At 40.7% G+C, this 115,190-nt stretch overlaps 7 protein-coding genes across 7 annotated transcripts; 3 read left to right on the top strand and 4 right to left on the bottom strand.

The window, feature by feature from the left end:
• Nucleotides 1–16,388: 16,388 nt before the first annotated feature.
• uhmk1 (U2AF homology motif (UHM) kinase 1) lies at nucleotides 16,389–37,835 on the bottom strand. The gene is made up of 9 exons (XM_074667836.1): nucleotides 37,030–37,835; nucleotides 36,681–36,810; nucleotides 33,849–34,035; nucleotides 33,556–33,753; nucleotides 33,235–33,329; nucleotides 33,084–33,160; nucleotides 32,901–32,999; nucleotides 30,575–30,663; nucleotides 16,389–27,454 (listed from the first exon to the last, which is right to left on the bottom strand). The coding sequence occupies exons 1-9, from the start codon at nucleotides 37,331–37,333 to the stop codon at nucleotides 27,308–27,310; spliced, it is 1,326 nt and encodes a 441-aa protein (XP_074523937.1). The 5' UTR covers nucleotides 37,334–37,835; the 3' UTR covers nucleotides 16,389–27,307.
• A 661-nt stretch (nucleotides 37,836–38,496) lies between these two features.
• Nucleotides 38,497–45,564, bottom strand: tmco1 (transmembrane and coiled-coil domains 1). The gene is made up of 7 exons (XM_074668217.1): nucleotides 45,293–45,564; nucleotides 42,643–42,720; nucleotides 42,486–42,545; nucleotides 42,297–42,343; nucleotides 42,047–42,114; nucleotides 40,660–40,804; nucleotides 38,497–38,954 (listed from the first exon to the last, which is right to left on the bottom strand). The coding sequence occupies exons 1-7, from the start codon at nucleotides 45,360–45,362 to the stop codon at nucleotides 38,856–38,858; spliced, it is 567 nt and encodes a 188-aa protein (XP_074524318.1). The 5' UTR covers nucleotides 45,363–45,564; the 3' UTR covers nucleotides 38,497–38,855.
• Nucleotides 45,565–49,166: 3,602 nt separating this feature from the next.
• uck2a (uridine-cytidine kinase 2a) lies at nucleotides 49,167–65,189 on the top strand. Its single transcript, XM_074668448.1, has 7 exons — nucleotides 49,167–49,373; nucleotides 54,107–54,266; nucleotides 55,280–55,376; nucleotides 58,886–59,028; nucleotides 59,371–59,468; nucleotides 59,549–59,597; nucleotides 63,280–65,189. The coding sequence occupies exons 1-7, from the start codon at nucleotides 49,269–49,271 to the stop codon at nucleotides 63,414–63,416; spliced, it is 789 nt and encodes a 262-aa protein (XP_074524549.1). The 5' UTR covers nucleotides 49,167–49,268; the 3' UTR covers nucleotides 63,417–65,189.
• Nucleotides 65,190–67,335: 2,146 nt separating this feature from the next.
• aatf (apoptosis antagonizing transcription factor) lies at nucleotides 67,336–69,475 on the bottom strand. The gene has a single exon (XM_074667977.1). The coding sequence runs from the start codon at nucleotides 69,405–69,407 to the stop codon at nucleotides 67,758–67,760; it is 1,650 nt and encodes a 549-aa protein (XP_074524078.1). The 5' UTR covers nucleotides 69,408–69,475; the 3' UTR covers nucleotides 67,336–67,757.
• Nucleotides 69,476–69,996: 521 nt separating this feature from the next.
• Nucleotides 69,997–73,061, top strand: magoh (mago homolog, exon junction complex subunit). The gene is made up of 5 exons (XM_074667978.1): nucleotides 69,997–70,203; nucleotides 70,511–70,569; nucleotides 70,901–71,011; nucleotides 72,681–72,763; nucleotides 72,843–73,061. The coding sequence occupies exons 1-5, from the start codon at nucleotides 70,113–70,115 to the stop codon at nucleotides 72,940–72,942; spliced, it is 444 nt and encodes a 147-aa protein (XP_074524079.1). The 5' UTR covers nucleotides 69,997–70,112; the 3' UTR covers nucleotides 72,943–73,061.
• Nucleotides 73,062–74,120: 1,059 nt separating this feature from the next.
• cpt2 (carnitine palmitoyltransferase 2) lies at nucleotides 74,121–79,417 on the bottom strand. Its single transcript, XM_074667975.1, has 5 exons — nucleotides 78,865–79,417; nucleotides 78,493–78,573; nucleotides 78,275–78,381; nucleotides 76,874–78,178; nucleotides 74,121–75,494 (listed from the first exon to the last, which is right to left on the bottom strand). Exons 1-5 carry the CDS (start codon nucleotides 79,044–79,046, stop codon nucleotides 75,166–75,168), a joined length of 2,004 nt encoding a protein of 667 aa, XP_074524076.1. The 5' UTR covers nucleotides 79,047–79,417; the 3' UTR covers nucleotides 74,121–75,165.
• A 6,763-nt stretch (nucleotides 79,418–86,180) lies between these two features.
• On the top strand, nucleotides 86,181–101,331 carry scp2b (sterol carrier protein 2b). The gene is made up of 5 exons (XM_074668524.1): nucleotides 86,181–86,338; nucleotides 88,229–88,319; nucleotides 90,027–90,156; nucleotides 90,429–90,508; nucleotides 100,662–101,331. Exons 1-5 carry the CDS (start codon nucleotides 86,316–86,318, stop codon nucleotides 100,755–100,757), a joined length of 420 nt encoding a protein of 139 aa, XP_074524625.1. The 5' UTR covers nucleotides 86,181–86,315; the 3' UTR covers nucleotides 100,758–101,331.
• The last annotated feature ends 13,859 nt before the right edge of the window (nucleotides 101,332–115,190 follow it).

Genomic DNA, 115,190 nt, shown 5'->3' on the forward strand with positions numbered 1-115,190 from the left:
TGCCATGCCTTGATTCTAGAAAGGGAAATCTTCTGCTAAAGTTATTTGAGCCCCATTGCAATAGTCAATATGTTCAGGTGTTTATGATACCTGTCTGACTTGGGCAAAGGTGATGGTGGAGGTGGTGGTGGAGGCAAGGGAGGGGCTGTTGCACTTGTTGGATTTGAGGGAAAAGTCATTTTTGGCATCCAACCCTGAAGTCCTTCAACTTCAACAGATTGGGTTTAGGGAGTCTTGGTTAACCCTTCAAAGGGTACCATAGCTAGGTTTACTAATGCCATGCCTTGATTCCAGAAAGGCAAATCTTCTGCTAAATTTATTTGAGCCCCATTGCAATAGTCAATATGTTCAGGTGTTTATGATACCTGTCTGACTTGGGCGAAGGTGGTGGTGGTGGTGGAGGTGGTGGTGGAGGCAAGGGAGGGGCTGTTGCACTTGTTGGATTTGAGGGAAAAGTCATTTTTGGCATCCAACCCTGAAGTCCTTCAACTGCAACAGATTGGGTTTAGGGAGTCTTGGTTAACCCTTCAAAGGGTACCATAGCTGGGTTTACTAATGCCATGCCTTGATTCCAGAAAGGCAAATCTTCTGCTAAATTTATTTGAGCCCCATTGCAATAGTCAATATGTTCAGGTGTTTATGATACCTGTCTGACTTGGGCGAAGGTGGTGGTGGAGGTGGTGGTGGAGGCAAGGGAGGGGCTGTTGCACTTGTTGGATTTGAGGGACAAGTCATTTTTGGCATCCAACCCTGAAGTCCTTCAACTGCAACAGATTGGGTTTAGGGAGTCTTGGTTAACCCTTCAAAGGGTACCATAGCTGGGTTTACTAATGCCATGCCTTGATTCCAGAAAGGCAAATCTTCTGCTAAATTTATTTGAGCCCCATTGCAATAGTCAATATGTTCAGGTGTTTATGATACCTGTCTGACTTGGGCGAAGGTGGTGGTGGAGGTGGTGGTGGAGGCAAGGGAGGGGCTGTTGCACTTGTTGGATTTGAGGGAAAAGTCATTTTTGGCATCCACCCCTGAAGTCCTTCAACTGCAACAGATTGGGTTTAGGGAGTCTTGGTTAACCCTTCAAAGGGTACCATAGCTAGGTTTACTAATGCCATGCCTTGATTCCAGAAAGGCAAATCTTCTGCTAAATTTATTTGAGCCCCATTGCAATAGTCAATATGTTCAGGTGTTTATGATACCTGTCTGACTTGGGCGAAGGTGGTGGTGGTGGTGGAGGTGGTGGTGGAGGCAAGGGAGGGGCTGTTGCACTTGTTGGATTTGAGGGAAAAGTCATTTTTGGCATCCAACCCTGAAGTCCTTCAACTGCAACAGATTGGGTTTAGGGAGTCTTGGTTAACCCTTCAAAGGGTACCATAGCTGGGTTTACTAATGCCATGCCTTGATTCTAGAAAGGGAAATCTTCTGCTAAATTTATTTGAGCCCCATTGCAATAGTCAATATGTTCAGGTGTTTATGATACCTGTCTGACTTGGGCGAAGGTGAAGGTGGAGGTGGTGGTGGAGGCAAGGGAGGGGCTGTTGCACTTGTTGGATTTGAGGGAAAAGTCATTTTTGGCATCCAACCCTGAAGTCCTTCAACTGCAACAGATTGGGTTTAGGGAGTCTTGGTTAACCCTTCAAAGGGTACCATAGCTGGGTTTACTCATGCCATGCCTTGATTCCAGAAAGGCAAATCTTTTCCTAAATTTATTTGAGCCCCACTGCAATAGTCAATATGTTCAGTTGTTTATGATACCTGTCTGACTTGGGCGAAGGTGGTGGTGGAGGTGGTGGTGGAGGCAAGGGAGGGGCTGTTGCACTTGTTGGATTTGAGGGAAAAGTCATTTTTGGCATCCAACCCTGAAGTCCTTCAACTGCAACAGATTGGGTTTAGGGAGTCTTGGTTAACCCTTCAAAGGGTAACATAGCTGGGTTTACTAATGCCATGCCTTGAATCCAGAAAGGCAAATCTTCTGCTAAATTTATTTGAGCCCCATTGCAATAGTCAATATGTTCAGGTGTTTATGATACCTGTCTGACTTGGGCGAAGGTGGTGGTGGTGGTGGAGGTGGTGGTGGAGGCAAGGGAGGGGCTGTTGCACTTGTTGGATTTGAGGGACAAGTCATTTTTGGCATCCAACCCTGAAGTCCTTCAACTGCAACAGATTGGGTTTAGGGAGTCTTGGTTAACCCTTTAAAGGGTACCATAGCTGGGTTTACTAATGCCATGCCTTGATTCCAGAAAGGCAAATCTTCTGCTAAATTTATTTGAGCCCCATTGCAATAGTCAATATGTTCAGGTGTTTATGATACCTGTCTGACTTGGGCGAAGGTGGTGGTGGTGATGGAGGTGGTGGTGGAGGCAAGGGAGGGGCTGTTGCACTTGTTGGATTTGAGGGAAAAGTCATTTATGGCATCCAACCCTGAAGTCCTTCAACTGCAACAGATTGGGTTTAGGGAGTCTTGGTTAACCCTTCAAAGGGTACCATAGCTGGGTTTACTAATGCCATGCCTTGATTCCGGAAAGGCAAATCTTCTCCTCAATTTATTTGAGCCCCATTGCAATAGTCAATATGTTCAGGTGTTTATGATACCTGTCTGACTTGGGCGAAGGTGGTGGTGGAGGTGGTGTTGGAGGCAAGGGAGGGGCTGTTGCACTTGTTGGATTTGAAGGAAAAGTCATTTTTGGCATCCAACCCTGAAGTCCTTCAACTGCAACAGATTGGGTTTAGGGAGTCTTGGTTAACCCTTCAAAGGGTACCATAGCTGGGTTTACTAATGCCATGCCTTGATTCCAGAAAGGCAAATCTTCTGCCAAATTTATTTGAGCCCCATTGCAATAGTCAATATGTTCAGTTGTTTATGATACCTGTCTGACTTGGGCGAAGGTGGTGGTGGAGGTGGTGGTGGAGGCAAGGGAGGGGCTGTTGCACTTGTTGGATTTGAGGGAAAAGTCATTTTTGGCATCCAACCCTGAAGTCCTTCAACTGCAACAGATTGGGTTTAGGGAGTCTTGGTTAACCCTTCAAAGGTTACCATAGCTAGGTTTACTAATGCCATGCCTTGATTCCAGAAAGGCAAATCTTCTGCTAAATTTATTTGAGCCCCATTGCAATACTCAATATGTTCAGGTGTTTATGATACCTGTCTGACTTGGGCGAAGGTGGTGGTGGTGGTGGAGGTGGTGGTGGAGGCAAGGGAGGGGCTGTTGCACTTGTTGGATTTGAGGGAAAAGTCATTTTTGGCATCCAACCCTGAAGTCCTTACATTGCAACAGATTGGGTTTAGGGAGTCTTGGTTAACCCTTCAAAGGTTACCATAGCTGGGTTTACTAAAGCCATGCCTTGATTCTAGAAAGGCAAATCTTCTGCTAAATTTATTTGAGCCCCATTGCAATAGTCAATATGTTCAGGTGTTTATGATACCTGTCTGACTTGGGCGAAGGTGGTGGTGGTGGTGGAGGTGGTGGTGGAGGCAAGGGAGGGGCTGTTGCACTTGTTGTATTTGAGGAAAAAGTCATTTTTGGCATCCAACCCTGAAGTCCTTCAACTGCAACAGATTGGGTTTAGGGAGTCTTGGTTAACCCTTCAAAGGGTACCATAGCTGGGTTTACTAATGCCATGCCTTGAATCCAGAAAGGCAAATCTTCTGCTAAATTTATTTGAGCCCCATTGCAATAGTCAATATGTTCAGGTGTTTATGATACCTGTATGACTTGGGCGAAGGTGGTGGTGGTGGTGGAGGTGGTGGTGGAGTTAAGGGAGGGGCTGTTGCACTTGTTGGATTTGAGGAAAAAGTCATTTTTGGCATCCAACCCTGAAGTCCTTCAACTGCAACAGATTGGGTTTAGGGAGTCTTGGTTAACCCTTCAAAGGGTACCATAGCTGGGTTTACTAAAGCCATGCCTTGATTCTAGAAAGGCAAATCTTCTGCTAAATTTATTTGAGCCCCATTGCAATAGTCAATATGTTCAGGTGTTTATGATACCTGTCTGACTTGGGCGAAGGTGGTGGTGGTGGTGGAGGTGGTGGTGGAGGCAAGGGAGGGGCTGTTGCACTTGTTGTATTTGAGGAAAAAGTCATTTTTGGCATCCAACCCTGAAGTCCTTCAACTGCAACAGATTGGGTTTAGGGAGTCTTGGTTAACCCTTCAAAGGGTACCATAGCTGGGTTTACTAATGCCATGCCTTGATTCCAGAAAGGCAAATCTTCTGCCAAATTTATTTGAGCCCCATTGCAATAGTCAATATGTTCAGTTGTTTATGATACCTGTCTGACTTGGGCGAAGGTGGTGGTGGAGGTGGTGGTGGAGGCAAGGGAGGGGCTGTTGCACTTGTTGGATTTGAGGGAAAAGTCATTTTTGGCATCCAACCCTGAAGTCCTTCAACTGCAACAGATTGGGTTTAGGGAGTCTTGGTTTACCCTTCAAAGGGTACCATAGCTGGGTTTACTAATGCCATGCCTTGATTCCAGAAAGGCAAATCTTTTCCTAAATTTATTTGAGCCCCATTGCAATAGTCAATATGTTCAGGTGTTTATGATACCTGTCTGACTTGGGCGAAGGTGGTGGTGGAGGTGGTGGTGGAGGCAAGGGAGGGGCTGTTGCACTTGTTGGATTTGAGGGAAAAGTCATTTTTGGCATCCAACCCTGAAGTCCTTCAACTGCAACAGATTGGGTTTAGGGAGTCTTGGTTAACCCTTCAAAGGTTACCATAGCTGGGTTTACTAATGCCATGCCTTGATTTCGGAAAGGCAAATCTTCTCCTAAATTTATTTGAGCCCCATTGCAATAGTCAATATGTTCAGGTGTTTATGATACCTGTCTGACTTGGGCGAAGGTGGTGGTGGAGGTGGTGGTGGTGGTGGAGGCAAGGGAGGGGCTGTTGCACTTGTTGGATTTGAGGGAAAAGTCATTTTTGGCATCCAACCCTGAAGTCCTTCAACTGCAACAGATTGGGTTTAGGGAGTCTTGGTTAACCCTTCAAAGGTTACCATAGCTGGGTTTACTAATGCCATGCCTTGATTCCAGAAAGGGAAATCTTCTGCTAAATTTATTTGAGCCCCATTGCAATAGTCAATATGTTCAGATGTTTATGATACCTGTCTGACTTGGGCGAAGGTAGTGGTGGAGGTGGTGGTGGAGGCAAGGGAGGGGCTGTTGCACTTGTTGGATTTGAGGGAAAAGTCATTTTTGGCATCCAACCCTGAATTCCTTCAACTGCAACAGATTGGGTTTAGGGAGTCTTGGTTAACCCTTCAAAGGGTACCATAGCTGGGTTTACTAATGCCATGCCTTGATTCCAGAAAGGCAAATCTTTTCCTAAATTTATTTGAGCCCCACTGCAATAGTCAATATGTTCAGGTGTTTATGATACCCGTCTGACTTGGGCGAAGGTGGTGGAGGTGGTGGTGGTGGAGGCAAGGGAGGGGCTGTTGCACTTGTTGGATTTGAGGGAAAAGTCATTTTTGGCATCCAACCCTGAAGTCCTTCAACTGCAACAGATTGGGTTGAGGGATTCTTGGTTAACCCTTCAAAGGGTACCATAGCTTGGTTTACTAATGCCATGCCTTGATTCCAGAAAGGCAAATCTTCTCCTATAGTTATTTGAGCCCCATTGCAATAGTCAATATGTTCAGGTGTTTATGATACCTGTCTGACTTGGGCGAAGGTGGTGGTGGAGGTGGTGGAGGTGGTGGCAAGGGAGGGGCTGTTGCACTTGTTGGATTTGAGGGAAAAGTCATTTTTGGCATCCAACTCTGAAGCCCTTCAACTGCAACAGATTGGGTCATTAAAGGCTTTTTGGTTTACCGCTTTACAATGTACGATACGGGGGTTCACTAAATCCATGCCTTGATTCCAGAAAGGCAGATTTCCTGGTATAGTTATTTGAGCCTCATTGCAATAGTCAATAGGGTCAAGTGTTGAAGATACATTTCTGATTGTGCTGAAGGTGGTGGTGGATGTGTTGGAGGTGGTGGTGGAGACAAGGGAGGGGCTTTTACACTTGTTGGATTTGAGGGAAAAGTCATTTTGGCATCCAACCCTGAAGTCCTGCAACCCCTACAGATTGGGTCATTTAAGGTGTTTTGGTTAACCCTTCAAAGGGTACCACAGAGGGGTTTACTCATTATGTGCCTTTATTCCGGAAAGGCAAATCACCAACTAAACTTATTTTAGCCCCATTGCAACAGTCAGTAGGTTTGTGATACCAGTCTGATTCTGCAGTGCCTTTATATCAAAAAAACAAATTTCCTGGTATATATTTTTTTTATGCCTCACTCCAACATAACATAATAGGTTCATGTGTTGATGATACCTGTTTAATTGGGTACTGGTGGTGGTGGTGATGAGGGCAAAAAAGAATAGAATAGAATAGAATAGAAAATACTTTATTTTTCCCAGAGGGGAAATTCAGGAGTCACAGTAGCAATTAAGAAAACAAAAGCAAGAAAATTTTAACAGTTCAACTTTATCCCTTTGAATAATGCGAAACTGCACTCACCAGGGCAGGCGGACAGCAGCCGGGGCCGACACACAAAAGAAAAACCGAGATCTTAACGATCTCGATCCCTCTGCTCGCACTTTATAAATGAAAAAGGAAGGTAAAAATAACCAAGAATGAAAACTCAGATCAGTGCTTGATTCGAAACCTATATTTGCTCAAAACTTAAACTGAAAACACGCCCAACCTGGACGGACAAATCCGTAGCACACAACTCAAAAATAAAATAAAAAGTACTCAGTCCAAAAAAAAAAAAGTCCTTAGTCCCTTGCGTCCCTCCCCGAGTTATTTGAGTCCTCTCTCAGTTCCAACCCTGTAATCCCAATGAAACCAAAGTTATCCAAACGAGAACAAAAGGAAAAAACCTGTGGTGTCCGCCCACCAGCCTCTTACTCCACAAGGAAAAATAATAATGAAGAAATAATAATTCCCTTCAGGATACTTTGCCTCCTCACAGCTTCCTCCAAAGCTGACGATCACCCTGAGCAGTGGGGTGATAATCGAAGAAAAAAAAGAGGAATAATCAGAAAAAGCTCCTTGCTGTCAGGGTAGCTTCACCACGCTCCTCACCGGTGCACACCGTACTCCCCTTTAGGTTTCTTTCCCCACCCCTTTTCACACTTCTCAACGGAAGTGAACTCAAAAATAAGAACAAAAAAACATACAGCAAAACGCATCCAGAATAACCCAGCCCCAACATTACCGACTCCATAAACAAAAAAAACAACAACAAACATAAACACCCCAATAACCCCGTGTGCCTGGCTACGTGAAGGAATCAAGTGCTACCTCACCTCAAAACAGAACAGCAAATAAAAACAACAATATCTCCCGCTCCGTTGAGGCCTCTACTGACTGTAATTTTGACCTGGGCCTTACAAAGTGTATAGAAAGTGCAGGAGTCCACAAGAAAATAGATGACGACAGCCCGTCCACCACTCTCCAGCCCAGCCAGTCTCCACCTCCACAGGGTCCAGGACTGAGCCTCCCCAGCAGTCTGTTCAGTCTCTGTCTCCTGGGTCCTGTCTGCTCACAGCAGGTGAAGCTTTTCCAATGTGGCACCGGCGTCCGATGTCAGCTCCGTCAGCCACGTCCGTGAACAGCACTGTCAACGCCACTCTGCCCTCTGGCAGCCCCTCTGCTGCTGGGTTAGCACGACTGGCTCGTCCATCCCACTGGAGATAGATTTTACGTTCCCAAAACCGATGGACGGAAGGACAGCTCCGTCGAAAAGGATGTTGCACTTGTTGGATATGAAGGTTAAGTCCAATTTGGTTGTTATGCCTTATTTTCAGCAACTGCAACAGAGTGGGTCATTTAAGGTGTGTTTATGGTACCTGTTTGTTTGAGGCTGAGGTGGTGGTTGTGGTGGTAGTGGGGGCAAGGAAGGGTGTGTTGCACTTGTTGGACCTGACCCAAAAGTCCAAGTTGGTTGACATCCCTAAGATCCAGCAACTGCTACAGATTGAATAATTTGAGTGCTATTGGTTAACGCTTCTAAGGGTACCATAGGGGGTTAACGATTGCTTTGCCTTGAATTACTTAAGGCAATTTCCTGGTATATTTTTTTGAGCCCAACTGCAAAAGTCAAATATGATACTTGTTAGTTTGGGGCGGAGCTGGTGATGGTGGGGGCAAGGAAGGGCTGTAGCACTTACTGGATCTGATGGTAAGTCCAACTTGATTGACATCCCTGAGATCTAGTAACTGCAACAGATTAGGAAATTAAAGTGGTTTTGGTTTACCCTATTAAGGGTACCAAAGGGTGAGTTTACTTTTGCATTGCAGTTATATAAGAAAGGCAAATTTGCTTGTAGAATTTTTTCAGCCCAACTGCAAAAATCAAATAGGTTCAGGTGTTTATGATACCTGTTTGGTTGAGAATGGGGCGGTGGTGGCAAGGGGGGGGGGGGTTGTTGCACTTGCTAAATTTGATGGAAAAGCCCAATTTGGTTGACATCCTGGAGATCCAGCAACTGCTACTGATTGGATTATGTGAGTGTGTTTGGTTAGCCCTTTTAAGGGAACCAAAGGGGTTTTCTATTGCAGTGCCTTTATATCGGAAAGGCAAATCTCCTGGTGTACTTTTTTTTGAGCCCAACTGCAATAGTCAATGGGTTGAGATCTTTTTGATACCTGTTTGATTGGGGCTGAGGTAGTGGTGGTGGTGGAGGTGGTGGTGGTGGCAAGTGAGGTTGAATTTATCTCCTGACCAAAAATGAACACTGTGTTACATGGGGAGTAGGCTGTCACTGGTTCCGTCAGGTCAGATCTGGACGTCCATGACCAGGGAGGGACAAGATGCAGCATCATGGCTGAGATAGAGCTGATGAAACAGTGTCACTCTAACAAGAGAAAGTTTAAAAATAGCTGGGAATATGAGTACATTTTTTGTACAGAAACTGATCCCACAGCAATATGCCTAATATGCCGGCAACAAGTCGCTGTTTTAAAAAAATCTTAACTAGGTATCCTAGTTTTATAACTATTGGATATTTAAAAAGATAGAAATGCACTGTTTTGGTTTCATAGGAGCATGCTGTGTCCCATGTTGGTCCTTGTGAGTAAACATATTCATGTAACGAACATGGTCAACCATGTTGGTACCAATGACATGTCCTGTCAGCAGTTGGAGGTACTGAAACATGATTTTAACAGTCTTTTTAGTGTTCTTAAAGACTGTTAAAATCTGTTTCATCTCCAGTCCGATTCCCGACCAGGCCTCGATCAGCATGCTCCCCCAACAACTTTGTTTTTGTTGACAATGTTAATCTCTTCTGGCAGCATCCATCATGTTTTAACAGACATGGTATTCACCCCAGTCCTGTAGGCGCCTGTGTATGAGCTGCAATCATACCCTACGCCTTTTTCACCTCAAAATGGACATGAAAAATTACAAATGGAGAACACCTGAACTGTGGAAATGACATTAACTGGAATGCCTGCTTCATCTATCAGGCATCTCCAAGAAAACTCTGCAGCCCCACCTACTGGTGTATGACGATCGCCACTGCAGAACATACCACACCAATATGCCTATATCATAAAAATCACCCTTCAACATCCACTTCAGTTCCAATAGACTTGAATATCTCAAGTCCAACGTCTCACATTCTGGTAATCATCAGCGTAGAGCGGCATATGCACAAAACCTCCAACAACTCTTCCACTAATTTAAAAAATCTCAGACCACTCCTTAAATCTCTCACCTGAAGTTAATCAGCCCACATTCTCTATAAATATGGCCCTTCTAAACATCCACTCTCTGCTGAACAAGTCTTTTATTGTCGATGACTTAATTAAAGACCACAAACTTGACTGTTTGTTTTAAACTGAAACATGGCTGGGTGCCGTTGCACCGGTTGTTCTCACTGAGACCTCCCCACCTATTTTTAACTAAGCATTTTCTGTTAGAAGTCGTAGAAGGGGAGATGGCACAGCAGCTAAAGCTTTAAACACTCTGGCCACCAAACCCATTTAATCAATCAGGATACAACTTAACTGAACAAAGTGCAATCATTTTTAGAAGTCCTCCAATCTTATGTGTCACAAAATACAGACCACCTAAGAAATGTGCTGCTTTTATCAGTGAATTTTCTGACTTTTTATCAGACATCCACAGCTCTTACTTCTTGTTTTAACCCTTGATTTTAACTTACACATAGATAACTCCTCAGACCAGATTTCAACAGAATTTTGAAATGTTCTTAACTATATTGATTTTATTCAACACGTCAATCATTGGGCTCGCAACAGGGGGCACACTGTGGTGATTCCTGAAGTTGTCTATGGTGGAGTGTTTTTTCTGGTCTCCCCTACAGAGTCTTGGACAGCTCCCACTCTCCTGCATTGGCTCTCTCTCCTGTTCTGGCTGCTCCTGCTCCTGCACACCTGGTCCTTATCAGGCTCATCAGGGACCTGCTCTTATGCTGCGGCCATACCAAATGCGAACTCGCGAATTTAACCACGCGAAACGCCCGATTCTGGACACTGGACAATTTCGACAAGCTGAGGGGTGAACACACGTTAGAGCATCACTATGCATGCGGAGTAGAGAGCCCATTCATTTAAAAACTGAAAGCCCAAAAGAGCATCTGAAAAACAATGAGCTGTGGTTTCAAAAGCATGACCGGAGAGTGTGTGAAAGCTTTGGAGATCACAATCAAGGCCTGCTGCCTCCCTGGTAATCCACCGGCCCTGCCTGGCTGTTCTGAGACCTCATCCTTGATCCCCCGACCCATGCTTCTGGAGGTCTCCCTGGGGATAATGAAGGAGTTGAGGAAAGAGAGGACTGCAGGGAATTTCCATCTTTTCCCTGGCTCTGCCCCTGCCCCGCTCCTTCCTCCTCTCTATCAGGCTCAAAACTCCACTGAGAAAAACACAGTCGGACTCAGTGATAGCCCGTGCAGGCAAATCCAGCTGGAAACGAATGTTTACATAACTTACCTTCAAAACCTGTCTCCTCAGAGACTTTCGCCCAAGCCTGCTGCTTTTTTTTCCTGTTTTTTTTTTCTTCTGTAGAGTACACACGTCGTATCGTAAAACTCTGGATATCGACATACCGTGCAGATTATTTTCTCCTCCATCTTCCGGCGGGGTTGGAGTTGGAGCGGGACATTCCCCCATGACGTCATCAAATCAATGACTTCATGGGGAAATGTCATCGCTGATTAGTTGCTGCGGCACAGCCTTCATGCGAATTTGTGTCAAAAGTTCAATATTTTCAACTGGAGGGAATTCGCATCTGCTGCCCAAGTGCGCAGACGCTCTAAATGCGCTAATGCTCCAAACGCGCAAATGCTCCAAACGCACAAACTCCCCAAACACGTCCAACACGCCGTCCAGGGCAAATCAGCGTCTAAACCCGCCTTTGCATTGACTTTGTATGTCATCTGGCCGCAAATTCGTGTTTGGTGTGTTCATACCATTAAGCTCCGAGGGGAGAAAAGACCAGTGTAAGAGAATTCCGGCTGCTACAAGCGGTACCTCGGCTGAGTACTTGTGAATTCTAGTTTTTGTGATCACCTTTTGAGCTTTACCTGGTGCTAGCTGCTGTTGTTTCTCCTTTTTTTCCCCAGTGCCTCCACTTACCTCCTGCTTCCCGCACAAGCTCTGCCACACTGCCACGCTGTCCTCTCTGGGACAGAAACCACCCCAACTCCACTGTACAATAAAGATGCTGAAATTGCCACCTCCGCCTCTGCTTTGCTTTTGGGTTCAAACTCAAACCACTGGTTTAAGACCGTAACACACACTCTGGACTTGGTCATCACCTATGGCCTGCCAACTAGTGTGTCTGTTGTCGATCTGGCTCTTTCTGACCTCTACTGGGTACTTTTTTAACATCACTGGTTTCATTCAGCTGGAGATCTCTTTGAGAACTGTGTGAAGGAGCACAATCTAACCCCTGATATGGCTGCAAATTTTTTAGATATTTTATGCCTGACATACACCATGTAGGTCTTCAGTAGTACTGTGCTGCACTGTGTCGACTGTGTGTCTCAATTTACACCAGCTGCATGTTCAGTCCGACAAGCTGCATGACTGACAGACAGCTGGAGTTCCGGCGCTTCTCTCTCCATTGATCAGTCTCTGTGAAGAATAATTTGACCCTTGTACAGTTTATGTATTCAGTATGATCACTTAACCTCCTAACCTTTTCATGTATTTGACTGTATGTAAACCCTGTTCTAATCCTGTCATGTAATCATGCTTGTAATTTTTATCTACTAGCTTCTTCTGACACTTACACAGCATGCACCCACATGCCTTAGACATTTCTTAAGCACATAGCATATATACTGATTCATCTGACCTCTGTATCTGACCTCGGTGTGGACACTGTCTTTCGACCTCTTATCTGTTGGGGGGCACCTTCCACACCAGCTCAGACTGGCTCATTCCAAGACAGTGAGGTACGAAGGATAACACACACACATACACTTCTTGACTCTCTCATAAATACCTAGAGCACATAACACTTCTTCAGTTTCAGCATCCAGCATCTTGTTGACATGTTGTAAACTCCGGCGCTGTATTAAAGCTCAAATTTTTGCTTCAGTCGTCTCATGACCATTGTTCCTTTCTACTTATGTCAGGGGTTTTTGTGGTAAGAACCATCAAAGTTATACTGAGCTCTTAGAATTGCGAAGGGACAAAATCCTGACAGTCTCTTCATTCATGTTGGGCTGTTAAACCTCAAACCTGTTGACACCTGGGGCCTATATCATGAAGCAGGAATAATGTCTTAGCGAGGTAACTTCAGCGGTAACCCTGGTTAATCCATAGCACAAAGCTAGTTCATTTCTTATCAGGATGGATCACCAGACTTACTCTGAAAAGCTAATCTGCTTGTTGGAGGTTGAATCTGATCCTATAAAATGCCCCTCCCACTGGCCAATCAGCTTCTCTGAAACAATGGTCTGTCCTTTGCTCCCGAACCTGGTGAAGAGAGGCGCACAGCTTGTCCAAAGAGCTTTGAGATGCAGGGTCTTTTGGTACCGATCTGACCTACTTTGTGAACCTGATGACATGCTCTGGAGGTACTGGTTCTTGCGACCCGGACTTGTGTACCTGTGCGAGATATTGGAGCCGTTCATTGCCAGTGCGACCCTTAGGAGCGGTGCACTGACTGTCCCACAGACACTGTGCATCGCCCTTGTTGGAAATGAGGTGAGGTGTATGACATACATCCAAGTTATTTCTACTGTTTTCCCACACTGCCTTACAGGGTACCTTTAACCGTGCACAAAGTCATGTTCCCACACTGCTATCCTGACAGGGTACCTCACAGATAGTTTGTCACTCAAAATGATGTCTTAGCTCTAAATTTCTCAAATACTTAAACTACTTCTTGTTGGAGATGTGGTGCTATCAATCTGACCAAAATACCTTAAAATTATTAATCTGACTCCATTCTCCTCTCACCTCTTTCCGCGCAGTTCGTTGATGGGGAAGGATCAGGAGACGTCCTGGTTCTCAGTTGAACACAAATTTATTAACAATAGGTCAAGAATCTGCATTTACAGAGATCTCTGGTGCAGCCTCATTTCCCTGTTCCCTACATGTTGCAGAGACAGTTCATGAGACTGACCCTGACTCTCTCTCTCAGCACCAATATATAGTCACTAACAGAGTTTCTCTAAGGAATGTAGGTTGAGTCGTCTTCTAATTGGCTCTTCAGGTCTTGTCCCCCTCTGATTGGCTGCTGGCCGTCCTCTGTCTCTGTCTGTGACTGGCATTCATCAAGTGGGTGATCAGCCCCCCTTCACTTATCTGTAGAGAAACTGTTAGAAACACATCTCTCCCTTCCTCTTTTAATTGTTTACCTTCCTCACTTCGACTGAAACACCTCAACTCTAAAAGAGTAATTGCTGACTTGCGTTATTCGTGTTACACAGTTACTTCTTTTTATTATTGTGTATAAACATTAACTTCACTTGTGGTCACTCTCTACTCTGGGTGCTCCATAAAATCCCAGGAATCCCCAGCCCCCCTCAAGTGTCCTGCAATACATACCCCAACAATGAGCACATGTGTACAACCAAGTTAGTAAAAGCACATCTGTATAGTATTGTTAATAAAAACATGTCTACATAGGCTATATATTCTTTCACCCTGCGGTTCTTCCCAATAGGCAGCTACATGTATTCTGTGGGGGGCGCTGAGCGACTCTGTAAGTTCACGGCTTGCTGGGACGTACATCAAGTAGCTGCTGCCCCGACACACCTGAGGGATGAAATCATAGTGTACCCAGGCCACTTATCAACACACATCATTAACAGGGCTTATATGAAATAGCAGGTAGGCCTACCATAAGCTATTTTATCCCTGAATCTACAATGCAGACTCCACAACACTTGTTAGTTTTACTGTTGTCATTTTTTGCATTAAATGCAGCCTGATGTTATCACAGGTTTCCCGAGAGTGCTGGGCTGCATCGATGGCACCCTCATCCCCATCTCCTAGCCCCTGGGTGAGGATGAGGAGGACTATGTGGACCAGCAAAACAGGCATAGCCTCAATCTTCAGGTAATTCTTGTAATTACAATTTATATTACAGTCGCTGAGCACGTCATCAGTGGTTAATCTGCCCAAGTTCACCATTTCTGCATTTACACACTCTGTAAAAGGTTTTTGTGTTTTATGTTAGCTATTTCTGACAAATAATATCCAAGTGTTATCATTGTCACTTCTTCAAACGACTGATCAAAAAGACTGACTTTCTTAAAGATATTCTTATTTCTCTATATTCACCTCTGTTGTGACCATACACCCTTTGCACTGTGCCTCTGCGTTCTGTGTCTAATTGCATTTGGTTGCTTTAGCTTACTCCTACAAAAGAGGAGGCAAAGGCAGTTACAGGATTCATACAGGTGCTTGAACTCCATGAAGATGGTTGAATTATAATGTTTTTTGGAGGTCTGAAAGTTTCATGAATTTGACCTTGCAAAACGTATGTGCCCTGCAGTTGTCCATGTTGGGCAGAGGCCTTAAAATCCCCAGCAAATCTCCAGCACATCTACATTTGTACAGGCTACAAATGTAGGTTGATGCTGCTTGGACTGATGCTATGGATCATTGTTACTAAATGTCTCTGCAGATGTCGAGTGACTCAAACCACATCATCACCAGCCTTTACGCCAGGTGGCCTGGGTCCGTTCATGACTCCCGTGTGTTCAGTGAGAGCACGCTCTGCCACAGACTGCAGCCAGGTATGGCAACTCTACATTACATGCTACTGTGTTTTTTTTTATATGTGCTTCAATCAGAATCAAGTTCATTCCCAAGTAGATATACACATACAAGGAATCTGACATGGATCACTTTGATGCTCAGGTAAAAGATGAAAAATAGGAACAAGTAGCTACTGCAGAGGCAATTCTAAAGTTAAAATAAGAAATAAAAACTGGACATTGCAATAATAAACCTTCCAATATTCCTCTCATCTACAGGAGACTTCAGTGAAGTGCTGCTTGGGGCTAGAGGGTATGCCCTACAACCGTTTCTGATGACTCCCTACCTCGAGCTTGAACCAGGACCACAGGCAAGGTACAACAGGGCTCACAATCGAACCAGGGCCCGAATTGAAAACACCTTTGGGGTCCTGAAGTCCTATTTGGCGTGCCTGCGCGAGTTGTGGGTGGCTCCGGGCAGAGCATGCAAGATTATATCGACTTGTGTTTTGCACAATATAGCCACAATCAGAAAAGGGAGAGAGCCCCAGGTTGCTTTTCAGCCCCTGGATGTTGTGGACCCCATCACGCTTGACCACCTGACAGGCCGGGCAGTGAGGGAGGCATTTACGCAATTGTTTCTATAGGGTTTTTTTGAATTATTTTTTTTATTGTGAAATGTTTTTCTTTTTCTTCTTCTGTCTCCCTCAGACATTATGTTAATCAATGGATTTAATTTTGTGTTGCTTGAATGTACATTTTGTATTTTATAGCAAGAAAGCACCCTTGAAGTAGACACAGTGGCTGGTATTTTAGTTAACCTTTTTTATTTTAGTTATTCACCTGATCCTGTTAGAAAGAAGAACATTAAAGCACCTTAAGCACCTTAATATAAAGTGTTACCGACTCCTCATTAATCTTGGGTTTAGTGATTGTAGTTCTATCTGAAGCCACAGGGAGGCGAAAAACAGACATTTATTGGTCAATGTGCATTAGAAGAAAACAGTTAAAATTCTGTTTGATCCCCATTAATTTTAACTGCGGATGGCAGAAGTTAATGAACGAATGGTGGCAGCATTTATAGGATTCATTCAGACTGATACTGTTTTTTCCAAAAGGTTCTACTTTGAAAGTGTCTAACTCACTTTTAATGATCCTTTAAAAAGAAAAAAAATGTATGTCTGGAGAAAAGCACCCTCAAAGCTCAGTTTGGGTTAAGCATTGTTTTATTGAGATACTCTGACAAACAGCACGAGTGTCATGACTCGCTCTCAGTAGAAGCAAACACACACTCACACAGTTTCATTCATGTTGCTTGTGTCTGACACAGTAACCTCCTCTTCACATTGTGCTTCCTCAAACATTTGGACACAAAAAGATACAACAGTTCTCTGCTCAGTCCAGTGAAGCATTAGTGATTCCACATCAACTCTTTTTATTCGAGGACTCACCAAGAAAAACATCAACAACCCATCTTTCTGAAACACAGGCTGAGCTGGAGGAAGATGCTGGCACATGGTGAAATTCAATCTTTACATCACATCAAAAAAAAATCTCCACAGGAAGCTCAAGCTAATAAGGGGAAAAAATAAAAATCAGGATTGTCTTTTAATTCAAATAAATTCACACAGCAGACCCATCACTATGGAGCTGTTTGGACTCTGAATATCAACACATGTGCAAGTTATTTCTTTTAATCAATCTTTTCTTTGGTTAAAGTTCTGAAAATTCACTCAGGGTTTTGTCTTTTTAGACCCCAGCAGATGTGCAGTGACACATTCTGATCTCTTGGTTAGAAAACAGGTTTAGGTTTAAGTCACTGATTCAGCTCTGTAGGTTTGGGAAAATGAGGCTGCTCTCACTGTTTGGTTCAGATTTCTAAAGCTGCAGTGATATATTTATTTTTCAAATCAGTGGTGAAGTGTAAGGTGAAGCGTCTCTAGGGATGAAAACCTTTCACATTTAAAACGATACAGTACAGATGCCTGGTGCCTGGCAATCGCTGTCTGTACTCAATGGTACCAATTTTAGGTACTTTGGTGTGTTTATGTGGTAATAAATATTAGTTTGTTTAATAACAAGATGTACACATTTTTCAATTTAACATGTTTATTTCTCAGTATATGAACTTGCAATGCAGTGTTCATGTCCAGCATGGAAAATCATATACCCTTTCACTCTCTCACAGTCATAAGGATAAGTTTAGCTACCTAAACATGGTACCTTTTGACTTAGTGTGACTCAGTGCTTGTTACTACCAATGGAATTTGATCAGTACCGATTAAAGTACCAAATTTGGTTCCCATCCCTAAGCGCCTCTAAACTTCAGTGAAAACCCAAACATTTATTAATCGGTCAGTGCACCTTTTAATCCCAATCACAGAAAAAAGGAAACTCGGCTCTGTTGTTTCAAACGTACTTACTTTGTCAAACACACGTCATAAAAACCTGCAGGAACAACTCAAAGATCCAATCTGAACGTTTCAAACTGTTGTTATATCACTGTTTTTATTCACCTTGAGTTTTTTCTTCACCACTTCGGTCTTGGAGTTATCCTTACTTGAATCATCTCAACATTAAATCTCCCTGAACACTGCTGAACTTCTCCTTTTTTCTTCCCTAAGTTCAGATTTTCTTTAGTTGCCTTGAGCATCGTGTGCTTTGTTAATAGGAATGGATATTTTTAAATGTCACAGTTTCAATGGCCGGCTGCTTTCTGTTTCAAAACAATTACAAACGTTTGCCTTTGCTGGCAAAAAAACCCCCTACGTTATAACACACACAAACACACAAACACACACACTGATGAGGAAGAAAGTGTGATACATGATGTCACTAACACACACAAACACCGCCACCAAGTACAGAGCAGACAGCTCTTAAAAAAAATAAACGCTGCCTCCAAACACCTGAACACCTTTTTTAAGCTTTATCAGTCCCTATACACACGCGTGCACACACAGGCACACACACACTATCACACACACCGGTGACCCTAAGACCCAAAGAATCACTCATAATTGAAATCTGGTTTCAGGTTTGGAGCTGTGACGATGAAGCTCAGGTCTGTCAGTGCAGAGCAAGCAAAGCAACCCAACAGTAGCCACGTTTACATACAGACTTTTTTCTCATTCGGATTATAATCATTCCAATTGAAGCTCTCAGGCGAACTGTTTACATGTCAAGTGATCTATTCCGATCTGGTGTTTGCATGTGCCATATTTTTTGTGGACTTTTTTAAATAGTTCAGTATTTCTTGTTTTCCTACCGTCTAAGCGTGCGACAATGTCTAGTTCTTTGAGAGTTTGTATTAAAAACAAACTTTCCGACGCAGACCAGTGCTGTGTGCTCTGTTTGGAAGCCGCCATGTTTCCATGTGAGTAAATGTCATACGTCACTGCTTGTTTACGTCAGGACAGAGCATGTGCAGACAGAACCCAGCCTGACAACTTTCCGGTTCACCGATTACATGACAGGATTTTGCTTTTAATCGGAATGGGAAAAGGAAAATTCTACCTCTGTGCATCGGAATGAAATTCCATTTGGATTCGGCCTGTTTATTCCGAATGAGGTGTTTATATGGAGCATTTTCATTCCGTTTGGGTTTCTAACCGGAACATTTGGCTCCATGTAAACGTGGCTAATGTTAGCTCAAAGATTAAGGGTGTATTCACACCTGGCTTGTTTAAGGCAGTGTTCTGAAACAGTAAGTGCCCCCTACTTAAGTCCAACTCAAATGGGGCATATGTTATAACAATCGCACTTGGGTGCAAGACAAAACTAGCAGGTAGAGATCGCCAAAATAGGGTGGTCTCTGCTCGCTTTCGTACGCCCTGTAGCAGTTCCTGTGCAGTGAGAACAATCAGCTCAGCAACCAGCACAACTGACTCATTACTGTGGTTCACACTGTAGTGATGGGGTTGCCAACTGTTCATCAAAACAACTGCCCATCTGCAGCTCTGTGAACACCATAACACAAACTGGCTACAGACGCTGCTGATGCTCCATGGATGTTGCTGTTCCCCATTGGAAGCTGTTAGGAACCTGAATAAATAAGTGAAGATAAGGAAAATCTCTGTCTTCAGAGTAAGATTTCTGACCAATGAGAGCAAAATTTGATGGCACGTGGAATTTGTTGATATCTTCAGACCGCAAGAGACTTTTGCTGAGTGAACACCAACGAATCGAGTGATGACTGCAACAACTGGATCATTTATGCCCCTGAACCAAACAATGCAAACGAGCCATAGGTCTGAAGACACGCTAAGAGACAAGCACTTCCAGCAACGGGTCACACGAGTCTGATAAAGCTTTAAAACGCACCTGTTTCAGTTCCATACCCTGTCTCTGTCTCAGCAGACCGGCACTGCCTGAGCTCCCTGAAACACACATTATAAACACCACAGCACTCTGAGTAGTTTTTACACCACTGATTCCTCTGCCAGAGGTGTCAAACAAGGGGACACCCTAATAAACAGTTCTATTTTTAATATTTTTAAAACTCATTGGCTTGTATTGATTTTTCAGCTAATACATAGTCCAAGCTCCATGACTGACAGATACTGGAGCCACAGACCTAGGAGTTCCCATGCATCCCACTCCATTGAAAAGTATCTCTTCAATCATGTTGGGCTGTTTTACGTCAAATCTGTTGACTCCTGGTCTGGCTCCACCCATTATGTCTGTTTGTTGTAGTCAAGATTAATACAAACTGATTCTGAAACGGTTTGTTTCATTTGGAAAGGCTCTGGGTGTTTTTGAGTAGTTTCCAGTCACGACTTCCTGTCCTGCTTGATCTTCCCTGAGCTGAATTTGTGCGTCACAGCTCCACATTCGTCAGAAACAGGATGGCTGCGTATTACCTGCGACATGATGGACAAGCCACATAGACGCATCTGGTGTATTCCAGCTGTAAGACTGACTGTGATCTGTAGCCTTTTACTTCTTTCCTTTTCTTTCTCTTCACTGTTCACTGCTAATGCAGACAGGACAAATCACATTGGTAAGGAGCTGTAGGAATAGATACAGGAAGACTAAGGTGTTGGTAAAGTGTAAACAAAGCTCCATACAGGTGGTCGACATGCTTTCTTATTCACCAACATGGCTCACACTTAGTACGGTCGAAAAATTACATCATTTCATCACTTAAAGTGACAAAACAACTTCACACTGGTTAATTTGGAGATCACTCTGCAAATAAACTCACACCCTGATAAAGATCAGCACTCTGCAAATACAACAATAATTTAATTTAACAAAAAGTGTGAATTTGAGTCATTACACACTGGCTCTTTTCTTTGTAAACTACATGCAGTTAAGACCACAACTCAACACACAACCAGTGACACAAGATTTACACCAATACACATGTGACAGGCCTGGCAACGTTCTCGACCAACAGACAAGCTCTGACTCTGAGAGTCCAGATCAGTTCAGCTGTGCTCATATGTGGGGATAAACCCCCCTCGCAGGTGGTTACATACGAGAGAAAAACAGTTCACACTTTGGTTTAACTTGTGAATCCCACTTTAAAAAATGAAACCCCAAATAAGCAACAAGGGATGTTCAAGAGAATAAGTGAGTAAGACACGTACTGGCAGCTTCAAACATCCCCAGATTCATTTTGGCAGAGGACTGAGATCAAACCCTGACACGTACCCCCTTTTTCCTGCTGGATTTCAGTGTAAACTCTCTCACAATAATAAAGGCACAATGAAGACCTGGAGCTGGACCTTAACCTCACAACTCAGAAAGCAAACATTGGACAGGATTTTCACAGGTATTCATTTAATTTCTGTAAAGCTTTCTGAAAAGAGCAGTGCTCTTTAACGCTGACTGGAGGGAAACAAAGTATCTGGAACAGGGAAGGCCAGATTCTTTTATTCTTCCCAAGGGGTAACCTTGAAACCAAACCACATTACAGACTGTGTTTACAACAGAATGCCACAGCTGGGTACTGAATGTGGTTTTGGTTACTCCGCTTTTTGATTCTTGTATGTCACTTCAAGGCATGTCAGATCTGCTGATGGTCAGGAGGCTTCTCCTTCAACTCTGTGCCTCAAGCTAAGCTAAAGGTTCAGCTGGAGATGGCATCTACTCAAAAAATAGAACAAAATAAAATCTCTTTTCTAATCTGATCACTGGCCATGAATCCAATCCCTACAAACAGATAGATATGAAGAAAGAAAAATCATTACAAGTTTATTTCTTTGGTTTGGACAGAACTCCACATTAACAGCCTAACTTTCACATATTTAGTGCCTGGACATCACTGACCAACAACAAGAAGGGATCTTTTCAAAATGTCCAAACCAATTTTTATACTCTTAATTTTTATACTGAATGTTTACTATTTTTATACTAGCCTCAACTGTGGCACCGTGGGCCCTCGAGTATTGCAGTTTTAATCATCTATATGTGTTACAGATATTACAGAATTTACAATAAAACTACCTTATAACTGAACCTTTAAAAAAAGCCTTGTTCAATAACTCCCCTCCATTTATTTTACACCACTTGAAGATCTTCTTTTAACTATGTTTTTGTACAGGGCTTTGAATAACTTATAAGAAAGAGTGAAAGAAAATGTGTTCAAGACCAGAACCAAAACTGATGACACTGACCACCATCCATACAGACATGGTCAAAAGTTTGAAGAATGGCGTATAAAAGCAAAGAGCGAATCAATTTTTTTTTTTTTTTTGAGACTTTGTCTCCCTTATCTCATCTGTTCACTGAAAAAATGTTGTGGGTCCGAAATCCAAATTTGCTGTATGGCTACACATCACCAAAGGATTGTCCACTGCCTTTGTGTATTTTGTCTCAAACGGTAACACATTGTGTGATGTCTACCTTTAAACAGCTGAGCAGGCACTGTAATGCTGGGGTCTACCTCCATTAATGTCTAACACATTTTTTGGGCCCATTAACCTGGCTCATGCATACAACTAATCCATTTCTTTTCTCTGTTGGTACAAATGGTAAATGGACCAGTACTTATATAGCGCTTCTCTGGTCTCTCAGGCCACTCTAGTCTCACTGCTAGTCTCATTCACCCATACACACCACATTCACACACTGATGGTGGATTTCCTATGGAAACCATCAGTTTTTATGCAACACATGCACACCCACCCACACACCACTGACCAACAGAGGGAGCAATTTAAGGTTCAGTGTCTTGCTCAAGGCATGTGACTGCGGGAGCTGGAATCGAACTCTACCACTGAGCCACAGCTGCCCTACACAGCCCATTCATGGCTGGATATGCAAATGGGCCCGGATGAATTGGAAGTAACTGCAAATTTGTTTCACTCACATGAAAAATTAAATTTGTGAAAATCAAAATTTGTTCCATTCTCAAAACTTTTTGTCATGACTGTGAGTACCCCAGCAAGATTTTCAGGCCAGGTGCCCTTGGTGCATTTTAGGCTTAAAAAAACTGAAGGTGAAAAGAGAACTAAAAAGAGACTAAAACACATCATCTCATTAGTGTCATTAATGCAGGTGCTTTTTGGATCAGAGGACTGAGCTACACACCATCAAATATGATCAAGTTTCAAAGTTTTTTCCCCCTTAAGCATCAGATATTTTCATGACATTTCGACGCATCTGCCTCTCCCAAACAGCCACTCTGAGACTCCATGGGTGAACCAGCCGCAGCTCTTCACAGCAGATTTTAAAGCAGGACTGAATCCTTTTTGAGCCAAATGGCTTTTTTTTTTGTCTTTAACGAACAAGTCTGTCATAAACACTAAAATAAAAATTGATCGGTTTCTAAATATGGTTTAAAATATCATCCACTGACAGATGGATGATAAGGGCTAGTAAGTATTTGTAGCACTTAATGTTTGTTTAAAGCTGTCAGTTAATTTATGACTTTCTTTGCCTGGAAGCACTTGCACAACAACGCTACTTTCACACATATCAATCAAAGTTAAACTGTGCTTTCACTTTATCACTAACAAATATGATTTTAGCATCATTACGAAGAAGCTAACGTATGACTCATCGTCTCCCTTCCTATGGTTAGTGATGGACTGAACTTCATCTGCTGGAAGGGAAACATTTTGTAAGGCATTAGTAACAGTTTGGGCTACATGCTAACGGGAAGCAACACAGGGCTGAGGCACAACCTCTTTGTTTTATAGCAGCTCTTTGGTTAGCGCGCTAACCTTAATGTCTTAAAGCACTTGTGTAGAAACTGCCTCGTGTTTCTCTGGGGGGGCAGGACATAGAAAACTATAAAATAGGGAAGAAAATGTTAAAGTTCTAATTCAATAACAACAAATAAAGAGTCCACTGTACAAACACAAGGCTGTCTGGGTCATCCAGTGAATTATTAAGACCAGGATACCAGATTCAAGAAGACGTCTTTCTCTTGCTGGGCGTGGCCTAAACTTGAGACTTCCAACAGTGAAGAAAATCTTTCAGAAAGTTGGTCTTTAAGATACTTTCTGGGCCAAAGAGGAATTTTTGGCATCAAAATGTTTGTGGATACAGACAAAACTTGGACCAAGACTCAACGTGGTCTGAATAAGACGTCAGTGTGACACTCACCAAGCAGAGTGGACACCACTGAGGCTGAGTCCTTATCACAGCCGCCTAGACACAGCTTCAACCCGGACCTTTGCTGCAAGTCATCTCTAAACAGCTGTCTCTTTCATATTCAGGCAACATGGCCGAAAAAAGAGCCACGGATGCAGATGGCCCCGCAGTTTAAGTTGTGACCAATGAGATGAATCCCACCTCCCTCCCCTCAGGCTCCATCCACTGTTCTGTCCGCTCTGAAAAAGGCCACCAAAAACAAACACAGCACCCAACTGTCTCCATCATAATCCCACTTCTTCCCTCTCTTCACAGTAAAACTGTTTTATAGTCATTAAAGAACAAACTTAGCAAAGTTATTTGTCTTTTCATGACTGTACAAATCACAATGTTTCTCAAATCATCGTTTAAAGCACTGCAGGTTGTATAAAACATCACTTCTTTTGACTGCTCAGCTCAGCAGCTGCTGCATAGTATCTCCTTAGCTAGCATTAGCACGCTCATCACATTCATTCATTCTGCTTAATGAATTGAAGTTTGGATCAAGAAGTGCACAGACTCTACACGCTCCAACCATGACTGTCTCTGTCTGTACAGATGACAACCTGAGCTGTCTCTCACCTCGTGGCTTTAAATGTCTTGTTATAGCTGAGCATTTCCACAGCTTCTGCAATAGATGGCTGCAAAGATGGACTGAGCCCTCATTCACAAACCTAACAAGGTCAAATAAACAAAGGAATTAGGGATGCACCCAAACAACTCTTTTAACCTGATACTGATAATGATACTGATACCAATACCTGGGCTTTGCTATCAACTGATACTGATTTGATCCAATATCAGTCTAAGGGATGGACTGATATTGGCACCAATATTTAGCATTCTGAGGCATATCAGCATCAGCCTTTTTCCAAATCCAGGGGCCAGCAAGAAAATACATTTCAGCCTGTGTTATTTTGGCTCTACTAAAGCCACACCCCTCTGTCTGCAGTCGCTACTCTGTCTCTAGCATTGACCCACCCACAGTGCCATCTGATTATCAACACAGAGAGCCTTTTTTTGGGAGCTTGACTTACTGTAGAAAATTTAAAGGGGACATATCATGCTTGTTTCTCCTTTTCACTATGCCAGACTAGGATGCCTGTAAAGCATTTCTGACCTCAGTACAAGTCATTTAGTTCATTCATTGCCCCACAATAGTGTTCTCAATATCCTCAGTTTAGGCCATTCTGAAGATCTCGTTGAAACGTTCTGTTTGGAGAATGACCTCCAGTAACCTCGCAACGTCACAGCCCTTTGTGCTCTGATTGGTCAGTTCTATCAGAGGGGCGGAGGGGGTAGAGCCAGGGGGCGGTTTTTGCAGCATAGCAGTATTTACAAAATCGCCATATTGAATGGGGCAGACTGAGCGAGTTTGCTGTTTGCCAAAACTTCACCATAAGGCATTGATAGCACTAATAAAATGGCAGAGTGTAGGATACGTCCTTTTGTATTGGACCCCGAGTCAGACCCGGACGGTTCTGCAGCTCAGGAGGAAGAAAATCCACCTGGACACAGATCATCTCAGGACGCTTCAGTGTGGTGAGTCAAAGCGGTACTGTAACATGTATAGTTTATACGTGGAAATATAGGCAGACTTCACCAATAAACTATTTCTATAACAGGGCTCCATCCTGCTCCTTCACTTTTCTCTGTCTGTTTTATCCATCATGCTGAAAGTGTCGTCTAAAGACCGCCTCTACCGTCAGTTCCTCACTATGTTATTACCGCAGCATTATTGTGGTTCAGGTTCACAGTGCATGTCAGAGCAAGCATGCAAATATCACAGTCTCACAAGTATTATGACGTCAGCTAAAACTACAGTGTTTTATCTGCTAATTCACCATGTAAAGCTGAGCTGCTCAGCAGAGCAGAGTCCCTGCATTCAGCACTCAGTCAGTCGGCTCTTGGTGGGTGTATCCCTTGGTGGCGGTTGTGTGACTAACTGACATCACAGAGGAGGAGCTGCTTTATCAGATTACTCCATTAAAAAGAAAGGATCCTTGTGTCGTCACAAAGGTCAAAATCTCAAAGCCAAATGGCAATGACCTATTTTCAGAGACATCAAATCTCATTCTAGGATATCAGAAAAAATACGGTGTAAGGTCTTGTTTTCAAATTTGTTTAATTTTATGTAAGTATTAAATCAGGGATCAGCATGATATGTCCCCTTTAAAGGCTTTTAAACAAAGTTAAGTGTTGGAGTTCGTCTAATCCCATATTTTCACTTTTACTGCAAATGAATATTGGCCCCAAATATCGTTTATCTGCCTCCTTAACTACTGTAAATCAGCTCTGAAAGAAACCAAATTGGTCTATCTCTTATCAGTATGAATTAACTGTCCTCTTATCCTTACTCTGAGGATGAGACTGAGAGTTAGCTTGTGCTTCCTCACTTTAACATGAAAAAAAAAAATTAAAATGACTATTGCTATATTATGAGATTATAAATTTGTGGTGAGTAGATCTACAACACTAAAAGGAATTATAATTTAACTGTAAATCTAGGCAGTGGAGAAGGTCAAACTGAGGTCGGACCTTTGTCATTGATATCTGGTCAAAGTTTTTCGGATGGACATCAGGTACCAGGATCAGATCGGTGCATCCCTTCTTGAATTCGCTCATATTCTCTTCATAATCTTGTTAGTAAGAAGACAGCTCAGACTTCATTTATGCATCATCATTGCTGACTACACACCATCATTTCAGCATGTGTTTAAAAAAGTCTTCACACGCCTTTAGTGTTGCACCAAACTCACAAAAACTGCTGACAAACATCATCTTGGATGTGTAGACTTTATAGATAAAAAAGCTACAATACATAAGGCTAGGGCAGGGTGTGAGTAGCCCTTTACCTGTGCTAAGATAGTGGCAGAGGTTCAGTGAGCGGGTGAAAGCCACCTCCGAACAAAGCTCCCTGAAACCTTCCTGAGGGGCCAGCAGAGGAGACCTGCAGACCAGACTGCACCATTCTCCTTAAAGTCTATATCACAATATAAATAAGCAAAAATAACACAATAATATTACTCACCACTCACAGCTAGGGTTATTTCTCCAGATAACGGGGATCCTCCCCCATGCATTCATCCTAATCCTGCTACAAGTTGCATACCCGATCCCTGACTGAGCTGACGACAGGAAGAGTTTCACTAGTAATTCATCAAGACTATTGAACTGCAGAGCACAGATTCTCATGCTTCACGTCAGCTTTTTGCTCTCCTCATGACAGGAGATAGTGTCTATTTCACACAGCCTGTAATCTATGAATGAAAGTGAAATGAAGCTACAATGGAAGCTATGAACGTCTGCTTCAGAGTTAATACAAATAAAGGTGCAGATTTTCTCAAAGCACTGAATAGTTGTGCACTTGTAATTCAGTATGCACTCTGCATGAAACATTGACTGTGGAAAAGTCACAGGTAACATGCAGAACTGTCAACAACACTCGTAAATCAAACTGCATTTCCTCGGCTCGGAACCCCCCCCAGTGCTGCTCTGTGGAGAGGTGTGTGTGTTTCCAGTGCAGGGTAGAGACAGAGCTGTATGACTTTACTGCACCGTCTGGTACAAGTAACCTCTTTTATAGGCGCTGAGAGGGTAGAAGGTGGCCACCACAAACTTCCCATCAAAGGTGCGGCCTGTCAGCAGCCGCTGGGCCTCTTTGGAGTCACTGGCATTGGCGTATTCGACAAACACCTGATGGACATACACAGAGGACGTGAGAATGGATTAACAGGTTAATAACTGTCACTTAAAGACACTATCATAGTCAGGGCCACTACGTTCAGACAGATGAGCTTGTATGATGAAGATTTGTAAAACTATACATTTTTGGAAACCTTATAATGTAACAAATCAGAAAACCAATGTTGCCATTTTTCTGAGGTCGTTATGGCAGCCATCTTGGAGCTTTAAAAATGGCTTCTTTCAAAAACAAGTTCCTCTATATCTTACCTTCTAGATGACCTAAATTCATGGTTTCCATGGTTCAATCTACATTTTTGGGGGCAAGGAATCCAATGGAGCTGACTACACTGTAAATAAGACATGTATGGGTGGGTATTTTGCATTTTAATCATGTCTTAGAGTGTTTTACATGATAAAATAGCTGGCTGTTTTGATTGAAACATGCCTGGCTTTTTTTTCTTGCATTTTGTAGAATGGTCCCCCCAATAAAATAAAAAAGTCCCTATAGAGGCGTATATTTTCAGTTCACTCAATATGATACCTTCAAAAACTGTGAGCACAAATCTGATGCATGTAGAAAAAGTTTTGATTCTTAAATTGATGCAAAGGAAAGAGAATAGAGGTGTGGTAGTGTGATAGAAAAAATGTGATCTCTCTACTTAAACTTCACAGCTTATGATTAATACAGAATAGAACATTAATTTAGACACCCATAACAAGAGCACCAATCACAAAAAATCAACAAGAAAGTGACCAATCAACACAAGGCTGTTATATCAGTACTTTGCTTCCCATAATCATAACATCACACAGTGTTGGATAGAATTGGCATAATGAAGCAATCAGATCATCATGACAATACCTTAGATCCTAATTCAGTGGTTCTCAAACTTTTTTCAGTGACATACCCCCTGACATGTAATTTTTCCGCCAAGTCACCCCTAACAAGCGCAAATTAGTTTTGGTTGGAAAAAAAAGGTAAAACAGCGCGGTACAATTAGTGTCTATTGGATAAAGTACTCGGTTTAGGAACTTGAACTTATTTGGATTCAAACATGGATTGAATAAATAGTGTTAAAGGGATTTTTCTTGGTTGATATTTTTTTAATATACATTTTTGAATCTTGCGTACCCCCTGGAGTGCCCTTGCGTACCCCCAGGGGTACACGTGAACCCCATTTGAGAACGCCTGTCCTAACTGAACATTGATTTACCATAGCTCAACTCTTATATTACTCTAATTCAAGATTCCACTGGCTTCTACATTTTTGGCTGTGAAAAAAACAAATGGTGCCAGTACATCTCGGATGAATCCAGGTATGTTGCTTTATCAGTGTAATGTTGATGCTGGGCCTACATGGCATGACCGAGGTAACTCTAGTTAGAAATTGCATTGTGTTACTGCAAGGTTACTTATATTTTCAGGAGTAAAATCATTTCTTAATCAATATTACTTGTCATTTATATTTGATAGGGAGTAGCTGTGTACTCAGCAGGGATAAATAAGTCTACAGTGAGCCAGGCTGTGTCTCAGATCCAGGTATGTTGCTCTACTCATGTGTAGTAGACCTACAGTAGACGACATTTGTCCATATTTTGTCATAGTGTCTGATGATCTCTCATGATGGTATGCGATGATAAGAGCACCCCACTTTAAGTTCTTGATTAAAGGACCCTCAAAGTTGATGAATGGGCAGGTTGTCTTTTGTAAGATGTGATAAAAAATGTTAGTGAAATATTACATTGTTTGGACGATATACATATCCAAATGACCATAAAATACCATTTTATCATGTAAAGATGCAAAATGCACAACCATACATGCCTTAATTAGAAGGAATGTCAACTCCATTGGATTCCTTGCCCTCAAAAATGTAGATTTAAACATGGAAACCATGAATTTAGGTCATATAGGAGACGAGATATGGATACATTTGTTTTTGAAAGAGGCCATATTTAAAAATCCAAGATGGCTACCATAACGATCTCAGAAAAAATGGCAACATTGGTTTTCTGATTTGTTATGTCATAAGGTTTCTGAACCCGTATAGTTTTACAAATCTCTGTCTTCATCCTACATATTGACCTAAGCAACCTGACTATTAAGGCTTGGTTCATTAATAATTGTCCGCTTCATACACAAACACAGTGTTTTAGTTTTTAGGAGTGAAGTTATGTGAATTAACATATTTGGGGAAAAAAGTGCAAGAGTAACAGGACCGAGGATAATAAACAAATATAAAACCAAGAAAATATCTATGTTGAATGTATTTTCTATTCAAATCAGCCTTTCCTTTTAAATCTATGCTTGGTAACAACTTCACATCCTCATAGAACTTCTAACTGTCAAACATCTGATCTTTGATAACAATCCAAATCCAACCTAGCCTCGACAGGATGAGCAGCTCTACAGGAACACTGAGAACACTGAGAACAGTGAAGTGGTAAGAGTTGATGAGCAAACTACTTATTAATAAAGGACACTTGAAAAACGTGGTGAAAGCTGCAGTCATCCTAAACAAAACGACATGGAGCATATTCAGAAGGTGATTTTGATTCTTATAATAAAACCCCACAATGATCGTTATAAACCTGGAAATCATGAAGTCAAAAATCAGAATGATATGGTTCAAGCATTTTAAATAGATGGTTCATCAGAAGACCTATGCCAAATATAAGTTTGAGCTTGTTTAACAAATACACTAAATCAACTGTATGTTTGCTAATACATCTGGTTGTGTGTGAATTTTGGAAACGGAAGCAGGATTAAGCTCCATTCAATCAGACGAGTTAGAGTTCTTTAAAGGTGGAGTCTGCCGGATTTTCCTGCTCAATCGTCTCCTCTGGGCCTCTGTTCATATTTGTCAGTGTCTGTGTCTGCCTCAACCCCCCCAGTAAGCAGTAAAGTAAAACGAAACACCAACCAGATAAAGCTTTTTACTAAACAAGGGTGAAACTTGGCTTGACTTTCAGGAACTTTGACTTACAGGAACCCATAAACATTTGATGTGGCTGTTCCACATTTATGATTTACCAAAGCAAATCAGAACTGTTTTGTCCAAAACGGCTTTAACATTTTTCATTTCCATTACCAGTAACTTTTTTTGTTTTAGCGCACAGCAGACTCACCTGTCCTTTTCCTGGGTTCTCCTTGGGGATGAGCAGAGAAACCACTGAGCCGTACTTCTGGCACTCCTCTTTCATGTCCTCCAAGATGTCTAAGAGAAATAATGACGTGAGACAGTTTACTCACTTCAACCACGTGTAAACTTGAAGTGGCTGTGAAGAGGATCTTCTTTAATTACACTGCAGCGCCACCCTTTGACCCACAGTCACTCACATCTGACTCCTAAAAAGGTGTGCGTTTGTTTTGGGAATGAATGGATATCTTATCCAGACAAATTTTTGTTAGCCTGTAGATCATCCTTTGTCTCCTGGATCACAGACTATCTCACAGAGAGGCCACAGTTTGTCAGGTTGGGAAACTGCGTCTCGGGGACAGTTATGAGCAGCACAGGGGCTCCACAAGGAACTGTTCTGGCTCCATTCCTATTCACACTTTATACCGCAGACTTCAAATACAACTCTGAGTCCTGTCACATCCAAAAATACTCCGATGACACTGCTATTGTGGCGTGTATCCAAAATGGACAGGAATCTGAATACAGGGATCTGATAAAGGCTTTCTGTGACTGGAGTCATAGAAATTGTCTCCTACTGAACACCTCAAAAACAAAGGAAATGATTGTGGATTTCCGAAAGTCTGGGCTCTGCCATCAGCCAGTTAACATCCATGGGGTGGACGTGGAGGTGGTGCCAACCTACAAATATCTTGGTGTACATCTGGACAACAAGTTGGACTGGTCCCTTAATACAGATGCACTCTTTAAGAAGGGGCAGAGCCGTCTCTTTTTCTTCAGGAAGCTCAGATCAATTGATGTCTGTGGAAAGCTGCTGCAGATGTTTTATCAGTCCGTGGTAGCCAGTGCTTTGTTTTATGGTGCAGTCTGCTGGGGAAATAGTTTAAAGGAGAAGGACAAGAGGTGACTGGAAAAACTGGTGAAGAGAGCTAGTTCTGTGGTTGGATCCAGTTTGGACTCACTGGAGGCTGTGGTGGAAAGGTATACACAGAAGAAAGTGAAGGCCATCATTCGTCACACTGATCACCCACTCCACACCATCCTGGACCAGAGAAAAAGCAGCAGTGGACGACTCACGTCTGTGCGCTGCAGGACTGAGAGATACAGAAGACCGTTCCTCCCTGCAGCCACCAGAGTCTTCAATTCTTTAATATTTGAAAGATGAGCTACAAACCAAATGAATTTCCCTTCTGGGATTAATAAAGTATTTTTTACCTTTATCTTTATCTTTTATCTTTAGATCATGTTTTAGCATTTAGCTCGTGATTTAGCTTTTATCTTGTCCTGTATCTCTCTCCTGTTTATCTTTCTTAGGCTCCAGTGTCCACCATCTCTACAAAATTAATCACAGAAATAATTTTTAGTAGAGAAAAACACAGATCTCTCGTCTCACTACTAAACTTTGTCAGCCAGCGTGCTGTAAATCCATACAGTCCGGCTTGACCTTATTGGGAGGCTAAGAAGTAGTATTTTGAAATATCCTGTAACCTGTAATACTGGCGCTGATAATCTCATTTTAAAGTAGGGATTACAATCAGACAAATATCTAGAGAGGAGACTTTTGCAAAATCACTTAAAATCTCCTCACAGCCCCTTTAACACTTAAAGCCCCGGCTTCTTTTTCAAATCAAATCTAATTTTATTTATGAAGCACTTTTGTTTTCATACATTACAAACGTAGCACAAAGTGCTTTACATGATTATAGGCCCTTGCCCATTCCCACCCCCCAACCCACCCAGGCCCCAACCCCACAAAAACACACACACACATACACATACACACAAGGATAATGTATTTTAGGAATATGTGGCTGAGAGCAGAGGAGCCAGGTCAGGAAACGCAGTCAGGAGGTCATCTGCACAGGGCGCTGCCAACGGCTCAAAGGCCAGGACACCTCCACCCAGGCACCCACCGAGCTACAAGCACTGCTGCAAACCCCCCACCTGACCAAGTCGATGGTCACCACTAGACAGAAGTATCACAGCCAGAGCCAATCACAGCCCAAACAGACCAACGTCTTTTCCACAATCACATGATGTGTCTTTCCACATGGTTGTTCAAGAAATTAAAAGCAACTCATTGCACCAGTTGGGGTTAAATAACTTGTTGCCAGCTGAAAGATAATTACCCATGCAATAATTATCCAATAGGAGGCTCATACCTATTTGCTTGGTTAAATCCAGGTGGCGACTTTTTTTTTTGGCCGGGCAGTGTATTAGTATGTGATAAGTGCTTAGTTTCGGGCTTTTTGTTGCGGACCAACCTCAAAATCTCCCAGTTCGTCAAAAATTAAGGATATAAAGGCAGGTGGTACCTTCATACTCGTCTTCATTGTGCAGATGGCTGTCATCAATCAGGTTAAGGAGACGCAGGACAGGAGAGGGCAGCAGAACGAGGTCCTCAATGTGAGGAGCTGACACACACACACACAGATAGATAAATAAATATGGTACACTGAGAGGTGTTTTTGGTTTTTGCCTCAAACATTGGCACATACCAAAGGGGATACTGAAGAATGGGCTCAGCAGGGCAGTTTCAGCTGTGCATCTTAGTTTCGGGTCATTGAGGAGCATGCTGCAGAGCACAGAGTGAAAGAGTCAATATACAAAACAAAGCAGAGTGATCACAGCACCTGTGTAACGCTTTACCTTTTGATCAGGTCTCTGAGGTGATAGACAGGGATGGCAGGGCACGCAAGATTGTTGCTGGCAAATACATGGTCTATAATGGCAGCACAGTTATCCTGAAAAGAGGAAAATGAGGTTAAGAATTCAAATTTTCTCAATCAAGACAGAGCTTGTATTTACAGACATTCCCTTACTCTACAACAAAGAGGATTCAAAATATGTAAAAAAAAAAAAAATTCCTTTATTTTTCACGTTTGTAACTATAAAAAATGTGTCACTTTACTGTTTGAGCTTGTTATTCTCCCTCAGTTGATACTTGACTTAAGTCAGGATTGGTCGTACCTTCCACTCCTTCGAGCGGATAGTGTCTTTGAGCTTGATTCCTGAGAACATTTCCAACAAGATGATGCCGAGGCTCCACATGTCGACTGCAGACGAGCAGCCCGAGTCTCCCTCCATCTCCACTCCAGCCTGAGCGAGGTTGTTCTGAAGCTCAGCCTCAGGAGCTCGGTACCCATCCGTCTGAATGTACTTTACATCCTGGGAGAATTGAAGCAGGGAGAGACTAGGAACAAAAATAACCCAAGCATCCAAGCTCCTCTTTCCTTTATCTTTAAAGCACCAGACACACCCACCTGGTTTCCCTCTTTAAAGCTGAGGCCAAAGTCGATAAGCTTGAAACACTCATCATCAGCGCTCCAGAGGATGTTGCGTGGCTTGAGGTCGGCATGGACATAGCCTTCCCTGTGGAGGAAGGAGAGGGCCTCCAAGATGTCTCTGGCACAGTGTTGGACGAGCCACATCGAGTGACCTTGATGGATTCTGCCCAAAAATGTCAAACACAGAGGTTCAAGAAGCAGGAGCTGCGTGGATAAAAGCTGCTCCTGTTAAAGTTTAAAAGTCCTCCCTGCAAGGTCTTGTTGCTTTAAAATTTGAAGACATGAAGGTGTGATAAAGCAACAGTTTGGCTTCCCCCTGACTGTAGGACATACACATATACAGTATTATTCATTTCTGTAGGAAGACTGCATTTTCCATGATCTTTTTTTCAACTCTGCTTCTCTTGGTTCAAGGCAACTTTTCCCAGGATGCAAAGTGAAGAGATAACATATTTATCTATAGTTGCGTGGAGCTATTGTTTAAATATTGGCAACAATCAAACTCAATAAAAGTTTAGTTTGTAGTTTTGTGTCCCAAAGGAGAGCAGATTCTGTTTAGCGTTCCTCGCAGCCCGTTGCTCTGAGACAAGTCTATAACATGTAGCATTAGTGAATCCTGGTTATGTCCTACCAGTGCTCATCTACCAACTGCATTGACCACTGCACAATAACTGCTGACTGTGGGTTGGAATCAACATAACACAAACAGTTTAACCACTGTTTTAGCCTTGAGTTTGTGTTTAGGCCATTAATCTGTGTTTAAGCCTTTGACCAATGTTTTTGCCTTTAACCTGTGTTCTGGCCTTGAGCTTGTGTTTAAGCCTTTAGCTTCTGTTTTGGCCATCAATCTGTGTTTTAGCCTTTAGCTTATGTTTTTGCCTTAAGCTTGTGTTTTTCCCCTTAAGCCTAAATTTAATCCTTTAGCCCCTATTTTAGCTTTAAGCGTGTGTTTTAGCCTTTTATCTGTGTTTTAGCCTTTAACCCCTGTTTTTGCCTTTAGCTTGTGTTTCAGCCTTCAGCTTGTGTTTTAGCCTTTAACCCGTTTTTGCCTTTAGCTTGTGTTTTAGCCTTTAGCTTATGTTTTAGCCTTTAACCTGTTTTTGCATTTAGCTTGTGTTTAAGCCTTAAGCTTGTGTTTTAGCCTTTAACCTGTTTTAGCTTTTAGCCTGTGTTTTAGCCTTTAATCCCTGTTTTTGCCTCTAGCTTGTGTTTTAGCCTTTAGCTTGTGTTCTAGCCTTTAACCCCTGTTTTTGCCTTTAGCTTGTGTTTTAGCCTTTGATCCCTGTTTTTGCCTATAGCTTGTGTTTTAGCCTTTAGCTTGTGTTCTAGCCTTTAACCCCTGTTTTTGCCTTTAGCTTGTGTTTTAGCCTTTAATCCCTGTGTTTGCCTATAGCTTGTGTTTTAGCCTTTAGCTTGTGTTCTAGCCTTTAACCCCTGTTTTTGCCTTTACCTGTGTTTTACCCTCAAGCCTAAGTTGAATCCTTTGGCTTGTGTTATATTACTCTACTTTTTAGCTGTCTTTTGCTGTTGCATTCTTTTTCTGTCTGAAAGTCCAGCTCTAGTGTCCAACATTAATACAAAATAAACAGATGAAATTCTTTTCAGCTGCTAAACTTTGTTGGCTGATGCACTGACATTAAAGGGACTTTCAGTCTTCATGCTGTCAATGAATTCAGTTCTCACGGGGAAATCAGACCTGTCCAAACCCACTTAACATTAGACGTCCGATAGACGTGCAGATCGAATCTAAATCGCGTCTGTTGGTCCAAGACCATTTCTAGACGTCTACACAATATTCAAATTAGGCCCATTAATTGGAAGTCTAACCATGGCCCTGCTAAAAGGCGAGTGAGTGAGTGAGTGAGTGAGTGAGTGAGTGAGTGAGTGAGTGAGTGAGTGAGTGAGCAAAGAGACGTCGAAGGATGCCCTCTCAACCTCCTGTAGTCATATTTTGAACTTTAGTTTTGTATCAAAGTAATATTTGTTTGTTTCCTATCCTGTTCCCAGTCTATAATGGTGATGCGTTTTTCTGTAGAGGTTAATTTTCCTGTAGCTTCAATTGGCTCAGCAGCAGCTTTGAGGTGGAAATGTATAATGTCTTTGTATGTACTTACAGTTACCACCTGCTGACCGTGTGTGTGTATCCCTATCCCCCCCCCCATCCTCTCTCCCACTCTCTCTCTCCTCTATCTGTCTGTCTAACATGAGTCTGGTTCTGTCCGAGGTTTCTGCCTGTTAAAGGGAAGTTGTTCCTCTCCATTGTAACTTGCTAAATGCTGCAAAGTCCTGTACTCATGGTGGATTAAGATGAGATAAGACTCCTTATCTTGTCTTGATGTTGGGTTTCTGCTAGTAAAATTGTATTAACATTTACGGGTCTAGACCTGTAAATGTTTTTGTAAAGTGTCTTGAAATAACATTTGTTATGATTTGGCGCTATACAAAAAAAGATTGATTGATTGATTGATTGCTGCTGAGAAAATCAAATGAAGCCATAGGAAAATGTACAGGACCAGTCTGACTCCTTCAGAAACTGGACTACAGTTAGACAAAAGAACTAGGAGGAGGACCAAAACAATGAGGATGACTAAAGCAGCAGTGACTAGACGTCCAAAAGTGACAGTGGAACGTCTTTTGAACATGTCTTTGCTCAGTAGAATACAGAGAAACAGCAATTAGAAAGAACCATTTTTGGTGCTGACAATCTAATTGGAATGTTGGATTATGTACAGGCACATATATAGATAAAAGGATGATTTAAAGATGACTCATTAAGTCCTCACAGAGAAGTAGCATTATGTTATGTACCTGCCACCCTGAGTACCACTGTTGCCTCTCACCAACAGCTCTGACACACTGACATCAAGGAGCTCCAGCAGAAGACAGCGGGTGGCAACACCCGAACAGCTGTGGTTGGTGAACACCCCGTACAGAGTCACTAAAATAAAAAAAAAATCTGTCAGATTATGTTTGAAAAGACAGAATCTATCTAGAAATGGTCTTAAATATTTAGTTTACACACTACCAATGACTAGAAAGTTCTGTTCAGATTGGTCTCAGGGGAAATTGGCTTTAACAGAAACTACACAGCAGTTTTACAAACCAAGACCACAGCACCTATTGTTCATTTTAACACTGAGGAAGACGGGAGTGTTACCAATGTTCTTGTGGCCCTGGATGTCTTCCAGCACGGACCTCTCCTTGTGGTACCCGTAGTCTCCTCCCTGAGTGTCGGCCTGGAACTCCTTCACAGCAGCGGTGGCGGCTCTGCCGGAGCTGACCCGGTACACCGAGGCCGAGACTCCCTGACCGAGCCTGGACTGGACGGTCCATATCTCCCCGAAGATCTCAAACAGGACAGGTTTCATGCTCTGGTCCACGCTGCCCTGTGGCGGCGCGATGCCGTCGGGACGTGGAGCCTGGGCGTTAGCGCTTGGCTCGGAGGAGCCGCAGTGAGCCATCGGTGACGACGGGAGATGGAGGAGAGGCAGAGGAGAGATGAGGAGAGGAGGCAGGAGGACAGGAGCCAGCTAGTTGACAGGTGGGAGCAGCTGCAGCACCATGGCAAACTGCACTGCTCCTTCAGCGCAGCATAAAAAACACCTGGAGGAGTGAACGGCAGCTAGCAGACAATCCAGCTACACCTGAAACCTTTGAGAAACTGAGCGCAGAGCTACACCTGTGCATATTACAGCACCGTTAACGCACTGCCTGAGAAAAACTAGTAAATCAGCTGACCGAAAGTGAGCTTAGCTGCTGCACTAGGCTCAACTAGCCTCCGAGCTCCAACAGAAAAAACCTCCACGTCCAGGACACGCGGGAAAATACTTAACCCATTATGTCCTACCGCGTTAAATTAAGGCATTTATCCCACATATGTCCACATACGAAACGTTTCTCATTTAGCTGCTGTAAAGTTTTCTCTAACTCCTAACTCAGGTTGTTGATATCGATCTCACTTCCGCTGCTTGGCTCCACCCCCAGGTAAGCAATGTGTCTGTAACTGCAGTCTGCCCCCTGCTGGTGAGGCGGGATTTTACATACTGTTTCTTTAAGTTTATTTATTTGTTCATTTATCTATTGTAACTGTATATCATTAGACATAAAAAAAAATAGATAAATAAAAAAAAACGAGTTGAGCAAATTCAATCATGGGTAAAAAAATACTTCAACCGTGTACTTAAATTTCAGTATGATCATAAAGTGAAAGAAAAAGACGCCATATAATTTAGTCATAACTTAAACAGATATAAATGAAATAACAACCTAAGACTTACTTAAAGAAAATTTTAGCAGTTTAGAAATGACTATAGCTTCACGGCTTTCTTATCTTTAAAAAATTTCAGGGATTTACCCAAGAGTTACAACTTACTCTTCCAAAAATTTAAATTGGGCTTAATTTCAAAGTACCTATATTTATGAATAAAAAAATCCTTCCTGAATCAAATATTGATCTTTAATTAAAATAAAAAAGTAATGGAGTGTGAGTAATTAATTACAAAGCCTTTAATTAAATAATTTTGAGTCCCACCACTAATACATACGCAAGTGATGAAAGATGAAAGAGAAGGATTTGGTTTTTTTTGAGAAAAGTCAGAAAGCACACAGACAACGATAGAGACTCCTGAGTGTAATCATAAAACTTTATTCATTTGTAAGAAATAAGCGTACAGACCAAGATACACCATAATACTGAAAAATGAATCAAATTTTACAGTGCCAGTTAGAAGTTAAAATACCCAGAATGGATTCGATGAACTGAAAACTTGTTTGAGGTTTGTACCTTTTGGTGATCAATACAATTCTGAACAACTTTCGAGTTTCTTATTTCTAAATGAGACAAATTTAACATGATAAATAAACATTTAATGAAATAGCCTAACAGAAAGTAGTGATAGCTTTGCTTCCAGCAATGCAGAAGCACTTCCATATCTACACACAGAGTCAAATTTCAAGATGGGCTCTTTCAAACCTTCCTGACAGTTATGAAAACTTAGCTGCCTGAGGAGGAGGTCCCAGGAAGCCTCCAGCCTGTTTGGTCGCCGCCCTGGAGGGGGCCAGACCAAGCATCTTCTGGATGTTCTGGAGAGGAGACACAGCACAAGACACTCAGAGACTGCTGATTGGTCCTGTGATGATTCAAAAAGGCTGAGACGGAGCAGACGGGAACACATTTTTGATGTCATGCAGGGGATTTTTATTTCACAAAGCCCAAAAGATTTTTGTTTTACTTGTGCTGGTGCTGTCACCACTAGGGGTGGGTAAAAATATTGATGAATCGATGCATCGAAATATTTCCTCGCCCAATTCAATATCGATTCAGCAAATCCTCTGAATTGATTCAACTCCTGGCAAGTAAGGGGGGGCTGTGCATGTTATTTGTGTTGTATGAACGAGGGCCACCAGAGACCAAAGAACAAAAAAATGGCAGCCAAAGCAGCAGCAGCATAAAGCCAAATCCTTCGGCTTTAAAGTCTGACGTTTGGGTTGTTTTATTGCTCCAAAACGTGAGGTGACATACCTCATGTGTTCACATGGGCCATGAAAATCGATAATTGAAGCTTTTAAATCAACATCGAATTGGATCGATACAGGTTCGAATCGCGACCTATAGAATCAAAATCAGATCAAATTGTGAGGGTCTTGGCAATACTCAGCCCTAGTTACCACGGTTGCCAAGTCTGCTTATTATAAGTGACTTTGAGCATGTTTTTCTGTACAGTCACTTGCAAATCTCATCAGTCATGGACTGTGGGTCTTTGGGCTTGTTTATTTCTAAAGTGCAGTTGCTCATTTGGGCTTGATTTGCATCCTATATGATCCCCATGTAATACAATCTCAGCTCTTCAAAACAACAAAAAACATTTAATTTTAATTATTTTATCTAATTCTTTTAATTCTGTCTTTTTGATTAAATATTTTTTACTAAAAAATATATATATAACACTGAAAGTTTTTCTATTGACTGTTAATTGTCAATTTGCAGTTATTTATGTATAATGCCCATGTATTTTCTAAGTTTAAAAAATAAGTTATTCATTTTCTTATGTTGACTTTGTATACCTACAGTAATATTAAAATGTTTTACAAATGCCTACATAATGTAGTAGGTCGCTCGTTGAGGACAGAAGGATCAGAACATGGTTTCACAACAGAGTCTCCAAATGCCAGGAAAGTGTCTAGATTTGTCTGAGAGTGTAGGGCAGACTGTAGCCAGAGGCTATCAACTAAACTCCAGGCGTTGTGTAAGAGGGAAGTGGTAGCTGGTGCTCGCACTCGGTAAAGCCAGGTCAAACCAACCAATAGAAACTATTCTTTCATCATCTCTCATCCACAGGCGTAGGCCCTGCCCATTAAGTGCAGTAGGATTCGCTAGCAAAACTTTGGAATTTGCAAACAAAGAGGACTGATTTTCAAGAGAAGGTTTTCAACTTGAAAGCAAAGAGGACTGATTTACAAGAGGTTTTCAACTTGAAAGCAAAGAGGACTGATTTATATGCAAAATGGAAAGAAATATGTTATCCGTTTTCTTTTTCAATTGCAAAGTGTTGTATTTTGATCTCAATTTTTTTTTTCTCACTTATTCTCTTTTGCTTACAAATCTCTTTTTTGGTTTCAAATCTACTTTTTTTTTTTGATTGAATGATAAAGAAACGAAATCCTCTCCATAGCCCATCCTCTGCTGGGTAGGGAAGTATAAAAAGGCAGTCTCTCCTGTACAACTTTCCAGAGACAAACAAATAGTAACAGAGAGCAACCCTTCTGCTAGATAAAGTGTGTCTTTTACCTGTCTGATGGACATGGTGCAGAGGATGTAGAGGAAGATGAAGGAGCAGTCAGTGTAGTCTTCACCCAGCAGATTGCGATGTGAGAGCCCCTGGATGTATGAAAGGGGCACGAATGGCAGTTTTGCCACCACTCTTCCATCAAAGCTGGAAAAGACAAAAATTAGACAGTGGGTGTTGGCTTCAGACCATGACAGATTTATTTTGTCCTGTTCAAACAAACAAAGTAATCACTGTGTGAACTTAACCCTCATTGTAGGGGTGGGCGATATGGCCCAAAATTTATACTACGGTATTTTTCCTTTATATTGCAATAACAGTATCATATCACGGTTTTCCAACTTGTCATGCCTTCATCTCCTCCAGACTGGACTATTGCAATGCACTTCTCATTGGGATCCCTAGCAAGAGCCTGCAAAGGCTACAATACATCCAAAACTCTGCAGCTAGGATCCTGATGAGAGTGCACAAACATGACCATATCACACCCCCATCCTCCGTTCACTACACTGGCTTCCGGTCCCCAGCAGAATCAAATACAAGGTTTCCCTCCTCACTCACCAATGCATCCATGGACATGCCCCCCCCCTACCTCAAAGAGCTTCTCACTCCACAACACTCATCACGCTCCCTCCGCTCCACAGACTCAAATCACCTCCTCCAGACACCCAGGTCTAGACTGAGGACCATGGGTGACAGGGCCTTCAGTGTTGCTGCATCCCGTCTGTGGAATGCCCTCCCTGATACCCTGAGGGCTCCACAGTCCACAGACTGTTTTAAAAGGAACCTTGAGACTTTCCTTTTTAACAAGGCTTTTGGTTCTTCTTAGTTGTCGCTGTTTTAGATCTTTTTAACTGCCCTTTTTTAACTGGTAGCCCTTTGAGATCTTTTGATGTAAAGGGCAATACAAATAAAATTTATTATTATTATTATTATTATTATTAAAAAAGTGAAGTCTTTCCAAAACATGATTCTGGCTCTGTTCTGTGTTATAAGTGTACACATCCTACCTAGCAGGTGAAAAATGTCTAATACTGGGTTAGAAAAGGGCCTTTGCCCACATTGTACTTTTGGAAGAGAAACTTATCCCATTTCAAGCTTTAAGTGCACTTTACTGGTGAGCACACTGGGTCTGAGAAAAAAATCACTTTTTGCATTTTATTTAAAAAGGGTGAGCAATTGCCTAAAAACATTTTGAATGCCAATAAATTTGTTGAAATTAACATTATTTTTTTTTAAATCTCCCACCACAACTTAAACAAAATTATTAGCAACTTATGATACCAGTGACGGTGATAAAACAAGTATACCGCCCACCCCTACCTGATTTCTTTCCTCACAAAGAAGGAAACACTTTATCATCTGGCTGTGAAGACACATGACACTTACATGGAGTTGAACATGCCCATCAAAGCTGTAAAGCAGAAGCCAATGGCAAACATGGACTTCATGCGCACCTACAAAAAGAAGATTCAAGAGCCAGTGAAAACTTGACTATCCATATTGCGTCTTTTTTAATCAAACTAACAAGTTGTAAATATGACTCAGAGTAACCAGAGGTTCGACCTCCTTATGAAAAACATTCAATGAGCTTTAAAAATTCAGGTTCGATATTCATTGTGAACAGATAGTCACTCACCATTGACAGGTCTCTGTTGTTGTTCTTCAGTTTCTCCTCTTGTCTTTCTGGAAAAATAAAAGTAAAGATTACTCACAAAGAGAGACTGTGTAAGTGGACGACTCAATGTTCTTGTGTTTCGTGTCTGAATTAAACACATTCATTTAAAGATAATTTTTATTGCAATATATAACTCAACTAAGCTCTTACCAATTTTTTTCTTTTGTTGACGTCCAGCAGATTCTGTGATGGTTTCTTTTTTCTTCTCCACTGATAACCAAGCAACAGAAGAATAAACCAATCAGTCGGAATAAAAACAGCCTGTTCTAAACATACAGTGAGTGATGTGTGTGTTGCAGACACTTACGTTTTTTACTTTGTTTTTCCACTTCAGCCTTCAGCCTCTTGTACTTTTCAGTGCGATATACTAAAACCCAAGTTATCCCTGAGAAAAACAGAGAAAGAAAGCCAGAAATTTTTTAAGAATAAACATAACTCAACACTTAAGAATAGTATCGCTTAGGGAAACTTATACACTTCACTATATCCACATATCCTTGGATATAGTGAAGTGTATAGACTGTGTATTGATAAACAAACTCTTAATTACACTGCCATACATACAGTATATTTATCATTTCACAATGCGAGGGTTAACACAGCAGAGTTAAAAAAAAGTTTCCTCCCTGAAAATGCCATTCTGGTGTCAACAATCGTGGACTGGCACAAGCAGTTATACATGGTGAAGATCTTTTTCTTTTTCTATTTCTTACATATTTTTGCACATTTGTTGGATAGCATGCTCTACCTTACCTAAATTTATATTAAAGAAATACTGTCTTGGATTTTTATGGATTGAAGAGTTTAATCGTGAAGAGCTGTGAATTTGTCACTGCAACTTAATTGCAAGCTAATGCAAGAAAATCAATTACATAAGTACTTTGAGAATATAGGGCAAACATTTCAGGAAACTCTACACATGAAAATGGGACTATAAAACTATCCTGATGTGATGGATATGTCACCAAATTAATTCATTATGAAAAGCACTGCTGTAGGGGCGGATCTCATGTTGTCTTAGCCATATTAGCATAGACTAAGTGATCATGAATAGGCATTTGTAAATATGCATGTGATTCCTTTTTCTGGAGAGTGAAAAGATATTTTCTGTGAACTGAGTTTAAATTGGCCAACCTGAACGCAAACTTTGATTTTGAGTGAGGATAAATAACACAGTTAAAGGGGACATATGCTTGTTTCTCCTTTTCACTATGCCAGACTAGGATGCCTGTAAAGCATTTCTGCCCTCAGTACAAGTCATTTAGTTCCTTCAGTGCCCCACAATAGCTTTCTCAATATCCTCATTTAGGCCATTCTGAAGATCTCGTTGAAACGCTCCGTTTGGAGAATGACCTCCAGTAACCTCGCAACGTCACGGCCCTTTGTGCTCTGATTGGTCAGTTCTATCAGAGGGGCGGAGGGGGTAGAGCCAGGGGGGCGGTTTTTGCAGCATGGCAGTATTTACAAAATCGCCATATTGGATGAGGCAGACCGAGCAAGTTTGCTGTTTGCCAAAACTTCACCGTAAGGCATTGATAGCACTAATAAAATGGCAGAGTATAGGATACGTCCTTTTGTATTGGACCCCGAGTCAGACCCGGACGGTTCTGCAGCTCAGGAGGAAGAAAATCCACCTGGACACAGATCATCTCAGGACGCTTCAGTGTGGTGAGTCAAAGCGGTACTGTAACATGTATAGTTTATACGTGGAAATATAGGCAGACTTCACCAATAAACTATTTCTATAACAGGGCTCCATCCTGCTCCTTCACTTTTCTCTGTCTGTTTTATCCATCATGCTGAAAGTGTAGTCTAAAGATCCCCTCTACCGTCAGTTCCTCACTATGTTATTACCGCAGCATTATTGTGGTCCAGGTTCACAGTGCATGTCAGAACAAGCATGCAAATATCACAGCCTCACAAATATTACGTCTGCTAAAACTACAGTGTTTAAACTGCTAATTCACCATGTAAAGCCGAGCTGCTCAGCAGAGCAGAGTCCCTGCATCCAGCACTCAGTCAAGTTAGCCAGAGCTGCTAGGGAGCTGTATTTATACTCGGCTCTTGGTGGGTGTATCCCTCGAAGGCGGTTGTGTGACTAACTGACATCACAGAGGAGGAGCTGCTTTATCAGATTACTCCAATAAAAAGAAAGGATCCTCGTGTCGTCACGACGGTCGAAATCTTGCGGCCAACTGGCAATGACCTATTTTCAGAGGCATCAAATCTCGTTCTAGGATATCAGAAAAAATACAATATCTCATTTTTTGAAAATTCAGGGGGTGAAAGATCTTGTTTTCAAATGTATTATATTATATGTAAGTATTAAATCAGGAATCAGCATGATATGTTCCCCTTTAGTAAAGAAAGAAGTGAATTCAGTTGTAGGATATTGCATTCCGTTGCATGTTAACTAAAGCTTATTTTCAAAGTAAATTTTCAAAGTGCCCTTTATTTTACCTGAACAAATAATATAACATTATAATCACCATGTTGGGGTTTGCAATTTCAGATATACTCATAGACTGTATAATATAAGCTGGGTTCAGTTTCTATTGGATTCTGTTTCTGCCTGTTGAGGTGAAAATATGGTGGGCTTTACTAAAACAATTTACATGAAGGACAATTAAATCATTTTTATTATTATTATCATTATTATTATTATTATTATTATTATCATCATACACACTTAGTTTCAACACTTTTTGTACTAAAGATGTAACTGAGGGCAGTTTCACATGTTACATCCGGGCATTAGCTTGGCTAGCCAGTCAAGCTAGTAAGCTAATCATCAATATAAAGCAGCTGTTAACGCAAAAAAAGCGAAAAGAATGTGTTTCACAATGTTCCACTGGGTGTAAATTAAATATATAAACTACAGGATGTATTTCTGGGTCGTGGGTTAAACCGTCTTGATGCTCCTGTACCCAGCAGAGCTGTCAGTAGGATTGACTCACCTTCAGCTAGCAGCGCCGTGCATACGGAAATAAACACGATCAGGATCGTGTCTGCAAACATGGTGCTCATGGTAGTGCTGATTTTTCACTGTCCCGTTGTCCGAAAAAAATAAAATAAAATTGGTTTGTTTTAATTAAAGATGAGATCCTAAGCTCATTACATGTGTTAGTTTTAGCTTCATAGAGCTCTGTCAGCATTACGGGGGTGATCAGGAGAACACATCCGGGTCACCGACGTCTTCTTCTTATTCTTCTTCGTTGGAGTTTTATGGCGGTTGGCAACCAACTGAAAACGTGCATTACCGCTACCTACTGAATTGGAGTGTGGATCTGAATTTGGCAGTTGTTAAATTCTATTAATCAGATTTGTTCTTTTGAGAAAAATGAATATCTCTTTTTATGTTTCTTGCAAATTTTCCCGAGTATAAACTTTAATGTAAACTTAACCCTGTAAAGCCCAAACCATTAAATAATTGACAGAAAATTCCAGTTCTTTGAACTTGGAGCCTTGGTCCCTCTGAACAACCCCCCAAAAAATTTTCAAATATCACTTTCCATATTTGAGTTTCAATTTGTATCATATTTCATTCATCAGGTCACAATGCTCAACGATTGTTTTTACCTGAACAAACAAAAACATAATAAATCACAAACAATTCTAACAAGTGTGTACTTCCAAACATAAACAGTGCTACCATCATGCAGTAGTGAGAAAGACACAGATGGAACTGGCTGGGTGGAAGCCTGGAAAAAATACTTTTACTTTGCATGGACCCAGTAACTGGTCCTGTTGATGTGCCAGTAAATACTGTAATGTTTTTCTTACCTTAACCTTTTTAAACTTGGCAAAGTTCTTCTGGAAAAACCACCTGTGTCCAATTCCTGAGTCATGGCAGTCTTAGAGTGTCACTGGAAGGGCGGCCAATGAATGACTTACTGCCCAGTGTTGGTTTATCTGTGCACTGCATGTATCTAATTGTACACATCAGGTTTTTCAGGTTAAAAAATACCACACTGCTTATGTGGAGGGCTGAAAAAGTCATGTGTCAAATATGATACGTTTGGCATTATAGGATAAATATTCTTTTTTTTGAGTGGTTCTCTAAGTCTTTTCCTCTCCTTTGCATATCTGCTACAACACATGATACAATGTTGCACTGTTTCCAGTTCACTGAAATGAGAGCATAGTCCTGTAGGATTGTTGCCTATAATATGAAGAGTACAATCTAATCCTGCGTGACCAATTCTGAGTCTTGTTATAATTCCTTCTTCTCTTCGAGTAGTGAACATTTTCCCATTATCTTTAACCTGTTGCTGTATACTGTATAAATTCCTTCCAGCTTTACTAATATCCCAGTATTCTTGCCATAATTGTTGAGTCTTAATGATTGATCTAGCTTCTGTTTTACTTAATGTGATTTGTAAATCAGCTGTTTATATTCTCAATGACTGTTTCGCTAGTATATCTGTACATTCATTGCCTTCTATGCCAACATGTGCAGGAACTCAAATAAAACTGACATTTGCACCACTGCTTTCCAGACTGTGGAGAATATGGTTTATTTTTTATGGATAATATCTGTTCTGCAAGATCTTCCAGTTTTAATACTTGTGAGGGCTGATAAACTAATAGCTATGTTATGTGAGGGTATGAAAGCTGCTGCTTCAGTACGTCCTGTCAATGGATCTCTTGAGCCACCTGTAAAGATTACTGTTATATCCCACATGACTTGTTCAAGATGTTTTTGGGCTACATACAGAGCTTTCTCTGATTTACCTTCTGCTTTAATTTTCTTTTGATTGGTCATGTCTACCTTTGGTTCTGTTATCAACCATGGAGGGATTTTCGAACATGGGATTGTTGGACTGTAACATGTTATGTAGGCATGCATATTCTGCTTTAATTTTCCCTACCCACCCCAAACTCCAGAAGCAGCATTCCTTCAGTACCGCCTTTGTAGGATGTCAGTCCTCATGTCCTTGTAAATCAACCCAATATGCAAGTAAACGTTGAATTCTTCTGATACGCAGGGGCATTTCTCCCATTTCAACCTGTACAGCACTAAAAGGTGATGTCTTTAATGCCCCTGTGCACAGTCTTAAGGCTTGAGCTTGTTCCACTTCAAGTTTTTAAGATTACTCTCAGCTGCTGACATATATGCTACACTACACTACATAGTCGGTGCTTGATCTCATGAGGGGGGTGGGGGGGGGGGGGGTGGAGGAAACTAATGCGATTCATGAGCGTTAATACTTATTTCAGGGATGACCTCTGTGAAGTAAGCATGATCCGACACGCTACTTTAGCATACATCAACTCAGCATAAAATTCCAGCCCAATCAGTGTAGTCCAGTATTTATAGTTTATTTTTAGTTTTTTAAAAGTCATTTTTGACAAGATGTGCATATTTATTCGGCATTTATGGGTATTTTGATGAACCCAAAACTCATTAAAAAAATAGATGCTGACTCAGATAGGATATAGGCCTACAGGTGTGTGTGTGTGTGTGTTTGGTGTGTGTGTGTGTGTGTGTGTGTGTGTGTGTGTGTGTGTGTGTGTGTGTGTGTGTGTGTGTGTGTGTGTGTGTGTATGTGTGTACCGCTTGAGCTGATTTGGAATAATGCAGGCAATGCACTAAAAGTCGGGTTCTCCATACCGCCGAGGGACTTTTATTGTGAAGGGCATAGCACTGTCGGGCTTTAAAGCCCCGCCCACCAACAAAATGAAACATGAAGTGGAATTTTCATTTTTTTGTGTGAAAACGAAAAAAAAAATGTTCCTTTTTTTTTTTGGTGCAAAACACAAAAACGAAAAAACAAGCCGTTTCCTGTTTTTTTTTTTCCCAGGGTTTTTTTATGCACACAACGGGAAAAAAACAGCTTGATTTCTTATTTCTGCTTTTGTCTTCTATACCCAGGAAACAGACTGATAAACGTAACTTGGTCGATATAATTTTCATATTTTTTGCTCATCTACTGTCATGTCCATAAGAGACCAAGGTACCTTGGTCTAAAAGGTACCTTGGTCCTTGGTACCTCTGGATGCACACGCTGTTTGTCCTGTAGCATGCATTTATGATAACATTTGAGGGGAAAAATTACAGAAATTATTTAACATGCAATCTCTTTTTAAAATAATAAATAAATAAATAAATAAATAAATAAATAAATAGGCCTAAATAAATTAGCCTAGATGATCCTGAGGACAGTGTCAGCATCAACACCTAGGCTATTCCTTGCTGATTTAATAATAGAAAAAATACGATTTATGCATTTAAAAAAGATATTATTCATTTAGAAAATCTTAAAAAATATATACAGTTTTATTATAATGTGGGTGAGAGGAATTCTACAGTAAGGATTTTTTTTTTTTGGAACTTAATTTTTATTTAACACCTATATTAACATACACAAATATCATTTAGGAGATGCTTTCACACTTAATAGCAATAATACAGACAATACACAAAATCATTTCTACATTTTCCATATTATTCCTTAGTTTTTTTTTGTTTTTTGTTTTTTTTAAGAAGTTCATCTTACAGTTCTCAGTTTGACTCACTTAATGGTCATTTCATTACTTGATGAACCTAGGTAGTCATCCCAATGTGAACAAGTGTATTTAAAACAAATATCAGTAAATGAAAATGAATGAAGTAATACCTGAAAATAAATACATACATAAACTAGAATTTGAGGGAAACAAAAAAAAGAAAGAAAAAAAAAGAGGAAAGAAATAAAAATAATTATTGAGATATCTAGAATCTATATATTGTTTGTTACAGTAAGGTTATTCCATGATTTCAGGACATCGAGCACTTTTACATCAGATTGCGGTTACGTCAACATCATCTCGTTGTGTGCTCATTTCCGCCAGCCTCATCATCGATACCATCATCTGATGGGAGGAGCGCACTCGGAGCTCCAGCAGCAGCAGTAGCAGCAACTCAGGGCCGCATCGCTCTGTAGATGAAGCATGACAGGCGACAGCGAGACAAAGCCAGGTGACCAAGCCAGGAATGAGAGCAACACCCGGCAGCCTTTCCTCATCGGAGTTGCTGGAGGAACAGCCAGCGGCAAGGTTGGTACCTGAAACTGTGGCAGTTAAGTATTACTTCAGTCCACACATCCGAAATGTTTTTTAAAAGCATCAAGATGACTTATCAATCTAAGGTGCAGATCCCATCTATAGTCTCTGCCTCATCCCGTTTTTCTTAGTTTTTGTTTTCCTGCGTGTTAAAACAGGAAACCACGTGCTTTATAAAATATTTTTTGATAAAACGGTGATAAATTTAAAGCCAACAGAATTAAAACTAAGCCCCCTTAGGAGGCTCCCGTGATCCACATACTGCAGGTTCAGAGGATAGAAATGGTGTCATGGCCAGAAAGAAACGGAGAGATATGAGATAATGAGCATCAGCTGTGCAAGTCTGTGGTCACAGGCTCTAAAACAGTCAAAACAAGTCATGATATAATCTACATATACTGAATATTAGATCACTCCTCAGTCTTCATAAGTCTCCCAGTGTCTGCAGGTGGTAGTAATATTAAGCATCATGGGTTGTTTTTGTTGACATGTTGTTGATCAGCTGGTACCATCCAGTGTTACTCTTCCATGTGCTGTCACAGCTGTTCCTCCCTTGATTAACACTCATAGGCCTGCTCATTGGCATCTCAATGATGTCCTCAGTGCTATGAGCCGCTGAGTATTTGCATTATCATCCTCTGATCTATATTCTAGTGCACATGATGAAGTTGCTCTCCCTCTTAAAGATCAGAAAAGGTTGCATCTGTTTAACATTTTGTTGAGTTGTTGCTCATTTCACACCCTGAGGCTCAATGAAAGCATTTCTCTGTGCTAATTTGTGAAGGGGCTGCACGGTGGTGCAACAGTTAGTGTTGCAGCCTCACAGCAAGAAGGTCACAGGTTTGATTCCCAACTTGGCTGGTGGGTCTTTCTGTGTGGAGTTTGCTTGTTCTCCCTGTGCATGTGTGGGTTCTCTCCAGGTACTCTGGCTTCCTCCCACAGTCCAAAAACATGCCCATCAGGTTAATAGGTCACTCTAAATTGTCCGCAAGTATGAGTGTGTGTGTGAAAGGTTGTCTGTCTATGTGTCAGCCCTGTGATTGACTGGTGACCAGTCCAGTGTGTACCCCGCCTCTCTCCCAATGACAGCTGAGCTAGGCTTCAGCCACCCGCGACCCTGCACAGGATAAGCGGTTGGAAAATGAATGAATTTGTGAAGACTTGGTGAGATATTAAGTGAGTCCTTGACACAACAAGTTACAGTGAGTTGAAGGTTGATTTCGTGGACATCTTAATCAACAGATCTTGATGCTGTGGTTTAACAGACGGCTGTTTGTTGACTTCCCGCTGTTATGATCTGTGTTTCCCACAGAAACTGTCAAAAAAACACCTGTCCTCCCACTCATTATCTGAACAGAGTCCACTGTACTCTGTGTGTGTGTGTGTGTGTGTGTGTGTGTGTGTGTGTGTGTGTGTGTGTGTGTGTGTGTGTGTGTGGGGGGGGGGGGGGGTTGTTCCAGCTGACTGCCTAGCTGTCTGCCAGGTGCACAAATGAAATTAAAAAATCCAAGTTTGCAGCTTTCAAGTCAACATCTTAAAAGATGCTACTACTTAATTAGACTGCAAAGCCACTTTCTGGCCCAGAGTGGAGATTGGAGCAAAACAAATTTTTCTTATTCAAGACAACTTTTTACTGGATACAACATGACGAGGGAAGGTATTTATTAGTACAGCTGCATAGCACTGTTGTTTGAAATGTGACAACAATCAAAGGTTTTAAGTTTGTACCATACGTAAGCTACTAGTAGCGCTACTAGCATCCCTGTACTACGACGTATCTGTAGACTAATATGTCAACAAGCAAACTGTCAGTTTGTACAGTGGTTTAGTAGCCGTCCATATGTAGCGCTGACAGCCCAGTGCTCTAAGACGTGTCTGTAAGGTGTAACGTTAGTGAATCCTGGTTATGTCCTGTCAGTCATCTACCAAGCAGAGCTAACGTAACCTCACTCTTCATTTTATTGATAGACTCTCAAGTTTGAACAGACCACTGCAGAATAACTGCTGACTGTGGGTTGGAGTCAACATTAGCACAAACACTTCTCTTCTCTTTCTTTTACTCTTCTGTCCTTTTTCTATCTGACAATTAGGCTCCAGTGTCCAACATCACTACAAAATTAATCACAGAAATTGTTTTCAGCAGAGAAAAACACAGATTTCTCTTCTCTCTTCTAAAGTTTATCTGTCTGCGTGGTGTTGGCATAGAGACCTAGACGTGCCATAATTAGGGCCTGGTCCTTCTCGACCTGATCAGAAAGCCAAGATAAAACATTCTGGAATAACCTTAATTGGTTCCGATGATCTCATTTTAAAGTGTGGATTAAAATCAGGTATACATCTAGAAGAGAGGGTTTTTCAAGATCACTTAGAAACTCCTCACAGCCCCTTTAACAACAGATAAAGTTTTCTTTTCAGCTCAGGAGACGATCTATGGTGGAGGATAAGGGCCACTTTAAATAAAAAAAAAGATAATTTATGAGATTAATCACATAAATTAACTTGAATGAAATAATTAAATGACGGGAAAAAAAGTTGTACATTAACAAGGAAAAAAGTAAATTTATGGGGAAAAAGTTATATTTATGAGGACACACTTATTATCTGAATAGGTCTCAGAAAATCTCAGAAATGTAGTATAAAACACATGAGATCACATGTCTAGCATGATTTCGATGATTCTACTCCTCTCCTGGGTGAAGTTGTTTAATATTTTTGTATAATTTTTTATCAATGCTGCAATTTGCAGATGCTTCATTCTAGGGCTGTGATTATGGAAAAAATCAAAATGACGACTAATAGAACAGTCTTCTACCTTGGTTTTGATTAATGTATGATTATCCCACTCTCTACCCAGTTTATACTGTAATTTTGAAACAACTAACTGAAATGAACATGCACAGAAAAACAGTTAAAGATTATTTATTGACACAACGGAATTGAAAACACACATCAGCAAGAATGGAAATAATCTGCATGGCAGATTTACATCAGTCGAAGCTCTAACTGTTGGTTTGATTATTTTCAATTTCTCACTCAGCCCCTCTTCATTTGAACAAGAGCATCTGAGGATGGCTTGTTTTGAGGAAAATACATTTGTAGCTCTGAGTCTGCCTTGCTGTGATTGCAGAGAGGTGTTGGTTTGCAAAAACAATTTTACACTAATGAGTTATTGATCAGGGACAGACAAATCTGTGAATATCTTTCTAACTCTATCAAAGTTCTTAAAAAAATAGTCCAGTTTCTCAGCTATCTGGGGTATATAGGGTACTTGTACTTTTTACAGTATTATACTGATGTGGCCAAAGATTAAATAATTCCTTAATTATGAAACCTATTCTACAGTACAGGGACGTCACTATTATTTAGGGACGGGGGGCTTGAGCCCCAGGAGATGCAAATGATCAAATGTGTAACAAACGAAACACAACAAATAGAGTTAATAACTGCTCAACATAGAGGCTAATGCCAAGACTTTCACAGACAACACAATAATAGTTTTGTATTTTGGAGTCAGACTGATAAAATTTTGGCACTTAAGTAACTAGAAAAGATTTAGAATAGAATTTAAGGTTCTTTTATTAGTCTAAAAATCTCTTAATGGTCTTGCTCCCTTATATTTATCAGATTTGCTTTTATCATTTGAGCCAAGTAGGGTTCTCAGGTCGTCTTTGATGGTACCTGAAGTTAGGACTAAAACATATGGAGAAGTCTCTTTTTATTATTGTGGCCCTTGTCTGTGGAACAGCCTACCTTAAGACCTAAATATGGCGTCAGCTCTATTTGAAATACCACTCTTTGATCTTTTTTAAAATGAAAGGCTTCCTCCATGCAGAGAAAAGTCCTCGACCATTTCTTGTAATCAAGTACCTCGAATTATTCAAGGCATTGGTTCAGCTCTTGCTGCTTCTCTCTTACAGTAACAACTAGGGGTGTGATGATCTATCAATATATATCGATACACAGATTGGTTAAGCAACGATTCAATCAAATCGGTGGAAATTCAAAACATCGATAATCATTATCATCTCAAATATATGCCTTTATTTTGAAATTCCAACCGGGATATCCGTGTCACAGTTTCCGCCCAATTGTGCCCCCAAACAACACTAGCAGAGTATGGCTAGCAGCCAGGCTAAAGAAGAGGATGAGATTCGCTCAGCACAGCACCTATGCAGAAACTTGTCAATTCAAGGTGGTGAATTGTGTATAAGTTATGTTTATAACTGCAACTAGCAGGTGACTCTTAATGTTAACTGATGACATGAAAAATGGGGCACATAACAGTGAAACAGACCTATTTTCTATTTGTTACAAAAAATGATTTCCATTCAAATGTCTTGAAATGTTTCAGCAATAAAATTGTCAATTGCTTTGTATTTGTTCTTGGTTTAGATGACTTTGATGTAAGTGATGGTGTTGAATGCGTACATAAATATCTTCTAAAATAGATCGAAGGCTACTATATCGCATCGTATCGTATCGTGGCAGACTTTGTGATATCGCCAAGTATCGTATCGTTGTCCAGTATATCGATATTGTATCGTATCGTCATGAAACTGGTGATTTACACCCCTAGTAACAACTTTATTCTTGTGAATTTATGAGATTAATCTTGTAAATTATTATTGATATATATGTTTTTCAAGGTGGCCCTAATCCTCCATATAGAAATTGAACAGTTTTTTTTCATTCAGGTTTTGTTTTGTGGCCTCTCTTTGTTTTTCCAGTCCTCTGTATGCAGTAAGATCATGGAGCTCCTGGGACAGAATGAGATCGACCACCACCAGCGACAAGTGGCCATCCTTAGCCAGGACAGCTTTTACAGGGTCCTCACCCCGGAGCAGAAGGCCAAGGCACTCAAGGGCCAGTTCAATTTTGACCACCCAGGTACAGTTTGTCTGAAGGATAGAAATCTTGCAGGCTCCAGTGAGAGAGATGATTTTTTTGTACATGTGAGGCTCGTCTCACCCTGTCTGGATTCTACTTTGAATAACGGCCTACTAACTTTACATAGTGATGACTTCATCCATTTGACAATAATTGAGCAACACCAGTGTTCTTTTTAGCTTACTGATCATTTTAACACATTTCCGTTCATGTTAGAGTCTGAAATTTCCCGTTCTTATTTCTTTTACTTGCATCCTCATCAGATACAGAATAACGGCAGCACCTGTTCGTGCTCCTCTTTCCTGTTTGTCTACAGTTTTGTGGTTTGTGTTGGCCTCATGCCTGCTTCCTCCAGTTTTGTTGGCATTTCTTTCACATCTCCTGCTTGTTGCTGTGCAGTTATCGGCCACTCCTTTTCCTTTCTTTACCAGTGTCTGGTCAGCCATCAACCAGGTGTGTTAAGCTCTCACACACTGGTGTGCACTGACTTTTTGAAGGGCAGGGGCAAAAAGAAAAATAAATACACATACAGCAGGATCTCCCCACTGACAAGGCAATAAGTTCAGCATGTTTGTGAGGGCACTGCATGGCCAACCAGGAGGGCACTTTAGTGTGTATTTTTCAACAGAAGGGCGACTAGCCCCCTGTGCCCCTTCCCTGTGCACACCTCTGCACTCAAATAACAGAGCTATTTTACAGAATACCTTTGATGTTGTTAAATGATCAGAAACAGACTTTTTGATGTGTAATCAACAGAAAAAGGCAAAATCAGCTTTACAGATATTTGGGACTTCTCTCTCGGACTGATACCTGCAATCTGGTTGTCTCTGGTTCAGCATGCCAACGTGATGAATGCCATAAGCCAATCAGAAACAAGTTTCTAACACAGCTGTATGACTGAGGCTGATTTGGCTCTCAGTTTGTATGTGATTCAGGATCTGGAGTAGGTGACAAGTCATTTTATCAGAGGAATTTTCATTTATCTGTACTCTTTTTGTTTTCTCTGTGTGCAGATGCATTCGACAATGACCTCATAATTGCTACTCTGTGGGACATTAAAGAGGGGAAGACAGTTCACATCCCTGTTTATGATTTTGTGTCTCATTCAAGGTGAGAGCTTCTTATCAGGTTGGTATGCATTTTGCCTTCAGACTAAAAAGAAAATCTGAAATGCTACAGGAAGTCAAAGTAACATAACCTTTGAAAATAAAGAATAAACCCTCCATGATCTTGTTTTTACCTTTCTCAGTGGGTACGGGTAATTGATTAGCACCTATGCTAATCAATTACCCTTACCCATCCATCCATCCATCCATTTTCTATACCGCTTATCCTGTTTAGGGTCGCGGGTGGCTGGAGCCTATCCCAGCAATCATTGGGCGAGAGGCAGGGTACACCCTGGACTGGTCGCCAGTCAATCGCAGGGCTGACACATAGACAGACAACCATGCACGCACACACTCACACCTAGGGACAATTTGGTGTGACCAATTAACCTGGTAAGCATGTTTTTGGACTGTGGGAGGAAGCCGGAGTACCCGGAGAGAACCCACACATGCACGGGGAGAACATGCAAACTCCACACAGAAAGACCTACCGGCCGAGGTGGGGAACTGAACCGGTGACCTTCTTGCTGTGAGGCTGCAGCGCTAACCGTTGCACCACCGTGCAGCCCTACCCGTACCCACTGAGAAATAAAACCAATAACCTACAGTCATTGGAAAAAAACACTGTACGATAAGCTCCTGACTGTTTTCATCAGTGTTGTTAATTGCTCTGGTGGACCAATCAGGTCAGACTTGCTCCTGAAAAAAAGGGACTTGCTGACGTCGGCAAACCCCAGAAATTCTGAACAGCTCGTTTTAGGGCAGGATTTTACATTCACAAGCACTACTAAATACAGGTTTTGTCATCAAATATCACATTTTGTGGGCTGGGAGGAAAGCCAAAGACCCACAAATTTCACTAAAAGACTTAATAAAGTGATTTTTGCAAAACATGGGACCTTTAAAGGGGCTGTGAGGAGTTTCTAAGTGGTTTTGAAAATTTCTCCCTTGTATACCTGATCGTAATCCACTCTTTAAAATGAGAGTATCGGCATCAATGTAGGATTTCCCTAAATGCTACTCTATAGCTTCCTGATTGGGTCGAGCAGGACCTGATTGATTTATGGCACGTCTATTTCTCCATCATAAGACCATGATGACTGATGAAGTTTAGTTGAGAGTAGAGAGATCAGTGTTTTTCCTCTGCTGAAAATGATTTCTGTGATTAATTTTGTAGGGATGGTAGACACTGGAGCCTAACTGTCGGACAGAAAAAGGACCATAACAGCAGAAGAAAGATAAATGGGAGATAGATAAAGCCTGAGCTTATGACTAAAAACTAGCTAGAAGCTAAAAAACATGAGCTAAAGCCAAAAACACAGGCCACAGGCTAAAACACCAGCTGAAGGCTGAAACACTGGCCACAGGCTAAAACACAAACTTAGGGCTAATACAAGGGCTAAAGGCTAAATCACAGGCTAATGACCAAAACACAACCCAGGGCTTGGGCACCGGCTGAAGGCTTAAACACAGGCCTAAAGGCCAGAACACCAGCTATAGGTAAAAACATTAGCTGAAGGCTACAACAACAGTTAAAGGCTAATAACATAAGCTAAAGGCCAAAGCACAGACTAAATTCTAAAATAAGGGCTAAAGGCAAAATCACAGCCTAAAGGCTAAAACAGGGGCTGAAGCCCAAAACACACCTTAAGGCTAAAACATGGGCTAAAAGGCAAAAACACAAGCTAAAGTCTTTAACAAGTGCTATTGGCTAAAACACAGGCTAAAGGCCAAAACACAACCTAAGGCCTAAACACAGGCCACAGGCTTGACCACTAGCTTAAAGCTAAAATGCAGGCTAAAGGCCAAAACACATACTAGGGCTTAAACACGAGCTAAAGGCCAAAGCACAGGCTAAAGTCTAAAACAAGGGCTGAAGCCCAAAACACAACCTAAGGCTGAAACAAGTGCTATTGGCTAAAACACAGGCTAAAGGCCAAGACACAACCTAAGGACGCGGTCACACTGGCCAATCGTGCCGTGCCTAAGCACGCTTCAGCCCTAAAGCACGTTTTGAATGGCCAGTGTGACCGCAACTGTGCTGTGCTCAAGCACGATTCCCTTCCGTGCTTCGGCACGCTTCGGAGAGGTGGGCTTCAGCACAGTTTACTTGAGCACAAGCACGTGGACAGCGCGTGCGATCCATTTCGTATAATCACCGCGAGCACATCTCGAGCGCATCTAAAGGCTAAAACACAAGCTAAAGTCTTTAACAAGTGCCATTAGCTAAAACACAGGCTAAAGGCCAAAACACAACCTAAGGCTGAAACATGAGCTAAAGGCTAAAACACAGGTTCAACTTTCTTTGCTAATGTTCATCTCAACCCACAGTCAGCAGTTATTCTGCAGTGGTCCGTTCAAACTTGAGAGTCTATCAATAACACGAATAGTAAGGTTACTTTAGTTCTGCTTGGTGAGGTTGGAGTTGGTAGATGAGTACAGGAAGAAATTAACCAGGATTCCCTCACTTTACAAGTTACAGTCATGTCTAAGAGCACTTGGCTGGGAGTAGAGCTAAATGTAGCCAGCTACTTAACTATGGTACAAACTGACAAAGTTAGCTTGTTGTCACTTTTCAACGCGTAACTCTGCCCAACTGTTGATAAACACCTTACGTCATGGTGTTGTATCTGGTAAAAAGCTGTCTTAAACAAAGAAAAGCAGAGTTAAAAAGAAACTCTGATTTCCATTTATTTCCAAAACAAACACATGCCTTGTTTCGAGTTACGTCTTCACCACAGTGTATGTGAGACTGTGGGCCCCACAGTACCTTGAATTTTGCAGTAATAAAACGAATGGTCACGTTTACATGCTGTCAGTTTTGGGATTAAGGTCAATATTCTGGTTCCTGAAACATTCAGGTTAATGACTGCATGTAAACGAAGCCAATGTTTCTCAGTTTCTCCCCTTTCTTTTTCTTTTTGCCTCACCCTTACAGAAAAGACCAGTAGCAAATGAAAAATCCTTCCACTTCTGTTGTCTCACTTTAGACACATAATGACTTTCCCACATATAGGATTCACAGGGTGTCCGAAAAGTCTCTTTACAATTCAAATCTGCATTAAAAAAGCAAATGAACAGAAAAACATGACATTGACACAAAATGACGAGTAGACATTAAGGTTTTTTTCACGAATTTTGCAGGAGAACACTGAAAGGCTTGTCTTACACGATACATGTTTTCATCAGATGTTCACGGTCGTCCACTCCTCCCTTTATCCAACACAGTGCCTGTCTCAATTAATGTTTTGTGCCATACATGAATTCACAGACTTGATGGTAGATCTCTTCCATACTGGATATATAGCTCTGTAGTTTGCTGAGTCCTTGTGTCTGATTTTGTTTTAGTAAACCATGACACACATGGAGCCTTTTCTTGAGGAGTAGCCATTTTAGGGCTTCATTTAACAGCACCTTCTTTATCACCAGGATACCTGAAATACACAAATTCAATGTGGCATGCTAACATGGTACTGTCCATGTGTTTTTAATGTTGTACCTTGTGTTTGGCAGGAAAGAGGAGACAGTGACGGTGTACCCGGCTGACGTGGTGCTGTTTGAAGGCATCCTGATGTTCTATTCTCAGGAGATCCGAGACCTTTTCCAGATGAAGCTGTTTGTGGACACAGATGCAGACACGCGGCTGTCAAGAAGAGGTGAGACAGGCTAACACGACTGAGAGAGAGAATCAAAGGTTTTAGATTACACTGTTTCTCCTTACTGCGTGGACCTGGATGATAAGATAGATGCAAACCACATCCTTAAGGTTTATGTGAAGCTGATTTGAGCAGAAAGACACAGCAAGGGAAAAGGAGCAATGACTCAGTGAAAAGGAAAATAAGTCTGAGTGAGCTGTCTTACCTGAGTGGGATGTATCAATGTGTTAATAATCTGCTCAAAAAGCGTCAGGTTAGAGATTTTGTAATTTAATGCACTGACTCAAAGCAGAGCTCATGGTCCTGTCATTGTATCTTTCCTCTGGTTTTATTTACCCTCAGTACTTCGGGATATAAGTGAACGTGGACGGGACCTGGAGAGTGTTCTAGCACAATATATAACTTTTGTCAAGCCGGCATTTGAGGAGTTCTGTTTACCTGTAAGTGCTTTTTTCCACCACATATTGTACCTGACTCTGAGCTCTGTCTCATGGTCAAACCTTTGTTCTTCTTTCCTCAGACAAAGAAGTATGCTGATGTGATTATACCAAGAGGAGCAGACAACCTTGGTGAGTATTTGTACTCTTCAGTTCTTGAATCCAAGGCCCTCAGAGGTGATATTAAAGAAAGTGAGACCAAAGGTTTGAGACAGCAGTCTAAACAGTGTTATCCTAAAGGACACAGCTGTGTTTATTGTTGACCTCAGAGCTGAAAACTGAGGAAGGAAGAGATGCTGCAGCTTTGAGAAAGATCATTCTGTTATTGAAACTTCAAAACAATTAAAAAAAACTACTGTACATACTTCAAATACCTTCAAACAGGTCATCATCAAACACATACTGTAGAAAAACCATGTGGACTCTACAAATAGCTACACACAAGCTACTGTGCTCGCTCCGAGGCCACGGTAGTGTCTCTTTCAGCTTGATGCTAACATGCTCACGACCCTGGGCCCTGGACAGTTTAATCATCAGAGTTAATCATGTTAGCATTCTGAGATTGGCTAATCAGCCCGGGACACAAAAACAAGTTCTTCTTTGGCTGATGAAAAATAATTAAATTAGGGTGCAGATATTTGTCCTAACACTGGGGTTAGCCTGAAGTAAGAAAAAAAACAACAACACGACAATGAAAGTCCTCACACTAAGAGCTACAGGGTGCCAGACCTGTCAGTCACATGAGCTGAGCCTCTGGTTGGACAAACTTGTGATCTTGATATTTTCTAAACTGTTGAGAAAAAACAATCATTGTTACAGAAATGAACTATTCTGACCCAAGCTGTTTTATTAAACTTAGTTTTGATTTGGGTTTTTTTCAGTACAACACAATGTGTACACTTCAGTACAGTTCAGTAAGTTTCTGATCCTTTTTCCAACTGTGTGTATATTTTTAAAACCCTTCATAGGGGATAGAGGATAGAAATGAAAGAAAACAATATCAGTTATGGCAAATAAAGAGATAATGTCCGCTCCTGAGTATAATGTTGCAGGCACAAATCCCAGTCAGAAACAGGGTGACGGCATTTTGAGAATTTTGCTTCACTAATAGGTGTTTTTTTTGCAGTGATAAAGCTAGCATGGGTTCTTGTCCTTTAATAAAGCTGACTTTCTGAAGCCTTAGTGGGAATGTGATCTGTCCATTTGATAAACATCCTACACCTTTTGAATTTATATATTGTACGAGAGAGGTTCTGCTTTCAACCATCTGATGGTCAAAGGCTGCAGTGAACAATACACTCACCGCTTACTTTATTAGGTACACTTTGCTAGTACCGGGTTGGACCCCTTTCACCTTCAGAACTGCCTTAATCCTTGGTGGCATAGCTTTAACAAGATACAGGAAACATTCCTCTGAGAGTTTGCTCCATATTGACATGATAGCATCACACAGTTGCTGCAGATTTGTCGGCTGAACATCCATGATGAGAATCTCCCGTTCCACCACATCCCAAAGGTGCTCTATTGGATTGAGATCTGGGGACTGAGGAGGCCATTTGAGTACAGGGAACTCATTGTCATGTTGAAGAAAGCAGTCTGAGATGATTCCAGCTTTATGACATGGAGCGTTATCCTGCTGGAAGTAGCCATCAGAAGATGGGTACACTGTGCTCATAAAGGGATGGACATGGTCAGCAACAATACTCAGGTAGGCTGAGGACTTTAAACCATGCTCAACTGATACGAAGGGGTGCAAAGTGAGCCAAGAAAATATCCCCCACACCATTACACCAGCAGCAGCAGCCTGAACCGTTGATACAAGGCAGGATGAATCCATGCTTTCATGTTGTTGACGCCAAATTCTGACCCTACCATCTGAATGTCACAGCAGAAATCCAGACTCATCAGACCAGGAGATGTTTTCCAATCTTCTATTGTCCAGTTTTGGTGTTGCTGTGTGAATTGTAGCCTCAGTTTCCTGTTCTTAGCTGACAGGAGGGTCACCCGGTGTGGTCTTCTGCTGCTGTAGCCCATCTGCCTCAAGGTTCAACATGTTGTGCGTTCAGAGATGCTCTTCTGCAGACCTCGGTTGTAACAAGTGGTTATTTGAGTTACTGTTGCCTTTCTGTCTGCTGGAACCAGTCTGGCCATTTTCCTCTGTCCTCTGGCATCAACAAGGCATTTTGGCCCACAGAACTGCTGCTCACTGGATATTTTCTCTTTTTGGGACCATTCTCTGTAAACCCTAGGAACAGGGGCGTAGCTACAATTAGGCAAAGACAGGCAGTTGCCTGGGGCCCCAAGATTCCCAGGGGCCCCCAAAGTATCTCTTAAAAACTGATTTATGAAGTTCTCCTCAATTGAAAGCATTTGTTTCCTAAATCTTACTTCACATGCTTCAAAATACATCAAAAGGCTTAATCTTTAATGATAATGTAATAAACATTATTGTACAAAATCTCTTTTTTGGATACATAACTCACTGGACAAGGGGTCAAATAAAAATACATTAACTTTAGAATAATAGTACCAAAAAGTATGCTAACTGTAAATATCACCTCTTTCAGTAGATTTTTTTTCCAGTTTTATGTTGTGCTTGATATTTACATATTTTTTCTCTACTTAGCTATTTTTTTTCAATATTTATCTATTGTAATGTTTTTCACTTCATACTTTCTTGTTTGTTACTGTTACTCTGTAAATTCCCCACTGTGGGACAAATAAGCTTCAATTGACCATAAAAGATTTCATATCCAGGACAAAGTGGACTAAATTATGTATTCACTTTTTTCAAAATCCAACTAAAGTACAGAAATTGAGGAAATGCATTTAGTTGTGTTAAGTTACCATGTACAAGATTAGCACTGTCTCATGCCTTGATTCTGGGAAAGAGACAGTGGACCCAGGGAAGGCCAGTCTAGCTCTGAGGAAGATGAGTTACAAGGACATGGAGGGCCCCATTGACTGGGTTTGCCTTGGGCCCCCAAACGACTAAATACGCCCCTGCCTAGGAATGGTTGTGCGTGAAAATCCCAAGACATCAGTAGTTTCTGAAATACACAGGCCAGGCAGTCTGGCACCAACAACTATGCCACATTCAAAGTCACTTACATCACCTTTCTTCTCCATTCTGATGCTCTGTTTGAACTTCAGCTAATAAAGTGGCTGGTGAGTGTATATAAAGGAGGCAGATTGAGTCAAAACATGTTCTTTGAGTTATTGAAGGCAATCCATTTGGTCCATTTTTCTTAAAATTCAGCTTTTTAGTGTTTTAGGGCAAAAGTCATTTATTTCCACGTTGAAAATCTCCTGTACACTATTCATCCACTGAGTATGGCTGGGGAGCTCAGGTTCAAGCCAGCTTTGCGTTATTTCTTACTTCTTTTAATTAAATAATGATCCTCCTTTTTCACAACATCAGAAAAATAGTCCATGTACATTTAGGAACAATGTAACAAGTCAGGAGAATAGGGTATTTTAGTATCTCACACAGTGTAATGTGTTTGCATGCACCACATATTGTTTCTAACACTACACTGGGTTTGTTTCCTTTTCCCCTGATTTCATTATTGTAACATTCCCTTAGTTGCAAATGCAAAAATAAGTCCTGGTTGTTTAGATTAAATTTTCTTTCAAATATTACATTGTACAATGACTGATTAAAGTGCAAAAGGCTGTAATGCCCTTATTAAGCCAACTCTTGAAAGTTGAGTCATGCATTCCTGGTTTAAAATCCTTGTCAAGAGCTATCCATTTCAATAAGTGAAATAGTTGAAGTTCACTCTGACCATGTTGTCTTTTCCACTCGTTTCAGTTGCCATAAACCTCATCGTTCAACACATCCAGGATATTGTGACTGGCGGTCTGACCAAACGGCTGAACGACTGGTTCAACAGTTATGGAGCAACAAAGAAGCAGCCAACCATGGAGTCCAGCAGCCGGCCCCACTGAGCTCAGCACCACCCCCAGAGAAACAAGAGGAGGGCTAGTCTACATGTGAAGAAAGTGCTTTACATTTTACCAGGGGGGTAGTTCTTACCAGGGAGTACAGAGACTTTATTTTGATATGGTTCCGCTTGAACTGAGACAACAAATGAGAAATGAAGGTGTTCTTCTTAGAGCCAGGTTAGAGCAGGTGTGTTCAGTTCTGTTTGTCTGTACATTGAGAGATTAAAGGGAGAAGACTCCAACTTGTTTAATTCAAACTACAGCTTGCCTTTACCACACCACTGCAGCAGTGAAACTCGCTGAAGAAGTCTTGAATATATCCAAACGCTGGACAGCCTTCAACCACAATCAATGCTGTGTAGCACCATGCTGTGTAATGACAGGGAACTGGCCTATCTCACTGCAGTAAAACCTGCACTGTGCAACCTGACTGATTTACTTTATCAAAGCAACCTGCCTTTTGTTTTTGCTCCATGTAGTTAATGTTTTGGATGATACGGAAGGCTTTGACATGTTCAGACAGTTTGAGATTTATGATTTGTTTGTCACGCTGCCTGGTTTGCGCTCACTCTGTATTGTCGATGAAACAGTATTACTACAAAAAAAAAACAACCGATTCTCACCTCAAGTCATGTGATGTATGACATCATCACCAAAGAATCATCTGAATGTTTGTGGATAAATTGTGTTTCAGTTAATTTCAGTGTGAGTCAGATGTTACTTCCATAAAGATTTTGTTCTGTTATCATGGGATGAGACAGATGGATTTCTTTTCTTTTTGAATCCCATAAACTTGAATCCTCAGATGTACACATGTATGCAATATTTATGACCCAGAAGTCAAACGTCACCCTGACTGTCATGTTAATAAATGCAGTGAGCTATAAAATGCCTTGAAGTCTGAGATCCAGGCTGTAGAAGTGTTGTGTACATGTTGTTCAATGGCGTTCTCTTCTTGTACAGTTTCATGATGATAAAGTTCTCAGGTGTTCTCTGAATGCATGAGTTAAGATTTCTGTCACTGCTTCAGAGTTTGAGATTAATTTTAACCTAGCATCAGTACATGTGCACTACAGGCCAAACGTTTTGCAACTTTAAGTTTCTATTCATAATGCTTATCTTTAAAACCACACTAAGAAAAATAAGTCTTTGAGTGCGCTCAACTAAATTTTGGGCAGGATTTCCATCCAGTAAGTACATGTAGCTCTAACTCAAACTTAGTACATCCATGCAATACAATACAGATGAGCTAGTCCAACTCATTTATTACAAATAAATCAAGACAAAATCATTTTAATAACTGGGTGCATTTGATTTATTCATTCATTTATTTTCTATACTGCTCATCCTGTTCAGGGTCGCAGGTAGCTGGAGCCTATCCCAGCTGTCATTGGGCGAGAGGCGGGGTACACCCTGGACTGGTCGCCAATCAATCACAGGGCTGACACATACACAGACAACCATTCACGCACACACTCACATCTAGGGACAATTTCGAGTGATCAATTAACCTGATGAGCATGGCTTTGGACTGTGGGAGAGGAAGCCAGGATACCCGGAGAGAACCCACGCATACACGGGGAGAACATGCAAAAAATACAGCCAAGATGAAATTATTGTATCAACTAAGTAGGGATGGGTACCGAATTATGTACTTTTATAGGTACCGACCGAATTCTGTCAAAAGTACCGGGTATCGATTCATGTAAAACCAAAAGGCACCATGTTTAGGTACCTAAATGCATCCTTGTGACTGTGAGGGAGTGAAAGAGTAGGTGATTTTTCGTGCTGGACATGAACACAGCATTGCAAGGTTATATATTGAAAAATAAATTTGTTAAATTGAATTTTTTTTTATATTTTATTATTCAACAAATTGATATTTCTTACCAGATAAATGCAAAAAAGTACCGAAACTTGGTACCGTTGAGTACCGGTACCGGTTGCCAGGTACCGGGCATTGGTACCGTATCGTTTCAAGTGTGAAAGGTACCCATCCCTACTACAAAGTGAAATTGATTTACACTTGTCCAACTCAAACCAGTGTAAATCATTTTGTTTTTTAAGCAAGCTAAAAACCATCCTAAAACTGATCCCATAAAAAAGACAAAACCTGATTGGAATTTTTAATAAAGGACAGTAATCCTAATTTCTTCTGTGACCACAATTTTTAAAAATTGCTCCTTTACATTTTGTTTTGTAACCGTGAGTGAGTCGGGAACATGGTGGATATGAGACCCTGCTGTATGTGATAATGTGCCAGAATAAAATATTCTTTAATTGATCTCCCATTAGGGAAATTTTTTGCCACAGCAGCTTACAGAAAAAGTGCAATAAATGCAATAACATTAAAAAATAGAGTAGTAATAGAGTTGGAATATGAAATAAGAAATTTGAAGAAATATAGAAAAGCTCTTTTAGCTCCCAAGTTACCTTATTACCACAAACTATGTAAAATGATTTACTGTATATTAAGGTCATTTTATTAGCCTAGCTTAATGTTTCCAGGGAGTCTAAGGAGCAGTTCAAGAACCACCCAAATATCTGATAATTAATTTCAAAATGTCTTCTGATGCGTTACTCTTATTTAGTTATCATGTTTACTTTGTTGCAAAGTTGCAGTTTATCAATGGAACTACAATTTATTTTGTACAAATCTGATCTTGCTTCCACACTTTTGGCTCATAGCATATGTTTAATTTTTGGTTCACATCTAACAACATTTGGTTTTATCACATCTGATCATTTTATTTTGAAAACACTTTTGGGTCACTTAAAAAGGGTAAACTTGTGTTTGCAGCTGAATACAAAGCTTAAATAAGAATAATACAACATAGTTTTTCTACTTACTACTAGCAGCTGTAAACCTCAACTCTAAAGAAGTGAGGGTGGATATCATTACTGTAGTGATATATCTTTTAAATATAATTCCATTTCAACATTGCATTAATAAGGTCAAATATCACTAAATGCACCTAGAATTTTTCCGTCTGGACCTTCAGTTACTTAAACTTGTGCAGGGTTGCACTGGCTCACACCACAAGCTTTAAACTTGGCATGACTCTTGCCCATAAACTGGGGCACTAATTGATAGGGGCCTGGGGGTACTATCTTATCTGTACTAGATTATATTCACTTTGAAAAAAAGCTTTCTCTAGGTAGAGAGAGGTTTTTTACATGTTCTAGCTCCATTTACAGTAATGATAACAAAAATAAAAATAATAAATGATAATAATTATTATCATTATTATATTGCTTATAATGAATAAAATATAATATTTCACAAAATTTTGATAATACATTTTAGCAGGCAGCCTGTGATTGTTAGCTTTCATTTGGTACCAACTCTATGTTTATAACTCTTACCGTCGTGGAGATATTCAACATTTATTGTTGACATGTTGTCCTGCGCAGAAAACCTGAAAATTGGCCTAAAATTGCTCATAAAAGTCCCCACCCAAAAATTTCAACTTGACAACCACCCTAGAAATTTACCTGTGGGTCCCCTCTAACTAAAAAATTAGGTTACCAGCCTGCACCCTGACATGCCCACAAAAGTCTTAACAGAAGCACTTTTCAGAATTGGCCCCCTGACTATAATGGAATAATACAAACCCTGAAACTTAACTTTGTTTAAATGCCTCTAATCGTATCTTTATCAAACAGCTCCAAGGCTCTGCAGCATGTCATTCTAAGTTAAATGAAAACTTTAAAGAAGAAAATAGCTCCCTAAAGTTTTCCACAGTAAGTCAAGTTTTCCAAAAAATGCTCTATATATAGCCAATTAGATGGTACTGTGGGTGGGACAATGCTAGAGACAGAGGAGTGACAGCACACAGAGAAGCATGGCTGCATCAGAGCCCAAAAAACAACAGTTTTAAATTGATTTCTTATCCGCAGTTAAATTAACAAAGACACAACAACAACAGAGACAAGCAGAAATATTTGGATTTGGGATTATCAAAATTTACTCTGAAATCACAGTTTGTTTTACAAAATATCTGATTTAAAAGACTCTGTGACAAGAAAAACTACATTTTTTCATCAAATTTCATTCAAAACTCTGCAGTTCTTTTTTTCTTTACCACCTGTATGTATTGCATTTTTATAACAAGGTGGTTACACGGCATGACATACACATACTGGCCACTCATCCCGAAACAGTTCATCTGTTCAGAGGTGACTTAAAGATCTGTCTGTGCCCTGTGACTCCATGTTCATAAATGTCAGAGCACAATAACTATGAGCCCACACTGTTGAGCTCCTTCACAGAAAGAGTCTCGTCACGCAGCTGCCACAGTCTAGAAAGAAGCACTGATGGTTAGTTGTTCAGTACTCCTACCATCACTCCCTGGCTGTGGAGTTCTGACCAAAGAGTCCTCGATACAGCTCACTGCGAGCCTCATCACTCATTGAGCTGTGATCCATTGGAGCCATGAAGTTGACCAGTTTACTGTGGATGTGGAATCTCACTTTGCGCCCCTTGCTGGCTTTGGTGTCCACCTTCTTCTTTATCTTGCTGCGGAGCTTCTGGATGGCCAGCCACTGTCTGCCCATGGCTACTTGGTCGTTGGGGTCTGATGCGCTCGTCTTGCGCTCAATCAGCTCTCTCAGTAGCTGGTGGTAGAAATCATCGTCATCGAATATATCTTCATCCAGGTCCTTGAGGTGTGTGTTTGCTTTGAGCTGCTGTTCTGCCTCCTCTCCTTCAGTAAAGACTATCTCTGTTGAAGGAGCAGAGGCCTCTCTCTTCCCCAGGATCCTGTACTCAGAGCGGCGGGTCTGAGTGCGCCGCACTAGTCTTTCTTTGTCCATCAGAACCTGGTCCACCTGTGTCAGTATGTTTCTATCAAAGGCCCCAAAACCTTTGCTGGATTTACCCATCGTCAGTCTGGTTTTGTCATGCCATTTCTGTAGTGTAGCGTTACAGTAAGGCTGGAAAGCTGCAAATCGTTTGGCCATTAAGTCTGGATACTCTGCCATGTCCAGTTTTCGTTTAGGAGCACCACTCTCCTGAACTGACTCTTCTTCATCACTGTTTATCTCCTCGTCATCGTAGTCACCCTGAGGGTCTGTCTCCCCCAGAGCGATGCTCCTTGTGTCTGAGTTTCTGTAAAGCAGCTGATCATGCAGCTCCACCAGGGATCTCTGTAAGGCTTTCAAAGCTTTGTTGGTGTTCTTTAGCTCCCCGGCAAGCTCAGCTCCACCACTTCTCTTAAACTCTAGGAGAGTGTCTGGCTGTGGGAGCTGGTTGGTGGTCACCAGAGCTTTCTGGATTTTAATGCGACCCTCCAGGAGCTGGTCCCACAGCGCCAGCTGGTTCTTCACAGCCTTCCCTTTCTCCATCTCCTCGTCTATTTTATCCTGAGAAAAGGTTTGGACAGCTCCCTCATTCTCATCATTTTCTCCATCCTCCTCAATGTCATCATAGTCATCATCATCATCATCATCAGAGCCTTCATTTCCATCGCTGCCTTCTGTTTCATCTCCACTGTCACCATCATCATCTTCACTCACTCCAAGATCATCCATGCCCTCAGTGAGTTTATGGAAGTCCACTCCCTGAGGAAAAGTCACGTCTGCCTTATTCACATCAAGCTGCGAATCACTGTCCAAGTCCTCATCATCGTCCAGATCATTTTCATCACCATCTTCATCGTCCATAGAATTCTCATCACCATCTTCATCTCCCTCCCCATCCTCATCATCATCATCCTCCTCATTATCACTAGATCCCTCCATGTCCATCATCAGCTGTTGACGGGAGACTGTTTTCCCCGCGTACCGTCTGTCTGTGTCCGAGAGCAGGGTTGTGATGTTCTTCCTCAGAGAGCTGCGGCTAACCCCTTCACCGTCCTCATCGTCCTCATCGTCCTCGTTAAACGTTTCTATCACTTTGGCCTTGGTGGCTTCATCCTCATCATCCTCAGGATCAGCAAACTTAGGCAAAGGATTCAACAAATTCTCTAGCTCCTGAGAAAATGAGCCCTCCATGGTTATAGACTCCACACGTGTTTAGTTCCGCTCCGAGCTGCGGGAAGTGATGACGGTGTTATTATGCGACGCTTCTCGACTCGCAGCCGATGTTATTCCCTGGGTAGAGACTGTAAGGCGGAGCATTTTCACGGACAGCAAATTCTGTGGTTCTCGGAAATGTGGGTCGTCCCAAACAACACTTATCTTTTTTTTTGTTTTAGAAGATGACTGAGAATAATAAAAAAACAACGATTGAAACAATAGAAAGGCCGTTTGGGGATTATCCCGTATCAGAAAACTTAGAATGTATTAAAAAGATAAACAAAATTAATTTGTTAATTCATGTTGTTGGGTAGTATTCTCTTTTCTTTGTTTCTTTTTCTTTTCTTCGTTTTTCTTTTTCTCTTTTTTTTTAAGAAAAAATTGACACTTTTATGATTCCTAAAACCCGGCTTCATACAGTTAACATACAGAAAATCAAACAACCAAATAAACAGAAACTGCAACAAAATTGAACTCTAGCGAATGACCGCAAGGAAACACTCAACAGCAAAGGCTGGAATAACAAGTAGAAATCCTGTGAGACTAATCTCAGGGCTTGAGTATTTTAGTTCGTCGAGACTCTTTCACGCATGCGTAGTGGGGAAACGAAGCTCCAGGTTGCTCTTGTGAGCTAAAGGTTTGTTCCTGAATTTGAGCAGAAGTGCTGACTGTGGGCGAAAGATGTCAACAAGTGACTTCTATTTGAGATATTATGTTGGACACAAGGGAAAGTTTGGGCACGAGTTCCTGGAGTTTGAGTTCAGACCGGACGGTAAGTTTATTTTGGCGGTATTGCAGCGGTGTTAGCAATGGTGCGGTCGAGCTAGCGTGGCTAGCAGTAGCCACCAGCAAAGGCTAGGCCGCAGATCTACCTACTAGCGCCAAATCTCCCATTTCAGTATTTCACTATGAAAGAAACACTAATTTTAAGAATAGGTAAAGTCAATCTTATGTGTTTGTTACAAACGTGATCTGTGAGCACCATGCGGCCGATATGGATAGAAACGATTCCATCTATGTTATTACTGCTATGCACTGATTCAGGCTTATTCATTCAGCTCATTACTCTATCTTTTCAGGTAAACTGAGGTACGCGAATAACAGCAACTACAAGAATGACGTTATGATCAGAAAAGAGGTGAGTTCTTTAGGAGACATTTCTGTAGGTAACGAATCAATGGTAGAGAAGTTTGTATACGTATTCAGTAGTTCCCAATAGTGGTCACGTGTCTGTGTTTTGTGCTTCACTGCTGATCTGTGCCTACTTTGGCAGTCATGAACTAAAGCTAAATGTGTGGTGAATCTCTTTGGGTCATAGCTGTATGAAGAGATTTGTACTCAGCATTGGGTTTATATTCTAAAACTAGTATTAGCATGCCAAATACACATGTATTTTGTCCACTTAGAGTATAAAACGATTGCCGTATCACTTTTCAGTGCACATGTTTATTTTTTCTTTGTCGTCTCAGGCATATGTGCACAAGAGTGTGATGGAGGAGCTGAAGAGAATCATTGACGACAGTGAGATCACCAAGGAAGATGATGCTCTGTGGCCACCTCCTGACAGAGTCGGCAGACAGGTGTGTGGCCCTCTTCACCACTGATCACATTTTCTGTCTTTAAACCTGTCACTGAAAAAGTTACCGTTTGTGTAGCACCTACTGCCTTACTTGCAGAAAGTGTGCAGTTTGCCTCTTTTTTTTTTCCACTGTGACCAACCACTGAGCTTCTGGTCTCCTTTGCTGGTGCTTCATAGTTAGGCCTGTCACAATAACAAATTTTGCTAGATGATAATTTTCCCAAAATATTGGCGATAAACAATATTATTGGCAATATTATTTTGATTTTTTTCCCATTTTTTCATTGATGTAATTATGATAAATGGGATAATAAAGTGAGTACACCATATCAGAAGCAAGAAACTTTAATTTCTTAAGAGTATTTAACTGTAATTAAAAGGTCAGCATCTTTTCAATAAAATAAATTAGACAAAAAATATAATAAATTTAACAAACAAGAAAGAGAAAAAAAATACAGTGAAAATGAAATGGACTCTCTTTTAGAAAAAAATACATGTCAATGAAAATAATTAATACTAATCAAAAAAAATAAAACATAGACCTAATGAAAAAACGAAACTCAAAAAAAAAACACAACAATAAAAACTATTGCCTAAATAAAAGGGAGTTTATACAGTTCCTGAATTGTTTGTAACATGTACTTTTTCCCAGTCAATCTGTACTGTCTGTCAAACATTTTTAACATTTCTGGCTTTCAACCGTATTGAAGGGCTGCATTTCTTTGCCAATGTAGCTGTCTTTGAGCGCCCACCATTTGGCGCTTTTATTTCAATGTACTTTGCAGACCAAAAGCCTCAGTAAGAGCGGATTGTCAAAGAACAAGGCTCCGCTGCACCTCCCCTTCTTCTTCTTCTTCTTCTTCGTCGCTACTATTTTCAAACAAATGCGACATATCAGCTCGTTGGTGTTCATGAGCTCACACTTTGTTCATTCTGATAAAAAACAAAATATTCCCACACTGGGACTGTGGCAGGCGGCTTAAGAACCGTATCTTTCGTGCCATCACTCATATTAGTGTGTGTTTTCTCCTTACCCCTCAGGACGCTCGCTTCAGTTCTCTCCGTGTGTACGCGCGAGCAGCCCCGTCTTCACCCCAAAGATCGCATTTTTGACAGATGCTTACTCCGCTATAAATCTGCTAAATCCACTATAGAACCTTTGCACCCCGATGTTAGGAAAGATAGACGTAGTGAGCCATCTTCTCATTCAGCCTCTTTGGTCCAAAGAGAGGAATAGAACAGAATAGAATAGAATAGAAAATACTTTATTTATCCCTGAGGAAAACAAACATGCATGCACGTGTCAGTTTATCGACGCTGGCAAACTTACCAAGGACGTTTTTATTGATCGTGCGGTTAATTGATTTATTGAGTATTGTGACAGGCCTATTCATAGTTAACACATTTGATTGTTTTCACCAAAAGTCATTGGACATATTTGCTCAAAAAGACGATTTTTCAGTCCTATCATAAGAGCACTCTGCCTTTAAGTATCATCATTCAACTGATGCCTTTCACTGTATTTATTCCAGGGACATTAACATTGTGTAGGTTACAGATTGTGATGTCAGCACTAGCATTCAAATGAATTAACTTCTTAAAAACAAGTCTGCCAGAAATCATTCTACTCTTGTAGATAACTTGCTTATGTTTGTTGAAACTTTTTGCAGGAACTGGAGATCGTCATCGGAGATGAGCACATTTCATTTACAACTTCCAAAATTGGCTCCTTGATTGACGTCAACCAGTCTAAGTGAGTACCACATGGTCAGAGTTAGTTAAATTTACATCCTTGCAGGTGGCCTAACTTTAAAATCTGTGCTATGTTTCAGGGACCCTGAAGGTCTTCGAGTTTTCTATTACCTGGTGCAAGATCTGAAATGTCTGGTCTTCAGTCTCATTGGCCTTCACTTCAAGATCAAGCCCATCTAAGTGTGAAATCTGTTTGTTTTAATTCCTTTAGCTCATGTTTCTATTGTTGACTACCGCATTTTTCCATTTGCTTTTGGTGGAACTGTTTTTTTATTTTAAATAAAGAGTGAAAATCTTGATTTGTTAGAAGTGACTCAAAGTGTTGTTCTGATGCTTTCCTTACTGGGATCATGTCATACTCGTGTTCAGAAAACAATATTTTTTATACAACTTGCAATTAAATTAGTTTTTAAATAAGTCAATAAAAAAAATAACATGTCAGTCTCTTGAGCTTTTTAGAGGTGTTTTATTTTAATGGTGTAGTCATGTTGACTTTGTATCATAAACTTGGCCAAATAATGCCCTCTGCTGGATTTTTCATTTTACAAATAACATTTTTTTAGTGTTAACTTATTGCAAAAAAGTTCAGGCTTTGACTTCCTGTTGAAGGTTTGATCCCAAGTTGCTTCTAACTGTGCTTTTAGGGGTAAACACTGATATAACATTAAAACAAAGCATTTCAGCATTCATAAGAGAGTGTCCTGGTTTTCAAAGACTGCATGTATCCCTGTCCAAAAGTAACCTTTAACTCAGTCATTCCCAAACCCTGGGTCCTGACCCAAAGGTGGGTCACCCCAGATTTTTTATGGGTCATCAAATTATTTTTGAAAATATTTACAAGAATTTCATGCTTTCCTTAACCAGAGGAAGTCTCCCCTCGCCAATTTGTTAACTGATGATTGGCTCCTCACACTGTATTGTTGTGTAGCTTGTTAAGTTTCCCTTTGGAAGGGTCATTGCCACAATGTTTACTGTAACTGGAAACATGTCACAGTTTTTCAAAAGTCTGAAGCTATGTTCTGGCACTACTCAAACAACTAAAGCCACACCACTGTATGTTTCTTACTGTTTTACAGCACTCAGAGGAAAACGCTGTCAGTGTCACCATCACACATAAAGATTGACCCATTGATTACTTTGATCGTTAGTTTTCAAAAGAAAGATGTGAAGTCAGATTCAAAACCCCTTTGAGTTTGAAAGTCAAAAATCACTGCTGAATCTTGGACAGGCACCAGCTGCAGAAACAGGGCTGTTACAGCTTGTCACAGCTGTACAGTGATGTCACGCTGGAAAAGAGGCATAGACAGAAGCTGTTACCTTTATTCTGGATGAACATTGCATCTTAATATCTCGTCCTGAATATCACATGACTGGGATACAATTCTGAAAAGGAAGCAGGCTACCCTGTATAGGAAAAATGCAAGTATTTTCAGAGTGTAAGCCTTACAAAGCATTCGTCAAATATGCTAGGTCTGTTAGCTGGTACAAAGGATGTAAGATGATGCAGAAACATGATTTAAGAACCCTTTTAATCTTTGCACAGTTATTCTGTCAATTGGTTTACAGATTGGACATATTTTGGATTGGGTCACCTTGGCTTGCCCCCCCCCCAAAAAAAAAAAATGGGTCACCTGAAAAACGTTTGGGAAACACTGCTTCAACTCACACCACTTTCTCAGTCCAGGAATCATCTTTCCTTAAATTCTTTCAAATTACAGTTTATTTCAAAAGACATTCACATCAATAAGGCTGTATGATGATCGTGATGAAGGTTACATGAGTATCTCTAACAGTAGTGATCAGCAAATGCTCTGTGAATTTCACATTTCTATAAGGCACAGAATTTGGCTCCATACTTCACATCTGTAAATCTCAAAAGTCTCACTGCATAAATAATATTTACAGGGCTTAGAATCATTGTCGTCATAGATTTATGAAACTAAAACAAACAATGTTTTCCGTCACCACACACAGCTTTTATCTTTTGAAGTGAGCATGCTCTAAATTTTGTTACCAACTACAGACAATGGTTGTTTTCCTGAGTCAGGGAATTGATCACTGATCACTCATCAGAAGGTTAGCTTTGTTTTCTTACATGAAATGAGAATCTTACAGTAGATGCTATAATTTGTGTCTGCAGTTGAACTGAAGAACTCTTTATACACATTAATATCACTGGACAACAACTACACATTAGATTCCATCATCTATTGCTGTGCTTCAAAGTTTTTCCAACATAAACCCAAACCCCATCAGTTTCCAAGCATTTCTACTGTGTGTATGAATGTGGTAGTAATGCTGCTTCCTGTCAATGGGTCAGATCAGTAAATCATAGTTAAATGAAATTAACCTTCAGGTCTCTACAAAACTTTTGTCTCTTTGGTGGTCATAAACAAACATTTCTTATCCAAGTGCTTTTCCTTCCAGGACAGTAAAAATATCCTCTAAAGACTTGTGGACACACTGCAAGAATTCGTGAACGTTACGAGCTGGGTAGCTGGACACATTGCACCCGATCCACTCGTCATGGACGCCGTAACCCACACCAAAGCCATCAGGCACCACCGGGGCAAAGCCGCCCAGGCTCACAGCTGGACTGGTGAGGGTGCTGGTGGAGAGGATGTTGTGGTTGATGGCGGCGTAGGCGGGGTCTGTGTACAGACTGTGCAGAGTCTGGCCCTTTGAGTTGGCGAGGTATCGCATGGCAAAGAGGTGACGGTCAAAGCCTTGGCCTAAGGAGAGCAGAGAAACTGTTACAGCAGACAAACTACATGTTTTACAGTCATGTCTTTGTATATAAACAAAATTTCAATGAACCAACAAATCAAGTGGACTGACGAGACCTGCATTTTGTATACTCAAGATAAAGAACACTATAACCTTTGGACTTAATAAGCGTCCCATAAAACTTTCAATACAATGTTCATGTGGAGTGTGTCACAGTTAAAGGAAGTGTGGCTGTAACTTTTATTGGGCAAAGGGAATGAGTTTCATAGAAAGGTAACAAGCAAAGTGTTTGTTGTTTTATCCATCTTTAACGCTTACTTTACTATCTGCACACACTGTACACGGGTGAGTTTTTTTCTAACTTGACTTGATTGTCCAATCAGAGACACAGCTCAGGTTACCTGACTAACAGGTGCCCTAAAGCTGTTAAAAAGGAAGCTCCAAGCCAGCGTCATAACCTATGTGGCTCCGTCCACAAACTGGCTTGAAGGATAAGTTCGGTTTATACAGCTTTTACATTGTTTATAGACTGAAGTAGAACAAAATACTCACCCAGAAGGATTTCCTGATCCAAGCAGTGCTTCGGGAGATATTTAGATCCAAAATCGTGCAGCGGACGTCCGTATAATGGGATCCATTGGAGCATAGACAGCGCCGCTCCTAAAACTGCATTAATCGTCCAAAAACTCTTGTTTTTCACCAATATTCCATCATGGTCCGCTCCAGGTTAGTCCTCTGCTGCAGTCTGTGTCACTCCAGACAGCACTGTGTGGCTGTACTGACCTCTGAACTCACAAAGACTTTGTTTACGTTTGCCCCTCCGCGTATGCACAGTACTCTCTGGAGAGCTGACTCCACTTCCTCCGTAAACAAATGTAAACAAAGTCTTCGTCAGTTCAGAGTTCATTACAGCCACACAGCGCTGTCTGGAGTGACACAGACTGCAGCAGAGGACTAACCCGGAGCGGACCATGATGGAATATTGATGAAAAACATGAGTTTTTGGACGATTAATGCAGTTTTAGGAGCGGCGCTGTCTATGCCCCAATGGATCCCATTATACAGACGTCCGCTGCACGATTTTAGATCTAAATATCTCCGAAGCACTGCTTGGATCAGGAAAGCCTTCTGGGTGAGTATTTTGTTCTACTTCATTCTATAAGCAATGTAAAAGCTGTATTAACCGAACTTATCCTTTAATTTCATTGTTTCCGCAACTAAAATAAAAGGAATCTTGTAAAAACAGGGACATTTTTTTTAATAAGTGAATGCAGTATGCAGTATGGGCATATCCAATATTTTAGGAGTTCTTTTAATATATGATACTCTGGTATTTGGAGTCTTAATTTAACTGAATGCATTGTAAGTCATGCTCTATACGCACCCATAGCTGCCTCCTTGGTGAGCTGTCCATGATATTTGGAGCACTCACTGAGCATACCCCTCAGTTGCTCCACACTGTGTTGTCCTGGCTGACACACAAAGGCATGTGCACACTGTTTAGTGTGTATAGTAGCAGGACGGATTGTTTCTGTGCGACCATGCTTAAAGGCTGCAGTGCTACAGGACTCGTACGTGGCCACCGTCTGTCCATACTGCCTCAGGAAGCCCATCTGAAAAGCAAGCTGAGCTACTGCATCTGGACTCAACTTGCTCTTCTTCAACTGCTCCTTCCCTCCTTTCTTAAACTCCATGGCATCGATGGTGAGCTTTGACACGGCTGCATCAAAGTTCTCCTTGGCTGTCTTGATGCCATTTTCCAGCTCACTGTTCAGCTTAAACTGCAGTCTGCGAACTGAAGAGGCTGAATCCACAGCAGCAGGAGCAGAGCTGGGGTGAACCAGAGGCTTCTCTGTCGTGTCTTTAAAGATCTCGTTCTGAAAGCGAAGCACAGCCACGCCATCGCCCCATGAGTGCTCGAAGTTGATAGCTGCCTGTCCATCTTTGGTCAAAACGATGGTGAAGGACTTGTCGTACCACCGGTTGCAGCCGTCTCCATGAAGCATGTTGTGGGAGATATGAATGTGGTCCTTCATGCTCTCATCGTCCAGAGCAAGGCAAAAGAGAGCACTGTCAACAACCTTTAAATCCTCAGCATTTCCAGCAGCTATCAGATTGTCCCTCAGCCCAGCCCAGGTATCCCTGTTCTCGCTGGTGAGGACCCCCAGAGGGAAGGCAGGCTCTGGCGTCTGGTCAGACAAGATGTACTTCAAGTGGGACTGGATTTCTGAAGGACTCACCAAATTCCCATCCCTGTCCACAATGTCAAACACATACATGTTTCCTTTCCTCATAACCAGGACGTGTCGACCTTTAGCGTCTGTAAAGAGCTCATCTCGCCCCTGCTTGGGGATTCGAGTGGAGTTGAAGAGGCGGAAGTACTGAGACATGTCCAGAGGGTAAGCATTAACCATGTACGCTCCGTACCAGGACAGTGAAGATGGAACCCAGCGGATGAAGTTTTTGAAGCGGTCTGTGTCGCTCTTTGCTGGGTTGAGATGGAAAACTTCTGGCTCCAACAATTCAGCACGCAGTGTCTTCATGAAGCGCACGGCTGAACACACCATATTGGTTGCTCGCACCAGCTGGTCATTGTACTCTGTCTTAGGGTCAGGATTGAACGACATAAAGGGGTTGAAGTTTAGCACCACGGAGTCCCGTGCAGCAAGATACATGTCAAACCATGGTCCTGAAAACAAGAGAAGGAAGGTGTTATTCAGCTACACTCATCACAAACTTCATGGCTTTGTTTTGCTCACTCTGCGGGACAACATGGTGAATGTACCTGAGATGTAGCTTGTGTGCTTGTTGTTTTTATCCTGCGCAACCAATTCTTCATGCAATTGTTTCCCCACGCCATTCTGGAAATCTTGTGCAAGTTTCTCTGTTGTTCTGCAGGTAAATGGAAACAATGACTGGTGATGAGTTTAAAGAACAGAGAAAATTTGTAAAAAGAAATCAAATAATAAGCATGCATGGTTGACTAGTTTGACTGAAACTTACTTGAACTGTTCGTCATCCAACAGGGGTCTCTGGGCTGCCAAATACCTCTTAATAGTATCCTCCAGTTTGGGTATGGGAAGCCTAAACAATGACACGTTTGAGTAATCAGAGAAAAAGACTAGAAACTACTGCATTGCTGTGTCCTGCCACCGCCCCCTTGTGGTCATTCCATGAACACCATCTGTGCACTTTCACCTACATTGGTTTAAAACCAAGACAGGTCACCTTCTTTAGATGAAAACACCTTTCTATGTCCATATAACATACCAAAACATGTACTGGCGTTTATATTTAACCCAACATTTGTCGTATTGTGCCATATGTTAGGGTAATGTAAAAGCTGCTAACCCAATGTCACCTGTAGTTCCTTACCTGGGTAAACTCTTCTGGTAATGCATGGAAGGGACGACACTTTGGTGCAGATACTGGCTTGAGTCTCCCTTTTTGCTGCTGTACTTTCTCTTATCGACGCCTAAAGCTGCACTTCTTAAATGAATTAGGTTTCCGGGTTTCCTCAGTGAAACAAGGCATTGCATCGATAGCAGATTGGCCATGGTGCCAGCTATCAAACGGAGAACTGGTTGTTAAAAAGACTTAAGGTGAAGGCTCACTGACACAGACTGACCGACTGAAGCTCTGTCCAAAGACGAGTCCGTGCCTCGGCTGTCACTCTGAGTATGTACGGTTATCAGGAAGCGTTAGCTGACAGAGCTCCTAGCTGATCTGGAAATTTCCAAATGAATAACACATATTAGATGCGTCAAAACGGCCTGGCTATGAACTTCATAATAAAAAACACACGCGTGTTCTTTGTCATAAGTTATGCACAGTGTTGAAGCAAATATATATATTAAAAAAATAAAAGCCAGGATGAATCAAAAACAGGAAGTCAAACCGGCAAAACTCGTCACGTGACCTGAAGGACTACTTCTTCTTCGGCAGTTAGAAAGAGGTTGAGCTACAGTCAGCCAGAAGGTCCTTCTACACAGAACACACAGAAGACAAACAGCCCACGGTTACACTGAGTTTGCTTTTCTTATTGACAACAAATACCCACTCTGTTTGTTCAGAGAGATGCTAAAATATACATGGAGAACATAAAAGCTCTCTCTATGAATGAAATTTTTTTTTTCTAGATTCTTTTGATGCAATAGCCTGTTTTCACTTAACTAGAAAAGTCCCATTCGCAATTAAAAATGCCTTTAACTAACTAGATGGCTGGTTTTTGTGACTTTCTCAGCAAGGAGTATATGAACTGCTAGATTTATTTTTTTTCTATTTTAAAACCTTTATTTAAACGGACATTTCTGTAAGTCAGGCCTATCACTTGCAAAACTTGGCAACAAAAATTGCAGTTTTGTTAATCATAAATAAATAAATAAAAATAACAAACAAAAAGGGACATAAATAAATATTTAAAAAAATACATTTTGGGGTAAAAGATCCACATTTATTTCATGTTGGTTATTAGTTGGGTCATTTTGGAGCGAAACATGTCCGCGGTGAGCAAAGGTCCATTTCTCAATGGATTTGTCATTTAGGAGGGCTAAAAAACAAATTTAACCGGGTGTATCTTTTGAAATGGCGGGGAAAATTTTTTAGAGACCCAAATCCAAAATGGCTGTCATGAAAATTATTTCCTTAAAGGCTCGACCTACAATGATGGACAATACATGTTTTCAGACCTTATTTTTGTTGAGAAATACATATTTCAGGGTTACATAATGATTTGACCTTATTTTAACCTTCAAATTCAAGATGGCCGCCACTTTGGGTGTTTTTTTAGGGTTTTGGGGGAGTTTTTGCCGTTTTGGGGGCATTTTTTTCAGTATTGTTACAGAGTCTTTATAGGGTTATAATTGAAGCTCTGTTCATGATGAATTGAATAATATACAGTTAAAGTTCACAGAAATAACATCTGAAGTCAATAAAGTGGATGTTTATGTGTAAACAACACTTGCTGATTGCCCATTTCCTATTCAAAAGGACGATGCAGCTATGACTTTTCAGGTCTATATCACATTTTTTTTGGCTTTATTAAATTCTTTTGAAGTTTCAGACCAATGGAAATGAATAGATTCCTTTATTTTGCTCCCATTTAAATGAATGGAGATTTATCATCACCATGGAAACCACTAGAGCAAAGTCAAATGTGTGATGTCACAAGGAAACTGCAGGCTCTTTTCGAATTCGCCTGCTACATACTGTGTATGAAAGTAGTATGTAGTAGGCACTGTGTTCTGTCTACTACACTTGAATGTAGTATGTACTTTGACTGTTCTGTTAGGTTTATTATGTAGCAAAGCGGAAATAAGATTTATTTTCATTTAGAACTGTCCTGAAGTTTCCTGGCAGGTCTGTCACATTTACATGAAAAAGTGTTGCACACACCTTACAAGCTTTTACTCAGAGGAAGTAACATTATTTGGTTAAACATAACTGACACTGTTCAAAGGTGAGTTCTACTACTTATATCTGTGATTTTAAACCCTGTTTGAAACTGATGTTTTATGAGGGATGAACTTAAAGCTTCAGGCCCCTTTTACACTGAAGTATCATACAAGAAAAATGTTATTTAAAAAATTATGATAATAATAATAATAATAATGAAACTTTTTTGGATTATTACTTTTATCATAATTGATGCTTTCAGATGATCTTTTTTGAATGGCACAACAGACACAGTGTATAGTAGGCTTATGTGGTGGTTGAGAAAAGGTATGAGAAAAGTTGAGGGCCAATTCTTGAAAATTGTTATTCTTCTTTCTTGTCTTCATCAGGGGGATTTTTTTTTTTAATTATTATTATTTTTTAACAAAGAAGTTTAACGAAGCAAAGCCTGTTTCATTTGTTAGCTTACAATGTTTGCAGGTATGTAGCCAACAGCTTTTACAAAATGTAAACAGTTACACAGCCGGATACCGGTCTTATGGTGTTAAAAAGTGAGCTTTGATGTTCATTGCAAAAGTTTGTTCCAGTACTTATTTTAGGGTTTTTTTTAGGTTTGACAACCTTTTTTTATCCTGAAATCTGTCCGCAGCTTTGGGATTTTCAATGACTCAAGAAGTATTATATTGAAGACTTGGTGTGCATGTTGTGATTGATTTTATAAATATTTCATTTGAGTGGAGTCAAGTTTTGGAATAATAAGTACACCTTGTTAACCTCAGCATCAGATTCACTCTGCTAGTTCTGCATGTAAAAATGTTTCAGTTCATCAACACAGTGTAACTTGAGTTTTAAAAGGTGTAATATGATTGGATGTTAAATTTCAAACATGCCAAACAATATTTATGAGAGTAATTGTGCAGAAATTTAGCTTGAATGGTTTCCTTCTTAGGCTGCATGGTGGCGCTGCAGCCTCACGGCAAGAAAGTCGCTGGGTTGATTCCCAGCTTGGCCGGTGGGCCTTTCTGTGTGGAGTTTGCATGTTCTCCTTGTGCATGCGTGGGTTCTCTCCGGGTACTCCGGCTCATCCCACAGTCCAAAAACATGCTCACCAGGTTAATTGAGCGCTCCAAATTGTCCCTAGGTGTGGGTGTGTGAGTGCTGTGAATGGTTGTCTGTCTCTGTGTCAGCCCTGTGATTGGCTGGCGACCAGTCCAGGGTGCAGGGATGGGTACCAACCCAATTCTGTCAAAAGTACCCGGTATCGATTCATGTAAAACCGAAAGGTACCATGTTTAGGTACCTCAATGCATCCTTGTGACTGTGAGGGAGTGGACGAGAAGGTGATTTTCCATGCTAGACATGAACACAGCATTGCAAGGTTGTATATTGAAGAAGAAATTTGTTAAATTTGAATTTTTTAATATTTCATTATTAAACAAATTGATATTTTTTACCACATAAACACAAAAAAGTACCGAAACTTGGTACCGTTGAGTACCGGTACTGATTGCCAGGTACCAGGCATCGGTACTGTATCGTTTCAAATGTGAAAGGTACCCATCCCTACCAGGGTGTACCCCGCCTCTCTCCCAATGACAGCTGAGATAGGCTCCAGCCACCCCTGACCCTGGGTGCGTCTCAATGCGTTAACTTCGTGCCCCCTCCGTCCTATCTCCTCCGCGGAACCGGAAGTACTTTCTTAGTCGCCATTTTGAAAACTGTCCCAAATCGATAATTGTGCTCAGAGGAGAGAGGAGGGAGAAGAGAGGAGACTGACCGTAGGAGCTATGATCGAGGAAAAACGGGAGCTGGCTTTGCAGAAGTCTTTTCACTGACAGACACGCCTTGGTCAATGAGGGGGTTTCAGTATACACAAGAGAAATGTTTGCAATATTGTTACTGTTAAAATGGATAGAGGAAATTAAACCACTTAGAAAAATAATTTCCTCAGATTCCAGTTCATCATTATCTACTTTAACATTATCATTATCAACTTTTTTGTACAGTCTATGGTTTGGACGCTGCAGCGGTTCAGACTTCTCTACATGAAACTTCACAAACGCGACAGAGTTTAATGAGAGAGAAAAGACAAACTGAAAACAGGCACAGAGGATCGTTCAGAAATGGCTCATAAATCTGGTAATAAAGTGTTTGTTGTGAGTTTAAAGCACAAACGATGAACACAACCATCATCAAATCCATATAATAGAGGATTAATGCTAAAATCTGAAATCTAATGAATAATATCTTCCTGAAACACAATAAACTGGGTTATATTAACAAGCTTCAGAGTTCACAGTCAGATGCGCTCTAGATAAAGGCCAAATAATTAATAAATAACCTAACAATTACGCATTTTACCAGTAAAGTGATTCATGAACTTCTAAACTGCAAGCAGAATAAACATGTTTTCTTCATGGTAACGTGCTTGTTAAACAGGTTAAAGGAACAGACAAAGCTCTGTTACACTGACTAACAGATGATCCAGAGGTGATCAGCTGATGCCGTCATCACTGAAACACGTCGCTTCATGTGAAACTCTGGAGGAGAGGATGTCCCATTGCTCTAAAAACGAATCTCCTCCATCCTCTCTCCTCTCTTCATTTCCTCTCGTCTCTCCCATGCATCTCTGGTGGAAGGGACTAAGACGCAAGTGAACAACGCATGTGGAGGAAGGAAGGATGGAACTTTGGAGCTTTGAGATGCACCCCTGAACAGGATAAGTGGTTAAAAAAATGAATGAATAGCTTCCCTCTTGCCGTAAAACTATTTCCAGCATGTTGCTGTGCAGGCTAGCAGCCAGCAGAGGGCAGTGTTTGCTCACTGCTCTCCCCTTCTCTCAGCAGGATGTGTGGTCTGAGTGTATGAGCTTAAACCCCTCACATCAGCTATGAGAGAAACAGAGACCCGACAGAATCCTGTGACAGTACAGCATCGCCTGGCATAGCTGTGAGCCTATGATTCATGAGTGGGAGTTGGTTGCTTGCCTGAGCCCTCCCCCACACACCAGCCCCTGCTACCACCCTCCCTCCCTCTCACCCAGCCTGCATTCAGGGTGATAGTTCACTGCTTCCATTAGACTGATGAGATTTTCTGATGTTTGCCTCCGCTCATGCTGTGTTCATGCAATACAGTGTCATTTGCTGACCTGCCCTCTTTGCATAGCCTGCAGCAAAAACACAGCGGCATTTAAAACCTGTGATCTGGCTGGCTGGCTGATAAAATGACATCCAAAGACTCACCCAGAACAGTATTTTTAAACAGTGTGTAGCTTATCTCTTCTTCTGACTTCATCATTATGATTACTGCCAGAACTAACGTTTACTTCAAAACACTTGTTTATTGGTCAACAGAGGTGATGAATAGTGAATAAAAGTTGAGCTCTGGGCAAATTCCAGGGGAAAGGGGAGCCTGAATGGGAAACAGTTTAAAAATAATGACAAATAAATAAATAAATAAATAAATAAATAAATAAATTAATTAATAAGCAGTACTACTATTTCCAATGGTTTAAACAACAACAACAATAATAGTTATAGGAATAATAATAATAATGATAATTATTACTATTATTATAATCTCCACCTGTCTTGGAAAAAGTTAAACCATCCAGCATGATGAAGAGCTTAAACTTGAACAGTGTTCTTATAAATTTGTCAAGCACTGTACAAACAGATTAAAAAAAAACAAAACAAAACAAAACAAAACAACAACAAAAAAACTGTTGCATTTGCTCTATGTTCTTTTTTTAAAGAATGTGTTTTTTAATCATTTCTTTTGAGAATGTTGTGAGAAAAAAAAACATATAAAAAGGAAACGAATGAATATTAGAATAGTTACTTAAATAATTGAATAAATAATTAACCTCTTATCCTGAGGTCTGCTAACTGGGGGTTCTGGGGTCACCTCATCAAAAGGCGTGAAACAAAACACTTACCACGTATAAATTCAGTTGTGCATCAAATCAAACAGGAAAAACTCAGTTACAAATGCTGACAAGTCAATTTTCAACTAAACTTTCTGTTCCTCTGAGTAATACTTACTTGGACTTTGGTTTCCATGTTCATTCTTTAAATGCGGTGCCTTTTGGGTCATAGAAATGGTTAAGAAAAAAATAATAACTTTATTTTATTTTGATGTTTCTTCTTACAAACATGACTCTAAGCTTTATGAAAAGCATAAAGGTCTATCTCAATCTGCTAAATTTAACATGTTTTTTAAATTTTTAAAAATATATGTCACAATGAATGTGTCCACTGTGTTGTGTCCACCGTGTTATCCATATAAGCATAACATGTGTTATCCATGTAAGGATAACACGTGTGGACAATAACACCATGGACATTTTACAACAAAAGTAGCTTTTAGCCTAGCTTATTAGCATTTAAACTTACAGGATTTTGGATAGCTGACAAGAAATCAACATTTTTACCCAGGGACCTTTTAAAATTATGATATTTGATAATTTTCCTCATAAAACTGGGATAACACGGTGGACATTTTATGATTGACCACATTCGATCTTCATCATAAAAGAGTAACTGTAACATAGTTAACAAAAGAAAAGTGAGTAATTTTACCACTGTTGAATTTCCCTCCTCTGGAATGACATCACATCAAAAGACTGCATCATGCTGATGTGGGTGGAGCCTTCTTAGAGGTACAGTAACTTAGGATAACACAGTGGACACTAAATCCAGGGACAAATATTAAACTGCAATTTTAGACAAAAATATAATTTTTTGCTGATGAAATTATTAAATTTATGAAGAACCCCTTATAGCTGAATAAAGATATCCAGAAATATTAAAAAAACAAAAACAAAACAAACAAAACAAAACATAATTTTCTTGAGCAAAACAGTGGAAAGGGCACTGGGGACATGGCAAAATAGCACATTTCTAATTTTTTAAATGGTATTTTAAAAAAACTGTTTAAGCTTTATGAGTTATATCCTTGTGTTCTTAACAGATGATTAGTGAAATTTCACTAAAATAAAAAGGTTTATTTTAAATTCTGTTATTTTCAGAAAATACAGTTGGATTAAGGCTGGGGACGCAAAAGGCACCGCATTTAAAGAATGACGTGATAAACAGCAAACTTTACTGGATTTCTAACACAAACATTTTTTCGTACCTTTCAACGAGTTCAGGAAGGTAGAAAATAACCCGTGTTGTGATAAACAGAGCCACTTTTGTTGTTTCTTTTTCAGTGTTTGGCGGATTATTAATTTCTTAAATATAGAAACAAATTCAGATCCCCTCGCTTGAATCAGTCTGGAATATCAGGCATCGATTTATCGAGTCTGCAGATCCAGGAGGATCAGAAGAAAGCAGGAAGTGAGCGGACAGCAGGAAGGGCTAAGGTTAGCTTTCATAACAGTGTGTTTACTCAACCTGAAGCTCACTTTGTGCAAACATTAAAGCGACAAAATGCCCGAAATACAAACACGAAGGTAAGGACACCAATTCAGTTTAGTTTGGTTAAACTGACACGTTTATAATGATGTTTGTAATGGTTTCGTTTGGTTAGCATCGGTGTTACCGGTTAAAGTGCAGCCCGTTAGCAGTGAAATGTCCTCATTGAAGTTAGCTAAGTTTATCAACCTCTGAGCTTCGTACCTGTAGCTCTGGTTCACTGATACAAAGATTCAGATTTTACACTTAATCTGTTATTGACAGCACAATAAACACTCAATAATGTGTCATTTTAGCTCAGTATAGCTTTCCCAATACTGCACACGGAAACATATATTAAAGTGTGTGTATACTTCAGATCAGTCTGGCTCTTTGTGAGGTGGGGAGAGCTTCACTGACAGGTGCTTACAGGTGTTAAATGGAGTAGATGAAGGGATGTTTAGAAACTGGAAACCAGACAGGTAGAATGCCAATGTGCATCTCAGAGTCTGTCATGGACCAAGCACCAGCTGCCGAGGCAATAATGAAGTGATGACGTGTTATAATTGGTGGTTTCACGTGTTATAATGGGAGACTGACTAGAACAGGGGTCTGCAACCTGTGGCTCCTTGTAGCTTTGAAATATTATTATAATACAGTTTTTTTTTTTTTTTTTTTTTTTTTCTACAGAGGGTATTAATGAAAACAACATGGACACTAAGTAAAATCATGATTTAACATTTTGTACTAAAACTGCATCACCCCTTGAGAATAAAGCTTTTAATTTTTTTTTGTCAATTTTTTTTTTAGATTTTTGCAGATTAAAAAAAATCCCAATTTTTTTGGAGATTAAACACATTTTTGATTTTTTTTTAAATGTAAATACCCATTTTTTGTGATTTTAGAAAGTTTTAAAATATTTTGAAACCAAGCAAAATTTTAAAATTGCATTAAACAGCGTTTTTTTTTCTTTTTTTTTTTTTTGCAAATTTATGACATTTCAGCAAATTTTTTGAAATAGCAAAATTTTGCACAGTTTAATTTTCATTTTTTATTTTCCAATTTTTTCAATTTTTATTTTTTTTTACAAATTGAATTGTCATAAATTTTGCATATTTATTTAATCTATCACATTACTAATTTTTTTTTTTTTTTACTTAAATTTGCAATTTTTTTGACAATAAAATAAACAACTAAAAAATTACATTTACAATTTTATTAACACAAAAGCATATATAATTATTTAACAGATTATAAACTTTTTTGTCTTAATGTGAAGATAAAGTAGATTTTGTGGCTCCCGAATGACTTTCATCCACGTGAGCTGAGGCAAAACGGCTCTCTCGATAGTAAAGGTTGCAAACCCCTGGACTAGAATAAACACACACTGAGCACCAGCGGCAAATGACTGAGTATGTCGGTGCAACGATGATGACTTAAACAAAGATGCATCAAAGGGAGTGAACTGTGGTTGGTACTAAACATTTATAAATGACATTAATCAGTGTTTAGAACTGTAGAACTTTAATGGTTTCTTTCATTGGGTGGTTTATTTTTCATGAATGATGAAAAATAAAAGAAGATACAGGCATTTACGATAGCTCAGACATATTCCTTATGTTCCCTGAGCACCCCAAAAAAGTCCCACTAAAAGATAGAAAAAAAAGCTTCTCTTCTGGCGATTCTTTCTCCTCACTAATAACCTGGACCTCATCATCTTCAGTGGCTGCTCTTTTGTTAGGACAATTTGTCATCTTTAGAAAAGATGGTGAAGCAGCAACAAAACCCTGTGTTACTGAGCTAAATTTACCTTAAACATTTTCTGGACACTTTCTGGAAATTTACCTGAAATTTTCCACCTGTTTGCAACTATAGTAGGTACATGTGTATAACCAGATCAAATTTTGTTCTGTGTTAACTTCTCTGTATAATGTCTCCATCATGTCAAGGGTTCAGGCCGTAGAAACCAGTGCCAGTGGCGGACTGGAGGGGTTCAAGGCGCATGCTGTGTTCCAGGAAATCAATAAGAAGCTCCAGGAGGTGGTTACATTTCTTACACTGGTCAATGATTGGTAATCACAGACTTGTGATCTCTACTTATACTTTTTTGTTTATCCTCTTCTTAATTTAAACAAATGTTAAAGACAAATTGAAGACTGTTACTTCCTCTCAAAGATACTAGGTCTTCAAATTTCAAAGTCAAAGATTTAATAAATAATGGATTAAATGAAATTTGTTGATTATTCAAATTGTTGTTTTTTTTTAATCAAATCGTGTTCTTAAATTTACTAACTCAATTTCTGTTGTCTCAATGACTCTTTCATGCTCCGTTTCAAACAAAATGAGCTGCATCTGCAAAAAAAAAAAACTTAAAAGAGACTCTTTAAATAAGATCCAAATGGAGAATAGTCCCAGTATTAATCCTTGTGGCACTCCTTAAGTCTGATTCAGTTTGAAGCTGGATTAACATCACTACCAGTGGGCAGGGATATAAACCTCAATCTGCTGAAAATATGAGGATCTGAATAGAAGAAAAATAAATACTTGTATCGTTACCAATATAGAAACACCAAAGTGGGACAACAGACTCTCTCAGTGAAGATAAGCTCAGACTCAAAATGTCTAAATCTGTCACGAGTTGCCTGACATTACACTAAAACCATGTCTATAAGCATCCACTCTGCTCTGACATTCCATTAATCCTTTCCAATGGCCCGTCCAGGCAGCTCGAGATAAATCAGATGTAAAGTTTGGGAGGAAGCAATTCATTTAACTGAGCCAGCATAAGCTTACATCTATTATTGTGCTTTGAAAACAGAGGTTGGACATGATCTGGATGTGTCATAAGGGGCTACATTTGAAGTCCAGCTCCCAAAATGACACAGATACAGCCTAAAATAAGGAACTGGGTATAAGGGTATGAAGGGTAGTGGATGCAGCACTCCACTGGCATCTTTGCTGCTCAAAACAGAAACTGACAGAGGAAGCAGTGCAGAGCTTGTCACCGTGATAGTATGGTTACCTGTTGCCGATTAGTATTATTAGCTGTTTGAACCTTTAACAAGCCAGGCACAGACTCTCAGGGAACAGAAATGCAATTGACAAGCTCTAAAATTTTTCATCAAAGATAAATTAGATAGAGGTGTGTAACTATGTAAAAAGGTCCTGTAAACGCATTAAGTTCTGTCCAGCACTTTTCTGCGTGATAAAAACACGCGGTAGAGCACAATCACCTTATAAATGAAGGTGTACCAATCAGTCAGTCTATGGATTGCCTTTATAAGCATAGTAAGCTGTATTGATCATATGAAGACATTGTAGAGAGCTATAAATGTACAAGAAATTATCATAATCCAAAAAAACACAAACAATAAACAATAAAATAAGAGTGGACCCAAAACAGAGCCCTGTGGCATGCCTTTACAAACTGAAACAATTTCAAAGCATAGAACATCAGACCCAATACACCGAGACTGATCTCTAAGATAATGAGAGAACCAATGCTGTGTCTGAAATTAGATACTTCTGTAAGTACAATTCTACAGTTTCATTGAGCAGATTCTTTTGTCCAAAGTGACGCGTAACACAAATGTTCTTCCTTAAAAATGTGCCTTCACATATAATTTGTCATAACATCCTCTGGATAGAACACCTCTCAGCCTGCATACTTATCCCAACTATGAAAACCTTTTTGACTGGTTTTAAAGTTTCAGCAGACAGCAGGTGAACTCTCTGTTTCTCTGACAGGAGGGAGAACAGTTTGTGAAAAAGATCGGGGGAGTGTTTGCCTTCAAAGTAAAAGACGGACCAAACGGGCAGGAGGCCACTTGGTATGTGGATGTAAAGAACGGTAATGGCTGCGTTCACAACGACACAGGTGAGACCATAGACTGTGTCGTCTCATGACACACACTGTATACCTATGGGAACATGTTATCCAGTTAATGTTTTACAGTGCATGAAGTCAAAGCTCAAGGCCTTTGTGGCTGTTGTTTTTCTACAGAGATTAGTTTTTTGTTTTATCTTCCTGAAAAATAGACTTTGTGACTACTATCTCTGTATGTAAATCCTGTGTCATTAAACAAACCCCCCAGGGATGTATGTTTATATTCCTGAACTGAGCTGAGTCTTCATGTCTCTGCCCTGCAGAGAAGAAAGCAGATTGCACCATCTCTATGTCGGACACAGACTTGTTGGCTTTGATGACCGGAAAGATGAACCCACAGACTGTGAGTATTTTATCAGGATCAGTCCTTAGAGTACTTTTAGAATCAATTCTGACTCTTTAGTTTAAATGTATTAAAGCTATGGCGTACGATTTGGAAGCTTTTTACATCTTAATAATACTGGTTAAAGGGCTGTAATGGTCCTATGGTCCAATCTACACAATATAAAGACCAAAAAGAACGAAAAAAATCCATTCCGTATATCCGCTGCAAAGCTGCATACTAGTTGACCTATCCGAACCGCGCACTTGAGTCCATCCAATCCATCTCGCTCGCTTCGCACCGTCATGCCAATGGTCCCACCTTGTCCTTCCCCACTACCCCTCTCACGTCAGCTAGCTGCTGACTCCGAGACAGCTGAGTTTCTGTTGAACAGTGAAACACTCAGCTTGACCTTTCAGGCGGAAAAATGATCACTTTCTCTAATTTCCTCACAAGCGGCCATGGATCCAACACAATCACAAACATTTCTCCCTCACGCCACAGTGCCTCACCACCACGACAAGTGCCTTGCTGTATCCACAAAAGAAATAAGTGTGATCTTACCGGCTGTCTGTTTAGCTCTTGGATTTTGGTACACACACAGCTCAGTAGATAGCTTGATGAGAAACCCGAACTGATCTGACCTGCTCACATTTACCGTCTCCTTTCCTCCTGCTTGATTCGACACAGTTGAGCAATTAACGTGCACACGAACCAGCTGACAGGACTGGGCGCTCGCCGCAACAGTTACACATAAGGCTAAACACAAACTAATTAGCTTTAACAGTGGATACTACTACTCCCACTGTAGCCGAACTCGTGCCGAACTACTTAAAAACCCACCAGGACCGCTCCAGGTACAGGTGCCTACCTGCTCTGGTGAGTGCTTCCTTAAAAACCACAGAAATCTTAGAAGGAGTTTGGCTGCGTGTTGTGCGCGTCACGGGGAAACTGAGGCTTTGCTTCACGTATCAGCTGGCAAACAGCTGTTCGCTGCAACAGGTAATGACTTTGTTTACCACAGTGGGAGATGTCAGCTGAATAACTCTGGTTAGTCTGTGCCTGTACTGGCTAATGACTGAACACTGAACAGGTCGGCTATGTCAATAGATTTTAGCATAAGTTAGCCACACATCTTTAGCATTGTAAACTGAGCTGGTGAAGACATGCTTAGAAAGGTAAAGCCTCACCCACAGTCGGCTCTGCTCTGATCAGCTGGCAGTGGCAACGGCAGACCTGCTTCGTCGGCTAATTCATGGTTTTGAGCGCGCAGTTTTAATTGAAAAAGCTACCACTGTGTGTTACAAGGAGGGTGACTGTCTTGTTTGTTACATTTTCTGCCGGCCGCTTCTTGCTCTTTCGGAGAGTGTGTGTTGTTAGGAGGCGAAGAGGGCCATACGAGCTGGGGGAGCGGGATCTTGGAACACGGATGGGAGGGGTGAGTGAGGCTGCGTTTTTTAAATGTGTCTCATCAGCCAAACTGGGTTTCAGATCGTAGACCATAGCTTTAACACTTTTATTACCTCAGTGTCTGCTGTGCCAACGTCCACAGGTTGAACAACCTTGTTATCACCTCTGTTATCATGATACACATGATCTTACAGCTCTGAGACATAAAGTCTTCTTTTAAATGAGCTTTAACGACAAATGTGTTGGCTGTGGAGCTGACTGGAGGATCATGACATGAAGAGATCTCCTCATTTCATTCTTAAACTGATATTCTAATGTTGAAGCATTCTCATGTCACATCAGACACTTACGTTTTAAATTAAAGATGTGTCATTGAGAATGTTCTTGTCTGTGTTACGCAGGATTGTATTTTCTACTCAGCCGCTGTGTAAACACAATCACTGAAAATATGGGATTGTGTACAAAACTCAGGATGACAACTGAAATTCACCAGATGCTTCTACAGTGTGACTCAGCTTAGTCACGGCAACAGATCAGATAGGTTTCCATTCAAGTCTGTCTGTGTTGCTGTGCAGAAGTGTTGCTGGTAATACGCAGCCATCCTATTTTTTCCCTGACGTGGATCTGTGATGCATAAATTCAATGAAGGGCAGCTCAAGCGGCGCAGGAAGTAGTGACTGGAAACTACCCCCCAAAAAAACTGTAACTTTCAAAATAAAACAAACTGTGTCGGAATCAGTTTGTATTCATCTTGACTATGACGACAATAAGACACAATGAATGGAGCCAGACCAGGAGTCAACAGGTTTGAGGTTTTACAGCCCAACATGAATGAAGAGAGACTTAGCAATGGAGTGGGAAGATTGGGAACTCCTTGGTCTGTGACTCCAGCTGTCTGTTAGTCGTGCAGCTTGTTGGACTGAACACACAGCCTTTTTGAGTTGACAAACGCAGTCAAGTCGCAACAGAAGGGAGTTGCACTATCTATTGTATTTTAGGATACAGCTAAAGCTTCCACTGAAGTTAAACTGAATTAAAAAATAAATGCACATACACATTTTTATCAGTAAAACTATTATGTGCCAGGGCGTAGATGGCCTGGCAGTCTATGTAGCACCCCCTGAAGTTGACCCTGGAATGGGGGGCCTGGGTCAAAGGTGGCCCGTTGCCTATTTCCCACATGACATCCTCCACTCTTACCCTGTTTCCTGCTGTATCCATTGTCCTCTCCTCTCTTCTTTAAAGCATAAAAAGCCCCAAAAATAGCTTATAAAACAAACTATAACAACTATGATATCTCTGCTTGCAGCACATAAACTTCATAGACTTAACAACAAAGTTTTTTAAAGATTTTAAAGAAAGACATAGCTGATGGGATCATGTGTGTAGCATCATATACATGTCTATTGGCGCTTGTAATTTCACCGACCAAAGTAAAATACGTCTGACTCAGGTACCATCTCTCTAACAGTAAAAGCAGAATGAGCACTTTTTTCTTTGTCTGAGATCAAAATTACTGATACCTTTTGGGTCCTGATGTAAAACACAGAGCTAGATAATGCAGCATGCAGCATGCATTATGCATGCAGCATAAAATATTATAAGAGGTGAGTGTGAGTCTTTTTATCAGCAGAACAGGAGGATGAACAGGAGGAACAAAGTTCATACCTTCACATGGAAATGTTCGTGGTGTCATTACAGTGTTGGGCAAATTACTTACCCAAAAAGTAATTGAATTAGTCACTGAATTACTCCCTCATAAATATAATTGATTACCAGGGAGAATAATTATTGTGTTACTTTTTTTGATGAACTTTTAATTTTGTAAAGAATTCAGTTTTTGAGCTGGTTTTGCTAGGAAGTGAAGTTCACTTGTCTTTTCTTGCCTTTTCCATCTATGACATTGAAGTGGTGTCTGTTTACTCCCATCCTGAAAATGACGTTAAAGTGATCCCCCGGGATGGAACAAGTTGGGCCCTATCACAAGGTTTAGGGCAGAAATTACCCCTCCCTGCTCCTCTGCAGGTTTCCTCTGCACTCAGACAGGGCCATATTTTACTTGACCAAAAACACAAATAAACGGACTCCCACCAAAAAAATCTGATATGGGTCTGCATTCACGCTTTATTTAGAGAATTTTCAGCGTGTTACTTTCACACAAAAACACCGCTTAATAAGGCTCTAGTTCTCATCGTGTCGTAAAACGGTGCTACCTCCGCTGCAGAGCCACAGCTGGCTACGAGGCGCTCGCCGCTTAGTGAAAGGTGGGCAAGAAGCAGAGGCAGTGGACACTGAGACTCATTTGTTTATACTTGTTTGATGCGTTTGTGAAACAATTTAAAATCAGTTAACTAAAAAGGAGCTGTTAAACAATTCTGCAGTCCGTCATGTGGTTCAATCATTTCACTAATAGCTGGTGAGTCAATTAGCCAATCAATGATTAGTTGCAGCTGTATTAAGTATTCAATGAAGAGTTTCTTTATTAACAACAAAATGAAACTGATCTTCTTCTAAATATCTTCTTTTTGAAAAACAGAAACAGAAAACCTAAGTGCATTAATTGTAATACACGTAACATCTAGTCACTCCTGGGCTGCAGCACATTGTTTTGTTTCTCAGTTTTGCAACAGTCTGATTAAACACAGGGGTGACGTGGTGTTAGTGTACTGGCCTGCTGACTTTTCCCTTCCAGTTTATATTGTCCTGTCCCATCCAAAGCCTGCCTTTTAAGTGGAAAAAAAACTATCTGCCATTTGGATGTACCCCTAACATGACTTTTTTTGTTAGCCCCTGCATGACGCTTAAAGAAAATGTTGAACTGTTTCATTAAAAGCTGATTGAGCCAATTTCCAGCCCTCAGCCAACAGGCTGTAAAGTTGTCACTGTGTAGGAAAAAAACGTGTTTCAGATTTCCAGTAAGCAGCCGACAGGAGAGAGACATGACCAAACAGGATGGTGTCAGGCCTGAATCTGGGACATCAACGTGTGTTTGATGCATAAAAAGGACTAGTCAGATGTTCCTGGCTGAAAATGTTGTATCCTTATCAAAACCATATTACAGCTTATTAAGATGGAATACTAACTTCTCACTGGTTGTTAAAACAGTGCCCTGTCCTTCTGCAGACATGAGGAAAGACGGATTCATAAATGGATAGTTTATTATGGATATGATTGACATATAAATTCTAGTTTAGTTTAGTTCTATTTACATCCAAGAGTTTAAACGTAACCTCATTTTTGTTTTGATTTTTATAAAAGTTCTCCCCAAAACTCTTTGACGGTGCAGAAGTTTTTCTGTCTTTGTTCAGTTCTGAATCTCACAGTGGCACATCTGTAAACCAGCAACTGGCATTTGTGGTTTCAGATGTTTTTGGGGATGTTTTCATGTTATTGAGACAGTTTTTTGTTATTTGATGGGAAAAAGAAAACAGCTTTCAGGAGCCCTAGATTTGTCATATCTTATTTTACCCATGGGCTTGAAAAACATCTGATAAAATACATTTTAAGATGAGATAGTTCACACATGAAGTACATGATTTGATCTTTTTAATGATGAACCCATTATTCCAGTATCTGGAAGACTCATCCATGCTGCCAAGGCCCCCTTGTTCCAAGATACCAAATCCTCCTGGGGCACTGGTCTGGTGGCAGCCCTACTATCGCTCTAGTAGTGCATGTGTGTGCTTGTGTGTGTGTGTGTGTGTGTGTCAGCCTGTGTGCATAGCATGACTTAACACCACAGTAAAAAAAAAAAAATTTCTCCCACAGGATTTAATACACTGTAAGCCTGGATGAGTTGAATTTGCTTAAATTTTGAGGAATCCAGTTGCCCTAAAAGAAAAAAGTATTTATTAATGAAAACGTGTGTGAATTTAACTTAAGTTTTGAATTACAACAAACCAAATGCCAAGTTTATTTAACTTTAATTTTTTTGCAAATTACTTTGCATGATAATTAAACTTTTTAAAATCCATTGCACTAAATCACAAGCTGATCTTACCAAGCTAATAAAATGAAGTCAATTTAATATGTGTTGTTGTTGTTGTTGTTGTTGTTGTTGTTGTTGTTGTTGTTGTTGTTGTTGTTGTAGCAAAGAAAAATGATGCCTTGCTTTATAAATTCCTGGAAGTTTTTAAGATTTTCAGCCTTTCTATTTATAACAGTAAAGCTCATGATGATGAGAAAACAGTGGCACCTGACTTAACGGTCCAGAGCATGAAGTTGTAGAGAAGATACCTTCACCTGCAACCTAAAATTTCAAATGGCGCCCCTTCTTGAGACAAAGGAGATGAAGAGGCGTGGTTATGGCTAAAACTTTGTTTCTTGAGGACATTTAACTGTAATTCATAATCTATTGTCTATTGTCTATGTCTGCAAATAAGTAGAATATACTTGGCATTTAAAGCAAAACAATCAAACTTAAATAATTGATGTATATTGTAATTTAATCATTTAATTTGATACAAAGTCTGGTTTTACAGTGTAAAAGTTCATCTTCTTCTTAAGAAACCACTCATATCCCATCAGATCTCAACTATATCAGCCCAAATAAATGTGTCTGCTGTTTGTCAACTGTAGGTGCTGTATGTGGTTAATGAATGCTTGTATAACAATGAAAGTGATGGACTGGATCGCTCTAAGGGTACCTAGTCCATCAAAAATGGCAGGCAACCAAAAAAATTGGATATCATACATCACAGATAGCATGATAAGAACTTATTTTAACAACGGATATTGTGTTTGGCACCAGTATGGTCTGGCGTTACAGAGACTGTGGTTCTTGAAGTGTGCGACCTGTGTTTAGTCCATGGTTTGACTCTTAGCAGATGTGTTGAATCACTCTGTTTCCTTTGTTTCAGTGCTGAGTCATCATAAGAGCAGGACCGAACAGTAACAGGAGGAAAAACTCAAGCATATACAACATTAACACAAAACAAGTCAAACAATTCAAACCTCCAAGTCAAGGCTGGAGCTGAATCACTTCAATCTGTGCAAAAGTTTTGCTGCTACATCCACAGTGAACAAAAACCATCATTAATGAAATAATCACAGAAGCATTTCAAGCTACCAAAAAACCTGCATTTAAAAACAAGAATGAGGTCCACTGGACTCACCTTGCAAAGAGCTAGAAGTTGCTAGTTGCTAGTTGCTAGTTGCTAGTTGCGGTTATCCATAATTCGTAAGTATCCAAAGAACAAAGCACAAACACAAACTCAGAAATAAACACAAAGACAATAAAAATAGTTCTGTGTTAGGCTAGCTGATATGCTAACCTACCCTCGCAGAGCTTGCACTGCACCTCATTTTCATTAAGTCTTCTGAAGGAGTTCCTGCACTTCCCAATTCATTTTGAGTGTCTCCTTGTTTTGTGTTGGCTGTAAATCCTCCAGCCTGTTGACTCCTGGGGGGTATTCTACGATGCTGGCTAAAAAAGGCTGGGCTATTGCCGGTAAGCGGGGCTTGAATAAGCAGCCACTTTAATTTTAGCTGGAACTCGTTCCACTAACGAGGCTCAGCTGATTTTCAGAGACACTTATTTCAGCCAGGCTGATCCAAGCTGCGGCTAAACGGGGTCCGGGGGAGATAACAAGCTCCACCGTTGAAAATTGTGGCTGTTGTCACCTTTTGTATCATAAAACAATTTGTGCCTTTATTCTTTTATATGTTGGCTGTACTTTGAGGGTGACAGAAGAAAGAAAATCAGATATTTTTAAATAGTTACCATTGGTGGGATCGAACCCATGCCAAAAGTAAAACACGGATTACTGCGAGTTTCCATCCTGCACTCTCACCACTCAGCCACTGACAGCCCTGTGTCACGCACAGGCAGTCTTGTATCTGACGTGTCCTGATTCACGGTCACCCAGTCTAGTATGACTGGGGCGGTACACCTGTCAAACAATAACGCAGGTGTCCCTAAGGCGAGCTCAGGGAGGACGGAAACCTGTGCAGCTGAAGGGCAAAATTTTGCTTGATCTTGATTTTCAGTATAAATACAGACCGTGAAAGCGGGGCCTCACGATCCTTCTGACTTTTGGGGTTTTAAGCAGGAGGTGTCAGAAAAGTTACCAAAAGGTCTCAATTTATGTTTCTGAACAAGAACATCATTCATTACAGTTCCAGATCAATTTAATGTGACACGTGCAGTTCACAAGGCGTATTTCAGAAGCCTGTCTGACCTTTTCTGAGCTGCAGCTAAGGTAAGCCTGACTGTAAAGCCTGGCTCACACTACAGGATTCTCGCCCCGATTTAACCCCGATTCGGTCCTCCAGACAATCGGAGAAGAAATTTGGTCGGGGACTAAAATCGGCCCTGATGTTCGGGCAAGATTATCTTCTAGTGTGAGCGGTTGACAGATGAATCTTTAGCCCCACGATCGTCTCATAATTTTCAAACATGTTTGATATTTATCTGGATGATTACAACATTCATTCTCACTAAGGCCAGCCAACAGCTAAGAGAGAGAGAGAGAGATAGAGAGAGCCCCCTTACAAGAGACCGGACAACAGACAACAAACGCAGGCTCAAAGTGAAACTGAAAGGCTCCAGGTCAGCTGACTGCGTGCTCCACTGGCCCACTCGAGACAGTTCAATAATGCCTTTAAAAATAACACATAACCACGCCATTTTCATACAGTAGCAAACTGTTGTTTTATCAGTGATCGGTGTGAGATCATGCCATTATTGGCTGATACAGCAACAGTTTCACCTCTGTCCCTCTGCGTGCGCGTAATGGATGAAAGGCACCGCTGCAGACAGCTCCGCTTCTCTCTCCTCCTGTCCCACCAGTGCTCTAAAATCCTCAGATCAAACAACTGAGCACATGTGGTGCATCACTCTCTCTGGTCGAATAATCTTGGTGAAATCCTGTAGTGTGTGCTGGTCAGTATTTTCAAATCTTGTTGTTAGAATGTGCTTAAGATTTAAGAGAAGATGATCTGTGAAGATTCTCCTTATGTGTGAGATACAACCTGATTTCAGGATCTTTTAAGATTTTTAAAATCCTGTAGTGTGAGCCAGGCTTAAGCCTGCCCGGGACCAGGCTTGTTGCGCTGACTAATATACTATGATTTCCAAGCCATGCTAGCCCTAAGCCTCATTTGTGGAACCAAACTATCTCTAAACTTAGCTAGGCTAACTGCAATAAGCCAGGCTTTGAGCTAAGCCAGCTTCGTGGAATACCCCCCTGGTCTTGCTCCGAGTATTTTGTCAGTTTGTTGCTGTTGTCAAGTAAAATGCGATCCAGTTTGGACACAGTTTGTTTTATTTTGAAAGTCACCAGAGATTTTGGGTGGTAACTGTGCATAACTTCCTATCCTGCTCAACCTGCTTTTATGTAAAATGGATGCGCAACAGCTTCAGCATTGAGCATAAAACTGCAAACTTCTGCAGACAAGACAAAGCCATCATCACATGAGGTATTCAAATATTCAGGGGTAAACAGTAATTACGCTTCTGTTAAATTCTTTTTATTTTCCGACTTGGCAACTGGAACACTTAACTTGGAGATGACATCATTTCCACCCCTGACTTCTCAGTTCTGAGCACAAATGGAACACAGCTTTATCCCACAGTTCGGCATGCAGGTTATTATTATAAGACGGATGAGTATCGACTAACAACAAAAGCCCAGGTACCAGAAAATAGGGGAAGAGTAAAAAAAAAACGTGTTGTGGTATTAGGATTTTTTGTTTAATGATTTTAACTTATATATTGTTTGTCTAAAAACTGATGTGTTTTCATTTCAGTCTTTGTTTATAAGCTGGGTTGGAAAAAAGTTGAGATGTCAGATCCCCTGAATAAATCCTAAAAACTGACTCACATGTGATATGCATTTTTGGGAAAACCTGATATTGCTTGTAGACATCATCATCATCATACAACTTCTTTACATGGTCTTAAAAAAAGCAGACTAATAATCTGAAAAATTGGAAATATCGAAGAACTGCAATTTAAATAGAATCAGCACCCCAATCGTAAAAGAATTGAATCAGGAGAAAAGCATATCGTCCCAGCCCTACCAGAAAGGTTGGATAGGTGCATCCCTGACCAAAAGAATCAACTTTGAATGCTGTGCAGATTTTTCTTCTTGAAATTATAAACACACACTGACGTACTTTGTCATTTTACATTTAAAACAGTTTGATGCATCAGGGATCTTCATTATTGAACAGTTGGTCCGGTCAAAGATAGCTGTGCGTGCGACAGAACAAAGTCCAGCTTTCCCAACCTCCAGATCTCAAATTTGGTCAGGGTGACAAATTAAAAAATACAACCTCACATGAAAAAGCTTAATCTACTCTCCAGAGAACCGAGGTAATAATGAAAGAATGTCTGCTGCTTGCTCACAGTGGTCAAATAATTACCTCCTGATCTGATTTACCCTTTCATCTCTCTCTTTTTTTCAGGCATTCACCCCTCTCCCCTTCCACTCTCTCTCTCTTTCTCTCTCACACACACACACACACACACACACACACACACACACACACACACACACACACACACACACACACACACACACACACACACACACACACACACACTCCATGCCTGTGTGTCATGCAGTTTCCTGACATTTCATAAGCTGTTGTTGACGTTGCCCCACTTTCCCTGAGTTGAGTTAATCTCTCACGATAACTCCTTTAACCAGCAGCATGTAGTTCCCTCCAACAGGCTCTGAACCGTACTCCAGTTTCACAATGCTTCGGACGATGATGATGATGATGATAATATTTGTTTTTCACCCTCTCTGGTTCACAGGCCTTTTTCCAGGGCAAGCTGAAGATCACAGGGAACATGGGATTGGCCATGAAGCTCCAAAGCCTGCAGCTGCAGCCGCCCAAAGCCAAGCTGTAGACGAGAGGTGTGAGCTGCTGTAACACTGATTAAAGTTTAAGCATAAAGAAAATAACTGTTTTCAGGTAGCTGGTAGAGCTCTGGAAACAGTCTCCACTCTGGACTTAAACCACTTCATCTAATAGCGACCTCACTGATGGATCAGGGCTTAGTAAGCGTCCCTGCTCCACTAACAGAGATAGATGGAAAGAAAATGAATTCTCTAATCAAGTCCGTCTCAGTAAACAGGTGCGCTGAGCACACTGGAGAGCTCCAGACTAATACACATTATGTTCAGTTTTCAGTCACTTTCTCTTGCTTATGAAATCTCTCTCTCTGTGTACTCAGTTTGGCAGTCTGTCCTTTAGATTAGCAGATTGATGTCTTTTTTTCCACCATCATGAACTCCACAGTCAAAGTGCCTCCTTATTTCTGACTCACCATTTGTTAAAAGGTTGATACCTGACACAGGGGAAATGTTTTTCACTACAGCCGCCCGTCATTTTAACAGAAGAGGGGTGGATTTCTCAGCAGTGCTTTCATCGTTGTACAATTCTCCTGAAAGATTTTTACTAATTAAACGTCTTTGCTGATTCTTGGGTGTTCTGGACTGGAGTCTGTTTGTCTTAGCCCTGCTCCTGTGTTACCTTTCACTACACATCTAATGTATTAACAGGTCGGTGTCTTAAAGATAGAGTCTGCAGCAGAAGCTCGCTTGGCTTACAGCGCAGCTGAAAGGCTCTGGGTCAGCTGACTGTGCGCCCCACTGGCTCACTAGAGCCAGTTCAATAATGCCTTTAAAAATAACACATAATCACATCATTGTTATACTTTATCAAACTGTTGTTTTGGCAGAGATCAGTGTGAGATAACGTCATTATTGACTGATTTAGCGTCAGTTTCACGTCTGTCCCTCTGTGCGCGTAATGGATGAAAGGCACCGATGCAGACAGCTCCGCTGCTCTCTCCCCCTGTCCCACCAGTGCACTTAAAGTGTCAGGTCAAACCGGGGTGCATAGCCTCCTCTGGTCAGAAAATCTCGGTGAAATCCTGTCTTTATTTTCAAATCTTGTAGTTAGTGCATGCTAAAGATTTAAGAGAAGGTGATCTGTGAAGATTTTCCTTATATGAGTGATACAACCCAATTTCATAATCTTTGAAGATTTTTAAATTCCTGTAGTGGGAGCCCAGCTTAACGCGAAGTGGGAAGTAAGGACCTATCAATTCAACTGACAGAAATGGACAGATCTCTTTTTGCATTTTTTTTTAAACACTTAAAACATAAAGGAATTGTCAATGCTTAAAGGTAGGAGTTACTTAATAAAATAGTAAAAAGAAAGGTCATATGTTTAAACACACACAATCTACACTATGATGCAACTCAACACAAAGTGGACTATGCTGATGACTGCGTAGCTTCGTATTCATATGCACTCCACGTCAAAAACGAGTACACGTTGTAGAGCCTTATGAACGGAACCGAGTAACTTTGGAACCTTCTCTATTTTGTTACATACATATATTTATTGCTGCTGTAAAGTCGAAACGACATAAGTCGAGGATCTGCTATATATATATATATAGAGAGATATATATATATATATATATATATATATATATATAGAGAGAGAGAGAGAGAGAGAGAGAGACACACACACATACACACACACACACACACACACACACACACACACACACACACACACACACAAGATTTGACATGGACATGTAAAAAAACAAATCCACTTGTGACCTCTGAGACTTCTGAGTAAGCAGTTCATTGTACACAGTCATGAGGAACTACATATCGATGAGTCACATGGAAGGTGGACCTTGAGACTTCAGATCCCGTCCCCCCCATTGAGTCTGTTCTGAGCACAAACATGACAAGGACATACAAAGATCATACACACCGATACTGGTACGAGTACTCGCCAAATCTGAGTACTGATACTACTTATACTTTTGATACATAAAATTCAAATTAACATTGACAGATCATTTTGACAGCACAGTCACTCTGACGTTAAGTCCAAAATAAAACACAAACAACTCTCTGAGATTATGATTTTTCTTTTTTAAATAGAATAGAATAGAATAGAATAGAATAGAATAGAATAGAAAATACTTTATTTATCCCCGAGGGGAAATTCAGGAGTCACAGCAGCATTTAAGAAAACAAAAGTAAGAAAGTTTATAGAAAGTGCAAAAAGGTCCACAAGAAAATAGATGACAACATCCCGTCCACCACTCTCCAGCCCAGCCAGTCTCCACCTCCACAGGGTCCAGGACTGATCCTCCCCAGCAGTCTGTTCAGTCTCTGTCTCCTGGATCCTGTCTGCTCACAGCAGGTGAAGCTCCTCCAATGTGGCGCCAGCATCCGATGTCAGCTCCGTCAGCCACGTGAACATCATGATGCCACTCTGCCCTCCGGCAGCCCCTCTGCCGCTGGGCTAGCACGGCTAGCTCGTCCATCCCACTGGAGATAGATCCCACGTTCCCAACAACGATGGATGGAAGGACAGGTCCACATCGTCACCTCCCAGCTCACACCTGAGAACCAGCACATCGTCCTCACCTCCTCCTCCTCATCTCGAGGGAAATCATCAAGCCCTACACTAGTTAGCATTGACATTGACAGGCTGCTAACAGCTAATTTCACATGTAAACAATGCAGCCATGGTTACATGTAGGATCTCCAGACAAACACAGTAGAAAAGTAGTAAAAATATCACTGAAGCCACAAAAAGTTTTGTGTCCATGACCAACAATGAACCATACAAAGTGATGATCCACTCCAAATACAAAGATGACGAAAAAGAGACGAAAAAAATTACAAGAAACGGACAAAGAAGAGAGAACTGCTGCAACAGACAAGGTTAATTTACAAATCGAAATTTTGCTCTCATGAAACACAGATTGGTTTGCGCTTCTTGAATTTTTGTTTGCGCTTCTAAAAGTTTTGTTTACGCTTCTTCCTAAACTTCATGGGCGGGGCCTCCTCTGAAAACTGTAAGAAGCCTCCTGATTGGTGCTCACTCATCCCTACTGAGGGGTATTAGAACATTTCTGAAATAAATTTGTTATGTAATTACTTCATTTTGATATTATTGACTAAAGTAACGTCTGCTGTGTTAAGGGTCAATTTCAACTCATAAATATATTTACTTTGAGAAATATGCAAACAAAAAAAGAAAAAAAGCAGAACAAGTTAAAACACATAATGTAGATTTGTAAGGTCAAACAAACAATCATTTAAGAAAATTAAAGCAGTCTGTTTGTGATTAGATTTATTATCAACACTTCCAGTGTGTTCTCTGTAGATTTATTTCCTGCAGTGGAAGCTCAGCACATCTGTCTTTCTGTCCTTACCGCTCGGGCAGACTTGACGTCTCTTTCTTTTGGAGTCACGTGGTCTGAGTGGGGTTGTGGCTGTGTTTACTGCTCAGTGTCATTTTCACCGAAAATACTATCCTGAATTTTGCCCACTGTACATCTTTTTCTCGTTTTTGCAGGCTGCAAACTAGAGATGCAATTTTTGCAAGTCACCAACTTGATAGTGAACTGACCTCGCACATCTGGTGCGGATCCGGTGGCCAGTAGGTGTCAGCTGATTTGCTAAAGCTACAACACAACAAAAGTACATCTACAACAGAAGTTAAGAGGACAGTTATCCTTATAGACACAGAAAAGTTGTGAAAGTGGGTAAATGATTGTTTTCTTTTTTTACCTTTAGCTATGATAAATAATGCTTTAATGCTAATGTTATTAATTCATAAAGCTAAATATAAGATGATGTATTTCCCAGTAAATAAAAACAATGTACACTCACTGGCCACTTTATTAGACACACCTGTCCAACTGCTCATTAGCGCAAATTTCTCATCAGCCAATCACATGGCAGCAACTCAATGCATTTAGGCATGTAGACATGGTGAAGATGATCTGCTGCAGTTCAAACCGAGCATCAGAATGGGGAAGAAAGGTGATTTAAGGGACTTTGAACGTGGCATGGTTGTGGGCCAAAATGCCTTGTTGATGCCAGAGGTCAGAGGAAAATGGCCAGACTGGTTCCAGAAAGGCAGCAATAACTCAAATAACCCCTTGTTACAACCGAGGTCTGCAGAAGAGTATCTCTGAACGCACAACACGTCCAACCTTGAGGCAGATGGGCTACATCAGCAGAAGACCACACCGGGTGACCCTCCTGTCAGCTAAACAGGAAACTGAGGATACAGTTCACACAGCAACACCAAAACTAGACTATAGAAGACTGAAAAACATCTCCTGGTCTGATGAGTCTGGATTTCTGCTGTGACATTCAGATGGTAGGGTCAGAATTTGGCGTCAACAACATGAAAGCATGGATCCATCCTGCCTTGTATCAATGGCTCAGGCTGCTGCTGCTGGTGTAATGGTGTGGGGGATATTTTCTTGGCTCACTTTAGGTCCTTAGTACCAACTGAGCATGGTTTAAACGCCGCAGCCTACCTGAGTATTGTTGCTGACCATGTCCATCCCTTTATGAGCACAGTGTACCCATCTTCTGATGGCTACTTCCAGCAGGATAACGCTCCATGTCATAAAGCTGGAATCATGAATGAAATCAAAATGAAACATGAATTTCCCTTCGGGGATGAATTAAGTATATTTTATCTTTTCATTTTTTTATCATCTCAGACTGGTTTCTTCAACATGATTGTAAGGGAGATGTGGTTTCTAAGGCAGATTATTTTAGGTTTGATTCAACATCCAGGACGGGTGTTGGTCAGGACACAGGAAGGAGGAGAAGGATGACTCTTCAGGCTGGGTTTATTATGTCACGCCCATGTTCACAAATCAGTTCTGAAACAGTAACATTAATAAACAATATTACTCCAACAATCTCCTTTTTGTATTTCCACTTAACAGTAGGATGGATTACACAGTTATTACTCATCTTACAAAACCCTTTAAAGCTTTATCCTACAATGCTGAGACATTAATATAAACAGAGAGGTGCATGAGCACTGCCCGCCATAAGGACGCGGGTGTAGAAAAGTGCTCACAGCGGCGCAAATTCAGACATTAAACAACTCACGAGAACAACCAACAAAGGCACGTGGAAAACACACTTCACGAGTGATAGAGGAAAACATATATATGCCGCCGAAAACATATATATGCCGTCCATGTTACATTCACTGTAACATGGAGCGTCCACAAGAGACACACATCCGTACGACAAGGCATTACAGGCACTAATAAACTCTTGACCCCCAGGCACACAATATTCACCCTGTTCTTTCCAAACTCTTTATACGTCTCACTCTTTACTACTTCTGGCCGGGCGGAAGTGATTTCTTGTGGCACAGGAAAACAGCGTTACCATGACAACCATAAGCACTAGCCTTTTTTTACAATGATGATGAGTTCCTTGTACTCAAATGTCCTCCACAGTCAACAGATCTCAATCCAATAGAGCACCATTGGGATGTGGGGGAAAGGGAGATTCTCATCATGGATGTTCAGCCGACAAATCTGCAGCAACTGTGTGATGCTATCATGTCAATATGGACCAAACTCTCTGAGGAACGTTTCCAGTACCTTGCTGAATCTATGCCACCAAGGATTGAGGCAGTTCTGAAGGCAAAAAGGGGGTCCAACCCGGTACTAGCAAGGTGCACCTAATTAAGTGGCCGGTGAGTGTAGGTACTATGAAAAATATTACAGGCTGGACCCCTGAAAAGCTATATTTATCATAGATGAAGGTAAAAAGGTTGTTATTTACTTACTTTCACAACTTTTCTGTCTCTGAATAAAAAAAATCTCTTTGAACTTTTGTTGTACTGTAGCTTTTGCACTCATGTTTTTGCTCATGCATTTGTGTCGTGGCTTTTACAAATCGTCACCCACTGGCCACCTTAGCAAAACAAATAACCTATAATTTTCCGACTGGGCCGACAGTGACCCTAATCAGACAAGTGCTGTAATTTCAAACAGAGCGTTTTATAGTTTAGTTAACTCATTTTTTCCGTTTTTATTTTGTTGAAGTGCAAGTTCCTGACAAAGTATAAAAGACTTGATGCAATAAATAAATAAATAAATAAAATACATAAAAATAATGTGGTTTTTTTTTTAGGTATAAACTAAAAACCAATCAGTGCTGACCTTAACACAGGACTAAGGTGAAGCAGTAATGGCTTGATTTAAAGCATTGCATCAGTGTTTTGAGTTGTTTCATAGACTTAAACTGGATCACCTGTGAAAAGACATGAAAGCACAAACATGATGGTTCTGGTTATTTAAGACGGTGCCTCCCTGCTTTAATGATCGCTCAGTAATGTTGAGTTTATAGACGCTAAAATGGAAATTTTACCCAGATGTCCAAACACAAGCTTCAGTGTTTATTCAGCGTGAAAGTGTAGACATTAAGCTCACACTCCTCCCGGCTCCACAGGAAATTAAAGCACACAAATGAGTCTCCTTGCACGGTTTTTAGGGGTCCTGTTTGAGGTTATATTACTGTGACCTTTCACAATAATGGCGCTCTGTTCAGATGTGACACTACTTGGATGTTACTGTCAGAGCTGGCTGCTTCGGTGTATGTTCCCACTTTTGGAGGACCTTGCACTTTTCCGACTGCCACGCTGTAGTTTTTCCTCTGTGAGTGGAGGAGCATGGCTGAAACACAAATCTGTTAACTAGCTCTGACCCAGATTCCACTGCAGCTTTGGCTCGCCTCTTGTAGTTCTCCTAGTCTTACTCTGCTGACACAGTGGGGTTATTTAATATGTCAATAATGACTGCTTTCATGTTCATATGAGATTTCATAAGTTTAAAACCTTATTTTACCCTCAAAATGGATCAGAAACGTCAGTGTTTACATGAAACATGATTACATACACACTTCACTAGCACGATCAAGGCTGAGTGCTTTAATTCCAGTTCAGAATAAGATACTTTTATTTAAAGTTGTACCTTACAACAACTCATTTTCATGATCTTTTTTTGAAGGTTTTGCATCTACTACACTGATTGATACCATATTTTAGCTTGACATGGCATTAAGTTTCTCAGCTTAATGTACCAAAATATTTTTTTTCCAAATTTGTGTTTCATTTGGCACAGGCAGACTGGGCTGGTGAGTGTTTTGGCACTTCACTGAGGTTCTGGACGAGTTTTGTAGAGTGTGGGACTAAAGGTGCCAAAAGGATTTCATAAGAGTCACCTTACTGGTCCTGGAAGGCAACAAATGATAACCAAAAGCTGGAGATTGGCGATTATCTTTTAGCTGGCAACAAGTTATTTAACCCCAACTGACGCAATAAATTGCTTCTCATTTCTTCAACAACCATGTGGAAAGACACATCCCATGGTGGTGGAAAAGATGTTAGGACAGGGTGTCCGCGGGGTCTTAAAAAGTATTAAAAGTTGATAACTCAATTTTGGGTAAATTAAGGGCCTTAAAAAGTATTAAAAAGTCTTAATTGTGGTTTTATGAGGTATTAAGTTTCATAGGTTTTCAAGCTTTGACCCAAAAAATTTCCACGAATATCTATTTTCCTCCTTGCAACTGTCCCCTGATTGGGACATTCAACATTCAGCTGATAAAGTTCTAAAATAGAGTAGAAAAGAATAGAGTTACTTTATTGATCCCAAACTGGAAAATTGTTGTGTTAACAGCAGAAATCGATGGAGTCAGTACAAAAATACAAAAATGAAAAAGAATAGAACAAAGAAAATACATAAAGACTCTAGTTACAATGAAATACAACAATAAGGATTGTGAGAGGTATAAACACCAGCTATAAATAATGTCATTTCTAGTTTCATAAAGATAAATTAGATACAACATTAAAGCAAATCACACAATCTCCGGCACATGTCCTAAGTTTTCAAAATGATTAAATAATTCTTAATTTTCTTCAGCAAGTTGGCCTCGAATAACTGCTGTTTCTTGTTGTGGGAGTGTCCATAAACCTGCCTTCAGTTTCATTTGTTCTTTATCTTTATTCCTCCTTAGCTTACATCATTTCTGTAAAAATGTAAACTACAACTGTTAAAAAGTGGATGCCAACAACAACTGAAAGTTGTGATAAAGTCTTAAAACTTTTTTAAAGGTTTTTGAAAAAGTCTTAAAAAGGTATGGAAATCAACCTCAGGATTTTAGCATATACCCTGTAAGATGTTAGTCTGTTTGAGAAGGGTCAAATCATTGCATCAAGCAGAGAAAACATCCAAGGAGATTGCAGAAACAACTAAAATCAGATTAATAACCATTCACTGCATTATTAAAAAGTGGAAGGATAGTGGGGACCCATCGTCTTCCAGGAAGAAATGTGGCTGGAAAAAAATCCTGAATGATTGAAGATTTTTTAAACGTTTGGTGAAATCAAATGGAAGAAAAACAACAGTAGAACTCAGGGCTATGTTTAATAACGAAAGTAAGCACATTTCCACATGCACAATGAGAAGGGTACCCAAGGAATTGGGACTGAACAGCTGTGTAGCCTTAAGAAAACCACTGATCAGTGAGGCTAACAGGAAAAAAAGGCTTCAATTTGCTAGGGAGCAAAGAATGGACTGCAGCAATGGAAGAGGTTATGTGGTCTGAAGAGTCCAGATTGACCCTGTTCCAGAGTGATAGGCTTTAGGGTAAGAAGAGAGGCAAATGAAGTGATCCCCCATCATGCCTAGTTCCTACTGTCCAAGCCTGTGGGGCCAGTGCTATGATCTGGGGTTGCTGCAGTTGGTCAGGTCTAGGTTTAGCAACAGTCTGTGCTAAGAATGAGGTCAGCTGACAACCTGAATAAACTGAATGACCAGGTTATTCCATCAATGGATTTTTTCTACCCTGATGGCACGGCAATATTCCAAGATGACAACGCCAGGATTCATCAGACTCAAACTGTGAAAAAGTGGTTCAGGGAGCATGAGACATTATTTTCACATATGGATTGGTGTTAGACTATTCAGCTTGTGTATATGTGCTTTGCTTAAATATTATCAAAATGTGCTCATAAACAGTCATAAATTAACAAGTTTCTTTACAGATGGGTTTAAGCTCCTGAGAGGCTACAGATCACCCAGAACTAAAAAGAAATAAAAGTCATACTATGAGGAATTTAGCTTTGAGCTGTGACAAAGAAGTATTCTTGTATGATTGTGTGTTTTTCATGTAAATGATGTGTTTTCAGTTTTAAAATGAGGAAGACTGAGATGTGGAACAGTGGTTATTATAATCTGCAGGTGTAAAGGATAAAAACAGGAAGTTCAACTGAAACTGTGGTTTTGAGGAAAACAGACATAGAAGGGAAGAAGTTGAAGGTCTGTCTTTACAAAGGCCATGCGTGTAGGGGTCTGCATGTGTCTGTATGTGTATGATATAATTCCTTTTTAGGTAACCTATCGATGGAGCTGTGTCCTGAAAGAGAACAACAACGTGACGCACACCAGAAGACTCAGACCAGGGAAATGACATGTCTAAACTAGGAGGAGCTGAAAAGAATGATAAAAGGGTTCGAGGGACAAGAGAGGGGGTTCTTTTACCCCAGCATATGTCTGATGACAAGGAAAGGTAACTGAACCCAGATCTGTAATTCTAGGCTCATTTGTAATCAATAAATTTCAGTATCAATTGAGAACTGAGTCGTTCTTCGTCATCTCTTATCATCACCAATGAACGCCAGGAAACAAGGTGAATTTAAGGTAAAAACAGGGGGTCAGATGTTTTTATTTTAAAGAGTACCCTGTGTAGGACTTGATTGTGTTTATCTAAAGTACCCTGGTGATTGTGTGTGATAATTACAGGTGTGGAAAGTTGATAAATTATTAATTAAGTATTTACAAGGTAAGGGAAAAAACACCTTGTTTCCAACAATTGGCCTCCACAGAGTCCAGACCTTAACCCCACTGAGAATCTCTGGGATCTGCTGGAGAAGGCTTTGCGTAGCTGTCAGACTCTACCATCACCAATGAAGATCTTGGTGAAAAATTAATGCAACTCTGAATGGAAATAATTCTTGTGCCATTGGAGAAGCTTATTGAAGCAATGCCACAGCGAATGTGTGCCGTTATCAAAGCCAAAGGTGGTCCAATGGAATATTAGAGTGAGTGACTGTTTTTTTTGGTGTCAACTTTTTTTTTTTGGCCCGGCAGTATATGTTAAATCTAAAGTAATTAGTTGTAGTTACTCACTAACTTACCCCCCAAAAGTAATTGAACTAGTAATTAGCAATTAGTTACCAGGGAAAGTAATTATTGTGCTACTTTTTTCAGTAAACCTTCATATGTATATAATAATGTTGTTGTTTTTTTCTCTGGGACATAATGTACACGTCACATGTACGTTCCCGCCTTTTCACTCAAGACGTTTAAGAAGTGTCTGTACTTCTTTCCAAAAAAAAAGCCAGCATGAACTGCACAGACTGCACAGACCGACCTTGTGGAATCTCTTGTGTGGCTGTTTGCGCCACGTTGAGGTTTGTAACACACTCACTTTACTCTGGTTCTGACTGGCTTACCACACTGACAAAAACTGAAATGTTGAAGTGTTTTTGTCTTATTTTCAGTAGAAAATGTCTTTATTACACTTAAAATGTGAACCACATTCGCCTGACCAGTCCACAAATATGTCTTGTTTAAAGACAAAAATTGCTTGTAACAAATTTAAAATATCTGCCAATGGAACAAGAAAAGTTAGTCTAGAAATTTTCTTGAAGCTAAAATAATGTCTTAATACAAATGACTTTTCTCTTCTTCCATTTCATTCCATCACGGTTGCTAGGCGCTACCCAAGTAGCTGCCTGTTGCAGCAGCTCTCTCGTCTTTGTCCATTTCTTGTAATTTTTTCGTCTCTTTTTCGTCATCTTTGTATTTGGAGTGGATCATCACTTTGTATGGCTCATTTGTTGGTCATGGACACCAAACTTTTTGTGGCTTCAGCGATATTTTTACTACTTTTCTCCTGTGTTTGTCTGGAGATCCTACATGTAACCATGTAACCATGTAGCTGTTAGCAGCCTGTAGCATGTCAATGCTAACTAGTGTAGGGCGTGATGATTTCCCTCGAGCTGAGGAGGAGGACGTGGACCTGTCCTTCCATCCATTGTTGTTGGGAACGTGGGATCTCACTCCGGGGGATGGATGAGCTAGCTGTGCTAACCCAGCGGCATCGTGCTGTTCACGGACGTGGCTGACGGAGCTGACATCGGAGGCCGGCCCCACATTGGAGGAGCTTCGCCTGCTGTGAGCAGACAGGATCCAGGAGACAGAGACTGAACGGACTGCTGGGGAGGCTCAGTCCTGGACCCTGTGGAGGTGGAGACTGGCTGGGCTGGAGAGTGGTGGACGGGATGTTGTCATCTATTTTCTTACAGACCTTTTTGCACTTTCTATACACTTTCTTACTTTTGTTTTCTTAAATGCTGCGGTGACTCCTGAATTTCCCCTCGGGGATAAATAAAGTATTTTCTATTCTATTCTATTCTATTTGTAGATTTTTTTTAACTTCTTACAAACAATTCAGACATCATTTTTTAAAATAACTTGAAACAAGACATTTTCTGGACTGATAAGTTGAATGTAGCTCATGTAGAGTATTATAATACAATTTACACTGAAAATAAGACAAAAACATCTGATAAGATTTTATTTTTTGAAGTGCATGAAGTTGTACTCCACCTTTAACCAATCGTCACCCCTCCCCCTCCTCACCAAAAAAGAGCAATCAGGAAAAAAAAAAAACCACATATCAGCTTCTGTCCTGAGTCTAGTTGAGCTAACCAGGACGGAAATCAGCTGTTTGACACCAGTGCATAATAACACGCTACATTCACTGTTGTGAAACATTGTAATGTTTGAAATAATGATTAAAGGTAGGGTAGGTCAGACTGAGTGAGCAGCAGCACTTAGGTGGATTTTCAAACGATACAACAGAAGCAACCCCACCCCCTCCCTCCAGACTTCCTCTGAAACCACGCCTCCTGAACCACTTGAAGGCGCAGAGGCAGACGACAGCTGGAGGATGAGTACAGGTAGCGGTGGAGAGACAACTTGCTACATCGTTTGCAGTATTTTTTCATCAAAGAAAAGAAAGCATGAATCATTGTCATGTACGTAAATTCAATCTACCACATTGGGGATAGGATGAGGATTTTTAATGCACGAGCGGTTATGCTAGCACGTGCATTTGTGTTTATCTGATCGGTAGATAAGAAATGACAGATTTATCATTGCCTGACTAACAATTTCTGCTAGCCAGAGAGCTGGAAACAGCAGTCAGCAATAAAAAGTCACGATTGATTTGAGTGTTTGTGTACGTTGAGCAGTGTATCTCCTTTTGTGGAGCTACTGAATGACTACGGAGGATACATGTGTATTTTGGTACACAGTTGTTTACAGTCAGATTTTCACATTGGGTTTATTAATTTTTTTTTCTTGTAAGAGCTATTTTGATGATAGTGCAGTTGGTTCTGGGGTTGACTATAATCCATCGCCGAGCATCTCATTGTAATATTCATAATAAGTAATGTAGTATAACTAACAAACCAGTGTATCCTAGTGTTTTTATTTTTGATCAAGCACACTAAAAACACTGTAAAGATGATGGTTGGTGATTTCTCTATGAATGCTGATAGTCCATGTACCATACAACAATTAAGATTTCTCATTTGTGTGTATTTTGTCGTTTTAGCTAACGGTGCTATTTATATTTTTTCAATAAATATTTTAAACTCACAGTGGTCTTTTTTTTTTATTTCGAAAGGATCTAATCAGTCTGAAGTAGTAAATAACATGGAACATAAAGGATAACATCATGAAATTATTGTATGACATTTTTTTTTATTAGAAAACAAACTTTGTTACAAAAACAAAATATTCATGAAGTTCCACAATAAATTGTATCCTTATAAAAAGAGGGTAGACAGGTCTGTAAGAGGTGTCTTGTTCATTGATTAGAATCTGAGGATGGCTGACATGCAGTAACGTGTGGTGAGGTCCATGACGAGGGAGGCAGGCAGCCAGCTAAAGCTGAAATGTCTATATGTGTGTGTTATACGGTGTTTTCATTTGCTAATACAAACTGTTACTGGCCAGCCCTGCCCATTTAACGCAGTGACAGTCTGTGCCGTGTGTGTGTGTGTGTGTGTGTGTGTGTGTGTGTGTGTGTGTGTGTGTGTGTGTGTGTGTGTGTGTGTGTGTGTGTGTGTGTGTGTGTGCGCGCGCATGTGACAGCAGAAGGAGAGACGGTCTGAGTGTGTGCATGGTGTGTGTGGAGTGGGAGTACATTGTTTTGGTCTTTGTTTCCTCAATAAATGTTTAGTTCTGCACAAGGTGCACCTGTTTTCCTCCTCTTTAGTCTTTTCCTTCACTTTGGCCTGGACTCTGAAAGAATGTATAGCCCATGTAGACATGTTTTTATTAACAATACTATACAGATGTGCTTTTACTAACTTGGTTGTACACATGTGCTCATTGTTGTTGGTATGAATTGCAGGACACTTGAGGGGGGCTGGAGGCTTCTGGGATTTTATGGAGCACCCAGAGTAGAGAGTGACCACAAGTGAAGTTAATGTTTATACACAATAATAAAAAGAAGTAACTGTGTAACACCAATAACGCAAGTCAGCATTACTTTTTTAGAGTTGAGGTGTTTCAGTCAAAGTGAGGAAGGTAAACAATTAAAGGAAGGAAGGAAGCGAGATTTGTGTGTCTAACAGTTTCTCTACAGATAAGTGAAGGGGGGCTGATCACCCACTTGATGAATGCCAGTCACAGACAGAGCCAGAAGACGGCCAGCAGCCAATCAGAGGGGGACAACACCTGGAGAGCCAATAAGAAGATGACTCAACCTACATTCCTTAGAGAAACTCTGTTAGTGACTATATATTGGTGCTGAGAGAGAGAGTCAGGGTCAGTCTCATGAACTGTCTCTGCAACATGTAGGGAACAGGGAAATGAGGCTGCACCAGAGATCTCTGTAAATGCATATTCTTGACATATTGTTAATAAATTTGTGTTCAACTGAGAACCAGGATGTCTCCTGATCCTTCCCCATCAACGAACTGCGCGGAAAGAGGTGAGAGGAGAATGGAGTCAGATTAATAATTTTAGTGTATTTTGGTCAGATTGATAGCATCACATTTCCAATAAGAAGTAGTTCAAGTATTTGAGAAATTTAGAGCTAAGACATCATTTGAGAGTGACAAACTATCTGTGAGGTACCCTGTCAGGATCGCAGTATGGGAAACTAACTGAGGTGAACAGTAAAAAGTACCCTGTAAGGCAGTGCGAAAATGTACCCTGTCAGGATAACAGTGTGGGAACATGACTTAGTGCACGGTTAAAGGTACCCTGTAAGGCAGCGTGGAAAAAGTAGCTCTGTCAGGATAGCAGTGTGGGAAGATACTGAGCACCCAGTTAGAGGTACCCTGCAAGGCAGTGTGGGAAAGCAGAGTAGGAGTGACACTT

This window comes from Halichoeres trimaculatus, unplaced genomic scaffold (genome assembly GCF_033239565.1).
Source record: "Halichoeres trimaculatus isolate MK-OKI-2021-1 unplaced genomic scaffold, fHalTri1.1 fHalTri1_scaffold_4, whole genome shotgun sequence".
Classification (NCBI taxonomy): Eukaryota; Metazoa; Chordata; class Actinopteri; order Labriformes; family Labridae; genus Halichoeres; species Halichoeres trimaculatus.

Bases quoted from the DNA above. Each gene is read 5' to 3' on its own strand.
- uhmk1 (XM_074667836.1), bottom strand. From the start codon at position 37,333: ATGGCTCACTGCGGCTCCTCCGAGCCAAGCGCTAACGCCCAGGCTCCA. The intron at 33,330-33,555 runs GTACGACCAATC...TCCTCTTTTCAG, and splicing joins TCCGCTCGAAGGAGTGGAAG to GATAACTGTGCTGCCATTAT. The intron at 27,455-30,574 runs GTGAGTCTGCTG...TATGTCCATCAG, and splicing joins AGAACCCAGGAAAAGGACAG to GTGTTTGTCGAATACGCCAA.
- tmco1 (XM_074668217.1), bottom strand. From the start codon at position 45,362: ATGAGCACCATGTTTGCAGACACGATCCTGATCGTGTTTATTTCCGTA. The intron at 42,546-42,642 runs GTAAGTGTCTGC...CTTGGTTATCAG, and splicing joins GGAAAAACAAAGTAAAAAAC to TGGAGAAGAAAAAAGAAACC. The intron at 38,955-40,659 runs GTAAAAGACACA...TCTCCTCTCCAG, and splicing joins GCACCATGTCCATCAGACAG to AACATCCAGAAGATGCTTGG.
- uck2a (XM_074668448.1), top strand. From the start codon at position 49,269: ATGACAGGCGACAGCGAGACAAAGCCAGGTGACCAAGCCAGGAATGAG. The intron at 54,267-55,279 runs GTACAGTTTGTC...CTCTGTGTGCAG, and splicing joins GTTCAATTTTGACCACCCAG to ATGCATTCGACAATGACCTC. The intron at 59,029-59,370 runs GTGAGACAGGCT...ATTTACCCTCAG, and splicing joins CACGCGGCTGTCAAGAAGAG to TACTTCGGGATATAAGTGAA.
- aatf (XM_074667977.1), bottom strand. From the start codon at position 69,407: ATGGAGGGCTCATTTTCTCAGGAGCTAGAGAATTTGTTGAATCCTTTG.
- magoh (XM_074667978.1), top strand. From the start codon at position 70,113: ATGTCAACAAGTGACTTCTATTTGAGATATTATGTTGGACACAAGGGA. The intron at 70,204-70,510 runs GTAAGTTTATTT...CTATCTTTTCAG, and splicing joins GTTTGAGTTCAGACCGGACG to GTAAACTGAGGTACGCGAAT. The intron at 71,012-72,680 runs GTGTGTGGCCCT...AACTTTTTGCAG, and splicing joins CTGACAGAGTCGGCAGACAG to GAACTGGAGATCGTCATCGG.
- cpt2 (XM_074667975.1), bottom strand. From the start codon at position 79,046: ATGGCCAATCTGCTATCGATGCAATGCCTTGTTTCACTGAGGAAACCC. The intron at 78,179-78,274 runs GTACATTCACCA...TCTTGTTTTCAG, and splicing joins GCACACAAGCTACATCTCAG to GACCATGGTTTGACATGTAT. The intron at 75,495-76,873 runs GTGCGTATAGAG...TGCTCTCCTTAG, and splicing joins CACCAAGGAGGCAGCTATGG to GCCAAGGCTTTGACCGTCAC.
- scp2b (XM_074668524.1), top strand. From the start codon at position 86,316: ATGCCCGAAATACAAACACGAAG. The intron at 88,320-90,026 runs GTGGTTACATTT...TTTCTCTGACAG, and splicing joins TCAATAAGAAGCTCCAGGAG to GAGGGAGAACAGTTTGTGAA. The intron at 90,157-90,428 runs GTGAGACCATAG...TCTGCCCTGCAG, and splicing joins CTGCGTTCACAACGACACAG to AGAAGAAAGCAGATTGCACC.